Genomic DNA, 141143 nt, shown 5'->3' with positions numbered 1-141143 from the left:
CACCTAGAGCCCGTGCTCCGCAACGGGAGAAGCCACTGGGCTGCAGAATGGGTTCATTGTGGTCTGCAGGGTCAGGGCAGTCTAGCCACTGCTGTTTGGCTGCATCAGTCCTGAAACTGGCCAGAGCCTGGGGTTATAGGTAGGGAGGAGTGGTGTGAAGACAAGCATGAACTGGTATTGAGACGAGGAGCACAACCAGAGAGAATAACCTTGGCTGAGGAGCTGGTTGGTGTATCACCTCCTCCAGGAAGCCCCCTCTGATACCACCAGACTGGCTTCACCTCTGTGCTCTCACAATGCCCTGTGCTCCCTTGGTCCTCAAATGGACACTGTGGCCCTGAGATGGTCTAAGGGGTTGTCTTTATACTCATCAAGCCATGAGCTCCTTGATGGCAAGAACCATGTGCTGTTGACGGCTGTCTCTGGGACCTGGCACAGCATGTGGACCATGCAAAGTGCTGGGTAAATCAGTCTTCACTAATTAACCTAGGGAACAAAGGCCTTGGAGGACTTTGTATCACATCATCCCCAGAGGTAACTTCAGTATAGCCCAGCAGAAAGCCCTGGCTTTTCAAAACCCCATTCCAATGGGACAACTGAAGAGATGACCCAAGGAAATCTGGGTTCTGGTACCTGCTCAGCCACTTATTAGCAGAATGACCTGCTTAGCACATGACAATCCCTTCCCCATGCCTCAGTCTCCTCATCTATGAAATGGGGGCGATGACCCCACTGATTCACAGAGTTGCTTTGCAAATCAAATGAGATAATGGGTGTGGAGGTGGTGAAAACATCTAGATAAAAGTCTTTAAGACTTATACAGAGGTAAGAAGTTATTAATAGTCTCATTAATATTCTTACCCAGAATGCCCATGGAGAAGCAGTCTGTGGCAGCTCCAGCCCCCGCACCCCACCCTTCCATACTATTTCTGTCCCTGGAAAGCAGGTTCTTGGAATGGGAGTCCCCATTCTGCCACTGTGCGGGAAGGGGGTGAATGTCAGGCAGTGACGCCCGCCCCCCCAGCTCTCCAGCCTGCCCCTCCTTGGGGGTTCTCACCAAACCCTTTGATTTAGAAAGAATGGCTGACACCAGCACACCAGCCATCTGGAGGATGGCAGGTGGCATCTTGTCTCTGTCACTTCGTTTGATGCTGAGGTGCTGAGGTCAGGCCCAGTCAGGCCCAGGTACAAGGGGAAGCAGCTTCCACCCGTCTCCTGCGTTTTTGGGGAGGCGTGAGCTGCTCCAGGTGGCTGGTCCTTTCTCTCTTCCTGCTCTTCTTCCCAGGACTGTTCAGCTGCCTGCGGCCCACCTTGCCTGCAGAGTGGAGTGGCCGGGAGTGGGAACAAACCCAGGGTTTTCTCCTCCCCCACATTATTCACTTTCCTGCTGAGCAAGTGTGATGCTTGCCAGCATCAGCTGGCCCATTCCTAGGGAGCAGCAAAGAGAAGTAGGTGGCCCCAAGATGGGGAGAGGAAATCCAGATGGGTGGGGTCTGATGGTGACCTCATCCTCCAGAAAGTTCTGGAGATGACATCCAGGTCCTGCCAGCCAGCAGAATCCCCCAGGAGGTAAGCCCTGAGGGCTCCAGGCAGAACACCTGGCCTCCCCTGGGCCTCATCTCCCAGTTTCCCCTGGCCATACTGTAACCTGTGAACATCAGCACGAGGGCAGCGCAGACCTGTAGAAGTGGGGTGTTCACTGGCTTTGCAAATAATCAAAGCCTAGGGTCAGCAAAACTGTGGATACGAAAGAAAGAAAGCCAGGAGAATACATCTGAGGTCCAGGGAAGGCTGGCATCTGGAGTGAGGTGTCAGACGGGGGCTCTGCCAGCCCCGCCCAGGGCTGTGTCCACAGGAGGAGGAAGACCAGCAGTGGTTGTTACCTGTCTTGCGGGAATGGGCCACTACCAGAAATGCAGCCGCCTGCTCAGAGGAGGTCTCCTAGCTCAGCCTAGCTCCCCTTCCACACTGCGCCAGCCAGGTCTGCCGCTGCTGACTTAAAACGCTGCCCTCAATTTTATCTTTAGCTCTGGCTGCTGGGAGCCTGAGTGACAGGCAGGCTGGGGGCTTGTGCCGGGGTGGGAAAAATGTGCAGCTACCTGGTTTGCTGAGGTGGCACGATTGCAAGGAGCAGGGCCTGTGTGGTGTTCATTGCTGCATCTGTGGCTGGCGCGGTGGTAGGCACGGAGCCCCCCCAATACTGGTTGAATGGATGGGTGGATGCAGCCAAGCATGGATGGAGCAGAGGACCCCAGAGGAGAGGATGAGAGCAGGGCCATCTGGTCCACAGACCAAGTCACGGTCCCGGAAGGAACTCCGTGTGGTCTTGGGCGAGTGACTTCCCCTCCTGGCCTCAGTTTCTTCATTTGTAAAAGGGGACTAGATAAGCAGTTTTCAGACCACCTCTGTGGACCACCTCCGCCTCTAATCCCCCACCCCACCTCCATAAACAAGGTGCTGCTGCTGGGCGCTTGAGTTGGAAGGAAGGGAAATGACGGACTACAACGCTCTCCTACCTCTTCCGTCGGGATTGAGTCACTTTTATCAATTCTGAATATTGAGCTTCCTGGAAAGAATTCTTTTATTTTTATTTATTTATTTTTTAAAATAATTACTTACACTATCCAGAGTAGTGGATGTTTTGGTTTGGGAAGCAGAGACTGGTATTTTTTTTTTTAAACATAAATTTATTTATTTTTGGCTGCGTTGGGTCTTCGTTGCTGTGCGCAGGCTTTCTCTTGTTGCAGTGAGTGGGGGCTCTCTTGGTTGTGGTGCGCAGGCTTCTCATTGCAGTGGCTTCTCTTATTGCGGAGCATGGGCTCTAGGCACACGGGCTTCAGTAGTTGTGGCTCGCGGGCTCTATAGCGCAGGCTCAGTAGTTGTGGCGCACAGGCTTAGTTGCTCCTCAGCATGTGGGATCTTCCCGAACCAGGGCTCGAACCCGTGTCCCCTGCGTTGGCAGGTGGATTCTTAACCACTGCACCACCAGGGAAGTCCAAGAATTCTCTTAGACAAAGAGCAGCTCTGTTCCCCAAACACATCCAGACTTGAGGAGCCGGAATGAAATTGCCTCTTGGAGCAGGTAGCAAGAATAGCCCCTCCACTGTCTCTCTTCAGGACTGATATGAAAACCCCTTATCTGAGCAATGAAAAATGTGAAGTGCCCAAGAAAGGATGAGGAGGGGCCAAGGAGAGACCCTTGCAGGGCAGTAGGAGGTGTATTGGAAGGGGCAGACCAGGGGTTGATCCAAACCCACAGCTAGACCTCGAGAAGAAGCAAGCGTCCGTGGAGACGGCAAGGAGACTTGAGGCAGCAAGAGTTCCGAGGAGAGAGCCAGAAGAGGGACTTGAAGCCAGCATCCAGCCACCCCCGACTGTCCTGAGGTGGGAAGGCTCGGCAGACCCTTGAGGTCCCAAGAGGGGGATCCAGCAGCCTGGTGTGCTGTGACCTGGATGCCAGCTTGGGTGCTGACTCCGTGGAGCCCAGGGAACATGGTTACCAGCAAGGCAGGAAGGCCTGCAGGGAAAGGGAAGCCTGGCCCAGGGAACTCCTTGCCTTTCCTCTTGGTCTGCCTTACGAAAGGAATGAGGTGTGACCGGGACCTCGGGCAAGTTATTTTAATCATTTGTGCCTCCCTTTCTTCCCTTGTTATAGGGAGATGACCTCTGACCCTGCCTATATCACAGAGGTATTCTGATCAAAACAGATTATAGATGTGAAAGTCTTTCTTACTACATATTGAAACTGCTTTACAGGTATTACTCAATGGCCAGAGGGCTGGAGTCTAGCTGGCAGGACTCTGTTTCTTCCAGGCTCTTCTTCCTCCTGTTCTTATAAACTTGCTCCAGTGAGAGAGCAAGTAGGCCCAGGGCCTACTTCTCTTTCTCCTTTGAACTTCCTTCTGCCTTCCTCCTCAAAGACATTCTCCTGCCATCCCCTTTCTTTCCCCAGCCCTTGCCCTGGTCCAGCCTCTGATGCTGAGCTCCCAATAAGGCAAAGTTCCTGTTTGGACCCCTTGCTCCAGCCTCCCAATTCCAGCTCATCCCACACACTCGGCTGGCCTCATTATCCCCTCCCCCTGCTTGGAAACCTGCTGCGTGTTCAGTGTGCAACCCACACCGAGCCCCAGTTACTCATCAAGCGAGTCGCCTGGGCCACTCACTTCTTACTGACCCGAGCCCACCCCCGCCAAACACCACCTGGCATGGCCCCCTGCAGACACTCAGCTTCCTACTTCCTCCTGCTCCAAACCATATCCTCAACCACCATCTGGAAGGCCCTCCCCTTTCTTTCTGCTAAATCAAGAAAATACCCCTTGAATAAGTGGTCGAACATCTCCTCCCCTTCAGGAAACCTTTCCCGAATAACCTCACTGAAATCTTGCCTTTCCGTCATTTGAATACTTTCTAGAATAGAACAGGATTGGCATCTCTGTAGTGTGTGTACCTGTGAGGTATGTGTCTGTGGGTTCTGCTAAGTCCTGTGGCAGTCATCTTTCCCAAGTCACCACACTCACTTGTTCCCCATGGTGGGATTGGTACAGACGGCCGACCAACTGGTAAGACTCATTATGTAGGAAGATGACCAGGCCAGGTCTGACGTTGGGGAAGATGGCAGGACAGCATCACGTGCAGAGGCCACAGTGACCTTTATGACAATGAGACTTCCCAGAGCCTTTTCCTTTTTTCTTTAATATATATATATATTTTTGATGTGGACCATTTTTAAAGTCTTTATTGAGACTTCCCTGATGGCGCAGTGGTTAAGAATCTGTCTGGCAATGCAGGGGACATGGGTTTGATCCCTGGTCTGGGAAGATCCCATATGTCGCGGAGCAACCAAGCCCATGTACCACAGCTACTGAGCCTGTGCTCTAGAGCCCGTGAGCCACAACTACTGAGCCTGCGCGCCACAACTACTGAAGCCTGCGCACCTAGAGCCCGTGCTCCGCAACAAGAGAAGCCACCGCAATGAGAAGCCCGTGCACTGCAAGGAAGAGTAGCCCCAACTCGCCGCAACTAGAGAAAGCCCACGCACAGCAACAAAGACCCAACGCAGCCAAAAATAAATTAAATAAATAAAGTCTTTATTGAATTTGTTACAATATTACTTCTGTTTTCTGTTTTGGTTTTCTGGCCCTGAGGCATGTGGGATCTTAGCTCCCTGACCAGGGATCGAATCTGCACTCCCTTCGTTGGAAGGTGAGGTCTTAACCACTGGACCACCAGGGAAGTCCCAGCTTTTTCCCTAAGACATGGCCACAGGTGTCCTCCTCTAATGCCACCTGAAGCACTCGTCACCTGTGGCAGGAATTGTAGATGAGGCACAGACATCGTCACCCAGCCCCAGGATGGCAGGCTGGTTTGTTTTGGTTGCCTGCACATTGCGAAAGGGTAAAGGCTCAGGGGCTGCTTATGTGCACACGTTGGGCTCAGCACACAGGCCTGGCCTATTTTGTGGTTTTATATCCAGGGATGCCAAGGACAGTCCGTGTCTGCTGCTCAGGCTGGTGATTTAACCCAGAATACCCTTTAGGTGCTTTCCAACCCTGCAGTGTTCTTTTGTATCGTTTGGGTTGGAAAATGAAAAGCTCTCTCTGCCAGCAATTAATTTACCAAAATAAACAAAAATTCTGCTTTTCGTGACAAAGACAGTCCCTGAATGCCAGTCTTAGGGCTGCCAGACTGCAATTTCAAGTGGCTGCAGCTCGCGCGGTTACAATTTACAGGTGATTTATCGGGGAGGTTATGAGAAAAGGAGAAAACGCAGTCAGGAAGGAGAGGAGAAAAGTGTGGCGCATCTCTTGCCCTCATCCCCAACTTCTCTGGCAACAAGTCTCGTGTCCTTGACTCTACCTTCCCGTTTTTAGTTTTATTTTTTTTAAGAACTGCAGATGATTTTTCTTTTTCCATTCTGTTCTATTTGGCTTATTTCCAACCCTCTCCTGACAAGGGTGCAGCCTGGCGCCCTGCTTTCAAACCCCATCACTGGCTGCGGGCACCTCCCGCGCATTCACCATCCAAGACCTTCAGCCTGCTACATTTTACAGGAGGGTCTGGTCCCTTCATGAGAAAGCTGCTTCTGGGGGTAGTTGATTTGATACACGCTGGAAACAGTATCCAGACTGCGGAGTTGCAAACTCCCTCGCCTTCCCTAAACGCTGAATGAATAGGGACAGGGATGCGTTGCATTGGAAAGGGAGGTGGCAGCCATGGATTTGAGATACAGAGTTGCTGAGAAGCTGGGAAGAATTTGCTCAGGTAGGCAGAGTGGGGTGTCTGGGGGTGGATGCTCTGAGTGGCACCAGCCAGGGACCATTAGAGATTATGCTGGGGGAGTTAAAAGCAATGATTTAAGTCTGAGAACATTGTCTCCTTCATCTCAGAGCCTGCTGAGAATCAATCCCAGTAAGCACTACCCGCATCCCCACTGCTGCTCGCCAAGGCTCAGCTCACTCGTAAGGACCCACCAGCCTTGCTCACACACCTACTCTATCAACTTCCTGCTTCCTACCACCTACCTCTGAGAACTCTGCTCTTCGTGGCTTTGCAATCTGGATGGTTATCTTTGCCAAGATTCTATCGACGCTGATCCTGGGGATTCCCTGGGCCAGACTGTGGACAAGTATTTATGGTGCATGGTTTTCAGGTGCTTTGTGTGAAAAACAGACACAGCCCTGACTTCAAAAAGCTCACAGTTCCTCCTGGAGTCAAGGTAAACACAGAAAACCGAGGAAACATGCAGAGAAACTAGAGAATAATTTCCTTATAGGCAATGGCAGGAAGTTGAATCCTCTTCAAACTTTTCTGCTTTGCATCTCACTCTTGCTTCCTCTCCATTGTCTCCCACACAATTCCGTCCTGGAATAGTTTGGACACAACACCCCACGGAGCCTCTTTATTTAGCTCCTCTCCAGAGAGACACAGAAGTGACCCCAACTCTCTCTGGAGGAGTGGGTAGGCAGAGCAACCTTGATAATAAAATCCAGTGAACAATTTACTGACCAGACTAACAGTGAGTGGTTTGTTGTGGATTCCGTTCAACACTGCATGCACAACTACTGTTGTGTTAGGTCTTCGAGGGAGGGGTGAGCGGTACAAAAATGAACAAGAAAAATCTTGCCTCAAAAGAGCATATTCTTGGGCTTCCCTGGTGGCGCAGTGGTTGAGAGTCCGCCTGCCGTTGCAGGGGACACGGGTTCGTGCCCCGGTTCGGGAAGATCCCACATGCTGCGGAGCAGCTGGGCCCGTGAGCCATGGCCGCTGAGCCTGCGCGTCCGGAGCCTGTGCTCCGCAACGGGAGAGGCCACAGCAGTGAGAGGCCCACGTACAGCAAAAAAAAAAAAAAAAAAAAGAGCGTATTCTTCATGTATATCTAATATTTGCTTCATAAAACTTCAATCATATGGAATCCTTTGGAATATAGTACTTTGAGGTATTAATGCTTTTCAGACTCTTTCACTGATCTACCACTGAAGTCATAGCATCAATGTCTTTGAAATCTTGTGTTTTTATCATCATATGAAATTTATACTCCACTTTATATCAGTACTGGTTTTAATATAAAATGATCTTCCTCTCCCTCAATCCCACACTCCTCAAAGTCTAGTTATAACCAAAGCAGTAGGAGAATGGGACACTTATCCTGTCTTTTGGACCCCCGTACATTATCTTACACCCAAGGAACACAAGTATCCTGTGAGAAAATCAGGGTAATAGCTCAACACCTACCTATTGATTTTCCCTCCTTCCCAACCCACCTCCTAGGTCTGACCTTGCCAGGGGGCTCCAGACTTCCTATTTTTCCTACCTTGGCCCTCCACTCCTACAAGCCAGTAGCCCCCTATTTCTGGGACATCTCGCCCCTGGTTACCTTCTTTTTGTGCCTCTCTTAGAGGATGTTCCCTGTTCAGTTCTGGTCCTTGATTTTATGTTTGGGATTGTTTTTGGTTTTGGACACACAGCCATTTAGGCCCAAGGCAAATAGTGGCAAAAAAGTCATTAATCACTCCATTAATTAATTCCTCCAAAAATATTTATTGGCCACTTGCTCCTCAGGTTGAGCTGTGCTACACACTGTGCATATAGTGATGAGCAAAATAGAAATGTTTTCTCTCCTGATGATGGTTACAAGTTATTGAGAGAAATGACATTAATCAAATAATCCTACCAGCATGTAACTTTGAACCGTGCCTGGAAGGGAGGAACTAGGGTGCCATGAGAATGTAGAGCAAAGTACGGACTTGCTCTGATCTGGGGGAGGTGGTCAGGGAAGGCTTCCGGGAGGAAGAGGTATTTCAGCAGAAATGTGGAGGATGACTAAGAATTAACTAAATGAATGTTAACTGAGTGAGGGGGAGCATTCCAGGCAGAGGGAACAGCATGTGTAAGTGTCCCGTGCCTGGGGGAGGAGAGCACAGCCAACTTGAGGAACTGAAAGACCAGTGTGGCTGGAACATAGACAGAGAAAGGAGAAGTGGGTCAGATGGGGGCCAGAAGTCTAAAATCCAAATTGGTAACTTTAGCTGGAGATACACATACGTGTACTAGGTACATAGGACATAACCAAATATGTTTACTTAGTTTCAGAGTAAACGGAGCAGGAAGAACTTTAAGTGAAAACAAATTAACCAAGACGAGGAGTTCAGGAGAAGGTAAATTCACTACAATAAATATTCCCCAAAACCTCAGAAGACAAAGAGCAGGGACATGTTTGTTGAATGACGGAAGGAAGGATAAATGATGGATGAATAAAGATCTAGTACCATATTAGACATCTCCATTTGCAGCCATGCTCCCAGCAGAAGACTGACCTGGCTCTGCCGCTTCCAGGCCAAATTGCCTTCAGTGCTCTGCCCTCTGGATGGCATGGCCTCCTGTACATGTGACTGTCACAGCATTGTCCCATTGTATCGCCGTGATGGGTTGCCACTTGCCTCTACCACTAGACTCTGAGCTCCTTGAAGGCAGGGACCTTGCCCTACTCATTTTTTTCATCCCTCGGGCCGAGCAGAGTGCCTGGCACACAACAGGTGCTCAGTAAGCGTTGGTTGAAGTAATGCACAGTGTCCTGCCCACATAAATTCTGCAAGGGAATGAGGATGACGGAAATGAGCAGTTGCCTTAGCTGCATATACCCTCAGGACTAACAGCAAACATTTCAGAAGAGTCAGCTGCCTTAGACATCCATTTTGTGGTGAAATCTTCAACTTGCTCTTAGAGTGATCAAATCCAGGACGCTGTTTTTCTTGTGGGTTTTTCTGTGGGTATGTCCAGCTCATCAAGTCATCAGTAACTAAGCCGGAAAATCTACAGGGTGAATTGCCCGTCCTCTCCACTAGCCTATGATATCAATATTCTGAGTATGAGTAGCCTTTGTATTTCCAAGCTATATGTGCACATCCGTCATTTCCTTTTGTCCATACAACACCTCTGTGATGTATTTAACTAAAAGAGGTTAAATGATTCGTCCAAAGATCCTACGGCAAATCGGTCCAGCCTAGAGTCTTTTCTCTTACATCCACTCTGCTGCCTTACTCCCTACCCCAGCGCTTTCCTTTACCCACCTTGAAAGGAGATGGTTCTCAGCAGCCACACTCTTGGAGATGCTCTGGATAGCTCTACGGGCCTTGCTCCTGCTGAGCCAAGCACTGGCAGGCGCTGGAGGGAAGCCGAAAGGCTGCAGAGATTCAGCGTACCAGAGAGGGGATAGAGTTGGATAAGCCAGATCCACTTTCTCTCGAACTCTCAGAGGCAACCTGATACAACATGCAGCTACAGAACTGGCATCGTGACCCAGACAGGGGCAGCCAAGAGCAGCCAGGAGGCTGGGAGAACAGAACTGAAGACAGACAGCTGCCAGGAAGGGAGGGGGAGACATTTCCTCCTGAGCCCAAGGCCAGGGAGCCTGCAGGCTGGAGACAAGCTAGTGTTGTCAATGAGCCCCGGACACAGATGACGACTGACTTCTACAGGATGGGAGCCCGAGTCCTGCTCTAGAGCTACCCACCCAGGATAGGGCACTACCATGCCCTTCTTTCTGTGGATGAAACCAAATCGACTGTTACTCTTCCCAGTCCTTTGGAGACCAAGGCTACTGTAGGGTTAAATGGTCAGATTCAACACTTAAAGAATCATGACATTTTTTCCCACATTAAAAAAATTTGCTAAATGGGAATTCCCTGGGGGTCCGTGGTTAGGACTTGGTGCTTTCACAGCGCTGATTCGGGTTCAACCCCAGATCGGGGAACTAAGATCCCGCAAGACCTGTGGAGCGGCAAAAAAATAAAAAAGAGAAAAAAATTGCTAAATAATTGCTGAGTTTTAGGCATTTACTTAGAGAGGAAAGGGCAGTCTCTATTCTCAAGATGTTTACAGTCTAGTAGGAAGGTAAGCTGACACAATAATTACAAATTACACATGAAAAAGAATGTGGTGAAGTGTCATAAAGATAGGATTAGAATCGGCCTTAATGAAGGCAAACCACAGGGTGGCCATCAGGAGGCCACTGGTCTTGAATGGCACCTGAAATGAAGCCTAGAAGACAAATTCATGGCAAGTGCCTGTGATTCTAGGCCACTGAGCAGTTTCCATGGATGCAACCTTCTTTTCTTATCTAGAAGGATAATAATAATCAGGTACTTATTAGAGTCAGGCGTTGAGCTGAATGCTTTGCATACACCACCTCGGGTCATCATTAGAACCACCCCCGGGTGGACACTCTTATCCTCCTGTTTTACAGCTGAGGAAATTGAAGCCTTAAACGTAAGTTAAATAACTCATCCAACGTCAATCAGCCGGGGAAAGAGTTGGAGCTGGGATAGAAACCCAGTATGTATTTAAAAATTTAAACAGTATAGAAATCTAAACAACTGCTGTGTTCCAAAAGTGAAAACCTCCCTATGAGCCTGGGGAAATGCTCAATGGTCCTGTGGAGTGGTTCAGATTGCAGATGGCATCTGTCTCTGGTGCCAGGCTCCTAGACTCTAAAGCTCCCCAGGAGGGGCCAAGACCAGCGCCTGCAGGTAGGAGGCGGCGAGATGAGGAGAGAAGATCAAGACCACCCATCTCAGAATTGTGGGAATCGGGTGAAAGTCCCCAGGGACAAACCTATCTGAGATGGTCTCTGAATCAAATATCTTGGCCTTAGTCTCTGTCCTAAGGCCCTCTGGACACCGGGAAGTGTCCTTGCTCTCACAGGTGTGACTAGTCTGCATCCGCTTGCCCGTGGTGCTTGAGCTTCCCTTCAGTGTCTTGATGAATCATAAGCTGTTAGTTCTGACACAGACATTAGAGATTATCTAGCCCAATCCCTTCCATTTTTATATTACACATTGACAGTAATTCATGGCAGAGCCACTAGGATGTTTCGTCTTTGTTTCAGTAAAAGGTCAGCTTACCACTAAACACTGATGTAAGCTATTTCCCTTGATTGCAAAACCCAGAAAAGAAACTCATAACGGTTGTGCGCGTCCATCGAGAACCTCCGCAAAACCTCATCTTTAATATTTTGCTCCACCTGCAGTACTCCTTTTTTTGTGGTAGAGGCCTGTGGGTGGGTAGGGGAGAGCAGAGTAATGCATTTCTCTAACGCTAAGAACAGAAGCCCTACTGCTTCCTCACCTGGCATCTTCCAACTCCCAGCATCTCTGCCATATTCAAGGCCAGCAGTCATTCATTTTGTCTGCCAGGCTCCTTATCAGCTTAGCCGACCGGCAGGCAGAGCTAAGCTCATCCTTTCACTGCTGGCTGCTTATCTGGGACACACGACGTGTGGAGAACAGCCTGCCAGGCAGATAGGAGCCACGACTTTTCCTCTCAGAGCCCCAGCAGGTGAGGGGAGCAGCGCTGATGGGCTAGGTCTGCCCCAGGATCTCATGCCTTTCCTCTATTTGGGACAGCAAACATCTGCACTCTGGCGTCATGGGGCAAGGAGCCGAGAACAGGCAGGGAATGCCTGCAGCAAGTGGGAGACACCACTGCCCCTCTTCCACCCCAGTCACTAAGGAGCTAGCCATGTGTGCTCACCACTTTGCCACCTTCTCCAAGGACCCTCAAGCCACCTCTGCAGCCCATCTCCTGGGCCCCATCCACCACCCTCCCCTCCACTTCTTTTTAGAAACCAAATCCCTGGTTTGGAGAGCATGGTAGGTTCCCATAGCGATGGGCCTTTTAGCTGTTTCCATGGCAACCAACACCCAGACCATTTAGTTGCTAGTCAACTGACAGCTGTAACTGAATAGGATTCAGTTTAGAATCTGAGGGATAGGCCAGGGGATTCTCTTCATAGAAGGAAACACAACAACCCAAAATGACTCAACTCTTCTAAAGACTTTTTTAGGCAACATCTGTGGAGATCCTGTGCCACTTTCTACCGCAGGTCACACAAGACTGCAGCTCCCATTCCCAACACACACACACACACACCCTCACCCTCCTCAGCTGAGTATGTCAGGCCTTTAAATCCCCCAGCTTCTATTTCCTGCTCTCTCTCCCAAGGGTTCCTGGGAAAAGACTTGTTCAAGGTAACTATCACCTTGGCGACATTTTTCACACATAACCCTTTCCTCTGTGTCAGTGCTCTCCCTACGTACCATGACCCTGTCCTCACAACAACCCAGTCGTTTAAGCAATATTTGCTTCTTGGATTGTCTGATGTAAATGGCTAATCCCAGATCACCTTCCCTTAGCCTGGACCCCACCTATGTCAAGCCACTTTCCTATGTCCGTGGGTGTTCTCAGAGAACAGACTGTTTTATCAACCTTCGCAAAGCATAATTAAGATCAATCTGTTGCTTTTAAAAAGTCAACTAAAATTTCAAACCAAACATAGGGGATTAGAAATTACTCCATGCTCATTGCTTTTCATTAGCCTGAAGATTTGAGGAAATGCCAGCCCTCCCATCTAACGCTCTCCCAAACTGGGCATACTGGGTATTGGATTCCCTTTATGCTGTAAACAGGGGTCTGCATCATGTTTTTTTAACCACTGGAGTCTGGGGTTTCTCTACTCTGGAACTCACGCAAGAGAGGAGCTGTCTAAGCCTCCATGGCTTGCTCAGTGGACTAGAAAAGCGTGAGAGCGTCACAGGAAAGAGCATGACCTTTTTGAGGGGGCTGCCCACAAACCCTCTGTACAGAAGACGACCTTTCAAACTAATCCCTCCGTGGGAGCCCTACCCAGCTCACTGCTGCAGGCTCCACGTAGCCTCACAATGGCTGGTAAACAGTTCTAAGCTGTCGCATGACCCTTCTGCTCTAACAGAAGGGTATACACTAGTGGGACTGCTTTTTTTCTGTCTTCCTTCAACATATGAGGGCAGAAGTACAAAATGCAGGGCAGGCAGTTGTTAGCCTCAAAGGAGCTCAATGACATGAGAGTCTTCTGGGATTAGGGCGAGAGCAGACGCATATGAGAACTGAGGTTTTCCAGGCACATGAGAAAGTTCCTGTGCATAGAGCATTGCCTCACTTTTGAGGTGACGTATCATCACACATCAGATTGAACCTTCTGATTTTCCCGCTATACCTAGATGAGGGACAATGTCTGTCTCTTGGAATGCAGCTAACATTTACTGATTATGTACTATGTGCCAGGGGTCATTCTAAATGCTTTACATGCATCGCTTCATTTAATCCTCACAGCTCTACTGTTATTAACCCTAGTTAACAGATAAGGAAACTGACACGCAGAAAAGTTAAGGGATTTAAAGATCATACTGGTTATCCTACTGATTGGTGAAGCCAGGATCCAAATACCGGCAGTCTGAAGCCAGAAACTACAGCAGTTAACCACCTCTGGAATCCATTTAAGTTTGATATACCCAGGGTTCAGCATGTGGAGAGAGTGGGCTGTCCCTCTAGACACAGTGTGACAGGATACACAAAACATCTTAGCTAGAGTACAGTGGTTGAATGGCTCCAGGAATTAACTAGGAAATCTTGGCCGTTGATAACATTATTCCCAATCTATTGCTGTCCCCTGGTGGTTTTCCTGGGAAACTCACAAGCCAAAGAAATCCAAGAAATCTAGTGAAATCAGTAGGATGAAAAGAACTGGACCAAATGACTTATTTGCTGCATAAGCACCCCAGACTAAAAGAGATGACCTTCCACATTACCCAACTCCTTTGTGAATAGGGCTGTAATCTCTGTGACAGCTAAAACCTGACTGATAGTACATTGATTCAAAACAGCAAAATATATGCCCCATGATTATACTTGTACTTCAAGAGCAGGACACTCCAAGATTTAAATAATCTAGCCATTACTTCCTGCAACTTCACATTTCATCTTTAAGCTTCTAGGCTTTCTTCAAGGCAGGAGGTTCCCAAAGATTGCTGTACTTATGCCAACTTGTAACTTCCTACTCCCCGCCTCAACCCCAAATTCAGTTCCCCGACCCTGCAGATGTTGTTATTCAACTAGGTGATGTTTGCTTTCACTGTTTCTTTCAAGCACACTTGGTGGTATAAGACTGTGCAAAGTGAAGCAAACAAGGTCGTTTTGTGTAAGATAGAGAGGTGAGGCCTAACTGTGTGAAAGGGAGAAGTGGCAGTTTCTGAAAGTCATGTCTTTACAGTACTGCACTCTGGGACCACGGGACCAGGTGTCCACCTACCATGGATCTGGGGGAACATACTCTGTGAAAGAAGCAGGTGTCCACAGCCCAAATGCAGAAGAAAAGATTGACGAGTTTTTATTTATTCAAAGGGACATTTCCAGGTGCATAAAGAAGCCACAAGTTAGTGTTGTTAAAAAAAAAAAAAATCAAACATCTGCTAATCAAGTGATGCATTTAATGAAAACCACCTAAGATAGTAAAGGAGACATGAGCTAACTGCAGAGAATTTCTGTTGTAGAAGACCTCCCCTCCACTACCACGCTGGACACCACTGCACAGCAAGTCATGGCCAGTGAAGCAGCGGAGCTGGAGGTGAGGAAGCTCATTGGCCAGATGCACTGAACTCAACGAGGCACGTGGAGATGAGGAACTTGCAGATGTAATATCCCACTTAGATGGATGTGGTTTGGAACCCGTGCTTGGCTGCAAGGGCTAGTTACCCTAGGGCAAGTTATCCAATATCCCCCAAGCAGCCTCATTTGGATCATGTCTGGTTAGACCCTCCTTATCCCAAAAGCAAAAACCAAACCAAAACAAACAAACAAAAAACTCTCCCTGAAGACAATTAAATCAATCCCTACAGTCTCACTTTCTCTTCCTTCCTTCAACCCTTTTACAAAGGATAATACAGGGGCGACAGTTCTGAGCTCTCAGGAAATAGGGTCTTAGATGCTTTTGGAGGTTGAGAGGCTAGAACGGCAGTCTAGAAATTCCTTTCATCTTATGGCACTGATTTAGTTTAGACTTGATCTCTCCTCCTCTCCCTCCACCCGTGCTCTCTCACCCCCAGACGGACATATTGGCATCAAATAGCTCTAGCTTTCAATCTGTACTGGGATTTGCCAGCAGAAGAGACGTTGGTCGTTGTCATCCGTAAGTTCCCACTCCACCACCAGTTTTATCTGGAGAAAGAGAAAAAGAATTGGGAAAAATGAAACTAGAACCTCACGTCAATCCAGAATGGGTTTAACTATGAATCCTAAATGTAAATTGTAACAAACTGCCTAATTCCTCATCCTTTTCTTCTTAAGTCATGCCACCATGAAGCCTGCTTGGGATGTGGGCACAGCCCGTGTCCTTTAGCTTAGAAGGGCAAACCAAGTTACACCTAGGATTTGGTGTTAGCAGTTAGCTTCTCAAATACAATTTCTAAAGCATTTTTTCCCTCTGAGATCAATGGTACATAAATGAAGCCAGGACTTCCCTGGTGGCGCAGTGGTTAAGAATCTGTTTGCCAATGCAGGGGACACAGGTTTGAGCTCTGGATGGGGAAGATCCCACATGCCGCGGAGCAACTAAGCCCGTGTGTCACAACTACTGAGCCTGTGCTCTAGAGCCCGTGAGCCACAACTACTGAACCCCGTGTGCCTAGAGCCCATGCTTCACAACAAGAGAAGCTACTGCAATGAGAAGCCCGCACACCACAACGAAGAGTAGCCCCTGCTCGCTCAACTAGAGAAAGTCCACGCGCAGCGAAGAAGACCCAACGCAGCCAAAATAAATAAATGAATGAATTAATTAATTAAAAAAAAATAAAGCCATCCATGAAAAATAATTTTACATTTAAACAATTTCACATGCATTTTGACAACCTGATCCAGCTTTTTCCAACTTTAACTATGAAGTATGAAGAGTAAAAAGTTAGATTCCTAGGTCTCAGGAAACTTACTTGTTAGTTGGAAAATGAAATGTCAAAGCACAAAGGATGTTCAAAGAAGTTTAGGGTTGTATGAATACTTTCAGGGACAATGACCTTTGTGGCAATATAGTTTTGATTAATGCCCTTAAACTGTTTTTGTTTTGTTTTGTTTTTTTGCGGTATGCAGGCCTCTCACTGTTGTGGCCTCTCCCATTGCGGAGCACAGGCTCCGGATGCGCAGGCCCAGTGGCCATGGCTCACAGGCCCAGCCGCTCCGCGGCATGTGGGATCTTCCCAGACCGGGGCACGAACCCGTGACCCCTGCATCGGCAGGCGGACTCTCAACCACTGAGCCACCAGGGAAGCCCAAACTGTTTTTTCTTTCTTCAATAATATACCCCCTTAGAGATCTCTGCCTTGACTTGTTAACATTCATACTATGAGCTCTCTCTTCTAATTCTTAATAAGGCACTGGCACTCTGCCAGTCCTTTCTTAAGCTTACTTGCTTTTAGTTACAACCTCTCTTTTGTACTCAAAATGTTTCTTCAGAATGCAACATTTGAGTGACAGCGATACCCAGCTTCTTGAAACTTGTTTGATAAATTTTTCAAGACTAGTACACATCAACTACTGTTTCACTTAGTGCACACATTAACATAGTTTAAGCTGGTTTTCAAATGAAATGTCACTTAAGCTGCGTGGCATGGCAAAACCAACAAAAACAACAACCAACAAACAAAAAACAAATGAAATGTCACTTAACAATAGCTACCATATATTAAGTGCCTACTCGGTATCAGGCCCTAACTAGACACTCTAAGTTATTGAGGCTCAGATATGCCCATGATTACCTGGCTGCTCTGCAAATTAATCTACAAATCTCTTCCTGACCTTTAGGGTCTCTGATACCGCTTAAGCACAGACTCCCTATATTTGAGTCTTTTTAGAATGTCCTTTAATTACTTGCTGTTTCTAGGAAATAAATGGCCAGATTGCTCCTGGTTCTACTTGATCGCCTTTTAAGAAACACAGCTCTAAGGACTTCCCTGGTGGCGAGTGGTTGAGAATCCGCCTGCCGATGCAGGGGACGCGGGTTCGAGCCCTGGTCCGGGAAGATCCCACATGCCGTGGAGCGGCTGGGCCCGGGCGCTACAACTACTGAGTCCACGTGCCACAGCTGCTGAGGCCTGTGCGCCTAGAGCCCATGCTCCGCAACGGGAGAGGCCATTGCAGGGAGAAGCTGCGCACCTTAGCGAAGAGCAGCCCCTGCTTGCCACAACTGGAGAAGGCCCGTGCACAGCAACAAAAAAAACCCAACGCAGCCAAAAATTAAATAAATTTTTAAAAAAAACAACAAAGAAATACAGCTCTTTTTCTTCATGGAAAAAAAGTAATCCCTTTACTTTCTCCATTCTTATCAAGATTCATATTGTTAACACAGGCTCATTCCAGCAGGCTCTATCTCACAAGCGTTTGGTAGAAAAAGAAGTAGGTACAGCAGGGCGAGTCAGAGGTGAAGGTTGGGGGTGGTGGTGGTGGCGGAGGAGAGAAAGCAGAGGAAAAAGCCACCGCTCTGCTACGGACCTAGTAAATTACTGCTTTCTTGTTAAGAGATTAATGGAGAAACCAAGTTTTTCTGATGACAATGCTCTGACTACTTGAAATCTTGAACTATTTGGTACCTAGCTAAAATCTTATAACATTGCACAGGTTTTGGAATCACGAGACCTGGGTCTCAATCTAGGCTGTAATTCTTGGCAGAATGGACTCTGTTCATATTGCATAGCATTGGAGGCTAACATCTCTTCATCTGTAAAATGGGGATAGTATGACCTCTACACAGGTGGTCACAAGAATCCAGTGAAATACTGTATATAAAAAAGGCATCGTTAGGCCCAGGCTGACCATTAAGCAAGAGACAAAGAAAAAAGGGACACAGTGAAAACTCTCCACCCCAGCTCAAGATTCCTACACTCCTTTCTCCCAGGTGTCCAACTCTTCCTCATAGAGATGAAGGATTCTTATTCTAATCTTTTCTTCCTGCCCCCTCTCCTCATATTTCCAATCTAGTCACAGGACCTTTGGTGTCCTCAACTACAATGTCACTTACAGAGGGGTATTCACTCTTCACCGGTAGTTTATTCAAGTAGCTATAGGTCTTGTCTTTTTCAATGGGGCAGCTGATTCCACTCTTACAACCGTCAGGCTCAGGAATAGGAAAGGGAATTGCGACGCCCATCACAATGCCATGCACCACGGCTTTGCTACTTTGAGACTGAGTGCCTAAGAGAAAAAAAAAGAGAATAAGATGGTGATGGAAACAGCCTATTTCCAAACTGTAAATAAAAAATTCAGACATATTCTCAAGCAACGGCACTGCTGGGATAGCAAACCAAATTCTGTACCTCTTAATTCCTAGGGTCTATTTCTCTTTGGAGTTATACTTAGTACCTCCGTGAATGCTATACAGTAAGCATTCACTCTGAAACTTGAAAAATTACTGAATTATACAAAAAAAAAAAAAGCAGTCAGTGGGGGCTGTTTTTTTTGCTGTTGACCCCACCTTGCTCTTCACTGCCTTCATAGTTTCTCAGGAGAATCAGAGCCACCTGGATGGATAAATAACTTTATCGAACAAGCTAACTGATTTTTGGTGGTAAACTTTCTGTTTACTATTTACATCAGGTTCTGTCAAAGTGTATTGCGTATCTTAAAGGGTTTGGGGAGACTGGTCTCTGAATTCTCAAATACCCTGTCCAAAGGATTCCGATAGAAATTAAGAATAAAATGGAAGACAATATGGAAAGAGGGAACAGGAGTCTCCTTAGAAATGCCACGGGCTGTAACAGCAGTGAAAGCGGTAACCCTTTAGAAACTGGGTAAAAGAAAGAGGAACATTTCTTGCTAACCTCTACCCTCCATATTGCAAGTTGGGCAGAGGAATAAATATACTAAAATTAGGGCAACTGGAGTTATGCACTATTAGGTTCTTCTGGAGATCCAGAGCATTGGCTCTGCTTCTTTCTTTCTGTCTGGGTTGGGAATTACTTTTGTTTAGAAGGTACTTTTTTGGTTTGGAACACTAGAGGGGACAGCGTATTGTCCAGGAGAGAGAACAACTCTAGGACTTAAGAGCTGTCTTTAGGCTTACAAACAAGAGATGACAGAAATCTCAAAGTTCCTAATTAGTCTGTCTAGTCTAGTTCCATAGGATAGAAAATGAGGGAAAGATTCAAGGTAGATGCTCTTTCTAGAAACAGAGATTTTCACATTGTCTAGATTCCTGGGAATCTGAAGGAAATGAATGTGGTACCAGAAAGAAACAAGTTCCAACAACATGCCTTCAAGTTGAAGAAGAAAGCTTCTTGATTGTTTCTTGGGTCACCAGTGAGTTCCCCAAACCTTACAGAGGCTAAATATTAATTGTTCCTATATTTTCAGGCAGAAAATAGACTTAACAGCCAGAAGATATATTGCTTGAAATAACACTTTGGAGGCGTTCCAGAGTCTACAGGGTTGGGGTCTGTACTAACACTCTGCAGTCAGTAGCTAAACAGAGTTGACACTCCCATGAAATGTGAACCAAAAATAGGGCACGGAGAAGCCAAGCTGTCTTCTTTGACCTGTGAAAACATGGAAATCCCCCTGTTTGCTCGAAGGGAGTCTGGCAACTATGGATTCTGAGAAACAGGCATATGGGAACCCAGTATGAGAAGGAAGCATAGTGAGTCCAAGCTTTGCCCATTGAGAGGGAGGTCACAGAATTCCTGACTGCAATTCCCCTCCCTCATATTCCCACAATTATTCCAATACTTGAGATTGATGTTACGCTTTAAGATGAATTTGAAGGTAAGAGCCACTTTTACTCACTACTGGTGAATGTGACATTGACACTGTAAGACTGTCCTTTGTGCAGTTGGCAGGGTTCGGTGGAGCACGGGTTCACATTCACTTCCTTTATAACTCCGACCCCAGAACCTGCAAAAGAAGAAAAATTTATTGAAATGGGTGGGAAAACAAACCTCCTAGGCTGTCTCTTACCTAACGGGAAGGTGCTCTGCCTTCCCAATGGGGGCGAGTTCTTTCTCCGACCATCCGTGGTCCCCGGGAAACTGTTCACATTTGACAGGCGAAAGGGAATTATTGAGTATACCTAGTCAGCTCCCCTGCTCTATATCCTGCGAGGGCTATTCCAGGGGAAGTCATGCCCACCCTTCCTTCCATCCTGACACAGGATGTTAAAGCAGCACACTCGGCATAAGCGACGGCTCAGGCTGCACCGCTACTGTTTCCATTTGGAATCTTGAGACTGGCTGCTCCCTAACTGCCTTTCCCTACCATCTTTCAATCCCGTCCTGGTAGCTCTCCAAATCAGTGGTCTCTGAGCTTTGTACACTCCTACCGATGAGAACAATCTTAAGCATGCATCTGTAGTACACTCTACTCTGGAACCTGTGTTCTTCAAAATAAGTGTCTTTGAGGCAGGGTGTGTGTCCTTTTTTTTCAGTCTAAACAAGGACAAAAATACCTTGACCAAAAAAGGTTAAGTACAAATCTTTAAGAATCTCCTTACTTCATCCAGGCCCCTGAAACCAGACAGCTGAATGGGAGAGAACGCAAGTAAACGACAGGGTAAGCCTAAGCTCCGCCACTCATATACCACTGCTGACAGCTAGACTCTGGGATCCGACACCTGGCTTTGAAATCTCACTGGCTCCATTACTTACTATGGAACCTTAAGGCAAGATACTTAGCCTCTCTGGGGGCTAATAATGGTACCTACCTCATAGGGTAGGTGAGCTAATACACATATAGCTCTGAAATAAGTGCTTGGAACATAGTAATGCTATATAGGTATTCACTATTACTATCATATTGGGATTTAGTCCATGAATTCAATCTAGAGTAGCTGCTCCTGGGTGGGTTAGCAAGTTTCCCTTTCATACAAAGGGTGAGCCTCTCACCTCAAATTTACTTTGTGGGTAGAAATTATGGATCTAGACAATAGAATGGACTCTGTCTCAAAAGTAGAATGCATGAAGACAGAAAGGAAAAGGCAGGTTGAGAGCACATTATCTGCCTGCTCTTGGGTGGAAGAGTTGCATCGTATTGACTAACACTGCTTCAGCTAGGTCTGTAAATCATACTTAGCAGTTCCCTATCACCAACTTGCTTCTCCATCATGGCAAAGTTCTCAAACAATAAATACAAGATTCTCTTCTTTAGGCACTCTCTTCCACTCTGTCCTATCGTCTATGGCCAGGAAAGAAAATATCTGGAATTTTAGTCAACAACTTATTGAAAATCAGTGTTTATGCTGAACTTCTAGTTTCAACTTCTAGTTTCTTTCAAGGCTGGGTCACATGATCTAGTAGGAACTGAGTAGAGGGCAGTACTTGTAGCTCCTTCATCCAGTTTTATTATTGCTGACAAGACGTTCCTGGATTTCCAGTGTCAATAGAGCAAACTTCTCAGTCCTAACCTGCAAAAATTGCAAAACTAGTTCGCTTGGCCCCATTTCTCACTTGAGGAAATACCACTTCAGGGAAAGGGAGCATAGAGTGGGACTCAAAAAACCTTTTGATGTGGGCACTGAAGTTTTTACACTGTATTTCCCAATTCAAAAGTAAATTGAAAGTCTGTAACTGAAACTCTCCTTCCCTTAAGAGGTTTTTGCCATAGGTCTAACACCTGCTTTATTCACATGAGCAGAACAATGTCAGGATTTAGTTTCCTTAGTTGTTTTTCTTTTTTTAATTTTTAATTTTTTTGGCCGTGCCGCGGCTTGCAGGATCTTAGTTTCCTGACCAGGGATGAAACCCCTGCCCCCTGCAGTATAAGCGGGGAGCCCTAACCACTGGACGGAACAGGCGAGTCCCCCCCACCTTTTTTTTAATGTTAATGTTACTGTTGAAACCCAAAGTGACTCACAAACACCCACTAGTTTCCTACTGCTTACTAGGAACCTGGTTCCTTACTGCTGTAAGAACTTGGGCAAGTACCTTAATGTGCCTGTTTCCTCATCTGTAAAATAGATTGTGAGAGTTGAGTGACAATAAAGTTAACAGTGTCTTCATCCAAATGTTGGCCACTAAGTTTAGTGGAGAGAAAGGCAGTAATTTGAGGGGATAATAGGATCTTTCAAATGCCAGTCTCCTAGTTCAGTGGAACAGCATTTGTTAAGTATAAACAGGCCAGCAATTTTTATTCCTTAATCACTCCTGTCTCCTAGCCCCCAACTTTGCTTTTGCCTCAACATGAATTTTGGAGATATAGTGGAAAGAGTATTTCTTCCCTCATTTACTTTTCCAACAAATATTTATTAGGCAGTTACTATTACCTGGGCACTGGATATGATGGAGCAAATTTATTCTGGTTGCCATTCTGCTGTGTGACTGGGTAAGTAACCTAACATCTCTGGAATTCAATGATTGACTATAGGATCTCCAAGTTTCCTTCCAGCTCATAAATTTTATAAAATCAGTTTCATGCCTCTTTCATTTATTATTACACCTCTCCACTTCAGAAAAGTTCTGCTCAAACAATTTAATAGACTTGACTGAAGGAGCTCACAATTTCTACCCCCTGTTGTGCTTCTCAACAAAGATTCCAACCGTAGCTGCATGACAGGGTTATGCATCACAAGTTGTGACCAGCAACATGAGTTTTATAAATAGGAGAGGAAAACTGGTAAGAATCACAAAATTCCATAGCCCAAAGGACGCCCTAACGGAATAACTCATGAAAAGGAGAACTTACTTTCGACTTATCAGCAAAACGGAAATTTAAAAAAGCAAAAGGAGTGGAGAGGCAGAGGACATCCAAGGCACAAGGCATAAATAAAAAGCAGTTTTGCGCCGCACCCCTTACGCCCAACGCTGCACATGGACCTTCGGTTGTTTGCCCTACAATCTTTAGGAAACTTCAGCAAAAGGCCCACCTCCAGGAATGTGCTGGGATCCCAAACACGCGTTCCAAGGAAGGAGAAAAGTTGTGAGTGGTCGGGTTTCATCCAGGCCAGCACCGTGTCCCCTACCCCAACCCACTCCAGCCCACTCCACGAGGGGTCCGAGGCTGAGCCTGGAGGCCCGGGGGACCCACCCAACCTAGCTCGGAGATCTTAGCACCGGGTTCTGTCGGGGTCTCCCGCAGAGGGTGCGGGAACCTCAGGCTGGCCCCGGGGCTCACCGCAGTCCTTGAAATGCACCGGCTCGGCCAGGGCGGAGGCGCTGAGTGCCAGGAACAGGAACGCGGCGCCCAAGAAACGCATCGCAGCTGAGACTACAAGCTCAAGGAACGAAGAACCAGATTCCGCGGTCACAAGATAAACCTTCAGGGGCGGGCCGGGGGAGGAGCCCAGTCAGGCGACCGGTCACCAGCAACCGGGTCCGAGGCCTACCCGCGCCCCGCCCCCGGCTCCAGGGAGCCAGACACAGGGTCCCAGACATTCGCAAACCCCGCCCATCCGGTCCGCTTTGCTGCCGGGCCAGCTGGCTTCCACCTCCCTCCGGCCCAGCTCCTCTCTCCAATGCTCCGTCCGGGCTTTGTGGGTGAGTCCCACAAATGCTTCCGCAACGGGAGCATTTCTAGCCAATCAAATCCCCCCTCCTCCTGCACCACCCAATAGGTGTGCTCAGAGGCGGGGTCTCTGTGGATCCCGCTTCCCGAGGCCCAGACGCAGAAGGGGATTGGGACAATGCGAGGGGCGGTGCTTGTGGAAGAAAATGGCGGCCGTCAGAGGGTTGAGTCTAACCGCTGTGGCCCTGAGAGCAGTCACTCTCTGGCCAGGGGGCAGGTACCAAGCCTAGAAAAGCACCTGGGAAGGGTGTTTGGTTCTGCGCGTCCAGGACTAAAGGGAAACTAAGGCTCGCGGGGGAGGTGAAGGTTTGGCGTGAGGCTGTCCAGGTGGAGGGACTTCAGGTTTGGCTTGAGGCTGTCCAGGTGGAGGGCGCCAGGTGCCTCTCTGCTCCCAGGCTCACCCTCCCCCCTTGCACAGCAGGCTCCTCGCGGCCTCCCGCGGACCTCGGGCGCTTCGGGAACTGTCGTCCTCCAGCCCCGAAGCTGGCGAAGGGCAGATCCACCTCACCGACAGCTGCGTCCAGGTAAGAGGACGGACGCGGGGCAGCGGTGGCGGGCGAGGGCTGGGAGTGGGGGGGTCTCCCCTTGGCCCACCTTTCTCTCTCCCCTTGCCTGGCATTCTTGACCCCCCTTCCTGCATTTCAGAGGCTTCTGGAAATCACCGAAGGGTCAGAATTCCTCAGGCTGGAGGTGGAGGGAGGTGGATGCTCCGGATTCCAGTACAAATTTTCACTGGATACAGTTATCAACCCCGACGACAGGCAAGGAGAAAGGGGTGGGTTCCCGGAGAATGTGCAGGAGGGATAAAAGTGTCTCCAGTTTAAGGTGCACTTTTATTCCACATTTAAAACGTTTGCTAAGGATAATTTAACATCACCCTTCTCACACAGTGGGGATACAGTGAAGATTTGTTGTCTTGATTCAAAATAACTAAGTCATAGGAGGAAAACTGGCCCGTCTAGGTGCATAGGGTAGTTGGTAGAGGGTCAGGCTGGACTAGAAAGATTCCAGGCTTAAACCTCTAAACATTTCCTAGTATTCATTCTATTGAATCTTTTTGCCTCAGAGAAGATCAGCACCTGTTAGAGGTAATAAGGGAAGCTTCCTCTGTATTTCAGAAAACAGAGGATGTGCATCTCTGGGCTCAGAGGGTGTTATGTTTTTGGTGTGTATGATATACATTAATGCCTTCCTCCCATCTTTTCAGGGTATTTGAACAGGGTGGGGCAAGAGTGGTGGTTGACTCTGATAGCTTGGCCTTCGTGAAAGGGGCCCATGTGGACTTCAGCCAAGAACTGATCCGAAGCTCATTTCAAGTGTTGAACAATCCTCAAGCACAGCAAGGCTGCTCCTGTGGGTCATCCTTCTCTGTCAAACTTTGATGTGATGACAGGTGACCCAGAGATGATCATCATCTGTACGGATTTGAGGAACCTGGGATTAGAAGAATTCTAGAGGTTTCTTTCCAATCCTGTCCCTCTCACAGTTTCATTTCCCTCGATCCAGGAATGCTGTGTTGCACCACTATTTATTTTCAGAATGTGAAGCTTTTTCTCTTGAGTTAATTTCTCCCTCACAGTTGTAAGGCCAAGCCTGTAGATGCTATTACGTAAGATTTAGTAACTTGTTGAAACCAGTATCCTCTGTAGAGCCTCCAAGGTTCCAGAATTTGGAATTCTCTGGCCTTCAGAGCTACTTGTACATATGTGTATAGCTGTGTGTAAAAGCTTCATTTTAAAGAAAGTCCTTGATTACCTGTGTTGTGGATCAGGGTCATAGATTGGGTAGGTTGAACACTGGTTACTAGGCCAGAGAGGATGAAAAAGGCAAATGAAATGTTATCTTTTTCATTTCTTCCTTCCTGAATGTGCTAGTTGACTTACCCTTATTTTCTATGCAGCCCATTCTCTGCTTCCCATTTGTTACAGCAGGTACATTTTCCTCTCATACTCATGAATCTGCTAGATTCACAAAACCAATTGCCCATCACCCAGAAAACTTGGACCTAAACCTCACTGATACTTGAATTGTTTGAAAAATAGCCTCATACTCCATATTCACACAGACGTTTTAAGCTTCTTTGATCCTTTAGTGACTGAATCTTTTTAGAATATGTTGCTTCACTTACCTTATGGTGTAAAATGTTTCTGGTCTCATTGCATAGCAGGAAGTGGTCCCTTTGTTGGCATAGATAATAGATACTTGGGGATTTTTTTTTTTTTTTTTTTTTAGTTTGGACTACCAGATAAAATGCAGGATGCCCATTTAAATATGAATTTCAGATAAATAGCAAATAATTTTTAGTATAAGTGTGTCTCAGTGAATACTAGAAATTATTTGTTGTTTATCTGAGATTCAAATTTCACCGGGTATCCTGTATATTTACTTGTTAAACTTGGTAACCTTACTTTAGAGTCACTGAAAGAAGAGCTTTTTAGCCACAAATTCCAGTGAATTTTAAAGTACTTGTTTGGTAAAGCACTTAAATAAGCTAAAGAGCTAGAAATGATCGTGGTATGTGTGTGACGGAGCTGGGGCAGCCAGAACTGCATGGACAGACAACTAAAAAAAGATAAAAACACCACCACCATGACAAATGATTAATGAATGCTAATGCTGGGGAAACCACAACCAAGTTGATTCTGTAAGGATTATTGGTTAAACCCATCTTTTCCTCGCGAGCCTAAAAGTTCATGTTGGCAAATCTTGCATTTCTGGACTGGATTGAAATTTTTCTAGACTGGATTGGAATTGAGGTCATTCAATAAAGAATTTACCATTAGAAAAATAGAAATACAGAATTTAGAGACAAAATAGCTGAGACAGAAACTTCATACTTACATTTTCAATATGGGAAAACCTAGGACTTAGAGAAAACAAACCTATCGTGTGTGCAGTCTGTACAAAGATGAAAGAAAGGGACACTCAGAAGCCTGAGCAGTTTTTTTTTTAGCAGATATCCATGGAAGGGGGCACAAAGCAGCATACTGTGGAAGTGTCTGTGTGTAACTTTACTAAGCCATTGAAAGTTGCTGCCAATACCTGGGCCTAATAAGATTTGCAGCTCAGACTAAGGCCTTTCATCCTCGTTAGAGATTTTGTTACATTTTAGGTGTTAAACCTCTTCTTCCATGATATTTTTGTGGGTTATTTATTTATATGGTGATCTTAGCACCGGCATAATAGCTTTAGTTCAAAAAACAATTAAATTCCAGTGGTCAGTTAGGTAGGAACAGTGTCTCTTTGATTGACCATGTGTAAATACCTCATATTAATGGAAGAATTGGAATTTTGTGTTTACAAAGGGTAGGTTAGGGAGGAATCACCTTATCGCACTGGAAAAGCTTCATAGGGAAACCTGAGGTCCCCATTGGAGGAGGGCAATGTAGAAATTTTAAGAACACAGGGCAGGGGGAGTTGATAGCATCAAGGGGATAGGGCAGTTGGCTTGGAATAATAGTAAGTGGAGGTAAAATAGGTTTAGGATCTTCTGTAGGCTCTTCTGACCAGATGCCCTCTTCCTGGCAGGCTGTACAAGCCAGCGCACGTTTTCACAAATTTTGCTCACTGTGCAGTTCATTTAGGAAAACGTTATACTCTTCCAGTATCAGCTGGAAGATTTTTTTGCCTCCCTATTACTTTGAGGGGAGGTTATCAAGAGGCTATTTATTGCAGAATTGGTTTTGTTTAACTTCATAAGCTAGTGACTGCCTGGGGCAACATGCCCCACCATTGCCGTAGCCAAACATAATTGTGTAAGGACTGAAGGCACAGGAGCCCTCCCTCTGCTTTATGTGTGAATCTTTATGTTGTTGGCTCAAAAGAGGGGGCTTCTTGGTCAACATCCAGATCTTTCCTTGTTGCGGAATCATACTCTTCAGTTACATGATTGATAGTGACCAGTGGTATATAAACTATAGGTGTCCCACCCACCCTTAGTTTCTTTGGGAATGTTGACCAGTTACAAGGGATTCAGAAGTAAGAGATTAGGAAGGACTACTAAGGTAGGTGTCCAAGAAGATACTCTTCTTTCTCTAACTTTTCTTCTGAGAATTGCGCCCCATTCTTTTGGTCTTTTGTCATAAAGCGTGAGCGGAGGGTCGATATTTGGCAGGAGCATCCTGTACAGAGAAGTGGGCAGCACTGACTGTCATGGGGTAGCCCTCCCGTGAACTCTGGCCCTGAACTGACACCCTGCAGTGGGCAGAGCCTGACACTGTCCCTTGCAACATTATCCTGGCCTTGCGTGTTTGTCTCAAAAGCAGGAAACTCCTCTACTTTTCTAGATATCTTGCATTGATGTTTATGATTGCTCTTTTAAAATCCTTGTTTGCCATTTCTCCACAGAAATGCCGCAGGGCTGTTTAAAGGACGTTTGCTTTAAGAAGTTTTGAAATAATTATCATCTGGCTTTAATTGTAAAATATAGTCAGATAAGTATATAAAGAGAGGGAACATTTAAGCAGTCTATGTCCAGCAGCTGTATTTAAAAATATTTTATTTTTGAATAGGTAAGACATATGGTACAAAATTCAAAAAGACACAAAAGGGAATACAGTGAAAAGTCTCCCAGTCCTGTGCCCATCCACTCTGTTGCCCTCCCCATCAACTACCCTTGTTTCTAAGAATTTAGCCCGCAGGTACAATTCCGTAGATGTAATGTGAAATAACATATGCACAAGAATGTTCATTACAGCATTATTTTTAATAGCAAAAGATAGGAAACAATGGAAATATCCATTAATAGGGGACTGATTAAATAAATTATGATTTATCCGTTCAGTGGAGACGTATACAGTTATAGAATGAGACAGCCCTTTATGTGCAAGTATGTATTAAGTAAAAAAGGTGCAGAACGGCATGCCATTTGTGTTTCTAATACAAGGAAGTATGTGTATATGCATGAACTATCGCGGGAAGGGCGAGCAGGAAGGCGAGGGCTGGGAGGAGGAGCGGTGGGAACGGCATTTAAGGAAGTGCACTTCCCGAAGGGTATATTGAGGAATGGTGAGTTCTCTGAAATACAGCGTGTGAGGTGGAGCGGCGAGGATGAGGTTATATCCAATTCTTTTCCCCCTCTGTTTTAGAGAAATAGCAATAGCAGTGTAGGCTTCACTTTGTTGTATAACCTTCCTTTTTCCCTTAATCTATTTTGGAAATCTTACCCAGGCATTTAGAGCCACTTTTTTTTTTCTTATTAGGGCTCCATAGCAATTAATTGCTTCTAACCTTTCGCTATTACAGATAATGCTATAATAAGTAACCTCTTGCATACGTCATTTTTCATTTGGTAAGAATATATCTGAAGGTTAAATTCCGAGAAGTGGAATTACTGATTTAAAGAGTAAGTGCTTTTATAATTTTGAAAGACACTGCCATATTACCCTCTTCAGAAGCTGTGTCAATATATACTCCTGTCAGCTATGTACGTGAGTACCTCTTTCCCCAGGTGCTTGCCAACTAGGAGTTTTAACAAACTTAAATCTTTGCCAATCTGACAGTTTAAAAAAGTGTCTCAGTGTAGTTTTAACTTGTATTTCTTTTTATTATGAATGAAGGTCAGAATATTTTCATATGTTTAAGAACTATATATTTTTGTCTGCTGAGAACATCTCAACTAGTATAGTGACCCAGATAGAACAAATTATTTAAGCTTTGTAAGTCCAAGTTCCTCATCTGTAAATTGGGAATAAAAGTAGTAAGTAGGATTGTTGGATGATTAAATGAAATTTGTGTACAGCATTCAACACAGGCCTGGCACATAGCAAGCATTCAATAAGTTATTTTGTGATGGCTGACAGAGCAGCAGGTAGGACAGGACAGATTAAATTAAGAAAAGAGCATTCATCTCCATGTCTTCAGGCACACAGAGCCTTGTTCATTTACATTGCCATTCATCAGAAATGCAAAGTCAGAGCTTTCTTTGTCTTAGAAGAGGAAAGAACCTTTTCCTATTGGCTACTGGAACCCAATCATAGGCTATCGGCAGAGCTGGCGAGGGGGTAGCACAGCCTCATCTCTAACATTTAGACTCAGCCAAGAAATTTGGTTTATAAATTTGGTTTAATATGAAATAAAAACAAAAACAGAAGAGCCCAGATGTACATTTCTTTATTCCACCGTGGTTTTAAACTCCCAGCTAGCCAAGGTTGGAGTGAGTCTCTACTTGTAAACTCAGTGGGATGCCAGCCAGCCGTTTTATGAAGGGGAAGAGGACAGAGGCCTCTTGAGTTGAGAGAAGAAACAACGTAGGAAATCTCGCTTCCCCTAAACAAGATTACACTGTATTTCATAAGCTAGAAAATAGACCTCTTTATTTTTAGCACATCAAACTGGTGTCCACAAAAGGAGAGCCCAGGAGAGATTTGTTTCCTGTAAGAAGCAGTATGTATTTAACAGAGGTCTTCTGAGGTGGGCACCCTGCTTTGTGGTAGCCCTTGCTGTGGTGTACAGGAGCTATTGCTGGGTAGATTCTGAATGTTTATTTACCTGAAGCTACTGAATATTTTCTTTAGACTTGTATAAAGCCCTGGCTCCCCCTTTTTTTTATCAACTCCCCATATTTTTTTACATTGCCTTTTTGCTGCTTTCTCAGGCTCCTTGCTCCCCTTCATCTGTGTCTCTTACTAGCAATATAGTATCAGTCTTGCTTCTCTGAGATGAGGGGATCTTCTGCCCCTCCCCGGGGCCACAGAACTGGCAACAAGGTGGAGATGTGGCACAACTGGCCCAGACCAGATTTGCTGAGTGGTGGTGATGGTTCTTGGGAGGAGGCATTGGAGTCACCCCCCAAACTCCCCCCAATCCTTTTTTGCTTGATAGATTCTGAAGGACCATCCCAGGGCAGATATAGCCTCTGATCCAGGTGTGGAATCATCAGGATGATACGTGGATCATGGCTGGAAAAGGGTGTGTGCAGTGTGAGGCCGAAGGACCTTGCGTGTTTGCACAGCTTGAGGGGCTGGTTCAGGGCCATCCTTTGGTAAGCATCCCATAGCAAGGCCAGGACAGATGGCAGACTGGGCCTCACGGCCAGTGGTTGAAGCATTAAAGCACTTGGTGGTGGTTGAGCCAAGCAAGGGCATGGCGGTGTGGAGGTGGTGACAGAAGCTCACAGGCAGAGCCGAAGCTGGGGGAGATGAAAAGCAGGTGAGGCTGGCTGGGAGCTGGCTGCAGGGCCTCCTGCCCGGTGTCTTCATGTCGTCCCCCCAACCAGGAGAGCTTCCTCAAGGCCCCGCCTGTGGCCAGGGCCCACTTCCAGGTAACCGCCTGCACTGATTCCTCGCCGCTACTCCTTGGCGGTGCAACGTGGGGGGCCTGCCTCGGCAACATAACCTGGGGGGCAGTGGCAGCGGTAGGAGCCCTCCGTGTTCTCGCAGTGACCTTGGACACACAGTGCTGCAGGCCCGTTCAAGTCATCACATTCGTTCACATCTAAGAGGAGGAGAGGGAAGAGAGAGCTGTAGGGAGCCCACGTGCCTCCGGCCTGCTGCCTCTGCCCCTCTGGCCACTAAGCCCTGACCCCTGCCCTGCAGTGCAATCCTAGATGTGGTGGCCGGAGGATAAAGCCACTGCCCGAAAGGAAGCAACTCACGGATACAAAGCCGGTGATAGTGAGCCCATACTGTGACCATGCTGTCTTGTCCCTGCCTTTCTTCTATCTGGGAACCTCCATGGAAAGGGCTTTCTAAACACAGCGTAGACCTTTGGAGCTCTCGCCCCTCGGCCTGGAGCCCGGCAGGCCTGCTAGGGGGCAGCAGTGAATCTCCCAGCTAGGCTCAGTCCTGTACCCTCAGTGAGCAGTGGGCCAGTCTGACTTTTCCACGTGGAGCCAGCAGGGCCATCCTGCTCCCTGGGCATTGCCACTCTGATTCCAAACCTACCCACACAGGCCATGTTGGCCATGTCCAGCTGGAAGCCCTCGAAGCAGTCACAGGTGTAGCCCTCCTGCACGCGCACGCAGCGGCCATTCTCACAGCCGTTCAGGATGCCGCACTCCTCGGCCTGAAGCCCTTCAAAGCCGGCCTGGTGCTCTGGTAGGAGGAAGTCAGAGAGAAGGGGTCTAAGGCCTTGTACTCCACCCTGGGGCCCTCGCCCTCCGCTCAGAGGGTTTCCCCTAATGAACTCCTGGGGTCGGGGTGGGAAGGATCATAACACTCTCACAGAAAGATGCTGAGACAAAAAGCAATACTCTTAAAAATAAGTACGTGTCATTTTAGATGGAGAGGCACGCTTACTTTAAATGAGGGCTCTGGGGAGGTTGGGACTCATTGCTTTCACAACGCCAGGGCTCCTGAGCGCTTGGGTGTCCCTGTACAGTTTTGATTTTTTTGTGGTTGGTGGCAGGGTATTTTGTTAAAATCTTTACATAGTTTTTTGGGGGCGGACACGATTGGTAGCAAAAGGGAATTACCCTCACTCACCACAAAGCAAAACTCCTCCAAGATCTGCCTAACCCTCTTCTTTCTCTAAGCAACCCCCCTCCCCTGGGAACGACCCTGTCCCTAATCTCAGTGCAGTTTTGATCAGTCTGATGCAGTGGCTGTCCCCATGGCAGGTACTGCGTCCCCTGCACAGATGCCACGTCCGACTTCCTCATTAGAATCCAAGTCCCGAGTGCTGGGGTCATTGCCACTTACAAACTGGGTGACCACAGTGGAACTTTAAAGTGATTAGAAATCCTTGATTCCCATTTCAGGTCACAAGTGTGAACCTGTAGAGCAGGGTATCCTGCATACTGTAAGTGGCGTGGTGGGAGTGTGCTTTTGTCCCCCTCTTCAACTCCCACAGGCAGCTTTTGGGGTTGGGATGATGCCCTGTACCTCTCTGTGTCCCCTGTGCTAGTCCATCAGAGGGAGGTGTTAACGTGTGACCCGGGCGTTTGGAGTTCTCCCTTGAGTGACCCGTGAGGGGGCTTGGGGGTCTTTTCCCTTCCCTGTCCTCACCCTGCTGACAGTGATGAGCAGATGGAGGAGATGGAAGTGAAACAGCTTCAGAGCCCACCTCTTCCCCATTTTTGCAGCAACACAGACCTGGATGGCTGGCCACGTAGTGGGGCTGGAGTTCTGAGGGCTGCAGGGGAGGCTCAAGGACCGGTGTGCGGTCCTCTGGGCGGCTGGCCGTGTTGGGGAAGGGCGGCTCAGGGATGGTGTCCTCGGGGCCCAGGTAGTTGTAGAAGGGGACCCCGTCTGGGCCATAGAGGCTGTAGTGCAGGTCCTCGGGCCCAGGGCCATACTCATAGCCGGGCCGGAAGTGGACCCCGGCCTCCCGCTCCGCTTCAATGCGGGCCACGTTGCACAGCTGAGCGTAGACCTCTGTCAGGGAGGAGGGAGAGAGGAAGCTGGGCCTGGCTCCTGGTAGCTGAAGCCTGGAGTGCTCTTTCCCCAGCTCATGCTCACCGCCCCACGGAGAGAGGGAGCGTGCTGGGACTGCCGTCCTCTGTCCCCCGCTCTGTCCCCAAACAACAGGGACAGAAGACAGGGCCTTGACTTGCCCTACTCCATTCTAAACCCACAGACCTGGCTGACTGTGGATTCCAAGGTGAGGACAGCCCCTACCCTGGGGCCCAGCCCAGCTCCGCAGGTGTCCCCCCTTCCCTCCTTCAGGCACAGGCCGCCCTTCTCACCAGAGCTCCTGGGGGGGCACAGAGCACACTGCTGGCTCCAGGCCTCGCCGTCCTGGCAGCAGCACTCAGTGTAGGTGGTGTGGCGCCCGTGCAGGGGGTGGCTGCACACGTAATTGGTGACTTTTTTCCAGCAGATGTCCGTGTGGATGTCATGGTCAGGCAGGTCCTCTGGCGGCACAGGGCGTGGAGGCATGTGAGCCCCCCAGCCCAGGTCCGCTCCCCCGCTGCCCCACCGCCCCATGGCCCCCCCACTGACCCGCACTGCTGGTGCTGTTCACGCAGCGCTGCTGGCTGAGGTCCAGGGTGAGGGGCGGGCTGCAGAAGCAGTGGAAAGAGCCTTCCGTGTTCATACACCCGCCGTTCTCACAGGCCATGTCCTGGCACTCATCGTGATCTGGGAGGCAGGGAGATGGGAGGAAGGTCGAGGGCAGTGCCAACGCGGCCTGCCCACAGGCCACCTTCAGGGAAGGGGGTTTTCTTGTAACTGTGTCCCCTCCTCACCCCCTTCCCAGGGATGCCTTTCCGGTAGGTTCCCTCATCTCAGACCTGCCCGCTGTAGTGGGTGTCTTCCCTGGGAAGGGGAACTCCCAGCAAGAATTGGGCTGGCTGGCAGGGATGGGTGAGCACTCAGCTCTGGGCCCCAGGGTGGGGAGGGGTGCCAGGTGTCTCACCCTCACACTTCCTGCGGGCAGCGTCGTAGTGGTAGCCAGGATCGCACAGGCAGATGTAGCCAGGCACCGTGTTGAGGCACCGGCCGTTCTGGCAGAGACCAGGCCCAAACATCACACACTCGTCGGCATCTGTGGGAGGGCAGAGCTGAGGCGAGGGGAAGGCGAGAAGCAGGATGGGGCAGTTCTTAGGACTAGGGGTTCCAAAGCCAGACTGGCTGGGGTCGAATCCCGGCCTTGCCACTTGCTAGGTGGGTGACTTCGGGCAAATTGCTTAAGTTCTCCTTGCCTCAGTTTCCTACCTAGAAAATACGGATACCACTACGTAACCTCTTAGAGTTATGATGAAGATTAAAAGGTTAGTACATGTAAGGGGCTTAACACGGTGCTTGGCACGTAGCAAGCATTCAAGGGGAACTACTTCCATTTCTGTTATTTCCTTTTCCGGTTTCAGGTGTGAGCCCATTCCTGAACCACCCTTCCTGAGTGTGAGTTCCCCAAAGTTTTGGGCTTCGTAAGTGGGGCCAGGGAGACCAGCAGCTGCCTCTGGCCTGTGTCCCTATGCCCTGTGACTGGGTTAGTCAAGGCATCATAGTTTGTTCCTTGGAGGGTTCAGCCTCGAGTGAGCAGAGAAACCAAAATGGGGTTGTATAGACACTTCAGGAGGAGCTCAGGTCAGAACTTCCAGCTAAAAATCTGCAGCCCTGGGACAGGAACGTTGGTTGGAAGCACCCTGAGAGGCAGGGACTGCATGCAGAGTTTCCCTGGGGGCCTCCTGGAGGACCAGGCCGGGCCTAGTCAGGTGAGTGGCGTTCGGGAAGGAGGGTCTGTAGGGAGGTTACCTGTGTATGTGGTCTGTCCAAACATCCAGGCTCCTTCCACAGGGATGTAGCCTTTCCCACTAGGGCAGATCTCGCTGAATTCGACTGTGCAGGGAGGCATCCAAGCTCAGAGGGAGAAGGGTTCTGCCACCCCACCTTCCTCTCCCCCCTTCTTTCAGTGTCACCCTGCAGAGCTGACCCTGAGAGGATTTGGGACCCTTGGGGGCCTTACCTGAGTCCTCGGCTGGGCACAGCTCACAGGCATCTCCCCAGCCGGTGCCCTGGGTGCAGCAGCACTCGGCCTGCGTGGTGTTCCGGCCCAGAAGACTGGAGCAGGGCGGCTGGCCCTTTTGCCCAGAGTAGCATCCCATGCGGATGGGGCCTGGGGGGTGTTCCCCTGCCGGGGCCTCAGGGATCCTGTGACCTATTTGCGATAGAAGCCCCTTATTATTGTCTGTTCATGGCCCCCTGGGGCACCCTAGCCTTTGAATTTATTTTAAAATTTAACCATTTATATAGCGCTTTACAGTGTGCGAAATGCTTCCATCGTCTCGCCTGATGCTCTTCACACCTGTACGGAGAGCTCACCGGAGGCCATCTGTCCTAGAAGAGGCAGCCGAGGCTTCGAGAAGCTAGGTGACTTGCCAAAGCCACCTAGTGGCTTAGCAGAGAGTTGACCCCCGTTCCTCTGGTGCCAAACCCCCGCTCCTTCCAGCGTACCATCCTGCCTCCCTCCACTGCAGTGGGGCGCACCCAGTCCCTGGCATACCGTATGGGCAGCCCTCTCTGCCCATTCCTCTGCTTCACACTGTACCCCTGCCCCTCCCACCCTTCCTTGTTCTAAGTCCTGCTTGCGTTTCCCCAAGTCAGAGAAGTCCAGCTGAGTCCCATCCTGCCAGGGCTGAGAGGCTGAGCCCAGCAGCGTCCCTCGGTGGAGTGGGACGGGGAGCGTCGAACTTAGCTTCAGAGTCTCCCTCAGCCAACAGCTCCCCGGGGTTGGATCGAGGGTCCCTCCAAGGCTCAATCTGAGATCCCTGAGGCCCCCCTAAATTGGCATTATAGCTTCTTGAGCCTCCTGTAGGGTCGTCACAACCCTGCAGCCTCCTGGAAGTTCCCTGGCCTGGAGCAGACTCGGCACCGCACTCTCAGACCCCTCACTGCTCGGCGCTCCATCCCTGAGCTGCAGCCCGGCCCGGCCCACATCCCTAAGAGCTGGAGCAGTGGAAGTGCTTTGTAAGCCATGGAGTGGTGGTGCACAACGACGGGGTGGGGTCCAGGGCTCACCTCCAGCCACCCGCGGTCGGCAGCGCCCCTCCTGAGCGTCATACTCCTCCAGGTCGCTGGCGCAGAGGCACAGGAAGGAGCCCTCCACATTCTCGCAGAGTGCCGCCCCGCATACCGCCAGCATGAGCTCGCACTCATTCACGTCTGCCAGGCAGGAGGACAGACTCGTGGGCAGAGGAGAGGCAGCCCAGGCACCCCTGCCCCTGCCTCAAGCCCAGCAGGCAGATCCTTGTCTCATCCCCCCCCCAAAGAAACAGGCTAGGCCTTGGGGCAAGAGTGGAAGTGGGTATGAGTTAGCAGGAAGGAGGAACAGATGAGCAGAGGGCATGGGAAGGAAGAGGAAGAAGGAGAAGGGTGGCAGAAAAGAGTCCGTAAGTGGACAAAGAGGAAGGGTTCCTCCCTCCGCACGGTCCCCACATGTGCCCCTTGAGACCTTAGGGTCTCTGGGGAAGGGTGGTGACTTCACTGGCGTGCTTGCTTCCCCTGCTGGTTGAAGGTGGCCTCGCTTCCTTGACCAACCTGGCCAAGGTGCCCCTGTAGGGTGGGGCTGAAATCTCCCTCCCTTGCCACTCTATGAGGACCCCTTATGGAGCCTTGTTAGACCCTGAACATTTCAGGAGGAGGGCCCTAGGGCCCCTCTATGCAGGGCAGCCAAGATCTGCGGAGATGGGATCAAGGGCCCAAGGGCCTTCCCTTCCCTGGCTCAGGCTTCTCACCAATGCAGTCCCAGCCGGAGGGCGAGGTCTCGAAGCCCTGGTCACAGAGGCAGCGGAAGGAGCCTTCGGTGTTGTCGCAGAAACCGTGGCTCCCACACATGGTGTCGTTGGCACACTCGTCTATGTCTGTGGGACAGGGGAGGCTACAGTGTAGGGTGTGCTCTCTATTCTCTGGGAATTCTTATTTATTTGGTCTACTAACACCAAGATTTCTGAAAGCTAACTTCTGAATACAGGAAAGGAAAACTCTGACATTCCTCTTCAATTTTTGTGTAAGCACTGCTGTATGGAAAATACACAAACTTCAAACAGCAGCAAAAAATAGTTTCTAGCTGGATACATGAAAAATAGGTGTCCTCAGGCTTCTCACCCTGGACACCCGCTCCCGACTCACCAGCACAGTCTCCAGTCGGGGCCACATGGAAGCCGGGCTGGCAGCCCGAGACACAGCGGTAGGAGCCGGGGCTGTTCTCACACCTCCAGGCCCCACACGCCGAGCCTCCGAAGTCCTCACACTCATCAGTGTCTGTCCCCAGAGCCATGAGAGGGGACAGAAGCGGCCGGGTCACTACTCTGGCCCCACCTCTCTGGCATTAAAAGGTCATGCCCCACAACCTCTGGGGTCTTTGATCTGTTCCAAACTGCTGCGCTCGTGTCAACCCCCAAGCATCAAGTTCAGGATCATTTCCCCTGACCCGCAGGGCTGAGCGTCTAGGAGGTGAGCGCTCTGCTATTTAGGAGAGCACCGAGCTCTCAGCCTCTGTGACACTCCTGTCCCCCACACCCTGCTGTCTACAGCAGAGCACTTTCTACTTCTCTTTATAGAAAACCTTCCCCAAAGTGTATTATGGAGAGTCGTCTTCATATCTGTCTCCCTTGGTCAATTTCAAGATTGTCCATAACTGTCTATTTGTTCCAGCAAAAGACATTAAACCCAGGTGGTGTTTAATAAATATCTATTGCATCAGTTTGGCTTTAAAAACTAGATTATGTGCTCTGCTAGCACAAGGAGTCCCTGAGTCAGCAGAGGCTCAATAAATGCATTGGATGATTAATCTGTGGAAAGTTCTCTGCTTCCTGGAAGCTGGGGGTCCAGGTCCCAGGGAGCTGAGGAGGAGGCAGAGTGGAGGAGACAGATGTGGGGAGGGGCCCCGTTCGCTCCCCCCAGAGCCCTTACCCACACACTCCCCACTCTCTGCGGAGGTCTGGAAGCCAGTCTTGCACAGACAGTTGAAGGAGCCCTCAGTGTTGACACATTGCCCCCCGAGACACCGGTCAGTGACTGCACACTCGTCCACATCTAGAATAGAGACATCTGTCAGCAGGACCAGCCATGGGTCCCCAGGGCCCTGTGCAGCTTCCTCTGGGCCCTGAGGAGCCCATAGGAGGGCCAGGGAGTGGCTCGAAGTAGGAAAGTGCTGGAAGGTCCCAGGGAGAGTCCAGAGCTGGAAGCCAGAGGCCCGACTGGGGGGTGGAGCCCTGGAACTGGGGCTGTGTCAAGGGGAGAGAGGGTGAGGGCACCTGCCATAGACACCATGGAGAGGCCCTGGAGGAAGACTGAGACCCTCCTGACACCTGCCTCCCGTCTCATCACTCAGCCTCCTATCTTCCCATCCTGGGTGGGACCGTGAGCATTTTATTTCAGTACTCTAGATAGCCTCTAGCGCCCCCTGCTGCTGGCTCCTCACCCTGGCAGCTGGCGCCCCCCTCCGCACTGGCAAAGCCGGGGGCGCAGAGACAGAAAAAGGACCCGTGGCTGTTGAGGCACTCGCCGCGCGGTGCGCAGTACTCCTCTCCCACGCACTCGTCCACGTCTGTAGGGAGAAGATGGGCTGTGCTGTCTCCCGGGGACGCTCCCGCCTCCCCGCGCACTCTGCCCCCGTCCCCGGTGGGGAGACCTGAGCCACTCACCCTCACACACAGTGCCATTGGCCAGCTGGAAGCCCGGGGGGCAGAGGCACTGGTAGGAGCCAGCCGTGTTCTTGCACTGGCCTCCCAGGCAGCTGCTCTGGGGGTCTTCACACTCATCCACATCTGCAGGGTCACACAGGGAGGAGGGCAGCCGATGGCAGCACCTCCCAAGGGCAGGAGCCAACGGGGAGGTCTCCAGAGGACCTGGCACCTGCCTGAGGAGACTGGACCCATAGGGGCATCGTTCCCTTGTAAAGCAGCACAGCTGGGAGAAGCTGGCGAGGGAGCCTTTGGGGAGCAGGATAACTGCAGCTCCCTCCTTCTGTCCCAGCTCCCCCACCTTGGGGACAGTTGGCCTATCCCGGCAACCCTGGCCTAGGGTGGCCGAACCCCACTGCCCTCATCATGGCTGAGATGGCTGAGATCTCGCTGAGAAACAATTGGGAAGGCAAATGAGAAATAAGCCGAGGAAGCAGATACAGAGAACCTGAGAAGGTAACAGAAACTAGATTATTATTACTATTTTTTGGGCGGGGGGGAAACGCGGGCCTCTCACTGTTGTGGCCTCTCCCGTTGTGGAGCACAGGCTCTGGATGCGCAGGCTCAGCGGCCATGGCTCACGGGCCCAGCCGCTCCGCGGCATGCGGGATCTTCCCGGACCGGGGCACGAACCCGTGTCCCCTGCATCGGCAGGCGGCCTCTCAACCACTGCGCCACCAGGGAAGTCCGAAACTAGATTATTTAAATTGGCTACAGATTGCCTGGTACAGGCCAAGGTTTTTCAGAATATGGTCCCAGCACCCACCCTTACAAGGAACCCTTGAGGACCTTCTTAGATGACAGATCTCAAGGGCCCCCGACAGAGGTGGATTTAGTAGGTCTGGGACAAGGCCCCAGGAAGCTGCCTGTTGAACAAACTCTCCCAGCGATTCTGACACGCGCTGAAGCTTGTGATCCAGTGGCTCAGTGGTCCCCTAGACCCAGTTCTGCAGTCGCCTTTCCAACTGCTGTTGGGGGAGGGGCAAGAATAGGTGTCCCCAGCTGGCCCACCATCTGAGGTGAGCGCCCTTCTCTAAGGGTGATGGGTTAGTCTGCACTCTTCTCCCCCACGGCGGGGGGGCCTCTCACGTCACAGGTGTGGCCCAGGGTGCTGGGCCGGTAGCCCCGCTCGCAGTCGCTGCAGGAGAAGGAGCCGGCAGTGTTGGTGCAGACTCCCGTGGGGCAGACTCCCAGAAGGGCACACTCGTCTAGTTCTGGGGCAGACAGCCAGCCAGTCCCCGGGGGCCTAGGAGGCCTCCCTCCACCTGGTGAGGCAGGAAGCACCCCACGCCTCTGGCTCCCTCTCTGAGCTCATAGGACTTTCTGGGGGTCCCTGGGGAAGGGGAGGCCCTGGCTGTGAGCCTTCTGTAGGGCAACCCCAGTACCCTCTCCCCAGGATGCTCCTGGGGCAGCTCTACCGTCAGCTTCCCTCTTGCCTCCGTGACTCCCTTTTCCTCCTGTCCTCATGGAGGAGGAAATAGAAGCTGTCCCTGGGGCCAAGTCCATTCACAGGGTCCTCTAGCCTAGCCTGGAGACCCTCGGCATCAGCCCCAAGCTGGGGGACAAGTGGAGTGCTCTTTGAGAGGTAAGAGGGCCTGTGTTCTCGGTCCCTCTCTGCCATCCCCCCTCCCCCGGGTTACCTTCGCAGGCGGTGCCGTCCTTGTTCACCCAGTACCCACTCTCGCAGGCCGAGCAGGTGAAGGAGCCCTCCGTGTTGAGGCAGAGGCCTGCAGGGCACGAGGCCCGGCTGGCACACTCGTCAACATCTGAAACAGGCCATTGAGCTCTGTGTGGGGCTCTGCAGGACAGACACGCCAGGCTAGCCAGAGACCAGGGGGGCGGGAATGGGGCAGGGTGGGGGAAAGGACGGGTCTCGCAGCCACACGTTGGGTCAGCGTGCTCAGGGATGGGGGCCAGAGGGAGGGAGCTGCAGGCTGACTCGCTGCGGACAAAGCGTGCTTCAGATCTTCTTCGTACCTTGGCAGCCCTTCTCGTCTGAGGTGACCTCATAGCCCGGCTCGCAAGAGCATCTAAAGGAGCCCTCCAGGTTGATGCACGTTCCACGGGTGCAGACCCCGGGGGTCAGACACTCATTCACATCTGCGGGAGAGAAGTCCAGGATGGCAGGCTGGCCTCATCTCCCTCACGTGGCCTCCATCATCAGGCTGAGAGCATCTCAATTATGAGGCCAGGGAATCAGCATTCAGAGGGGCCATAGGCACCCTGGGAAGGGCATGAGGTCCTTCCTGTTCCTGGGCCCACCTACTTAGACAGGGTACCCTTCTCCCTTGAGCTCACTTCCCCCCACCGAACTCACTTCAGCTCTATCTAGTGACACAGAGCATCCTGCAAATTCCTAGAAAAGGGGGCCGGGTCCCGCAGCCCTGGGACTGGTTTGGCCCATCTGAGGACACCTGCAGGCAAGTGTCTAAGACCCTTGACTCACCTTATAGTGAGTCTGAACCTCTCTGGTCTCCTACCCGCCAAGCAGACTGGCATTATCTCATGTTCCCAGCCCACCCACCAGGTTCAATAGGCGAGTGGGCAGCATAGAGAGAGGGCAAGTTATGCCTGGGTGGCTGAGTGGCGGTCTCAAGGGCCTGGGAAACGTCTGCCCTCTCCAGAGCCTCAAAGCGTCTATTCACAACTCAGTCCCTCCTGGCATTCTGAACCCTGGGTCCTTCTTCCTGTAGGGGCTGAGGGGAAAGAGCATTCCTCCTACAGATGACATGCAGCACCCCTCCCCCTGGAGGGAGAAGAGCACCCGCTGTTCAGTTAGGCGTTGCTGTTAGACACTGAGACATTGAGATGCAGAAGAGCAGAAGACCACTCCTCCCTGGGAAACACACCACTGGTGTCAGCCTCTTCCAAAGACGCTTGGTACCTCACTCTGCCTAGCAGGATCCAGCCACAGAAGCCGCTGGGACCTTGGGCTGTAGCCCAAGGATGGATGTGGCCAAGGAGCTGACAGGCACCCCCCACCCCCGGCTGATTCAGAGGGCAGAGCACCCGTAACTGAAGCACACCCATCTCAGCCCCAGCGTCATCTGGGAACCCAGCCAGGTCATGGAGGACAATAGCCTCCAAGCCACTTCCCTCTGCCCACCCCTTCCCCTTCCTGTTGTGGGCTCATCCAGGGGTCCCAAGGCCAAACAGCCCCCTCAGTGCCTTGGCAAGCAGCCCTCACCTACACAGCTCCCACTCTGGCCCCTGTAGCCCTCCTCGCAGGGCAGGCAAGTGTAGGAGCCAGGGGAGTTGACGCATCTCCCGTCAGGGCAGGTGCCGGGGTGATGGCATTCGTCGATATCTGCAAAATAACAACCCCGCCCGCCTTGGTCATGTCTGCGAACCACGGCACATGGGTGGGCTGTGAAGAAGCAAATCCTTGACCCTGCCCTTGGCTGGGGAGAAAGAGGGATGTCAGTTTCTGTACTGATGGAAACTAGGAAAAAGTGAGTGCTGTCCTGTGTTCCCAACCCCACCTCCCATCCACTGTCCTGGACAAAAGAGAGATGGAAGACCTTTAGGAAGGGAGACTCCCTGGTGAAGGAGGCTGCCCTTCCACTAGCTAGGGGAGGGTGAGAGAGCTTGAATTCATGAGCTGGACTCTTGGGAAGGGCCTTCGTATCTCCCTTGTTCCTTTACAAGGGGTGACAATGACGTGTTTGGACGTGCTTGGCAGATCCCAGAGGCCCCAGAATAGGTCCCAGCTGGGCAATGAGGGCCAAATGGGCTTCCCTGCACCAGGAAATGAGGACTGAGGGTGATCCCCCAATCTTAGATGTGGCCAAGACCAGCCCTGAGGCTGATGCAGAGTGAAGGGTGGAGGCTGGCAAGGCTTCTCAGCTGGAGAGGAGACTTTTCTTCTAGCTGAGAACCACATAGAGCTCCAGCACCCACTCTGGTGAGATCCAGGAAAGTCAGCCAGAAAGGATGAGTCTGAGCACCAACCGGACAAGTAGGGGAAGGGGTGATCCATGGAGAGAGAGCAGCCGGTCCTGGGAGAGTGACAGGGAGCGGGAGGGTGAGCTCTTTCCCAGGAACTGCATGCAGGGCTCTTCCCAGCATGAAGCTTGCATACTGGGGAGTCCACCATCCAAGGCACCCAGGCGACCTGGGCTGAGTTAGGGAGGTTGTGACACAGGGATTGAACTCTGGGTCAGGACTGCAGGAGGACATTCTGCTCCTCTGGCCCAGTGTCGAGGCTCCCAGTCTCTATTCATGACAGACAGAACTATTCATGACAGACAGATTGACCGAGCGCCAGATTTACCCTCCCTATGTGGATAACTGTCATTCTCCTGCAGGGAGGCCACCAGTTCATGTAGATTCAGAGACCCTATTGCCCAGGAGGAAGACCCACTCAGCACCCATGGAGGAAAGAAAGGCGGGAAGCAGGGCCAAGGGTCAGAACACAGGCTTTCTGCAAAGGGACCCAAGCCAGCAGCTGTCATAATAGAACAGGACATGGGCCCGGAAGTGGAGGGTGAATATGAATCTCCTCTGAGGTTGTTTGGTCTACAGAAGACCGGGTACATCAAAGCCCTCTGTCCCAGGGAACCAGTACCTCTCAAGGTCAAAACTTCGCCCTGAGGGTCCACATGAGGAAGACATACACAGGGCGGGTGGTTTTTCAGGTGGTGTGTGTAAGGAGATACCCAGAACTCCCGGGCAATCTTGGGGACACTGAGATAAGGCTCACCTCTGGAAAGAGGGCAGCCAAGAGCCCCTAGCTGGGCTGTGGTGACACCAGGCTAAACTATTCTAAGGGCTTCTGTAAAGACAGAGATGGAGAGAATGAGGCAGAGGTGGAGGAAATGAAGGTCCTAGGGCCACCAACTTTGGCCAGCACCATGGCCCGCTGGCCTTGGCTGGGTACCAAAGGAAAATGGGCAAAGCCATTGGGAATTATCCACAATTCCTGCTTCAGGGATGTGAGACTCCGGGATGAAGAGAAAGAATGAGGCAAGGATCCTCCTCTAAGACCACACTGAGGAAAAACGGAGTCTTTGGACCTCTGCTGCAGGGATCAGGCAGGACAGGAAGGAGATTAGATTTACCAGGAGCAAAGGGCCCTGAGGTCTGCCCTGCCCCGAATGTTCTGGGCACATCTGTGGAGGTGGTGCCCGAACTGTTTCACACTGGGCGTTAGGAGACTTGCAGGACGAATGCTGTGCACTGAGAATTCCAGCTCTCCACTTCTGGGCCACGGTGGGCTGTGCCCCCTCATCCCTTGTGGTTGGATGGGGCCAGGGGACTAGTGCTGGCCAGTAGCTATGACGTGTGTAATTCATGGGCCCAAACATTTATTTGTGTGCAACCCCGCAGGGTGCTCTTTCTTTCTTCCATGAACACTGGCCACATTCAAGATGCCGGCCATTCCTTTAGCCAGGTTCTAGGGTGAGGAAACGTGGGGCAGGATGTTTCCTCATGATGGACACGTGGCCTTGGTCAGATATCAAGTTTGCGGTGTCCTAAATCACTGAGGTTGAGGTTGGCTGTTCATGTAGTGTAACCTGGCCTGTCCTGGCACACCCACCACTGGCACACCTGGTACACCTTCCTCAGACCAGAGCCCCAGCCAGCGATGATCATGTACGAGAGGTCTGTCAGCAGGTGAGAGAGGGAGGGCAGAGGTCCACCTGAGCCAGGGCAGGCCTCTTCTAAGTGGGGGTGGATATAACAGAGCCACTAGCCTAGCCGATTACAGGAGCCAGATAACGATTCTGGATGAAGTGGGTTCCATGTGAAAGGCACAGGCTCTGACGTCACCAGATATCTTGAGGCCGTTCCGCCAGCCTCTTGGTGCCTGGAGCCAGATTTTCCTGCTAGTCTAGGGTTTGAATTTTAATCTAAGTTTATGATATGCTTTGGTAGCTTTTACCCTGGTCCTCGGGGGGCAGGAGCTGTCTGTCTTTTTATTGCTATATTCCTAGCCCATGGCTGGGACCCAGCTGGCGCTCAACAAGTGTTTGCTGACCGAAGAACGAGACCATGTGACTAACTAAACCTTCACATCCTCTTGGTATGAGGCTGCTGAAGAGATCCCAGAAGACCCAAGGAAACAGTCACCCCAGGGACCAGCTTGCCAGCCTGCTGTCTGTACACTGGGAGGATCCTGGAGCTTCTCTGACCAGCACTGCAGCCTCTGCGTGAGGAAATGTGAGGGTGCTGCCTCTGTTCCTCGTGAGAGCACAGGGTGGGGAGGGTGCTCACTCAGGCGCCAGACGCTCAGGTGACCTTGGACGTGGGTGGGGACAGCAGAGCCCTGGCAGTCTGCAGGGGAATCTGACCCCTTTCCATGGGAACCCAGAGTCCTGGTACGATGGAAATGCCATCGAGACTTTGGATGGGCTGCTGTCCAGACCACTCGGGCCTTTCACCAGATACTTGAAGTTTAAGTGGAGAGAGTGATTTCTTAGTTGGAAGAAGAAGAAAGAAGGAGAGGAAATTCACTGGGCTCTCGGGGTGATGGGCCGGGTCTGTGGTTATGGATGGAAACCTGGGGAAGTGTGCAGGCTACATCCGTTTTTCTCTCAGCAGACTCAGAGTGTCTGCCCTGGGCCAGGAACTCAGCCTGACCTCCCAGCCGAGGTGTGTGTCTGGAACCTGGCGTTGAGGGGAGATTAGACGTGCGAGAGAACGGGTCCTCAGACAGTAGTGCCGCCCCCTACTCGCTGTAGGGCTGCACGTGCGCTTTGTATGTGGCAGGTTATTCAGTCCTCACAAGAGCCCCTAAGATGGGCATTATGGTTTCTATTTTCAGACATTGAGACAAGAGCCAAACCCAGGCCTGTCTCCGCCAGAGCCTGTGCTCTTGCACGGACTGGTTAGTATAAATTTGATATTTTTAATGTCCTGGTATTTTTCTTAGTTCATTTCCTTTAGTTTTGCTTTACTTTTTAACAAAGTCTAATGCCAAATTAATAATGTTCAATGCTTAAATGAGGCAGTCTATCAGCTCCCTAGCACAGCACCTGGCACGCAGCAGGCACACATCGAATGCTAACTCCCTTCACTCTCCCTTCTCCCGGAACATGCCAGGATGTCTGTCCCCAGTAAGTTAGTGAGGATAAGGGAAGTGGGTTCAGGTTTGGATCATAAGTGGGCCTGAGTTTAAACGGGGAGGCATTGAGAGGGGAAAGTAACGCGCCGGGGATGCAGACAGAGTATTGTCTGTCCTACATCCCTAGTGACCTCTCCCCTTTGCCAAGAGCTGCCAGGGCTCTGGACTCTGCTTCTGTGGTAGTGGCATTGGGAAGGGGGTGGGCTCCCTTCACCAGACACAGAAGCTCATCTCTCGCCTCTAGGACCCTCTGAATCCTGGCCCGGGGAAACCTGGAGGCAGGGAGGCGTCTGGGCCTAACCTTGGATCCAGGGCAGGACTTCCTTCCAGAGAGAGCCTGGATTCCCCCTCACCCCTTCCTGTCTCAGCCAGTCTTGGGAGCACATGACCCAGGCCCCTTGCAAGCATCTGAGAGCCCCAGCCTGGCAGGGGGTTGGAAGTGGCAGGGCTGCCAGGAGCTGACATGATGGTGGCAGGTTCAAGCCAGTCTGTGAGGACATCAGTTGGCAATGACACAGCCACCTTATGGCAGGGCCTGGGAAAGGGGGCCAGGATGAGGGCTCATTTGTTCATTTATTCCACTAGCATTTGTTGGGGTGTCCAACACATGGACATTTGTCAGGTGTCCATGCATGGTCATCTAAGGATATGGTCCAGCTCTGAGGAGCTCACAGCCTTAAAGCTTTAGCAGGTAGGCCAAGCCCAAGGCCCCAGGCACCTCCCAGATAGATCAACCTTCCCTCTGCCGCATGACTCAAGGTGAGGGGCAGAGGTGCGTGGAGGGGTGCTCCCGGGATCTCATGTACATAAAGTTACTGTGCTCCGTGCTGCCGGGACAGACAGGATGTCAAAATCCCACCGAGGGGACAGAAGGGCCCCAGAATCCACAGATCGGTCTCTCTGTGTGAAGGAGGGGCCCGGCATCAAGGGGCCCAGTCGGGGATAAGCTGGAAGGGGAGCTGGTGGTGGGCAGTGCCCGGGGAGGGGCCAGGAGAGGGAAGAGCGGCACCCCATTCCTTACCTTGGCAATGGCCCTTCCTGACCATCGCGTAGCCCTGGTCACACTCGCAGTGGTAGGAACCCTCCGTGTTGGTGCACCGCCCCCCGCTGCACACCTCGGGCTGCCCACACTCGTCTATGTCTGTGAACACACAGAAAAGTCCTGAGTTGGGGCCAGCCCTGCAGGGGGTCCTGGGACATCTGTTCAGAGGCCAAGGCCAAGGACAGCCATGCTGAGGCCCAGGCAGGGAAGGCATCCTTGCTGCAGCGATGAATGGCAGGGTGTGAGACTGACCTAGCTCAGGCCCCTGCAAACTCCTGAGTTCATTTCTCCTGGAGGAGACGGCTACTTTGGGGGCCCATGGGGACTCTCACAGCTGTCTCCTTACCCCAGTGCAAGGGCTGGTCTTTAGGTCAGGTGGCTGGGCCTATGGCAGTATCTGAGGAAGCCAACGAAGTCCCCCTCTTGACCCAAATAAACCCCCCAGAAGTCTGCTCCTAGAGTTCCTAGGGGCCTTCCTAAAGGTTAGGGATTGGAATTCCCTGGCGGTCCAGTGGTTAGGACCAGGATGGTGCTTTCACTGCCAGGGGCCCTGGTTCGATCCCTGGTCAGGGGAACTAAGATCCCACAAGCCACGTGGTATGCCCCCCTACCCCCCAAAAAATAAGTTTAGGGATTAAGCAGCCAGTGAGAGACAGCATCTTAGGCAGCTGTGGATCTGTCCCTTTGGTTTCTGCCATTGTCCCAAAGCATAATGGTGCCCTGTGATGGCTTGAAAGCCCAAGCCTGGTCATGCCCCTCCCGTGCTGGGTTCCCTGCTGCTCAGCCTGCCTCACAAGGCCTCACCCCAGCCTTGCTGTTTGTGCTGATCCCCACTGGTCCAGCCTCCAAGCCTTTGTTCACACAAATGCCTCTGCTTGGTTTGATGGCCTGCAGAGCCCTACTCCCATTCCAAGGATGGGTTCAGGGCTTCCCTGGTGGTGCAGTGGTTAAGAATCCGTCTGCCAATGCAGTGGACACGTGTTCAATCCCTGTTCCGAGAAGATCCCACATGCTGTGGAGCAACTAAGCCTGTGTGCCACAACTACTGAGCTGGCATGCCACAACTACTGAAACCTGCGTGCCTAGAGCCCGTGCTCAGCAACAAGAGAACCCACTGCAATGAGAAGCTCGTGCACCGAAACGAAGACCCAAAACAGCCAAAAATAAATAGAATAAACATAAATTAAAAAAAAAAAAGGGTGGGTTCAATTTGTCAACTCCAGGTCACTCTGGCCACTCCCCATTCCCTGCCCCCCACAGTCAAATTAATGGAGGACTCACCCTTGCCCCAACCCGTAGCAATGGTTCAAACACTTCACAGAGGCTTTGTGCAGATGAAATGAGATAATCCAGGTAAAGGGCTTAGCACAGTGCCTGCCTGACACAAGGTGAGCACTGAAGAAATGTTAGCTGTTATTATTTTTATTCTAGCATTAAACCTACCCTATAAAATCCAAGCTCCTCAGTCTGGCATGTGAGACCTTTTGTGACCTAGCCCCGCCTGGTTCTCTCACCTGGGTTGCTGCTTCCCACATGCCTCCTTCTTTTTCTTTTATGGTCAAAATTTTAATGTCAAAAACTTATAAATATTTGGTATTAGTCCACATACAATTCAGTTTTTGGTGTAGAGTTCTTTGGCCTCACGAAAAAACACTTGGTTTACTTCACTAATAGGAATATCTCTTAATGCTGAGATGGCCTCTTCTTGGTAATTCTTCTGCTGTCGATTTCTGGCCTAGTTATCTGTGATTGCGTGAATGGAGTTGAGTGGAGAGGTACTCATCATGTTCATCCCAAATAAGAGCACATATAGTAGTCACATGATTACTATAGTAATGAGGAGGTACACAGGCAATACAACTGCTCGATATTTTTGAGGCCAACAGGATAAGCCTGAGGAGTTTAGCCTAAGGAGCTTCTGCACGTGCTGTTCCCTCGCCTGGAGTGGCTTCCCACCCACCAGCTTGGCTGTTTCCTTCTCATCTCTCAGTGAGGCTGCCCTCGCCCCTCCAACCCATATGGCCCTTCCCAGGGTTCCCTTAGGAATCAACCCTTATATTGAATAGTAACTGCTTTTTTTTCTCCCTGACTGCTGAGAATGTGCCTTATTATCCTAGTGTCCTTAGTACCTAGCCCAGACCCCCCAAAGCACTTATTGCATGAATGGAATAGTAAGCATTTGTTTACAGACATGAGCAATACTTCATGACACTTTAGTGCACAGTGGAGTCACTGGCAGATGGTATAAAATGTACACTCCCAGGCCCATGTCCAGAGATTCTGATGCAGCAGTACTGGACGGGCCCAGGAACCTGCATTTTAACAACTCTCCAGGCAATTCTGAAATAACTGGTCCTCCCTTTGGGAAGCTAAAGAGAACCTGATAAAGGACCCACAAACTGGTAGGGCCAGGATGACTGCCTGATAGATAAGCCTGGGAAAGCTGACTTGTTCTATGGAGAAAAATGGAAATGGAAAAGACCCGATCTTAACACCCATGCAAGGATGGACTCCAGATGGACTAAAACATGTCGTGAAAGGCAAAACTGTAACTTTAATGAAAGAAGGTGTAGGAGAATATCTTTGTGAATTAAGAGTGGGGAAGGACTTGTTAACTAAAGCTCCCAAAGCATAAAAAATAAGGCAAAAAGGTGAATTTCAATATATCAGAATTAATGATTTCTGTTAAAGAAAGGACATGTGGATAAGGTCAATGGACAGAGGACAAGGTGGAAGAGTTGTCATATCTAAACCCAGGCAAGTATCTGGAATCTACAAGGAACTCCTAAGGAGCCGCAAGGAAAAGCAACAAAGGCCACTGGAAAAGAGAGCAAAAGATAAGAACAAGGGCTTCCCTGGTGGCGCAGTGGATGAGAGTCTGCCTGGCGATGCAGGGGACACGGGTTCATGCCCCGGTCCGGGAAGATCCCACATGCCGCGGAGCGGCTGGGCCCGTTGAGCCATGGCCGCTGAGCCTGCGCGTCCGGAGCCTGTGCTCCGCAACGGGAGAGGCCACAACAGCGAGAGGCCCGCGTACCACAAAAAAAAAAAAAAAAAAAAAAAAAAAAAAAGATAAGAACAAGCAGTTTCTAGATAAGGAAACCCAAAGGCTCATATACGAAAAGATGCTCATAGATACTAGTAAAGTAAACGTTATTTTAAATATTTAATAATCAAATAATTTATCTTAATCAATTATTTATATTTATATTAATTTCAATTCTAGAAATTGTAATGCCTTCTATTAATTATATAAATTAATGAAATAATTTATAAATAAGAATAAAGTAAATATTTAAAATAAGGAGGTATTGTTTTACCAGAGCAGCAAAATTTAGAAAGTGGATGTTACCCTGGATGAGGCCTCATCACACCACTGCCAGACCCCACTGGGAGAAGCTCTGACAGCTGACCTTGACCTTCCTGCCTCCTCCCCCAGCTGTCGGGTTGGCAGAGACATCTGGACGCCCAGGCTGGCACGAGGCAGGACCCTTTGTCTGGGCCAGTCCTGGCGACACCCTTCCCTGCAGCAGCCACTGCTTGTCCCAGGCCAGCATCGCGGGCCGGGCCTGCAGGGAGCAGTGCCTCTGGCCCACAACACGTGCCAAGGCTGTGAAACCCAGAGAAGCCCCTTGCTCCCGGCCTCTGCCGTTGATAACTCCAGACTGTTCTGAGCACTGCTGCCTGAGTCATCTCCCTGAAAGCTGGCTGACCGCATCGCCGCCCTCTGCTTACAAACCTCTATTGGCTGCCACTGTCTGCGGGACAGCGACCAAGCACTTCAGCCTGGCACTCAAGACACTTCGCAAACTGGCGCCGGCTCCTGACACTTCCTCTGCATACCCCGCGCTCCCATCACACTGGATTTATCATTATTCCCAGAGCACGCCAGGCTTGTTCATTGCTCTGCCCTCTGCAGAAATGGTTCCGTTTCCCCGAAATACCCTCTGCTCCCTCCTTCCCTTCACCGTGTGTGTAAGGGAAGGTGTTGGAAGCAAACCATGTTTTGGGGCCAGGGTGAATTTGATTCTGTTTCCAGCTCTGCCACAGCTCTAGGTGTGAGGTCTCTGGGTGGTTCAATTCACCTCTCTGAGCCTCAGTTTGCTGAACTGTAAAATGGGGATAAGGATTTGTGCTGCATGGGGTTGGGATGATGAGCTTCATAAATAAAGGGCTTAGGACGCTGCTGCCATATGAGAAGTGCTCACTAAATGGTAGTTGTTATTATTCTGTCCCCACTCAAACGCCCCTTTGGGAAACCTTCCCACATTCCTCCATACAGAACCAGTGCTTCCTCATCCCACAGTGCCAACGTTCACACCTCACTCATTGCAGTAACCCTAGAGCTCACACAGCGCCCAGGCCAGAACCAGCAACGTGAGCCCCAAGAACAGCAGTGTCATTCTCTAGGTGAAGGATCCCAGCTCGGTTACGGATCTCACAGCACTGCTTCGAAAGCGCTGCACCCTATTCTCTGTAGTTCGTAAAAAAGTATGTGGAGTGTTTCGTACGTGGTGTAAATGCCGCATATTAAAGGGCCTTTCTTGGAAGCATCTTTGTCCAGCGGCCCCATGCAGAGCTTCCCAGGGAAGCTTAAAGCCTTGCAGGCATTTCCCAGCAAGGGCAAGCCTGCTCCCAAGGCTGCCTGGAATCCCAGTTGGTGTCCTCACGGGTCACCCTCTTTATCCAATAGGAAAGAAGCTCCTTGTCACTCAGGATTTGGGGACCTGGTTTTTCGTCTTCATCTCCAGCCATGTCCCCAGACCCCTCACACTCTTGGCTCCAGTCACAGTTCCTTGGAGCGTTGGTGAATGTTGCTGCCTTTCAGATTCCTATTCCTCCATCTGGTCTCAGCGACCTCAGCCTCAGCGCAGGGTCTGCTTCCTCCCAGGTCCAGGTTAGAGCCCTGGTCTTGGTTCCTGCGGCCCCCGTATTCCCCACACTCTGCAGCTGTGTCACTGGGTGCTGTGAATGCCTGGATCCTCTTCCACCCCAACACTACCTGTGCGGTCCTGTGCCCCTCCCAGGGGCAAAGGTGGCTCACCTTACCTTGGCATTCCTGTGTGGCCCCCGAGGTGGCCAGCGTGTAGCCAGGGTAGCAGAAGCAGGAGTAGGAGCCCACGTGGTTGACACAGCGCCCCCTTCCCTTGCAGGGGTCCTTCAGACACTCATCGTCATCTGAATGGAGGGAGGTGAGAAGGACAGTCAGGGAGGCCTTCCTTTGGGCACCTGCCAGCCACCTGCCATGCTAAGGACTGGACAGGGAATGGTGCTGTGGGGCTGGGAGGGGATGAGGGAGCAGAGGACGCTGGGAGTTGAAAAATCTCTAAGGCTGAGGGCCATGAAGTCGGTTCATTGGACCCATTCAAGAACCAAGGGCCTGGGGCAGTGGCCCCGCACCTCCCCCCTGCCCCGCGTCCCCCTCCCCCAGTGGCCCGGTGATAACTTCCTTTCTCCTTCAAGGCACAGTGGATGTGTCTCCCTTGTATAAGAATACTGGGGGAGTGGATGAGGCCCACACTGGATGATTTATGTGTTATGCCTCCGAACCTCTCCCCCAGGGATGGCCGTGGCTTCAGTCTGCTATGCAGACTGAGGGGTGGGCTGATCTCAGAGCTGAAGGCTCCAAGTACCAGTCAGGGGACCCTGGGGTGGCTTCCCATCCTCCTGAAGTCCTGGGGACTCATCAGATGGTGCTCCCAGAGACCGCTGTCCCCGAGGTTAAGGTTAGCTTTGTCCATAGGGATTGCTCTCCTCAGTCCATCCACCACAGAGCACTGCTCGGGCTTTCGGCTGCCTGGACTCTGAACTGTCCTCCAGCCCTGCCTCCACCCACCCCAGCCACTGAGTGAGCCCAGGCTGCCCACGTGGATACCTGCGCAGTAGGCCTGGCTGGGGTGCAGCCGGTAGCCGGGGCTGCAGATGCATCTGTATCCATCAGGGAGGTTCACACAGGTTCCCGGGCCGCAGATGTTGGTGGCTCCAGCAGCGCATCTGTCAATGCCTGTGGGTGATGGAGCAAAGCAGAGGTTATGGTGGGGTGCGGATGGGTGAAAGCAGTGGAGTGGGGTGGGGGCAGGGCACACAGGCCTCAGAGGACCACAGAAGCCTCACCCCAGCCTTAGCTGGGCCCTCCCACATCCACGTATAGCGTGGCCTGTGTAAGAACCCACGGCCCCTCCTCCCAGGGCCCCGAGCCCTACCAGGATAGAGCTTGCAGCACTGCATCCCTCTGACCGAGACCCAGGGGGTTCCAGTAACCTGTGTCCCGCGTCCCAGCAAAGGGGCTCCCCTGCTGAGGCCTCCAGCCTGACCTTACCCTGAACACGGGGACAGCTCTCAGCCACAGCGAGTGCTTCCCTTCCCTGGCAACTCCTGACCAGTTTTTCTTAGGCAGACAGACAGATCTGGTGAGGGGGGTCTTGGGACAACTGCCAGGGGAAGAGGGGAGAGGTGGGTGCAGGCTAACTGAGTAGGGTCTTGAGTGCCATGTTGAGACAGGCCTGTAAGCAAGGGGGTCATGGGAGGTGGGGTGTGATCAGAACTGTCTCGGAAAGACCACGCATCTTGCATGTCATCTTGTTCAGAAAGGCAGCAAGACGGCAGATGGACTGGGGTGGGAGGGGAGGTACAGAGGGCCCCTAGAAACCTGTTGAAATGAATTAAACAAGGACTGCCTTGGGTGGTGGTAATGGGTAAAAATGGGAGATGGAAACTGAATTCAGAAACAGTTTGGAGACTCGCCAGGACTCAGGGCTGAGGCTGCATAGAGAGCAAGAGATTATAGGTCTTTTGAACTGTGTCCATAATACCAGAAAAGTACCTGGCACTTAAAACATGCCGAATGGACAAATGACTGAATGAATGAGTGATGCTCTCACTCCAGGTCTCAGCCAGAAGCCCACACACCCACGCTCCCAGCCCTGCCCCACAGCACTGAGGGAACCCCAGAGACCCAAGGAAATGGGTCAGGATGTGGCCTGTGGTGGTGCACAGCGGGGCTTCACAGCGTTTGCTAAATTGGACTGAACTGAACGTGCACACCGGCCTGTTTGTCGGGCTACCCTGCCCCTGGCCTGGCTCCAAGTTTGTGTCAGCCTGGGGGCTCAGGAGGACCTCCAGCCAGGTTCTAAATGTCCTCCCAGAAGGGTGGGGTTGGGGGATGGCAAGGGGGAAGGGGGATCAGGCGAAAGTCTATAGATCGTGGGAGGGATTCTGTCCCCACATAGCTGAATCCCCAGCTGAGCCCCTTAACCCAGCTCATCTTGCCTGCCGAGCGGAGGGGGGCCGAGGACACTCGTTGGAGCAGCGCACTGAGCCCAGAGAAGAGGGGTCCTGGGGGAGGGCAGCAGGGACGCCCTGGTTCAGGCCTAGGAAGGCCAAGCTCCCAGCTCCACCCACACTCTCTGGACTGTTCCACCAACCTGCAGGGTCTCTCCCTCTGCTGGAGGAGATCTGGAAATACCCCTCACCCCAAAGTGACCTCAGTCTATGAGGGTACAAGCAGCAAGGCCCTGATGAGGACGCTCGTGGGAACACACGCACGAGCACACACACGTGAGCACGCACGTGTGCAGGGAACAGCTGCAACAACACCGGCTTCTCTTGAACCAAGTCCCCAGACAACGAGCCTTTGAGGAAGGTGCATTCCAGAGCAAGGTGGATGTGCCGGGGATCTCCCCACACCACCCCGCAACCACTGCAGCGGCCAGAGCCTGGGGAACGCAGGCTCCAGGGCAGCTAAACAACTGTGAGAAATAGAACCATTTTCCTTCCCTAAAGTCGGTCCTCCCTGTGGGCAGGAGACTGCCCACCGCCAGGGTACTCAGCTGACCCAGGGTCAACAGCCTGGAAGAGCCAGGCTCCCGGAGGCCCCATGTGCTCGCCTTCCTTGAGAAGGCCCCGTGGATTCTCCTGGAAGGCACCCCTTCTCTTTCTCCTGCCTGGCTTGACCGGTGCTCCAGACGGGACTCCCCCGATCACTAGGGGCACCCTGTGCTCTCTGCGGAATGCGGCCGGGGCCGCTGACCCCGGCGGGAGTTCACTGGACACTGTGCATCCGGTGGGAGAGCCCTGGAGTTGGCTCTGGCCACCCACACCTCATGGGGCTGTTGCAGGTACCTGACGGGGCCGGGGTCACCAGCACATCGGTGGGGGCGGTCACTTGCTCTTCTGCCCGGGCCTCCGGGATCCCCTGTCCAGGCAGTGGCGGCGTTGGTCTTCCTGTGGCGTCTCCTGCGGAGGGGAGAGGGGCGGGGGGAGCGAGTGGGCCTCAGCCCCTTGACTGCCCGCTTTCCCACCCCCTGGACAACATCCCCTGCAGAGGTGCAGTGCCCTGTCCTCCTCCCTGCCCTCCAGTCCATCGGGCTCTGAGAACAAGGGGTGGAACCTAGGGCGGGTCATCCCCCCTGCCTCTTAGTCTCCTGAAACTTAACCTGGCCCCAAACAGAGTCAGAGAATCTGAGAGCCCTGACGGGGCTTAGAGCACATCTGGTCTCCCGGCTCCACTCCGCAGGGAAGGAGGTGGAGGCTCGTGGGAATGGCCACTTGTCCGAGGCCGATAGCTTGTTGGGGATGGGGCCGTAGCCCGGGTCTCCTGACTCCTACTTCAGCACTCTCCTTCTGTCTGCAGAGTTCTTTACAGTTTACAGAGCTCTGCCTGGACCACCAGTGTCTCATCTGCCTTAAGAGACAGGCATTCGTGTCCACATCATAGTAGAGGAAGCTGAAGCCGACTTCTGAACAGTGCCCTGCCTGCAGCCCCAGGGACTGGCAAGCTGGGCTCTGCGGAGCTCTAACCATTTCCTGAGAGAAGACAGGCTGGGGGCAGGGCTCTGGGTACCTGACCCGCCCCTGCTTCAGCCAGCCCTTCCTCTTTGGTCTTGTTTATTTGCTGACCAGCACCATGAAGGGCAGAAAGAGTGTCGTGGCTGCGGAGGTATTTGTAAGGCATCGCGGTGCCTTTCACTGACCTATAACACCTTCCGCAGACAGAGCTCCCAGGAAAACTGATCACACGTCTCATCATCTATAACCTCAGCTGATTTGAGCCTGTGCACCAGCTCCCGGGTACTATCTCCACTCCTAGATTAAGGTCTCTCCTTCCCTCCCTTTGTTTGCTGGGCACCACTAGGAGGAGGCACTCACCTGGGACCCAGGCAGATAGCTGGGTAACACTGGTTGTGACCTGCACAGAAACGGGAGGAGGTCACTGTTGGCTTCCCTGTCACCCCCATGATGTGCTTCCTTCCTCCACACTCACCCCTGCCTCCAGGCTCCCCGTCCAACTAACTCCCTCTTTCAGTCTTTCATTCATTCCAGGTGTTGATGAGTTCTTACTACACCCTGGCATTCTGCCAGGCACTTTATGTCTACTGTCTTAATGAATCTTCTCAACTATCCTCTGGTAGAAGGCTGTGATGATCAAAGGAGCCGATGTACGGAATGGGCCAGCGCAGCGTTACAGCAACAAGTATCGTATCAGTGTTATGATCTCCACATCTCAGACAGCAACAGAAGCTTTAGACGTTAACCAGTCTACCGAGGGCCACAGGGCCAGTGTGGTGAAGCTGGGACCCCAGGCCACACCTGATGTCTCTCACCATAGCCCAGGGACAGAGGTAGAGGAGCTGTGGGGAGCAGGGGAAAGAAAAATGGGCAGGGGATGGCAGAGGGCCAGGAGCATGGCTGGGGCTGGGAGGACACGGAAGAAGTTTGGTCTGGGAGACAATGCATGCTTCTCCAGGGAGAGAAGAAGCTCCCTGGGGAAACAATATTTGCGGAGAGTCAGGGATGCAGGTTGGAGGGGCCAAGGGATAGGGTAGGGATTGGCAGACTGATGAGGGAAGAAGCAGCTTCACTCTTCTGGAATGTTTTTCTAGGAGGACACTCAGTTCGTTACAGGGAAATCCTGGGCTCAGGAGAGGGGGTGGGATCCCCCTTTCTCAATGAAGTGGTTTGAGGCTATTCACAGCTCTGCTTCTACTTCCTCACGAGCCACTCACAGAGGAGACCTGAGACCTTAAGCAAGTCAGGCTCAGAAAGTGCTGAATCCGGAATTAATCTGGAACCAGTTCTAGACCTCATCTGCTGTGATGAAAGCCTGAGTGACAGCCAGGACTAACAGGACACGTTCCTGCTTCCTTTCTGAAGGGGGCCCCAGAGCTTCCCGAATGAGAGTACTTGCACAGCAGCTGCTGGAAAAACAGGAGCTGTTGTTATTACTTCCTTTAGGGTAAAACTGGGTCTTTGGATCAACTCTCCCACCACGGCTTCTCTGCAAGTAAAATCCTACGTACACTCCATCTTTCTCCCCTCCCTCCCTCACGGGACGCTGCCCTGCGGCCTCAGTGCTACCACGTCCTGCTCTCTGCCACCCTTGCCCGACTTGCTGGTGGGAGGACTCGCTTACCTGGCCAGCCTGAGAGTCACCTGGGAAGGAAAGGTGAGAGCGTGAGCTCAGGGAGGAGGGTCTGGCTGCCTTCTCCCTCCCACCCACAGCCAGGGCTGGTTCAGTCCGTGACCTCCTGACCTCGTCCCCCGCAGGCTCAGTGGTAGAGAGAGCCCAGACTCTTCTTACCTGCCTCTGCCCCTGCCACCCTTCTGGCACTGGCCAGCCCAGATCCCAGAATCCCAGGTCTGGAAGGCCTACAAAGCGGTCAGTTGGTGAGAGGAAACCTCCGGGGCTCCTTTGATGCCCCCGGTGACAGGAGTCCCACCCTCTCCGGGCCAGTCCACCCCATGGGTGGACTGCCACCCCATCCTCGCTGCAACCCTCCTTGCACTGCCACCTCCTCCCTCCCGACCACATCGGGTCACTCCGCCCCTGCCCCAGGCTACAGGCCAGGGCAACAGTTCTAGGAAGGGGAGGAGTTGCTCCTGGCCTGGCCAGTGTCTGGTTTCCATGATGACTGGGGCTCTGCCTGACTTCCGTGTCTGTCTGTTCCCAATTCCTGGAGCACTTTGGCCATCATTTAGTTCTCCTGGTCTTCATATGTCCTTGGCCTCCTGCACCCTGTGCTACCAGTAACCCGGGCTTGCCTTCTGCGTGGTTTCCCAGGGCACCTGCCGGGGTGCCTAGAGTCCAGTCTCTTTCCAGCCCCACGCCTCCTGGGCCCAAGGCGATTGAGCTGGAGCCAGTGCTCTGACTCTAAGGCCATGGGAGGGGATATAAAGCCCCCAGATTCCCCAGGATCCACCTGCCGACGCTTCAGGCTTGGCAGCGAGCACCAGCCCCAGAAGCTGCGTGGCCGGGGGCCAGGGATGGAAAGGCCTGGTCAGCTGGAGTGGAGGATGCGGCGGGCCTCTCCCACCCCCAGCAGCAGCTCCCTGGGACATGGGTACCTCTTGACCCTATATAGGAGAAAGAGGAGGTGAGGCCATGTCATCAGGCCAGGCCATGAGAGCACGTTCCCAGGGCTGTGCTGCTGCTCTGAACTCCTTTTTCTAATGCCCCAGAGATGGAATGCCATGGGTCCAGTGGCTCTTTGAGGTGCTGTAACCCGAGGGGAGGGGGAACCTCTCAGGCATCTTCCCCAACCCAGATACCTTTGTCAGGGATGGTCCCGGCCTCCAGCCAGGTGCTGGTGGCCTCCCGGAGTGGTTGCCTCTCTGCTGGTCTGGGCAGGGTCCCATTGCTCTTCTGCCCCTGTCGCCTCGAGGGCCTGGTCAGTTCCTCCTCCTCAGCTTTCCTCATGGACAGACGGATGTCTGAGCTTGAGTAGGTGTAGCCGTGGCCGGCAGGGCAGATCTCCTTGAAGGCCTCTGCAAGTTCAACAGTCAGAGGACAAGCTGAGGGGTGCTGCTCCCGCAGGAACCCAGGGCCCTCCTTTCCCTGCCTTTTGAGGGACAGGGCAATTGTGGCAGCAAGGAGGGAGGGGCCCCAGGTTGGGTTAAGGAGTTGAACAGGAAGGAAAATTAAGAGTCTTCTGGCCTGACGTTAGGTCAGGTAGGGGAAACTGGCCACTGGCTTGGAGGAAGCCCTTCGGCGGCCGGGGCTGAGATGAGGACAGAGGGTTACCTGTGCCAGGCAGGGGGCACTCCTCACACTTGCTGCCCCAGGCTTTGCCCACTCGGCTGCAGCAGCATATCTGCTTGGTGATCTGCTGGGCCAAAGGCAGGGTGCAGGTGCCGGGCCCCAGCAACCGGTAGCACAGCCCCTGCTGCATGGAGATGGCCTTGTCCGCTGCAACAGACACGGCAGGTGGGGATGGGCAGGTGGCCAGCGGGAGGGGAAAGGCAGTGGGTGGAGGAGTGACCGGCCACGTGCGTTCAGATTGGCTTGGCCTGCATCTCAGTGTAGAAGTTGGGGCCCTGAAAATGCTCACAGAACATTTGGAAGAGGAGCTGCAGGAATGCCTTTAGCACCTCCTCGTGTTATCTGTTTGAGGCGACCCTTGACTCTCACCCTCATGTGGGGAAGCTAAGAGCAGGAAATGTGGATGTCTCTGCTTGTCTCCAGATTCTGAGTCTATACGTGTTTACAAAAGCCCATGCTGGGGAGCACGAGGGAGGAGCAGTGTGCTCTGAGGGCCACAGTCTCCCTGGGGAGATGAGACGAGGCGAGAACCACAGGCCTGATGGGGAGCTTGGAGGACCAGGCCCTGTCTTGGTCGTCTTTGCAGCCCAGACACCCTGGGCAATGTCGGGTGCATGTAGATACTCAGTAAATGCTCTCTAGATTGACGGCTGCCTGGCTGGAGCCATGAATCAAAATCCCATGGACTGCAGTGAGTGTAAGCCATGCTGGGTTTAGAAAATAACAACACCAAGGGCCAATTCTGCCTCCCTGCATGAAGGGTCTCTATCCAGAACTAATAAATAAGTCATCATGACCTCTTCCTGAGAGTGGCCAGATGGGTTCTCCCCATTCTGGGTCCCCTCGTTCTCTGCTGTCCCTTTAAGGCTCTTACTACCTCCTTGCCCTGGGGATGCTGGGTCCAGTCTTTCCCTCACATGGGTGCTCCCTCTGAGTGGTGCTGGAGTCTGTTCATCTTGTGGCCTCCCCAATCCCAGTACCTGGCGGTTCACAAACTGAGGGCTTGGCCGGCCACAGGGAACTCTCCTGAGCCCTGGGTGGCCCACCTGACCTGGGTGGCTACTTTGCAGAGGCCAGTCGGGACTGGTTTTATTCAGTACTGGTCAGGCCTCCCTGGTCTGGCTGTGCCGTCAGCTCTGCCATGGGGAGTGGTGGGTGGAGGGGGGCACTGCCAGCCTGGGCCTCTCCCAGCTGGAAACCACAGAGGTCACTGGAAACAGCTGCCTGGGTGTTCACACATGCACACACACGGACACGATGCTGATACGACTAGTGACATGTACGCGCTCACGGACACACGGGGATCGCAGGATTACGGAAAGGCCCCGGGGCCGGCAGCAGTGCTGCTCCTGCTATGGGCAGGCTCCTTAAGAAAGGTCTGCAGTGAAAGGACCAGGCTTCTAAGCTCAGGCACTGGAAGAGGCAGCCACAGCTCAGCCAGACATCACAGCAGGGACAACACACATCCTCCCAAAGCAGATGAGGCAACAGATGGGACAGTAATGATGAGAGAAAAAACAGAGGAGGTAGAAAATCCCAAACTGCAAAGCCCTCAAAGAAATACATAAAGAAAACAGAGAAGCAGTGACTGTCTCCGTCCCAGCAGGATGAGGGATCAGGTTTGGTACTTGGGGCCCAGTTCCAGGTGGAGGAGCAGCCCCTGGACCCTGCGATAGGGTCTAGGGGCACTTCTGCTCTCAGTCTGGCCCGTGGACCTTGAGGGTCCCATCTCGCGTCTCAGCGTCCCCACCCTGGGTCCCACCTGCACTCACACACACAGCGACTCCTGGATGGATCCAGCAGGAGGCCGGGTCTGCAGGTGCACAGGTAGCTGCCCCTGGTGTTCACGCAATCCGAGTCCTCGCACAGGCCCAGGGTCAGGCACTCGTTGATATCTGCAGGGTTGGCGGAGATGACCAAGCGCCCCCCAACCCAGGCCTGATGGAGGGGAGGGGTCGGGGCAGAGTTCTCCTATGATTCTCCAAATAGAAGGACAGCAATAAGAGAGCTGCCGTTTACTAAGTGTGATCCCTCTCTCTGGGCCTCAGTTTCTCATTTGTAAAGTGGGGATAATAATAGTAACGATGACGTAGTCCTGTTAGGGGGATAAAATGAGATAAAAATTGCGAATCGCTGGGTCTAGGAACCAGTAATAATGGTCATAATATTAAGAGCTAATGTTTGTTGAGTGCCTCGTGCCAGGTAGTATGCCAGGTGGATTGCATATGATACCTTATTTAATTCTCACAGTTTTATCAAGTAGGTCCACACGGCCTCATTTTATAAGTGAGGAAACTGAGGCTCCAGGAGTAACTTGCCCAAAGTCACTCAACTAGTAAGCGGCATCCTGGGACGTAACAGGGGGAGTAGATGAGGGCAGAGTTTGAGTTGGAGGGTGGAGAACAGGCTGCCCAGTCCCTCCTATTCAGTCTTCCTTGAGAGACCCTGAAGCATCTCTGTGGGACCCAAGATCCAGGGACCATGTCCACAGTGAGAAGCTGCAAGATGGAGGGGCCCCGGCAAGGACGAGGAGGCGGGAGGATGGAGGCAGGTGCTGGGAGGTGGAGCAGAGGTTTAAGAGGACAGGGGAAATCACAGTGCTCACACTCTGAGCTCCAAGAAGTCAGGGGCCCTCTTAGCGATGGCACCTTTGCTGCTGATGGTGAGCATGGGAGATCTGTGATGGCCGCCCTCCTCCAGTGCCAGGAGATAACACATGGCAGCCCAGTGTCACCAGGGCCGCCTGCTCGTTCACAGGCGTTGGAAATTGGCCCTGAGTACAGGAGTAAAGGGGCTGCAGGATGACTCAGCTTGGGCACCAAGGGGAACCACTGCTTAGCAGGATGTTCTATTGGGAGGGAGAGCTGGGACGGGGAACTGATCCGTTTGCCTCCAGTCTATGGCCAGAGTGATGTCTAAACTCAAATCTGACTTGCCTCCTGTCTGCTTGAGAAGCTTCTGGGCTCCCCCTCACCTCCTAGAGGGAGCTTCTAAACCCTCACCTGGTATCCAATGTCCTCCACCATTTTCCAAAAACCTGTGTGTGGGCCGGTGGCTCTGATGAGACCCTGGGATGCACTTGTTATCTCCTGTGGGTGCACTGGCTGTACTCCAGCCGGCCCAAACTGCTCCTTCGCTCATACTCGTCCCTCGGCCTGGAATGCCCGCATCCCCTTCTAGCTGGCCAACTCCATTCATTTTTTTAAGTCTAGGTCAGGTATCACCTGAAACCTTCCCTGATCCTCCAGTCTGGGAAGGGGCCCCACCATAGGATCCCATAGCACCCAGTGCCTCTTTCTCTCGAGAGCACTTCTCTCATAGTGTGTAATTGTTAAGGCATCTGTCTTCACCTGGGGCAGCAGCTGTGTCTCATCCATCACTGTGAACTAACACCTGGCACAGTATATGCAGATCATAGCAATACCCCAAAATTAGCCTGTGGAAGTAGGAGAGAAGGATGGAGAGAGGAGGGATGGTGCCTGCAGGTGCAGAGATGAGCGGGTCCCATCCCAGACAGGGAGACCACAGCCACAGACATGGGAAGGGGGAGGTTTCAGGGGCAGGGCCTCCTGGGGAGGGCACCTTGGCATCCTGAATCCTGTGGGCTTGGTGGAGGAAGGACAGAGAGAACATTCGAGATCCTGGGAATAACTTTAACACTGCAGACTAGGAAACATGCCAGGCGGAGAGGCCACTGAGGACGGTTTAGATACGAGCAGCCCCATCGCACTCTCTAAGGGCAAAAATACCAACTTCTCCCCACACCCACTGTCCGTGAGGTCCTTGCCTCATCGCCCTGGAGGGAGGCTAAGCCTGGGCTCGGCTGGGTCAGAGGTCTTCCCTTTTGCCGGGTCCAAGCACCTGTTCTTATCCATGGGCCAGAAATCCCCACAGGCAGATAGCTCAGCCGCCCCAGACTCCTCTCTCCTGAAGCCTCCACGGGGAGGGGACCTAGGAGACCATCTGGGTCAATCCCGTCTCTAACTTAGCTTCAAGCAAAGTGAACTGCACAGACAGCGATTTGTCCAGTTCCCAAAGCTCTCCAAAGGGGCAGCTGCCTCAACCCCAGGAGCCTCCCACTGGCTGGAAGGCCCAGCTCATATCTCACCTATTGCCAGGTCCACAGCCAACAAGGGCTCCCTGCTCAGAGCCATGGCTGAGCTCCCCCCTGCCCACTCTTCTGTCCTGAGGTGTCCCTGGGCCTTGCCCCTCTGGGGGCCTCTAATGCAGAGCACCTGGGCCTCAGCTGGCCTTACAGAGCCTACCAGCCAGGCCAGCAAGGCCAAGGACTGTGCTTTATGGTCCCCCTCCCCCATTCCGCCTCCATTCCCTCCACCTGTGCCCTCCCGGCTCCCGGCTTCGGGAAGGAGGCCTGAGCAGCTGAGGTGCTTTGCTAGTAAGAGTCCATAGTGGTCCCCACCAACTCAGGCTGACTTGATCTCCCACCCTGGAGTTAAAAGTCTTCCCATTCCAGGGAGAGCAGCCCAGGAGGTGAGTGGATGTGCGGGGACCGTGGAGCACCTTGAGATAGAGCACAACACAGCCCTACAGAGTCACACACCCAGATCTGGGTGGGGGTGGGTAGAGATGGGGAGGAGGGGAGGGCTTGGCTCCCAGGCGCTTTCTCAGCTGCACCATCACTATCCTCTGACTTCCTTGGGCCCCCAGGAAGCAGCAGCCCCCATAGCTCCCCCAAGCTGGGGCTTAGAGGTACCCAGTGGAGACCACTCAGACAGTGGCAGCTGCTCCTTCTATCTGGGGATGTGGGTGTCTCCCCGCATCATCAAGCCTCTGTTATTTCTGCTCCCCAAGCCCAGCCCTGTCCCTGGTTATTCTTACCTTGGCAGTGAGTGAGGTTCAGCCTCTTGTACCCCTGGGGACACTCCAACTGGCCATTTTCAATCACTGGGAAGGCTAAGGATTGAAGATACAGACAGGTTTCACTGGAGGGCCCTTGGGCTCCTCTGTCACCCATGCTGGGAAGTGGGGTGCAGTCTGGATGTCCAGCCCACTCTGCAGCTGTGAGGCCCCATCCCCCCAAGCCATTGCCCTGGGTGGCTGCACCTCCTTAGCTGAACTCCCTTCCCCGGCTCTCACCAGGCTACTCTCAGCCCACTTGCTATTACTAAAAATGATACCTAGTGACTAGATATCTTGTATATATAGTTATAATAATATAGTCATATAGTTATTAGATACAGTATATATTATATGATATCAATGTTATACAATATAACATGTGATTGAACAAATTTGTGTGTTTTGTTTTTTTTACTTTTTGTTTTTGAAGTAATTATGGATTTGCAGGAAGTTGCAAAAAATAGTACAGTGAGGTCCTGTGCTTCCATCACCCACTTTCTCCCAATGTGCATCTTACACAACTCTAGTTGTTTTGTTAGTTTTTAAACATCTGAATATGACAATTCACAGTCTGGTTCTAAGTTCAGTTTATTCTGATACTTGGTTTGAGTGCCACCCTAGCTGACAAAGCCCCCCGATCCTGGAAGAAGCTCACCGTCGATTGCACTTATAAATCCATGATATCTATTCACTCACATTCACCAACCATGGGATGTTGTTGTTGAAATTTGGTTAGTAATTTTCACGTTCCTTGAGGTCAGCTAGTTGTTTTTACAAAGTCAAAAAGAGTTAGAATATCCCAGTTCTTGAGTTTTTCAAGTATGCAAGGGGAGAGGATTTATAGCAGCAAATTACAGGATGATGGAATTTTTTCCAAACATTCATTTTCAAAAGGCTCTGTCCCACCACAACTTCCTTGAAAAGCAGCCCCGCTTAAAGCTTATAACAAAACTGGGCAGTGGTCTGAGTCCAGACGGGCCAATAAGGCAATAACTGTCAGTATTTTGGTGCTGATACATGTCTTATCTTGATTTCACACCATTCCTCTTACTTTAAAGAGAGAGAGAGAGAGAGAGAGAGAGAGAAAGTATGCTTAAAAACAAAAACAAACAAAGAAACAAAAACAACTGACATTCAGTAAAAACAGGGAAAACATCTCCACTACCTTGGAGGGTCAGACTCGCATGTCAACCTCCAAAGAAGTGCTTTGAAGGTGTTTTTTTTTTGAAGATGTTTTTTCTTGAAAAGGGCTAGCAGGTAGTATACTATTGACAGCTGCCTGTGATCACAGAAAAAGGCAGGAAATGTGGAACACCCATCTTTTTGTTTAAAAAAAATGAAGAAGGACTGCTTTTTCAGTTTGATGATTCCTTTGCCAAGACATAGCCAGTAATTCTCAAGGGGCACAGGCATTTCCACAGACACTATTCCAATATGAAGCTCCGTAAAGATACCTTTATACTTTAAAGATCTTGTTTTATGAAGTTAACCGCATGATGACTTCCTGTGACAGCTTGTCTTCTCCCAGCTTTGACTTCTTTGTGGCAATACCCTGCCTATGAAGGGTACAGGGAGGGGACTTTCCAGTTAGCATTCCCCAGCTCCATTGCCTTGCTGGTCCTAACATCAGCCGCTGTACTTATAGAGTTATTGGGTAAACCTTATTTTTATTCAAGAAGTCATTTACTGTGGAGAATATAGGTCTTCTATCTTCTAAACAGGTTCAACCTTTAGTGGCTTACACAATAGATAGTTCTTCATATATTTTATTGCTGAAATAGATTCTTGCAAATACCAAGAGACATGTTAATAATACCTATACCTTCATCCAGTTATACAGCAAAATGTGAGTGTCTCAGTGTTTTAAAATGTTTTCTTTTTTTTTTTTTGAACATTTATCTGTTTATTTATTTGGCTGCATCGGGTCTTAGTTGGGGCACATGGGATCTTTGTTGCCACGTGCGAGATATTCGTTGTGGCATGCAGGATCTTTAGTTGTGGCATTCATGCGGGATCCAGTTCCCTGACCAGGGATTGAACCTGGGCCCCTTGCATTGGAAGCGGAGTCTTAGCCACCGGACTGCCAGGGAAGTTTCTAAAATGTTTTTCTAATCAAGATAGCTTTTACTCTGTCATTAGCTGTTATCTCTGGGCACATTATACACTGAAGGCAAAGTCTGGTATTAACGATAGTAGATATAAGCTGTATTTTTTTTTAAGCTGTATTTTATATAGACTTCTTGATCATTTGACTCCTGGGGTCCATTTTGGGTCCCATCTGAGAGGTCATCATTATTTTTACCTTGGAATATGGCCGATTACGTGTCAGAGGAGAAGTGTCAGCATTGCATTTTTAAAGGATCGCTTAGGATTATTCATATTATTTTATTTTATTTACTTATTTTTTAAAAGAGGATTTTTAAATAATTAATTAAGTTTTGGCTGCATTGGGTCTTCGTTGCTGCGTGCGGGCCTTCTTTAGTTGTGGCGAGCGGGGGTGACTCTTTGTTGCAGTGTGCGGGCTTCTCACTGCGGCGGCTTCTCTTGTTGTGGAGCACAGGTTCCAGGTGCGCAGCCTCAGTAGTTGTGGCTTGCTGGCTCTAGAGCACAGGCTCAGGAGTTGTGGCGCACGGGCTTAGTTGCTCCGCGGCATGTGGGATCTTCCTGGACCAGGGCTCGAACTTATGTCCCCTGCATTGGCAGGCGGATTCTTAACCACTGAGCCACCAGGGAAGCCCCTCATATTATTTTAAATCCTGTTTCTCTGCAAGAATTTTTTAGAGTCCTTTCTCCACTTGGTGAGGGCTGCTTTATTTAAAACTAGACAACCTAACTGAAGAACCCCACAAACAGCATTGTCGTGCATCACATGTTGTGATACCAAAGACAAACATGAGGAGGTGCCGTGTTTCCCTGGAAGCCCCACACTTCCCTGAGGACACTTGCAACAGTCCGACATAGAGATCAAGTGAGGACATAAATGAGTAAAGCTTAATTTTTTTTTTAAGATTAAAGAACTGTAAATTGAAGTTGTAATTTTTTCTTTTTTGCCACAGATGGTATTCCCCAGGGTTTGCATGTTCTTCCACATGGGAACTAGGCTTCAGCCTAAAAGGCCGCTGTGTGGCGATAAGTGAGTATTCTGAAAATGCTGACATTGAGAAAAAGGATGGGGTGAGGCCGGGAAATGTGAGCGCCTGGCCCGGGGCCTGGTGGCATGAACTGAAGACCGGGAGGAAGAAAGAAAGAGGGGAAGTTGTTTGGAGAAACTCAGAAAGCAAGCTGATTAGATGCAGGTGTGGAAGGTGGGAAGGAATATCTTGAGGCTGATGCCAGGGGCCGGGAGAACTGAGACAAGGGGACATCTGGACAGGGCTTCGGAGGCCTGAGGCCTTTGGTGCGTATTGTCCTGTCTGTTTCTCCTGTCTGTTTCCTGTCTGTTTCACAGGTTAGGAAGGAAGGTGAAGCTCAGAGGGGGCCTAGTCGGGGTTGCAACCAAGCTTCTGGCTGCCAAGGGCACATCCCTCCTACAGCCAGAGAGGAAGGGAGGGGGGAGCCAGGAGGCCAGGGCAGCAAGGTGGTGTAGGCAGAAGGACCTTGCTTCTTTACGGAGCAGGAGAGGGGTGGCAGAGAGCTGGGATCACAGTAAGGCTGGGCACCAGCTGTGGCACCTGCAGGGTACCCTGAGAAGCTGAGCAATGCGTGAACTAAGAGGAGTGGGGCTCATCCGTTAGTCTGGAAACATGCGCTTTTTCTAGAAAGTGATTTCCTCCTGAGAGGACTCTGCCTTCTCACTGGCCTGAAGAGAAACTGTCGGCTGGACAGCCCTTGGTGAGGGCAGACTTCTAGAGAGAAAGAAGTGTCAAAACCAGCGTTCCTCGTGAGACACCCATTTTTGCCAGCACCCTGCACCCCACCCACCCCGAACCAGGGCCCTCAGCCCCCTTCCTCAAACCCACAGAGGCCTCCTATAGGGGGCTGGATCCCAGCTTCTGTAAGACCAAGTGCAGCAGCCAATCCACAAAAATCTGCTTATATCTCTTTGGGGGAAAGAAAGTCGAAGTTGAGATGAGCACATGGAAGGGAGAAACCTTGGCTTGGGGTGAGAATTCAGCACTCACCCACGGCTCTGAGCGAGATTTCGGCAGTGATGGAGGAGGGCGGGTATCACCAGGCGCACCTCCCAAGTGCTCCCAGCACACGTAGGCCTTCCCTTGCTGTAATGCTTAATGGACTGTGCTGTGGCTGCCTGTTTGCTTGTCCATCTCCCCTGCTAGTGCATAAGCTCTGTGAGGACAGGGACCTTGCCTTCTTTGTCATTGCTATGTCTCTGGAGTCAAGCACAGCACACGGAATAGTATAGGCAATCAAAATGGAATGAGTAATAATAGCAGACACTAAAATAGCTCATACTATGGGCTAGGTCCTATTATAAAGGCTTTACAGGTAATAACTTATCTAATCCTCATAACAGGCCTTGGAGATACTAATATTATCCCCATTTTACAGATGAGCAAACTGAGGTACAGAGAGGTTAGGAAACATGCCCAAGGTCACCCAGCTGATGGATTGAGCTGGGATTATGCATCTGCTTCCAGAGGATAAATTCTGAACTATTCCCCTCTACTGCCTACAAATAAATAAATGAACGAACGAATTCATGACGAGCCTTAGGAGTTGTCTAGGCCAAGAATCTTAGGGTCCAGAGGCCACAGGGAGATGCCTGCCCAGCAGGAAGCATATGACCCTTCCTGGGAACTCCTCCTCTCCCTTTTACAAAACAAGGGATCAGGAGAGTGAGTGGGGAAAAAAAGGCAGGGACACCCAGAAGGAGGTCAGAAGAAGTAATCAGATGCTGGGCAGGTGCTCCGTAATGTGTACAACCAAAGCGTCATGTAGGATCGGTAAAGGAAATAGTGAAGAACATGTACTCCTCCCGTGGCCCCTCAGCCAGATCAAGGATAAGTCAAGGGTCAGAGAGCAGAGGACTTGTGGATCTGGAAGAAGAGAGTGGCTGATCTGGGATTCCTGTGGGTGCTTCAGAGAGGCTCTTTCGGGAAGTGGTCTTGCAGCTTTTGGACTTTGACCCGAGAAGCCAAAACAGCTGCTGAGGGGTCAGCTGGACTCAACCTCAACTCCAAGGAGTCTGAACATCACCAAGTGCCTGTGAAGCACATAGGGCAGACATGCATGACTTTCCTGGTCAGGAAACCTGGGCCATGCGGGCCTGGAACTCAGGTCTTCTGGCCCCGGCCCCCAGCCCTGTCCACTCACTGCTGCACCTTGGTTGCTCACAGATGGGGAAGGAAGCAGAGGGTTCCCTGGCTGCAGCCTGCCCCCACCCTGCGGATTCTCACCCTTGGCTGCTGGAATTCCCAAGGAGGCCTCAATGAGAGCAAACTGATTGCTGGAGACAGTTTTGGCCCTGACTCCGAGACAGAGCTCGGGGAGGAGACGGTGGAGACATATGTCTGGCCACCGGGCTGTTTACAAGCCATGATGATCTCAATCTGTGATGACAGATGGCTGCAGCAGGGAGATGTGGAGGGTCCCTTGCCACACACCCTTCTGCCCAGAGAACAGATACACACACACACACACACACACACACACACACTGGACGAGGCTAAGTTTGATGCACAGGGGCACGTGAGCAGGCTGGAGCTGAACCCCTGATCTGTAAGCTTCAGGTGGGTAAGCTGGATAGAAACTTTGACTCCCCGGGAGCAGTGGAAAGAGTGAGGGTGCTGGGGCAGCCAGACTAGCGCCTAATTCCTGGCTCCACTCTGACTAGCCGTGTGACCTGGGCACATTTCTTAACCTCCCTCGGTCTTAAATTTTTCACCTGTAGAAGTGGGGACAGAAACTCAGTTCGTGGGTTGTTGTGAGGATTAACTGGCTGTTTACTGAAACAACCAATGTCAGACTGAAACTAGCATAATGATAATGCCTGGCACAGTACCTGTAAGTATTCCTCAAGCCTCCCTCCCTCCCTTCCTTCCTTCCTGTCTCCCTCCCTCCCTCCCTTCCTTCCTTTCTCCCTCCCTCCCTCCCTCCCTTCCTTCCTTTCTCCCTCCCTCCCTCCTTCTCTCCCTCCCTCCCTCCCTTCCTTCCTTCCTTTCTCCCTCCCTCCCTCCCTACCCCCTTCCTTCCTTCCTTCCTCCCTCCCTCCCTTCCTTCCTTCCTTTCTCCCTCCCTCCCTTCCTCCCTCCCCCCCTTCCTTCCTTCCTTCCTTCCTCCCTTCCTTCCTTCCTTCCTTCCTTCCTTCCTTCCTTCCAGAAACACAGTTTCGAGGAAAGCAAGGTGGCCTGCTGCCCCTCACTGGCTGGAGACACTTGGGCAAGTTACTCTCTGAGCCTTGGCTTTCTTATCAGCAAATGGGGATGACTTTTCCTTTCTCAGAGGGTTACTGTGAACACTAAACAGGCGTGCAAAACCCGGAGCATGATGCTTGTCACATACTGGTAATTATAATAATGTCCATTACTCCAGATCTTCCTCCTTGGTGAAGTCCTAATGGATCCTGCAATGATTGTGGAAATGCCACCCAAAGACAGGCTCTGACTGCTTCCTCGGGAGGCTCCGGAGCCAGAGTGGGTGTCTTGGTCACCATGACCAGTGAGGTGGAGAGGGGTCTGGTCAGAGCCCTGGCTCAGACAGGCGCCGCTTCCGCCACCCTAACCCTATCCCTCCCAGGGCTCTCCAGGCCAGAGATGCCACGTGTCAGTGACACCCCTGCTAGGGTAGGGAGGGTGCTAACTGGAGCTGAGTCACAATTCCCAGGAGGCTTCGAGACAAAGAATCACGGCTTTTATCAGCCCAACAACTGGAATTCTGAAAATCTCATTTCTTTAGGGCAGGAGACTGGGTGTCTGACCCAGAGTTACAGAGAACAGGAGCCCCACCCCGGCACAGCTGTCCCCCCAGCCGGGGTCCTCTAGCTCACTGAATGCGTAAGCCAAGAAGCAGAGGAAGGGGATTACAGAGCGATTAGAAGCAGGGCTCTGGGGTCACATAGACCTGGAGTTTCAGGCCCAATTTCTTCATCTGCAAAATGGAGATAGTAACACCCACCTAGAGATGTTGTTAAGAGGCAAGGAAATGAGAACGAACTTAGTGTGGGGCTTGGCGCGTATTACATCCTCTGAGTAAAGGGCTGCTAATGAGGACGTGATGAGAGTGATGCTGCCATGACTCGCCCTAGGCTTCTCTGCTCCAGCCTCCTCAGACATCACCTTCACATGCCCACTCTCCTCGGGGGCTGGCATCACAGACCTACACCTGGAACACTCCTTGTGGGCAAGGGCCATGGCAAAACCCAGCCAAACCAAGGCTTTCCTTCTATTGAGAGTTTCAAATAAATGTTCAGATGTATATATAAACCTATATTCCCTCAAAAATCAATTTCCTTTCCACACACCTGTTCTTGGTAGGCATACTCCTCGTGGCAGGGAGTTCAGTACTTCTGGAAACATCCCGTTATATTGCTGGGCAGCTGCAGTTTTTAATAAGTTGTCCCTACTGCTCAGTTTCCAGTTGAGTTCTGCCTACTAGAAACATCCACACATCGGCTTTTGCCCACGCCCTGAAACCACACGGAACAAGCCTGCCCACTCCCCCAACCCCCGGATGTTTCTTTCAACGCATCTCTGTTAATTCAGGCCTGCACTGCAGGTTGCTTCCCTGCCTGTCTGTTCAATCCAATCTTCTGGCAGGATGTTGTCCTTCATGTATACGTGGAATACAGTCCTGGGATGCACCCTCTTGACTGTAAAATCCTGGTCTAGCATCCTGATTTGTATTGTCTTCAGGTTGCCCCAACGCCCCCCTGCCCAGAATGATTAGGGAGATCCTTGTCCCCTAAGAATCAGACACACTGTGATTTGAATCCCAGCTCCCCTATCCTAGCTGTGTGACCTTGGACGAGTTCCTCAGCCCTCTCTGAGCTACATTTTTCTCCTCCGTCAAATGGGGATAAAGATCTTTAGCTTGCCACTGGTTGTGACAATGAAATGAGATCACGTAGGTGCAAAGCACGGCATAGCGTAAAACTTCAGTACCTGGCAGCTCTTATTGTTTTTAAGAGAGAAAGACGCAGAATTCCTTGAAGAGGACGAGCAAGAGAATCAGCTCTCCCTGGAGACACAGGGAGGGGCCTGGATTCTGTGGTGAACTCATCCTACGCCAGGCAGACGGAGAGATGGTCTCGTGGCAAACAGCCGGGGCCCACCACTGCGGGCCGCGCGCCGTGTGCCAGCCCAGCCTGCCCCAGCAAAGGGGCCTTGGGGTTGACACAGCCGGTGCCAAGCCAGATGGGGCAGCGGCCAACTTTCCAGTCAACCCAGATGTCTGTCTTTCTCAGATGAAAACTCAAAAATGTGGTCTCAGTCAAAGTGGCTTTTGAGAGCCGTGTGCTCTCCAGACCCTGCAGAAGCTCTGAGCTGCGACTTTTGATAACTCCCCAGGGGTCAGGAGGATGTGGCTCAGGCCAGGTTCTGGCAGGTCAGCTGCGTCTGTCACTCAGAGTGAAGGGAGAAAGGTGGGGGGACCAGAGGCTGACCTAGATTGACTCTCTGAGCCGTTTCCCTAAGAAGGCACTGAGGAATTTTTCTGGAAGAAACGGGATTTGTCTGTGCCATGTAACTGAGACTTCAAGGCAGTCCTTTCCCATGTCAGAAATAGCAACACTGCAGGGACCTTCTTCAACCGTCCTGTACAGCCTCAGAAGCCAAAGCTGATTTAGCGGAAGCCATGAAGTCACGTGGTTCCCCCCGCTGTTGGCTCCATCACTCCCCTCACCCCCTGATTCTACTAGACCACCTTGTTGGGGGTGACAAAGCCCTTCCCTGAGGGGCACAGCCTTATTTTATCAGAAGAGAAATAGAGGTTCAGAGGGGCAGAGCCACCAGGGCTGAGAATGTTCCAGAACTCAGGAGTATGCCTGTCTTGCCAACCATTCCCAAACCTACCCCAGCAGCTCGCCTTTTTTTCTAGAGTCTTGCACAGTAACTTGCCTGTCTTGCCTACGTAAAGAAACATTCCCCACCCTGGCCCCAGGCCTGGGACTGGAGCTAGGTGTCTGGCACCCTGTCAACACAAACAAGGTTCCCCAGCATCTTGCCCCTTCTCTCTACAATGCCCAGCTGCACTTTAATGCATTTTAAATGTTTACATTGCCCTTTGCAATTCCTTGCTCAGTGTGGGGAATGCCTAACATTCCAGGGTCTGCACCCTTGTGCCCAGCTTGCTGAGGTGTGCTGAACACAGTGAGGGGTGGTGCGAGCAGGGGACAGGGAGGGGGTGGGTGCTCAGCCTTGGGTGTGCTATGCTCCAGGAAATGTTCTCACTCTCTTGATCTCACCTGCCTGTGCAATTTCCTTGGGTTGTTAAGCTCTTTCCCATCTCTTTGGCCCCCTCTAATAACTCTATTTTTAAAAAATAAATAATTTATTTATTTAATTTTTGGCTGCATTGGGTCTTTGTAGCCGCGCGGGCTTTCTTTAGTTGTAGTGAGCAGGGCCTTCTCATTGCAGTGGCTTCCGTTGTTGTGGAGCACGGGCTCTAGGCGCGCAGGCTCAGTAGTTGTGCCTCGTGGCTCTAGAGTGCAGGCTCAGTAGTTGTGGCGCATGGGCTTAGTTGCTCCGCGGCATGTGGGATCTTCCCGGACCGGGGCTTGAACCCATGTCCCCTGCATTGGCAGGTGGATTCTTAACCACTGCGCCACCAGGGAAGCCCTACTCTAATAATTCTTCAGACCTCATCCTGGATGTCACCTCTACAAGAAGCTTTCCCTGATCCACCAGTTTGGGAATGGATCTCCTACCCCACGGTGTACAGATGTGCAGGTTGTGCACTGCACAAAAGCTCCACATCTAACAGAATCATTGGCATCCTGGATTTGTCCAATTATAAAGACTATTTTGAACACATGGAAGCGGCACCTTTCTCTAATTTGCACAAAGGTGGTCCCGGTTCTGCTGTCTGCGCCCCCCTCCCCCACCAGCCTGTAAGCTTGCAGGGGGAGGCACTGTTTCTACCTCATTCTCCACTGTTAAGGCCTACACACTATGGGTACTTCAAATGGGTACTTCATCAATGAAAATATTTGCTGGCTGAGTGGAGTGTGGGATATGGAAGTCTCAAGGGTGGGTCTGACCAGGAGGAATAAAAGTGGTAAAACATCTTTGGCCTGCAGGGGGTGATGCTGAGCAGCTCCACACACTCCTCCCCATGGGGCAGTGGGTCCAGTCCCTCTTCCTTTCTTGGAGGGATACTTCTAACAGTAATTATAACAGCTACCACTTACTGACCTAATGCTAAGTACAGGTGCCATCTCATTTACTCTCCACAGCGGCCTTATGAGGCTGGCCCTATTACTGTCTCCATTTCACAGATGGGAGATGGGGCAGAGAGAGGTCAGCAGGCAGAGCTGGGACTGGTACCTGCCATGTATTGGATGCTCAAGCCTGAAAGCGTAATACTACCCTTCGGTGCTTCACCAAAAATTCTATCACACTGTGAAACTGTCCACATTTATTTTTAGTTTGGAGAATATGGTCATTGCTCCACAGCCGAGTCTGAAGTTAGGAACAGCCCTGCCATTCCCCCCTTCGGGCTGTGGGCCAGGCCCCCCACAAAGCTGACTCACTGAGTTGACTTTTTTTTTTTTTTTTTTTTTTTGCGGTACGCGGGCCGCTCACTGTTGTGGCCTCTCCCGTTGCGGAGCACAGGCTCTGGACGCGCAGGCTCAGCGGCCATGGCTCACGGGCCCAGCCGCTCCGTGGCATGTGGGATCTTCCCGGACCGGGGCACGAACCCGTGTCCCCTGCATTGGCAGGCAGACTCTCAACCACTGCACCACCAGGAAAGCCCCCGAGTTGACTTTTGACAGGCAAAAGAAATACATGCCAGGCCTGGACCCAAGCCCAGGAGTGAGGCCTGCAAGAGGAAGACAGGCTAAGCGGGCAGGAGCCACACTCAGGCATAGGTACCTCATCACCTGTCTCCCAACTTTAAGATCAGTGCCTATGAGAGTGGCATTTTGTTCACTCCTGAATTCTCAGTGCTCAGTATAGGCAAGGCACCTGGTGAGTATTTGCTGAATGAATAAATGAATATGTTAGGTTTTCCCACCACAAAAAAGAGGGCTGGGAGCTGAGTTTCCCATACCCCAAGGCCGAGGACATTCGGGGACAGATGCCCAACACTGATTCAAAGGCTGAGAGACAGGAAACAGCTGAGGAGGGGGCCTAGGGGTCCCTCCAGGGAGAGAGTGAGAGAAACACTGAGTCACTAAATCAAGACCTCTGGGCCCCTGGTATCTGGGCAGGGGGTATGTGGAAGGGGGTTGAGGGGTAAAAGAGGGCCCAGCATGGGATGTAATTCCTAAAATCTGAGGAAGAACAACTGGCAAAAGAGAGTAACCCATTCCAGGCCATCAGACCGAGCAGGCAGGCCACGCTGCACCTGGCAATGGGTCTGTGCCGTCAGGAGCCTCTGCCACCAGCCAAAAGCACACTCAAGGTCGATTTGGAAAGCTTTCCTAGTTTACCAGCCTGTTCTACCTGCCTGGCCTCTGAGGCCCCGGTGGGAAATGCGGGGGCTGGTGCCTGCAGCAGAGGCCAGGCCCTGGGAGAGCTTTGCTGACAACCCTGGACCCTGGCACCCAGCACTCACCTGGTCTGGGTGGACACGGGGCACAGGAGGTCACTCCCCAGAAGGCTCCCACACTGCCACAGCAGTCCTCTTGGGCAGTCAGCTCCAGCAGGGGGTTGGCACACTGGAAAAAAGCCCATGGACACTCATCACCTGCTTCCCTCCCCTGCTGTGCACAGAGATGTCGCAGGAAAGCCTGAGACATGAGCTCACCACTCACATCCTGCAGAGAATGCCCCCACCCAAAGGGAGGGGAGGAGAGGGGAGGAGTTGTCCCGGAAGGAAGCAGTGAAACCCAGAGTCCACTCTGCCAGACCCTAAACTTGGGAGGGGAGTGGCAGGAACACATCCAGATAAGATCTTGTCTGTGAAGTCTGCAGAGCTGCCCCCATCCATGTTCCCAGCCCACAGAGGTTGGGCTTTGCTCCATCAAACTCCAGGGTATGCCAGGGCCACCTCCGTGAGCAGGGTCCATGCTCAGCGACACCACAGCTGACAGGTGGGGAGGAGCTGCGGACTCGGAGCCCCTATCCCTTGGCTACTCACTACCTCCCCCAGTTCCGAGGAGGGGTTTCTGGGAACGCCAAACTGCAATCCTAGGGAAAGCCATCCTGGGTCTGGCTTAGCCTCTATCCTTAGGTGCCTGGACTCAGAAAAGCTTACATGATTTCCCATCACCGACTGAGGATGCCACCGGGGGTAGGGGGGGTGGAGTGTCTTATCTTTGCACCGCCAAGGCTTTGGGGTTTAACCTGCATTTGCTAATTTCACATCTCTGTGACTCCACCCTTAACTAAAGACCAAACTCCTTCTCGCCAGATCTAATAGCCCCACCACCCACGCACCGGGAGTCCTACACTCAGCTCCAGGAGAGCCCAGGATTGCTAGGACACAAGGACGCTTGTTCCCCTCCAGAGGGGGCCTCTCTTGGGTCCTCTTCTGTGTGCCCGGCACTGACAGGTACCCAGCGGCGACCAAGTAGGAGGCTTAACCTCTCTACACTCGGGCAATTTTATGCCCTGAGTTTTCCCATGTGGGGAATGGGAGACCCTGTAGGTTCACATTCCTCAAGAACATGGAGGAGAGAGAGAAGGAGGAGGGGCACTGCAGGAAGCAGTCGTGTTCCCAGAAGACCCCGGGGCTGGGGCAGGAGCTGCCTTCTCACCTGTCCATTCACAGCACTCAGGTAGCACCGGCCCAGCAGTGCCGGAGACCTGGGCACCACCGGGGGTGGCGGCCGAGGAACCACTCCAGACCGAGCCGGGATGCTGTTGCTGTCCCAGTGACCATGGCCGGGGCTGGCGGGGAGCCAGGGCGAGGGTCTGGTCTCCACGCTGTTCTCCTCTGGGGCCTCCTCGACCTCGCCCCGTACCCGAGCCACCTGGTGGACTTGCACGGAGGCCTCAGGCGGGTGGTGGATGTGCACCTTCACCAAGGAGGGGTTCACAGAGGCTGGGCACAGGGGCTGGGGTCAGAGGTGGGGAAACAGGGCCCCACCCTCTGAGGAGTGCAGCAGCCCTGGGCCAGGCAAGCCACTGGCTGTGTCTCCCCAAAACTCGCCTCCATTTCTTCACTCTCTACTCAAAACCCAGAACAATACCCCAGGGAGGACAGGACCAAGCACAGGCTCCTTCCCTCCACACCTTAGCACAGGCTCCGGACACGCAGGCTCAGCGGCCATGGCTCACGGGCCCAGCCGCTCCGTGGCATGTGGGATCTTCCCGGACCGGGGCCCGAACCCGTGTCCCCTGCATCGGCAGGCAGACTCTCAACCACTGTGCCACCAGGGAAGCCCCATACCTTTTCTTGAAAAACCTTCATTACCAACTTCCAAACTACCTTCCTGATTCCACCTCCCCCCATGATCCTGCACAACCTTCGAGCTCCAGCCCAACAGACCCTGCATCGTCCCCACTATATGCCTTTGTTCACACCAGTCCCTCTGCCCAGGAAGCCCTCCACTCCCCTCTGCTTAACCAAAGCCTATGCATTGTTTAAGGCCTAACTGAAGTCCACCTCCCCCATGCAGCCTTCCCTGAACTCCCCAGGCTTGGGGCTCTCCATCCCCTGATCTCCTACAAAATTCTGTATTTTTTGTACCCTTTATTTGGCACCTAATAACGGAAGGCAGAGGAAAGGAACTGTTTTATGATGCTATTCTTTCTCATGCATCCTCCCTCTCTTGTTCAGAGCCATGGGTTCCTTGAAATCAGGACCCTACCCTTATACTCTTTTGTTTCCCCCATCGCACCCAGTAGGGGATAAGAGCAAAAAAAAAAAAAAAAAAATTGATGAACTCAGTTGGAAGGGCAGAGAAAAACTTAGGGAATGAAACTGAGCGCTAAGGGTAGAGGAGAAGGAAGGGCTGGACACAGCTTCCCGTCCCCTCCATGAAGATGCCAGCACCCACCCTACGCGTTACCCAGGTCGCCTCCCAGCCCCACACTCACCCATCTGGTTGGAGAGAGGCAGCGTGAAGGTGGACTGCTTCAGGGGGCCCTGTGGCGAGGCCCTGTGGTGGACCCCCCTCTCTGGAGGCTCCCTGTCCAGATTGGGAGCGGGCAGGTGGCAGAACTTCCCAGTGGAGTTGGTGGGGCACCAGCATTCGTCCCTACCAATGCAGCGGCCTCCATTCAGGCAGGGGATCTGGCAGAAATCTACAACATCGACCTCAAGGTGACGTGGTGGAAGAACACAGCAGCACCTACTATGTGGCCGCTGGGTGACAACAGGGAAGCAGGGGGAGCAAGACCCCCAAATCTGGATGGCTTTGGGAACCGGGCACCCCCTGAAATGCAGGGACTTTCCAGGAGGCCTGGGAGGGTGAAGGAGGATGGATAATAACAGGCCTTGCCTTTCCTCCACCCTGCAGTAACCTGGGGGATGGGACGGGAGTGGGGGGCTTGGGGGGAGTGGCACTGTTAACGCCTTCACTTTTCTGTGGAGGAAACTCGGGTTCAGCGAGGTTGTGAGACTTGCTCAGAGTCACATGTGACAGAGCTGGGTGAGGACTCAGCACTGTGTGGTTGGAGACCATTCACAGGAGCCACGGTACGAGGGCACCCGGCCTCCTTCCTGCAGAAGAGCTGGGATCCAGCCCAAGGCAGGCCTGTCCTTCTGGCTACCCCTGCACCCAGCCCCAGGGCCAGCCAGGAACCATGTGAACGGGGAATGGACTCACAGATTCGGAAACCAGACTTGGGGTCATGCCCGTGGCCGCTCTGGCTGTACAGGGTGGTGGTGTCGCCACGCTCGCAGCTGCTGGCACAGCGCCCATGGGCACAGGTCTGCTTGCAGACGGTGGGAGTGAAGACGATCTTGATCTTCTTGATTTTCTCCGTGAGATTCAGCCCTGCAGAGAGAGGGCTTGGGTCCAGGGGGCAAGGCTGAGAGGCACAGCTGTGACCTCCAGAGGCTGGTTAGAAAGGCCCACGGGACTGGGTTGAATCCATCCCAAGGGCATTTGCTAAGTACCTCCTGGATGCGAGGTTCCATAGCGGGGGCCGAGTAACAGCTCACAGGCCAACATCTACTGAGGGATGCCGACAGGCCAGCAACTGAGTTCACGCCTTATGCACAATAACTCTCAACGCTGTTGAGTGTTATTTTAGGTTGAACCACTAGAAATTGCCATTTTTGTAGGTTAAAATGGTTGAATATTGGCAACGTTCTTATATCTAACCTAATATTTCCATCTGACAGTTAAGGAAACTGAGGTTCAGAGAAGGATGGGTTGCATCCCAAGTCACATAGCTAGCAAGGGCTGCATCTGGGCTTTGCACCAAAGGGCAGAGAACAGAATGTAGCTCAGACTTGCCAGAGAAGAGAGTTTTCCAAGAGAACACCTGAAAGAATGATTTAGAGTCGGGTGTTGGAGGCCCTAATGGCCAGAACAAGGATAGGGAACTTTATTCAGTTGGTGGTGGGAAATCATTGAAAATTTTCAGTGAGAGATCAAAGACGAAGTGGGGGGAGGGTAATGCCATCTGAGCTGGGGTCTGCAGATGGATGGAGAGACAGGGTGACTGGTTGGGAGGTCTTTGTAGCAGTGTGAGCTGAGGTCGCTTCATTTAACACAAGTGGAAATACAAAGGAGGGGTATTCATTCTGTATAGGGGGCCCAGCGGGGAAGCCAGGAGGCGGAGGGGTAGAGAAGCGAAGTATAAAAGGTCTATGGAGACTTGACTGTGAAGGGAGGAGAGATAGAAAGGAAGGCAGAGGGAAGTGGAGAAATAGCCATGCGTGTGTGTGTGTGTGTGTGTGTGTGTGTGTGTGTGTGTGTGAATGGGAGAGCTGTAAGTAACTGTATATGCTCTAGGGAAAGGGCTGAGTGGGGGACAGGTTGAAGGGGGAGGAGAACCGGGGTGGGGGGAGGGCAAGTGACAGCCTAGGGTTCCAGAAGAGTCAAGAAACAGTGGGATGTGCCTTAGACAAGAAGAGGGGCACTTCCTTCTCAAGATGGCAAGAAAGGTCATCAGCTATAAAAAGGACACTGATGCATGCTGTCCACAGCATGGATAAACCTCAAAAACATTACACTAAGTGAAAGAGCCAGACACAGAAGGCCACGTATTGCATGATTCCGTTTATATGAAATGTCCAGGATACGCAAATCTATAAGGACAGGGAGTAGATTAGTGGGACCAGGGGCCGAGGCGAGGGTGGGAGTGGGGCAGGGAGTGACTGCTTAACGGGCACGGGGCTTCTTCTGGCAGTGATTGTAATTAGATGGTGGATGCACAAAATTGTGGATATGCTAAACATCACTGATGTGTACACTTTAAAATGGGCAGGAAGGTGAGGACTCTGGGGAGTGGAAAGCATGGCCATGGGATGGGGCTGGGGAAGGTGGGGGCAGCTTGGAGTAGCTGCTCTGAGGAATGAGAGAAAGTGTCCAGGCACACCGGGAAGGATGGCTGGGCAACGAGCAAGAATGTGTGGAGGCTTGAATCCTCAGGGATGCTCAGCTCTCTCCTCTGGGAAGCAGAGGCCCCGCTGTAGGTAACAAGGGGTTTACAGCAAGGATGAGGTGGAAGGACCGGCGCCAGGGAGGTGAGGTTCACAACTGGATATGAGGGAAGCAAAGGCAGAACAGGTGACAGATGGGGCAGAAATGGAGCAAGCAAGGTCTAGGTGTCTCAAAGGGGCAAAGCCTCCAACAGCTGGTTTAGGACCCCCGGAGCCCGACACAAAGCAGATGCTTGACAACTGTTTTGTTCATTGGCTGAAAAGATAAGAGACAGGGTGACAACACAGCCCTTCTGAGAGGGTGAAGGGGGAAGCAAAGGTGGGGAGAAGGAGGTCCAAGATTTAGATGCCCTGCTCTTTGAGGACCTAGAGCCAGGCTGTCCTTACCCCAGGAGGATGACGGGTGGCCCAGATATGCTGCCTGCTGGGCACCATCCTTCCGTTCAGGGCCTGGCCCCATGGGCAGGGCATTGGAGGTCAGCTGGCCATTGGCCGCAGTGGCCAGATAAAGTCGGACAGTCTGGGACAGCCCCACGTGCTGCTGGGTGGCGTGTGTCTGGCTGAGCCCACTCAGGGTCCTGTGGAGACAACCGGGGCATGGGGTTTGCATCCCAGGAACAGTGTCTCTGTGCCCTTCCTGTTCAGGACGTCCACCCCCGCCTCTGCACTAGAAGAGTGTTCTCTGGCTGCCTTCTTGCCAACTCCAGGAAAACGGAGGTGCCCTGAGACAGGGGAACAGGGCTAAGGCCAGCTGGCTAGTTCGGTGGGAGTGCCTACCCCTATGTAGAACTGCCAGGCTTTGGCTGGGTATTCTGGGCAAGTCACTGAGCCTCCCTGGGCCTCAGGGCCCTCGACTGCAAAATAAAGGTGTTAGATTGGTCCCATGTAGCTCTGACATTTGAAGAGTTTGAGACTCTGATGGACCAGCCCTTGCCCTAAAACTGAGTCCTGTGCCTGCTTCTTGCCACTTCTTAATACAACCTTTCATACAAATTGCTTGTGGAACATGTGCCCAGCAAATACACGTTAACAGATTGATTCGGGGGCAGAGCCCTGAATACCCCTCTGATTAATGTTATTGTAAAAATAATATAACACCAATGTTCAAGGAGAAAAAAAGTGAATTCATCATCCTCCTACCCCAACACGGCAAATACTTTGGCATATTTCCTTTCAACCTTTGCTCAAGTATATGTTCTTACACTATTGTCATCACTTGCAGATACCATTTAAACTCTGATTTTTCACTTAACATTAGATCGTACTTTATACAATTCCACAATTTTCATATTGATCATCTTAACTGCTACAAGGTAGTCTATCTGAAGATGAATCACAATTTATTCAGACATTCTCCTGTTATATACTTAGATTGTTTTTTTTAATTTTTAACTGTGGGCATCCTGACTCATATGGATTTTTTTCTTCGGTTAAAATATTCCTTTAGTATAGGGGGATCCATTAAACTGTTTTTATTCTGTGTATTTGAAAAATATTTATAAGAAACATTTTGAAAAGGCTTATTATTTTAGGATTAATTCTGTGGACTAGAATGGCTAGTTCGGTGGGAGTGCCTACCCCTATGTAGAACTGCCAGGCTTTGGCTGGGTATTCTGGGCAAGTCAGAGGTTACATTTATGGCTCTAGGTATACACTGGAGGACTGCTCTCCAAAAGGTTGTATAAATGTCCCATTCAGCGTGCAGCCTCGCCAGCATTATTATATTATACACAGCCTCGCCAGTGTATTATTAATTTTTCATCATCATCATCATCATAAATGATACTTCAATGTTGCTTTAGCTACCTTTTTTTATCATTTCTGAGGTTGAATTTTTTTCATACATCTATTTACCACTTGTGAAAATTTTCTGCTCGTGTCCTTTGATATCTTAACTATTTGAGTTGTTTGCTCATAAACTTGAACGGTTCTTTATGTGTTTATTATAAGGCAGGTCATTCTACAAGGCAGCCTTGTTGTAAATACTCTGTCACTGTCAAAATGTATATGAACCACTGTATACATGACAGGGTCTGGACTGTGGTGGGTGTGAGCACAGTGTAGACACTGAAACTGAGAGAGTAATTACTTGCCCAAGGTTATACAACAGGTAAATCAGGCCCCAGGACTCCAATCCAGCAGAGCTCGACTCCTGTGCCACCCAACAGAGCAGCCCAGACCATGACAGAAACTCAGCCTAGAAGCCTCTGCTCAGGCCTGGGGTGGTGCTCTTTCCTCCCGTAGGTCCCACCCCTAGCCTCTCCACTGGATTCTTTGCCCAAGTGGGTCCTGGGACCCTCTCCCTCCATCGTCCCTACTCCTGTTCTGTTGGCCCCGGGTGTCCAGGCCACGAGCAATCTCCCTCTCATCCCTTCCTGGCAGAAGCCAGAGCAGCACAGGTGTCAGAGTTGGGCACCTTCCAGCCCTTCCCCAGCCCTGTTGGCCTGGGACTTGGCTCCCGTGAGCTTCACCACTGCGCTTCTTCCAGTGCGACCAGCAGCAAATACTCACCCTGACAGCCCCAAACATGCCCCAGCCTGCTCCCCGAGTTTGAGGGCTGGAGTGAGAGAGAGGGCCCGTTAGCCACCCCAGAAGCTTTGGGAGCTGTAATGGACCAGATTTGGGGGCTCCACCCTCAGGCACCTGCTCCTAACTCCGAGGAGGAGGTCAGCACAGCCAGCTGCAGCGGAAAACACAATCCTTCCAATGGCTTCCAAGAGTTCACCAAAGAGTGAGAGGTAAGTGAGCTGGTGGGTCGGTGGAAGTCTCCTCCTGGCGGTACCAAGCCAGTGCCATGGCTCAGCTTAGTGTCAGCATCACAGAGCACCCAGGGAGCTAAAGGGAGTAGTTCAGGTTCTGCCCGGACCACCTGGGACATTTCTGAACTTGATGCTGACAAAGAGCTCTCCAGTCTGGTCAAGGTGGAAACTCAAAGGGTTCTTTCTTGGTCATTTGCTGTCACTGTTGTTACTGTTGCCATCACTTGTTTCTCTAGTTGGAACTCAATGCTAATGGCCCCAAGATTCCTGAGTTCAAATCCCTTAAGGGCCAAAGGTTTAACTTTGCAGAGAAGAAAAAAATGTCTTCCCTAGTTGTAGAAAGGACCTGTCTGTACAGAGAAGAGAGGACAGGAGTTGGGCCAGGCAGATGTCAGTTCTGCCTTCTACTTGACCAGTCACTGAGATTCCCTGAAACTCAGATTCCTAATCAGTAAAACAGGAATAGTGACACCCACCTCACTGGGCTATGGTGAGGACCAAGGGGAACAGTGACACCATGTGATTATTTTGAAAATATAAATAAGTGGTCACAAGTTGAAAACTATACCAGATCTTTAAAATCACATGAACAAAGAAAAGAAAGTGCTAGCTATAGTTCAGACAAAATACCTCTCCCCAAGCCACTAAAAATTCTTCTTCATCTAAGAGGAATAAAAGACACCTCAAATATCTTGTTATACTGCCCAAGCATCCTTACATATAAAAGGCCAAGGGACTAATCTGGTGTCAATACATTTTTAACAACCACAGCCTTCTGAGCTCAATCCATTGTCATCTACTGCTGTGATGGGGATTTCGGGTTAAACAATACAAATCAAAAAGTCCTACCTTCTGAGAGGCTCACAGCCAAGTAAAGAAGGAAGTCTTGGTTCTTTGGTAGGTCCTATGTCTTACACTGAAAACACCCCTCTAAAGAGTCAGCTATCTCCCTTCATAAACCCCAGACCAGTCCTTGGAGGTGGACAGGGAGGGAGGGCCCCCCACCCCATGTGTGAAGGGCTTCAGGTCCTCAGCTCAGCTCTGGCTCCTAGAGAGTGGTAGCAACAGAGGCAAGTGAGAGCTGCACTGGGAAGGTGACTTTCTTTGACTAAAGTCCCCGGAGCGGGGCTCTGTCCACTCTCAGCTTTGGAAGAACCGCTTTGATTTCGTTAAAGGATAGCGTAAATGTTCTCAGACTCGCCTGGCCCAAGATTCTCTCTCTGGGATTGTTCCAAGGAGGTCCTGGCAGAGCTGCCACAATTGACTGGAACCTCCATCTCTCTAGACTTCAGGATTTCATGGATCAGTAAAATTTTGAAACAGATGTAGGGGACCAACATAAAGTTGCCCACTTTTTATTTAGGTAAGACATTAAAACACACACACACACACACACACACACACACACACGCAACTCCCAATTATTACCACCATAATTTTATGAAAGAAAAGACATTTCAATGCCAATAAGAAATATTTGAATAAGCTTAACTTCGTGGAAATCTCACCTCATTGAGATTTTCATTTCTTCATGGACCAACGAAAACTCATCACAGACCGTCATGGAGCCAAGGAGGAGCCACTGGGTATGATCCACCAAGATGTGCTCTGGCCTGAGGACTCTCCGGCTCTTTCAACTAACTTGGGAAACAACCTTCCATCCCAGCTGGCTGGGATCTTCAGACCTGAGTGGAAACTCCCTGGACAGTGCATACCCATGATAATGCCACTCAGCTGAACATGTTGCCCCCATATTCTGCCCAACTCACTAAGGTTCTCAAACAGTGATGGGGAGACGAGTGGGTGAGGGGCTCCGTGCCCTCCTTCCCACCCACTTTCACCTTAGCCTGGTGGCTCCACTCTATCTAATTGATAACTGGGTTTCCACATACTATTTTGTTTGCTAAGTGTTCTGCTGCCAAAAGAAAGTTTAAAAACCTCACTGCAAGGTACATAGAATAATTACAGCTCCCACGGACAGAGCACTGAAGGATGTACTTTAAATGCATCATCTTGTTTTTTTAAATGCCTCATCTTATTCATGTTATTTTATTGAATGAAAAAAGTAAGTTGCAGAATAATATGGACAGTAATACTTCCAGGTTTTTGTTTGAAGAAAAACCTTTCTCTCTTCCCTACAGATATTTATATAGGCGTAGGAAAGGTCTGGGAGGATCTGTAAACAGTGGTTGCCCCTTGGGGATGAGAATGCCTATGTATGTGTAACTACTGTTTTAAACTTTATGTTTTCATATTTTTAGATTTTTTTCAGTAAAAATTTTTTTTTTTACAGTTTTACAGTAAACACGCATTATGTTGTAATAAAAATAAATCTCTATTTTCCCCAGCAACTCCAATTTATAGGTAAGGAAATTGAGGCTCAGGAAAAGCATGATAAATGTGTGTATATTACTAGGATCCAAGGTGGACTCTGATGGCTAACAGAGGTACAGGAGTTCAGATGTAAGCAGGACCATGACATTTGAGCTGGGGCTTAAGAGAAGGGTAGGAATTTCACAGTCCAAAATGAGGGGGAAGACATTCCAGATAAGAAAAGTAACATAAGAAAACACGTGAAGGTGGGAAACATGGGCCATATTTAAGGAAGGATAATGAGCACAGTTGGATAAAGCATAGCATGGAAGGGAAGGGAGGGAAGGAAAATAACATCCATTCAGTGCCTACCAAGTAGTGGACATCATTCTAGGTGTTTTACATAACATATCATTTACTTGTCCAAACAACCAACCCTATGATCAAAAACCTCTGCTTGGCCAAAATGACTTTAAACAAAGTAAAAAGACAAAAGACAAAATGGGAAAAATATGTGCAATTCATATCACGATAAAGAACCAATCTCCATAATATTTAAAGAGCTCCTAGAAACAGAAAAGACAGACCAAACCAATAGCCCTAGAAGAAAAGTCAGCAAAGGAATAAGAACTGTTCACAGAAAAAAAACCCCAAACGTTTCTTTTTTTTGCAAGATCAAGATTTTTAAAAATTAATGTTTCATTGCTTCATCAAGTACCTTCTCAAGTATAATTTTTTTTGTTTACTATAAATATATGGTGACAAAGAGCACAGTTTGAAGGAACTGCACTGACTTTTCCTAAGGCACCAGCCGTTTTCCCCACCACGGCTTATGAACCATAGTGCAATTGTCAACACAATGAAAAAGGAACTTAGTATTATTATTAAAATAGTTCTAACCCTTAAAGGGTCTTGGGCTAACAGATAGCACTTTGAGAACTACTGTTTTACTAGAACAAAAATATATTTCTCATTTTTGTTATGTTGACTTTGGGTTGGTTACAGGTATCTTCATTCTGGAATCCTGGCAAAACAAAAAGCCTTTATCTGGCACCTGTTTTTCCTGTGGCAGAGGAAAATGAGCAAAATAAATTCATGCATTGGCTTCCAAAGCTTCTTCTTAGACATGACCTATATCACTTCTCATCTTCCATTGACTTTGGTCAAGTCCCATGGCCAAGCTTGGTGTCAATGGAAAGAAGGAAGTACTCCTCCCATAGGTAGGGACCCTGGAAACCGTGGCCTCCGACGCCGCTCCCCCGTCCCGGGAAAGGAGACACAATTCGCCTCCTCGCCTCCGCCGCCACCTGCAACCACCCCCAAAATAACCCCTACGGGTGGGGAGAGGCAATTATAACCCGGGCGAGCGGAGGGCGGGGGAATGGGCGTCGGGTGGGCGGGGTCGGGGAGCGCGGCGCGGGTCCCCAGGTGGCGAGCGGATGTGCTCCCACCGCCCCAAATGTTTCTTAAACACATGAAAGTAGGCTCAACTTTTCTCATTCTAAGGGATGTGCAAATGAAAACTACTTTGAGATAGCATTTTTCAGTCCATCAGATTAGCAAAAAATCCAAAAGTTTAATAATAGACTAATTTGGTGAGATTGTGCAGAAACAGACACTCAGATGTTGCTGGTAGGAATGTAAGTCGACACAGCCCATTTGGAGAGCAATTTGGCAATGTCTATCCACACCGCAATGCATCAATGCTTTGCCCCTGCAGGTCCACCTCCGAGGCTGTGCTGCAGATACACCTGCTGTGGTAGGCACTGCTGCCGCCCTGCCCAGTCCCCTTTGCGGCCGGTGCACCCCACACTGGCTCTCCCTGAGCTGTGCTCCGGACGGAAGACAACCACCTGACAAGCTCCTCCCACCATCATGGCCACGAAGCCAATGACTGACTGAACCGGAAGTTTAAAAGCCCCGCCTCCTTGCTTCAAGGTGGGACAGCTGTCCAAGCTCCGCCCTCTGTTAGGCTTTGGCTTGATTTTCCCGGGACCAATCCTTGCTTGGCTCTTTCCGCCTTTCCATTCTGCTTCCCTCCCGCCCTTAGCCCTTCCCGAGTAAATCACACACACACCTGAATTCACGTCCCAGCTCCGCCTCTAGGGGGAACTGACCTAAGACACTTGTAAACGTCCACAATGATGGATGAACAAGATTATTCATAGTAGCACTGTTTTGTAATAGCAAAATATTTTGTAAAGAATAGAAACAATTTAAGTGTCCCTTAGTAGGGGATTGGTTAAACAAACTAAGAGACATCCACGGGATGGAGTGCTATGCCCTCAAAACAGAAAGATGCAGCCCTTTTACATCCACAGAAAAGCTCTCCAAGATATATAGAAAAGTGAAAAAACAGCCCAAATCTGGCCCACCGACTGTTTTTGTACAGACTGTGACCTAACAATGGTTTTTTATACTTTTTAATGGTTGGAAAAAATCAAACGAAGAATAATATTTCATGACATGAGAAAGCGATATGAAATTCAAATTTGTTTCCATAAATACAGTTTAACTGGAACACAGTCACACTCATTGTCTAAAACTGCTTTTGCTCTACAGTGGCAGAGCTGAGTAGTTGCAGACACCATATGTTGTACAAAGCCTAAAATATTTACTATCTGGCTTTTTGTGGAAGAAGTTTGCTGACTCCTGGTGTGGGGCATGTAAACTTTTGTGTAAAAATAGAGAAAATAAGCATGAATTTATTTGCATATTCATAAAGCAACCTTGGAAGGATACCCTGAGAATTAATAAGTGGTTTCCTGTGTGTGTGTGTGTGTGTGTGTGTGTGTGTGTGTGTGTGTGTGTTGGGGGGGAGTGGGAAGTGGATGCATGGGGAAGAAACTGGTGCTACAATTTGATGAATGCTTGTGCTGTGCCGGGCTGCATGCCAACATTGCATGTCACATGCATTATCTCATGAAATCCTCTCCGTAACCCTAAGAGTTAGATACTCATTATCCCCCATTTTACAGTCAAGAAAACAGAGGGTAGGGAGGTTCTATACCTTGCTGAAGGTCGCAGAACTCCTAAGTGCAGAAGCCAGGTTACCAAACCAGGTAAGTCCATCCTCAAGCCACCCCACCATTTGTCATTTCTCTATCGCCATTTCACTGAGGCTGTGAGGGATTAAAGAAGAATAGGTTCGGGTCCATATCGTGGAGGGCTTGAAATATCAGGGAGGTGTCTGGGCTGTACTGAATGGGTAAGGGGGAGTCCCTAGAGATTTTGGAGAAGCCCACCCTCTTTCATGCATTCAAGAAGCACTTACTGAATGCCTGCCACGTGCCAGGTATCCAGGTCCAAGGGTGGCAAAGACTCTCTTGCCCTCTCTGCTCCAGTGGAGACTGAGCAAAGGAACCAGCATCCCAGCACATGTGTGGAGGTACAGCGGGAGCCATACATTAGCCTTGAGGTGCAGGTGGTCTTCAAGCAGGTCTAGGACATGGTGGGATGGGCCTTTTCAAATGTTTATTACTTTGATGAAAGATTACCTGGTGGTGGATAGACCAGAGAGGGGAGGGCTGGAGTCCAGCTGGAAGGCTTTGGCTGGGCTCTAGGCTAGCAGGGACCAAGGATGGGACCAAGAAGAGGATCGGGATTCAGGGGATATTTAATACATAGAGAGTTCCCAGCTGTGGCTTAGACAAATGGGTGGAGGACATTCCAAGATCTCAAGGAGTGATCCAAGAAGTGACTCAGTTTGGGACATGGTGAGTGCTGGTGCCTCAGGATGGATGTCAGAAGCAGATGGAAATACCCAGGAGGCAGCACTCAGGAGAGAGGCTGCAGACACAGACTGCAGACACAGTCAAGGGAGTCCTGGTGGAGAGGTGGGGCTGCAGGGACCATATTACTCGGGGAGAGTATTCATAACAAACCACGACTCAGAGTTCCACTGCTGGACTCTGCTTACACTTGCCTGTTTCAAAAAGGGAAATGTGTTAATGAAGAGACTGGTCCCCGTGTTGGGCTTTGCTCCCATAAATTTGTCTCCAACCTTTGGTGCCTGCTACCGCTTGCCTGCTAGCGTGCGATAAAGCAACTGACAAGCCAAAAAGGAACACTGACGGGAAAATGTGGCAACAGCCCATCACACTTCACTCGACAGCTTGCTGTCTACATGGCTACGTGCGTGTGCCTATAGCGGGTTTTTATTTTGCACACACAGATGATCATCATAGTTTCTGCTAGTAAAACTGTTCCCAGTTCTAATTATGGAATTAATTACATTGATAGCTCATGGTATCCCTTATGACTGCCAGATGCTCTGACACGGAAACACTTTGAGAAATACAGGAGCAAAGAGAGAATAAATAAGGGCAGAGGAGGGGGTCTGGGGAGCAGCAAGGCTTGAGGGGCAGACCAAGAAAGAGGCTGTGGAGATGTCAGAGAGGTAGGAGGGGACAGGGAGAGAGCACCAAGACAGGAGGGCGCTCCTTGAACTCTATCCCTGCTCCGGGCCTTCCTGTAACTGCAGGCCCAGCTCGTTACAATCGAACACACCTTGGCGCCTCCCAAGTGGCTCAGTCTCCCCTGAGAATCTGGGTCCTGGAGAGGCAGGGGGAAGCCCTCGCAGAGCTCTGCTCCTTCTCTCCTCCTCGCTGTCCAGGCCTCAAGCCCAGGCCACAGTCAGGTGGCCCTTGTGCCTAATCCCCAGGGACCCAAGGTAGTGTTTCCAGACATCACGCTCTAGCCCCCGCTGCAAACCTGCCCTGCCCCGGCAGGGAACAAGGGGGCACCCAGCCTTGGTGGGCGAAGAGGAGGGGACACCACAGCCTTGGCACAAAGCGAGGAGCCTGCTGATTCTAGGTGATGCATAGTTTGGGGGCCTGAGCAGGTGTGGCCCAGGCTGGGCTAAGACAGCAGCCATCACTCCCCAGCCTCTGGGTATCAGAGGTGCCAGGTTGGTGGGTTCCCAGGTGTCACTGTAAGGAGGGGAAGACTTGAACTCTGCCCCTCTTGTCCTAGACAGTAATAATGAACATTTATTGAGCACTAACTCTGTGCTGTGTATTAATTGTTCTATTTGCATATGTTATCTAATCTTCACAACCACCTTAAGGGGCTAGGTACTGTTATTAACCCCAGTTTTTCAGAAAATGAAACTGAGGCACAGAGAGGTTAAGGACTTGTCCAAGGTCATTCATCTAGAATTGCACTGTCCAGTAGAACTTCCTGTGGTGATGGAAATACTCTATAGTCTGTGCCATCCAATATACTAGCTACTAGCCACTGTGGCTTTGAAGCACTTGGAAATGCAGCTGGTGTGCCTGAGTTTTACATTAAATTAAATTTAAATAGTCCCTTTGTGGCTGATGGCTCCTGCATTGGACAGCACAGCATAGAAAATGGAGGAGTCTGGATTTGAACCGGGAAAGTCTATCTTGGCTATGTGGTTAAAAGTTTCCCTGGCTACCCTCACTGCATTCTTTGTCCCCAGGCACTTGGGTTCCCTGACTGTCCTGGCCTAGGGGAATCAGCACCCTTTTAAACCTTGCTGTCCTGAGGATGTGGCAGGAAAGAGACTGGATTTCCGGAAGACATGGACCCAGGACCAGGTCACAGGGGAGCAGGGTTCAGCATGGCCTGAGGAAGGATGTCTAAAAAGCCAGGGTTGCCTGGCGACATGGTGGTCCCTGGAGAGGCCTGAGCACCTTGTCCTTGGGATCGAGGACCTGGGTCCTCGCCTCTAACCCCCCACCCCCCCACCCCGTGCCAGAAAGGAAGCAGCAGCCATTCCTGCTCAGGGCGGGGCTCTGGGCCCGTGACATCTGAGAGACAAGTAGGGTGGCATGCTCAGTGGGGCAGTCCTGGGGGACCCAGCCCCTTCCCACTGCCTGGCACACAGTTCCGGCATCCCCAACACTGGGACCCTCATACCCTGCTGCCCTCCCGGAAGGGCCGAGAGCTGGCCTCCCCTGCAGGTCTCAAGACCTCTCCTGCTGCCGGTCCTGCTGTGCCCACTTGCCCGACCCCTTCGGCCTCACCGCTCTGCCTGAGGCCCCCCCGGCCACCTGTGAGTCATATCCCCCTGCTCTGAGGTCTGCACCTTTAGTTTTTTCCGTGGCCACAGCCAGGTCTGAGAGGTCCGGAGCTCGGGCTCACAGACCCCAGGGGATGCCCCTGCCAGGCTGAGGGTGGGGAGGGGGCAGAACCCAGGGAGCCTCGCCTGCTCAGAACTGCACCCTGCTCCGCTCGCCCAGTAGCTGGGGAGAGAACACAGCACCCTGCTTCCTTGCAGGCGGATAAGAGGCGAAGGCTGGTGGAGCTGTGCACGTCTGGGGCATCGTCTGTGGGACACCGAGCCCGGGCCTGAGGCCTGGCTCCCACCTCTAGAGCAGCATTACGTAGGTGCTGCCTCAGTGTCCCAGATGTCCAGAGACCCCTCTGAGCCTCCTCACGCCCCTCCACCCTCCAGACCCCTCATGCCTCGGTCAGCTGCGAACGCTTCGCCACTGAGCGGCCTGCCTCACGGGCCGCCAAGCCCTTGCTCCCTGAGACTCTGCATTGCCTTTCTTCTCTCCTGGATGGGCCAGGGTGCTGGGCAGGAAGCTGGAGTGGGCTGCCCAGGCCCGGGGATCACATCTAGGGCACCTCAGGGGGCAGAGAGGGGAGGAGGAGGTGCCCTGAAGGGCTGCCCAGGGCCCCAGGAAATGCCCCTCATTTTCTACGTAAGTTTCATTTTGTCCAAGTGTCAAACTGCTGAGCGATCGCCCTCTCCCTCCAGCCAGGAAGGAGATAAAGGAAGGGCCTCTCCAGGAGCTCCTCTGCCTCCTTCTGGGCCCAGCTAGACCACCCAAAGGGCTGCAGCATGGCCAGGGATACAGACCCCGAGAGGGGAAAGGAGGGGACTGGATCTTACCCTCTTTTTTTTTTTTTTTTTTTTGCGATACGCGGGCCTCTCACTGCTGTGGCCTCTCGCGTTACGGAGCACAGGCTCCGGACGCGCAGGCTCAGCGGCCATGGCTCACGGGCCCAGACACTCCGCGGCATGTGGGATCTTCCCGGACCGGGGCACGAACCCGTGTCCCCTGCATTGGCAGGCGGACTCTCAACCACTGCACCACCAAGGAAGCCCCTTACCCTCTTTATATCCTTCATGGAGTCATCACAGCGCTGGGCAGACAGCTGCCGCCCCCCAGATAGTCATCACACTGAACATTGAACTCTGTGGCTCCCAGCACTCCGGCCTCACTGGAGCCATCTCCCCAGCCCAGGCCAGGTCCCACCTCACAGCCATCCAGGGCCAATGAACAGTCTGAAGCCTTTGGCTCCAAGTTCCCCCAGGAAGACGTGTCAGCTTGTGGGGAACCTGGATGTCATGAATTCATCATCTAACCACTTCCAAGGTCCACTTGTGAGCACCTCAGATGGTGCGTGGTCCCACATGGGCACTGAGGGAAAAGCATCTGGCCCACCGAGGGCTTACAATGCAGGCAGGGAAGCAGGAGGCAGGGGAGGGCTGGCACACCTGGTTCCTTTGTGTGGATTACAAAAGGGGCCCTGGGCAGCCAGTTTACAGAGGCTGCCCTGCTTCCTTCAGGCTGACGTAGCATGGTGCCAGGGCTGGGCAAGCGGAACGTAGGCTAGAGTTTAGCCCCATTCATCTCCTGACCTTTGTGTAGAGTGCAACGCGCCCCCTGCCCCACACCATGCACAGTGGTCCTGGGAGAAGACCCTGCACATGAGTGTTTCCTACAATCCAAGAGTGGAAAAGCAGCAGGTAGTCAGGTGAGCTGCCTGGCCAAGATGCTCCAGGCCTCCCTACGCAGGTGTAGCCCTGGGTCTGGATGCCTGGGGAAGACTTTCTAGAAGTTGTGTGGTGTTAGCTGGAGGAAGGCATGGGGAGGACAGAGTCCACCCAAGGGTGAGAGAACCACGAGTGCAAAGGGACAAATGCAAGAATGTGCTGGTGATGGTGCTCAGGGGGTAAGGAGGTGTGTCTGGTTAAAGGGAAAAAAGGAAGGGCCAAGGATGACAACAAATAACAGCAAATAGCTACATTTATTTGCCAGGTACTGTTCTAAGCACTTTATGTATATCAACTAATTTAATCATCATTATATGAGGAAGTAGGTATTATGATTATTCCCATTTTACAGGTGAGGCACAGAGTTGCTAGGTAACTTGCCTAAGGTCACAGAGCCAATGACTAACAGAGCTGGGGATCCGACACAGGAGGCCTGCATCTGCATCTCGTTCCCGAGCCTGTACTCTAAACCTCTACACTATATCGTGGCTTGAGAGCTATGCTTTGGGTCTGAGCTTTAGAGCCTTATCCTTTGGGTCTCATGTATAAAAGGGAAGCCTTGAAGGAAGGTGTTTTTACCAGGAAGGAATAAGGTTAAAAATGGTCTCTTAGGAAGGCGATCATGGACAACTCCTCCCTGGAGCTCCCACCCACACTGACCACCCAGGTGCCTGGCCAAGAGTGCTCTCCTCCCCCACCCCTGCCCCCCAGACATTTTCTCAGGGCATCTGTGGTCCCCAGGGTGAGGCAGAGGTGAGGCAGGGAAGTCTGTGGAGCCACAGTACTCCACACACACCCACTGGTTCAAGTAACTGCTCTGTTTACGGAAACTCAGGCACAGAACAAACATCACTTTAGAAAGGTCCCCAGTGCCCTGCAAGGCGGCTCTCACGATCCCCACAGCACCTGTGAAGCACTTGCGTTGCAGAGACAGTCAGTCTCTGGCCCTAGCTCACGTGTCTCATGAATGGCAAAACCCAGGATTCAAACCAGGTCTATCACACTCCTCCCAGCACTGCACCCTCACTCTCACCACAAGCTGCTGCTGCATGAGTGACAGAGAAGCAAGTGAAAAAAGGAAGTGGTTGGAGGGGTGAAGAGGTGAAGGGAAAGAAAACACGAGTCAGGGCGTATGGGCACCTGGAAAGTGCTACAGATCAGAGGAGAGAACTTGAGGCTGAGGGGATTGAGTTTGGACCACTTCCCAAAGCCATGAAGAACTTGGTACGTCTCGCCACCACCAAATGGGCCATGAGACGCCCACCTCTTGAACCCCGAGTTCCCAGCCTGTGGTCTTTGGGACCCATCTTCCTTCCATGTATGTTCCCCCAACCCCTGGCGGGCACGTGTGCCCAGGCGCACGCGCACACACACACACACACACACACACACACACACACACACACAGAGCTTAGCTGGCCTGCCTTATAGGACAGCAAACACAGGCCTGTGACTTCAGATGAGTTTACCCCACCCGGACAGGCCCATTGTAGACAAAGGCAGCTGGTGCCTGGGTCAAGGATATGCTTCTCAGGGGCTGGTCAAAGTCTTGGCAGCCTTCAGCCAACCTGCTCTTCCAGGGCCTGGAACTCTTCCCCAGGACCATAAACAAAAGGAGATTTCTAAAAGACCTGGGCGCCCAATCTGAGAAGCCTTCGCTCATCCCAAACCTACCAACCAATTATGTACCATATACCTGCTACAGACACTTCATTTTAAAATTTTTACTAGGCTCTTTACGCTTGAGAGTGTGATTTTTCTACGCTTTACTTGATTAGTGCAAACCTATGCTATAAAAACTATCATTCCCCATTTTACAGAAGAGAAAACTGAGGCACAGAGAAGCTGTTTACTTGCCCACTATCACCACCGGGCAGGGAGGTGCTGGGATGGGCTCTCAAGGCTTGAGCTCTGTACCTCTGGTGGATAACAGTCCCCAGCATGCTGCTCACCCTTGGCTAAGATAGGAAACCTCACCAGAGCCAGAAACACCTTCAAGTGGTCTGGGGAAACTCTCAGAGTTTCCAGTTACCGCTGTCGCTATAAACAAAGGGCTCAGGTAATCCCAGAGTCTAGGGACAAATAAGAGTTGGTGCCATTCATAGGACACCTAAAAGGTGCGTATATGCATTTACATATGTTAGTAAATCTTCCCGACAATTCTATTAGTGGCAGGCATCCCCATCTTACAGATGAGAAAACTGAGGCTCGTGAGGTTAAATCACTTGCTCTGGGCAGCATAACTGTTAAGTGGCAGAGCTGAGATTCAAACCCAGACGTATCTAACAATAAGACATCAATTATGCCACAGTTGCTCCCTCACACACTATTGCCTGCTGTAGGGGCTCTGACCTTGACCCAAGAACCTCCAAAAAAAGAAAGAAATGTGGAATCAGTTTGTTCCTCAAGGGTGTGGCTTGGCTGGCGTCTCAAGAGGATACCCCCGCCCCTTGGAGTACCAGATTCCCTCCAGAGGCCTCTGATGCAACCCCTACCCACCCCCACCCCCCCCCCACCTCCCCACCCCCGCTGGCTGGGTGCACCCTTGGGTGGACACATTAGGTAGCAGTGAGGAGCCCAGGCTCTGGGAGGAAACCGAGCGTGGGCGACTGGCTGGAAGCAGAAATATGGTATCTCCAGAGGTTTTGATTTGCGATCTTCATTTTGCAAGGAATGGGGATTTTTTTTCTTTTCAAAAAGCAGTAGATTTCCTTGAATTTTAGACCTTTCACAAATATTTTTTTAGGAGAAAAAAGAAGGAAAAAATCCCCCACAAAATGCCTGTCACAGCTACTCACTTCCACATTGAATCACGGACACAAAACCACAGCTATGTGGCTAACAAAGGAACTATGTGTTTTCATATCTTGTTATTGGAAATCATTTAGCAATCTTCACTATGTCATCTGCAGACAGACAGACAAATAGACGCGCAGACACACGCCTCTGGGTCCTAAGCCGCCAATCTTACAACCTCGGTCATCAGATAACTTTGCATTTCACCCATTTTCCCTTTCTAATCCTTTTCTGGGAAATTACACAGCAAGGCTTAAATCTTCCTCCTTAGCCCCTCTCCAGAGGTGGGGTGTGTGTGCACATGTGTGCCTGCCAGTGATTGGAGGAGGAATGCTGAGACATTGATTCAGTTAATTCCACAAGTGGAAACAAGTATACATTTCACAGTCCCTTTTTTATTAATATTATCATAATAGCACTTTACTTTGGTAAAGTGATTTTCACCTGGGAAGCTTACAGTGCCTTTTCTGACAGTGGCAAATTAATTAACTGATGGCAGATTTACAGATTGTATAACTGGAAAAACTACTGGACCCAGAAATCAGAAACTTCCTCTGCATCTCAGACGAGGGGTGAAACCTGATATATATTTGAAAACCTTGAGCTCAAAAGGAGAATTCACAGGGCCTGAAAAATCTCCATTCTGATTATGATTTTTGAGGCATGTTCTCTCTGCACAGCTTTCCACCCTCTCTCTCTCTCTCTCTCTCTCTCTCTCTCTCTCTCTCCACACACACACACACCCCACCCCAGAGGGCTACATTCACTGAGAAGCCACAGTTCCCTACAAAGCAACCGGATGGGATGGGCATCCCCCTGGGGCATCTGAAAAAGAGCATTGACTGTCTTTCTGTTACCTTGTGGCTTCATCTCTCCCTAACCTTTCCTTTCAAACGAAAATCCTAGAGGACTTAGGTCAGTACAGCCACAAGCTCAAAATGTTCATCGTTACTACTTTTTTTTGTCGGATGCTGGAAACTGTATACATTAACGTTTTAATGCCCCAACAACTCCTCCAGGCTCTCGCCAGCTTTCTGGAGTTTCCTGAAAAGACACAAGATGCGTTGCCTGACCCAGTCCTCGGCAGCTCCCACGCCAAGCTTGCTGCTCTGCACTGGCCTGAGTTCACCTGCTCTCGGGGCTACTTAGCCAAATGGCTACGAGCACGGGTTCCAGAGTCCTGAGTGGAGCTGGGCTAGAATGGCCCCTCCTGTCAGTTTCCTCCTGGTGGAGTATCCTCCTCATAGGATCCTTGTGAGGAATGGTTAAGGTGCTGGAGATCTTCCACTTGTCTCTGTGGACCTTTCTCTGTCCCATTCTGGGCCCTAGGAGGCTCCTTCACCCTCTGTCTTCCAGTCCTGTTCAGCCCACATGGGACCCCAGCAAGAGGGCAGAGGGCAGCAGACGGAGTGGAGGTATTGATCCCCCAGTTCCCTCCTGACGGGCCACTGTGGGTAGTGGTGGCTCTATTCCTCTGCCAGAGGTCACAGCCCTGTTGTGGTCCTCTCCTGTGGCTGGAGCTACTCTGGGTTCCAGTAACCGCTGACCCCTTGTCTCTTAGACCTGCAGGGCTAAGGGCTTCCCTATACTCCGCTTCCCTTGTTGTTTCCTTTGACCCTGTCCACACCTTTGCAAATAGACCCTTTATCAAATTGTCCTCACTGAGTGTACCATCTGTTTCCTGCTGGAACCCTGACTGATACAGAAAAGAAAGGGTCTCAGCTATCAAGTGTTGAGCCCTTAGCTATGTGACTCGGCACTTTATCCACTTTGACTCATGGAAGTGAAGAGATTCACACAACGTCAAGCAGCTGGGGAGCAACAGAATCAGATGAAGCCGAGGTCTGACTCATGACCGCTATGCTGTATGGTCCCCGGTATCAAGTGAGGTGGTGCCTGTAAAGTGCTTTGCACAGTAGCGCCGGCTGACTCAATAAAGCCCCACCAATGGTAGCTTAAAATAACAGCTATACCGCACTCAGAAAACCCACAGTCCTAAAGTCTACTCCAGCGCAACGCGAGCCCCGCCCTAGCCACAGTCCTAAGGTGGAACCCTCGTTCTAATACCACACTAAAGTTGCGCTCCAGGCTAACCGAACCACCACCCTATTGTGAAATAGAAAGTCACCTCGACCACAATCTTCATCCCACCCTTCGTAACCCAAACATTCCTCACCATAACCACCAGGGGAGGCTAAGATCAGGGCTGCGGAGAGAATGGGGAGCCTCTCTGCCCTCCGCACCGGGGCGCTTGCCCCCTCCCGGCGGCAGGAACATCCCACATCCCACTCCATCTGTCCGCCCCTCGTTGGACTCGACACAACTGGCCAGAGGCATTTGTGCAACATCCACTTGCCTCATGTAACTGACTGGTGACTTTGGTGTGGGGAGAACCAGGAGGGCAGAGCACCTACGCGAGGCCTGGGACAGAGCAGAGGCACCAATAAATCCTGTTGGTGGTGATGATGAGAAAGGAGAATTAGAAGACGAAGTGCTCCTGGCTCCTGCATCACTTGGCTGCCGGCTCTGGGCAAACAGGAGGTGAACAGCTCTCATCTCAGAGATCTGTAGAGGGCCGGGGCCAGGCCTGGGCTGGGAGGGAGGCCCTCTCTGGAAGCCACCCTAGGGAGGGTCTTGATAACCCTCAGCTCTGGGATTATCCTAGAAAAGGGAGTCAGACAGTCTCCATCAGAGACTTCGGGGCCACCTCGGGCCAGATGTCCACTTTCAAGCTTCAATACGAGAGGCAGGAAGAGAAGAGAAGTATGCAGGAAGCAGACACCATTTCCCTGGAATCTGCCCACTTCACTGCATGGGGAGCGGAGAGGTGTTAGAAGGCCCTGGGCCCCTTTCTCCCTTGAGCATGAAGAGGCCTGAGCTTGGCCTCTTCATCGACCCAGAAGTGTCTGCCCTGGGGCCAAGCATGGTGGAAGGAAGAGGATTTGCAGGCTCCGCTGCTTGGAGAGAAGGCACACCGGCCCCTCCCTCCTCACGGCCTCTGTCGGGCTCTCTCGGCCTAGAGCGAAAGCGAAAGCATTGCAAGACTGCGTCCATCCAGAGCCTGTGTCCTTTTGTTTCTACACTCAAGTACCCTAAGGCCAGCTGTGGCCCTGAGCTCCGTGGGCCTCGGGTATTTGTGTGGGTTAGAGAGGTGCATGTTAATACTCTACAAAGTCCAGGGGTCCACCTCCCTTTCGGAGAAACCTAGGAGGGGCCTCAGCAGCCAAACCCAGCTGGAGAGGACTGCCTTGAAGCAACATGCTTTGTGGGGGAAACGGGAGACATTTCCCTCTTGGGAAGAAGCCAGGTCCAGGGTCACCACATACAGCTGCACAGGCTGTGCACTGCACAATTCTTGGAGTACCTGTCATAGAGACTATGAATGTGACAGACATCTCCTGGTGTGTGTCCAGGGACTGAAAGGTCCAGCACACACAGCCTGCCTCCTTCTCCTCCTGGGTGGAAATGGAATGCTTCAGACCCACCCCGCTACTCCAAGCAGTCTCTGCTGGGCAGGGATGGGTGGGGCTGGCAGGGATTAAGTGCCAAGGAACCTTACACAAACCTTAAAGTGGCAGTGTTTCCAGAACCCTCTGCAAACAGCAGGGAGGGGGACAGGGTGGTGAAGGAAGCACTCAGCTGAGACACAGTTCTCTTCTACTGTCTTCAGAAAGCAGCAGCAGGGCTTCTGTGATTTCAGATTTGGGAAAACAAAAGCCTTTCCATTTGTTTTGGCTGGAGGCCCACGAGTGAGCATCTCCCTCTGACTACTCCCCTTTGAGCCCTCCCTCTTCCAAACCCGCAGCCCCAGGGAAGAGCAGGCATGGGACTCTTCTAAGGCCCAAGAGATAGAAGAAACTGGGAGGAGACCCCTTTACAGCTGTTGCAGCCCCTGACAGACTCCTGGAACTCCTAAGGGTTTGCTAAGCCCTGCTCTGGCTGTGCTCCAGTCACCCTTAGGAGAGAAGCATTGCTCTCTGTCTGCCTGGCTTCAGACCCCCAAGACCAAGGGGCACAGGGCAAGCAGGTACCCACCTGTTGGGAGGATTGGGAGAGCCACCTTCCTGATCAACAACATGCCAGGGGATGGGCTGAGTGTCAGCTCAGAAGGGAAGGGACCTGAGACCAACTTTCTTTGCTCCAGGCAGCAACAGAGGATACATGGTGACAGGGATGCTCATTCAGTAGATAGTTGTTTATTTATTTATTGAGTGCTTACCATTATTTATTGAGTACTATTCTAGGAGCTGGGGATATGTCAGTGAACAAAACAGCTCACACTGTACTTGGGGAAAAACAGACAGTACACAATAAACATAATAATTAAATTACATGTTATGTTAGGAAGCGGAAAATAGAAAGCACTGTGGAAATTAAAAGGTGAACCAGATGAGGGCATCCTCAAGTTGGGGGTTTATAATATTAAACGATAGGAAAATAGGAGACATCTCTCTCCTGGGAAAGAGTCACCAGTTTCAGGGTCACCACATACAGTGGCACAGGTTGTGCACTGCACAACTGCGCCGTACCCATCCCAGAGACTATGATGTGAAGCACATCCCCTAGTGTTGTGTCCAGTGGCTTAGGCTAATTCTAAGGTTAAAACCTTGCAAAGGTGGTCAGGGAGGGCCTCAGTGAGGAGCTGCTCCTGAAACTGAGCCAGGCATGTACAGAAGGCATAAGTAAGTATCCCAGCCCACTGTCAGGAGGTCCTGAAAGCTTGACTTAGTCAGGATTGTAGGGTTGAGTCAACCCAGCACAGAGGCACCACTTGGTGGCCCTGAGGAAGCGGGTGACGCAGGATGAAAGATGTAGGCTGATTAACCCCACTGCAGCCTTGCCGAGGAGGACTTGAGGCTTACCGTCAGGGAGAGCTAAGGTCTGCCCTGGTGAAAGGCATCACGTGTCCTTGTAACGACCTTGGAAGCGGGTAAAGGGGGAGTAAGCACATTTCACCATCGGGGATGGAAAATGGCCAGGCTGGAGGCCAGAGACTGAGACCATTAACTCTCGACCTCAGAGAAGATCCACTTGTTGCTTCTGATTTACAAATATAGAAACTGAGGCCCAGGGAGGACAAGGGACTTTTCCACGATTTCCTAGCATGAGTTGGTCTCTCATCAGGTCCCAGGTATATCGGAGAATAGCCTTGGGTCCGAGGGACTGGAATAAGGAGGAGGGAGGACCTACAGGGGATTATGTGGCCCAGAGGCGTGAGCAAAGTCGTGTGGCAGCATGCTGGAGCCCAGAGCGGAGGAAGGGAGTGGGAGGCAGGCGGCTGCAGCTGGAGCAAGGCTCGGAGGACCCCGGCAAGCCTTCAGACTGGCCCAGAGTCAGGATCTCCTGGGTTCCCAGGGCAGGCCCACCATCTAGCTGCCAACCTTCGTCCTGCCTCAGTTTCCCCATCTATAAGCCCAGATTGTGGGTTGGAGAAGAAAACCCCTTCTGGCGAGCGAGGCATCTCACTGATTTGCCATGGGCATGGGGGAGCACGCAGGCATGGTAAGACGTTTCACGTTTTTCAGACACCCTACGGACCTCTCTATGTGCGTCATTTCAGTGAATTCTCGAAACCACCCTCTGAGATGAGCATCTGTTTTCCCACTTCAGAGAACCTGAGTTTCAGTGAGGCGAAGCGACTTGCACGACTAGTTTGTGAGGACACTAGGGTTTAAATACTGCCTGACTGCAAAGCCCAGCTCTTCCCCGGCACACACGCCGGGGTCGCTTCCTTGCACCTGCTGCCCTCTCCTCAGGTACCTCATTTGATTCTGGGTCATCCATCTCCTAGGCAAATGCCTTGCCCTTCTGTCAGGAAGGATGCCTGGGTCCCCCCTGTGGCGGGTCTCGGTGCAGACTGGCAGAGACCACCCCTTGGGGCAGAGTCCCCGCACCCCCTGCAGGAGGCCTGGCAAGGCCTGGGGGTGAGGGGAGGCTGCGCTCCCGCAGGAAACCTGCGGCCTCACCCTCCACCACAGCAGGTTAAAGGTCACACATTGGGAAGCCCACGAGGGCCCGAGTGGCGACGACGTGGGGCTGAACAATGCCGGGTCCTGTTGGGGAGGCGAGTCCTATGCCACCCACCCGTACCCAGTGGCCCGGTGCCACCCCCGAGGCCAGGCCTGCGGCAGGAGCTGCACTAGCGCCCCTGCCCTTCTTCCCTCTCCCCCCTGACAAAGGCCCCCCCGAGAGGCCGGCCACCCCCACCTCGGAGCCTTGTCAGCAGAACGGGGACATTGGGAACCCACTGCAGGGCTTGTGAGAGTGAAGGAGAGACCCCGGGGAGACAGCCAAGCTGCCTCAGCCGGGTTGACTCCACTCTACTCTGGACCCGTCGTGTTCGAGGTGCTGGAGATACACTGGCAAAGAAAACATAACAGCCCTGTCCTCCTGGGCCTGACGTTTTACTGAGGTAAGAAATAAATACATAAGTAAAATACACAAGACGTTAGTGCTTGGATAGGAGTCGGGAGTGTTTGCGGGTGTGCAGTGTAAAATCAGGTGAGCATAGGTGGGGTTCCCACTGAGAAGAGCAGACCTGGAAGGGGGAAGGAACCAAGCCATGGGTGTATCTGGGAAGAGGGTTTAATGTCGGTTGAATTGGGTCCCCGACCCCCCAAAAGATTTCTTGAAGTCCTAACTGCCAACCTATGAATATGAACTTATTTGGACGTAGGGTCTTTGCAGATGTAACTAGTTAGGGTTAGAGGAGATTATACTGGATTACAGTGGACCCTAAATCCAATGACTGGTGTCCTTATAAAAAGAATACCCCGCCAACACACACACACACACACACACACACACACAATATGTGACGACAGAGGCAGAGATTAGGGTGAGGCAGCCACAAGCCAGGGGACACCAAGGACTGCAGGAAGTCATCAAATGCCAGGGCAGAGGCATAGGACAGATTCTCCCTTGGAGTTTCCCAAAGGAACAATCCTACCAACACTTCAATTTTGGGCTCTGCCCTCCTGAACTGTGAGAGAATACATTTCTGTTGTTTTAAGCTGTCCTGTTTGTGGTCATTCACTATGGCAGCCCTAGGAAAGGAACACAGGGCTCCAGGGAGGGGGGACAGCAAGTACAAAGGCCCTGAGGTGGGAGCATCTCTAGCATATCTGAGGAAAAACCAGTTGGCCAGTGTGGCAGAAGCAGAGTGAATGAGGGGAGCGAGTGGTGAGAGCTGATGCTGGAGATGTCAGAAAGGTTTTGCGGGCCAGATGATTCATGTAGGGCTGTCCTTGTGGCAAGCCCTAGATAAGAGGAGCTATTACACTGCAGATGGACGGTCCCAACTGGCGTGGGCTGCAGTGTGTGGGTGACCCCCGTGATCTTTGTTCCCTGGTATTATGCGTTTGAATACGTATATAAATGGCAAAAGGAAATCAAGGCTGCAGGTGGAATTATAGCTGCTAATTAGCTGACCTTAAAATAGGGGAGAGTGTCCTGGGTTATCAGGGGGCCCTTAAAAGTGGAAGGAGGCAGAAGAGTCAGTGAGAGATTCCGCTGAAGAGGGAGACACAGGGCAGAGTTAAAACATGAAGAGTTCACCCTCTGTTGCTGGCTTTGAAGAGAGGAAGGTGGCCACAAGCCAAGGAATGTGGGTGGCTTCTAGATGTGATGGCCCTCAAGTGACAGCCAGCAAGGAAGTGAGGCCCTCAGTCCTACAACTGCAAGGAAGTGAATTCTGCCAACAAACAACCTGAATGATCAAGAAAACAGATTCTCCCAAGAGCCTCGGGGAACTCAGCCCTGCTGATAACTTGACTTTAGCCTGGTGAGCCCCGTGTCAGATGTTTGACCTACAGAACTGTGGGATAATGCATGTGCATTGTTTTAAGCAGCTAAATTTGTGGGGTGTGCAGGGAGCAGGAGATCGAGAAGAAGAGGGAGAGACCGACGGGGACAATAAAAGGAAGGCTGACCCCAGCTGCCTTCTCAGGGGACAGCCCGCTAAGAGCCACGATCACGGGGCCCACAGCTTCCCAGCATCTCCCTGCCAGCCCCGCCTGTCTACCTTAACACTGTCCTCCAGGCCCCTTGTTGTCCAAGTGCTGATCAAGCCCGCCGAGGATGTCCCCAGGGCTCCACCTCTAGGTCCTCCGGTCAGACTAAGGAGTAAACCCAGTGGAGGTCCCGCCCATTCGGAGAATTGTTGTGACACCTCCCTCCCCCCCGCCCCCATAGGGCTGGTGAGACGGCCTTGGTGGAATACCCAAGCCAGCCAAAAGCCACTATTGGTGCTACTGCTGGATCACACCACCCCCGAGACTGGGCCTGGGCTCTAACTTCTCCCCAGAGCAGGTCTGCACACACACACACACACACACACACGCACGCACCCCAGTTTTCTGTCTGCTTTGTGCCACACAAGTCCTCATGGCAGAGAGAACCAGCCTGCTGATGGCTAACATGTACTGACCACTAACCCGTATCGGGCACCCTACTAGGTGTTCTACTCAAAGGGTCTCATTTCACCCGCTCTGCAACCCTACCAGGTGGAGACTATCGACTCAGAGCTGTTAGGCTATTTTGCCTGATGTCACACAGCCGGTAAGTCCAGAATTGGACTCCAGGATTCCCTGAATCCGAAGCCCAGGCTCAGAACCTCACTCCTCCAGGGGTGGTCCGTGGGCCAGCAGCATCAGCGTCCCCGGAGACCACGTTAGAGATGCTCACCCCAGACCGGCCGCGTCAGAAGCTGCATGTTAACACGTTCCCAGGTGATTCACGTGCCTGTTTCAGTCTGAGAAGCACGGTGTGGAGCGCTGTTTTCCAAGGCCTGCTGGTCCTCGACTGTTGTAACCACCTCCTCCCCCAGTCTCTCAAGGCCCTTCCCAGCTGCCTAGGTCTTGCTCCACAGGTGGGGTAGGCTCTCTGCCCAGCCTGGGGAAGAAGCCTGAGCCCCGGGCTCGGAGGGAGTCTGCAGGCCCCCCGCGGCCAGTCCAGGCTGCAGCTGGACAACATCAATCCGCGTCTGGCTCTCTGCAGGGCGTGCTGCCTGCTGCCCGAGACTCTCCTGACCCCTCCCTCTCGTCTTCTTTCTGAGACACAAGTCTCTTGGCCTCTGTCTAGTGCTCTCCTGAACGTGGCCTCTGGCCATCACCAGTCCCTGCAGTGTCTCTCCTCCCTGGACATTTTGCACCGTCCCCCACCCCCCACCAAGAATGCCCTCTGCGTTTATGTCACTCCCTTATCTGGACACCAAGGGCCTGTCCAAGTTGCCATCAGGAGAGAGTCCAGCGGCTGCTTGGGAAAGCTGGCCAAGTTCACAGGAAATGTCTGACACCACCAGGCAAGTGGGATTTGGCCTCCCAAAGCAAAACACAGCTGGGCCAACAGTGGGCCGCTCGGACTTTCCCAGATTTCATGGCATCGACACGCCAAGGCAGAGAGAGAGAGAGAGAGAGAGAGAGAGAGAGAGAGACATGGAGAGAGAGAGAGAGAGAGACTGGGCTGGCCTGGAGGCTGCAGCTCATTAAAAACATCACAGTAGCCCCTGGCCAGGGAGCCTGTGAAGCTCAAAAGGGACAGCCTTGCTGTGGGCCGGAGACCTCAGGCCAGACCCTCACCCTCCCCTGCCTCTCGCACACCTGCGCGGGGGGACCGAAGCCTCACTGAGCTGGTCCTCCTTCCCTCCCAGCCTCCTCCCCGCCCAGCATCGAGCCTCATCCATTTCTTCATTCAACTTGTGTTGACTGAGCACCTACAGGGTACCAGGTGTGGTATTAGGTGCCAGGGACATGTTCATGAAAGAGGAGGACACAGTAGTCTCTGCTCTCACGGAGCTCCGGGTCCAGTGAGCGAATGCACAGACTGTCCCGAGGCAGAGTGAAAAGCGTGACCCTGGGGAAGCATGGAGCCGCCCGTCCTCTCGCACTCTGAACGCCACTGCGGGTGGTGCCCTTGGTTCCAGGGCAGGGTGAGGGTTCGGGGCCAAATGGGCCCTTGGTTAGGTAAGTCTTCGGTTGGGAGCGAGGGACAGAAAGCAATGCAGATTGAGCACTTCCTGCAAGCTGGGACTGCAGGAGGCACTGTGGGGAAATCCACCGTGAGACGCAGGCGCTGCCTTCCAGGGCGCAGGCCACACCGTCTGATTGCAGGCTCAGGGTGCAGACTCACAGCGATGTGTGTGCCACGTGTGCGCTGCAGGGGGTCAGAGCCTGGTGGATATGAGGGAGTAGGTGCTTTTTGGAGGAAGTGGGACTGGGCCTTGAGAAATAGAAGCTGATAGGCTGGGAAGATGGGGCAGGGGATGTCAAAAGCCTTCTGACTCAAGGGTACAAGGAACAGAATGACCTGCCAAGCAACCACCCCCAGCACTCACTTGTGCACGCACACAGGGGATAAATGCATTATAAAATGAATGAATCCCACAAGCCAAAAAAGAGCTTGCAGGGGGAAAGCCAGGCTGGAAGGACTCTGCTCCCACCCTGCCCCGGGGCTGGCCCTGGAGCTGCCACCCCTGGGGCTCCTCCAAGTGCCTTCACACCAGGACCACCCACCTTGGACCCAGAGCCGGGACCAATGAGAACAAGGCTCAGGCCCTGCCCAACTGGTCACAGCCAATCCCAGGCAGTTCGCCCTGCCCCCTGCATTGTCCACCTGGCCCTTAGCTCTGCCCCCCATCTCTGCCCCAGCATCCTAAGGCCTTGGTGAAAGAGTTTGGCTCTTCTGGTTTTAACTTTGGGGCTCCCTAGGCCTTGACCCAAGTTCATCCTTCTGTTGTTTCTGCTCCTGGATGCTCTCGGAAACCACCTGCTTGTTTGGGTGGCCAGGGCCCTGGAAACCCCCTTACTGAGACCCTGGTCTGGCCCGGCCCCCATTGCCCCTCCCCCTTCAGAGTTGCTGGACAACCTTGAGCTCCTTTCCTTTCTCTCCTGAGCTTTCCCCGCTGGGGACCTGGCCTCGAGGTCAGCCTCTTCTCCCTGATTCTCCCAGCTTCCTCTGGGAGGGCAAATCCTTTTTTCGCTGAGTTCAGCAAGACAAGGTTCAAACATTTCAGAAAGAAGTTCCTAAGTAGGAAGCGAATGGAAAAAGTAACCTGAAAAACCACAAGGAAAACACAGCCCCCAGAAATGGACCAGTTTACAAAGTTCAGATTTCCTGAGCTGAGCTAGGAAATGTCTAGCCAGGTTGGCTGGCACGCAGGCCAGGGAATCCTGCCCGTGAACACACCCCTTCCCACTTTTTCATCTTCTCGCTTCCCCTACGTGCTCCAGCTGCCCCTCCGAGGAGACAGGTTAGCACTGGTGGTGACTGAACTGAAGGGGCTTTTTCTGGCAGAGGAGTCCTTCCTGCATCACAGGGACCACAGGCAGAGAAAGGGGAGGCGGAGACAAACATTTATAGAGTTTACTGTGTGCCAGGCACTGTTCTAAGCATTTTCCTCATAGTCACTCACTTAACCCTTACAATACCATGACTATGATTGTCATCATTTTCCCCAACTTACTGATGAGGAATCAGAGAGATAAGTAACTTGCCCAAGGTCACCCACCTAGGAAGTGGCAACACCAGGATTCGAAACAAGAGAGCCTGGTCCCAGGGATGTGCCCTCCTCAGCTCTCTCCCCGGGGCCTGGAGAGTAAAGACTTCCCCTCCCACCTCCCCTGGGCACCCTGCCAGAGCCTATGCCACCCCCCGTACCTGCTGCCCTGCTCGCCGCCCCTCTGGTGGAGCAGAAGGGAAAGGAGGACTCTCCGGCCTTCTCCACCAGGGTCTTCACCAAACGGGCCGAAGGAAGAAGCCCTTCCAGAGAGGCTGCGCCCCCAGACCGGAGGCCCCGCTGAGGAGGGGACTCACCTGGCCAGCGGCGGCTGTGGTGCTGGCGGCCGCGCTCTGGCCGTGGTGCTTTCTCTGGCCGTGGTGGTTTCTCTGGCCGCACTGCTCCTGCGCAGGTTGGGAGACCCCTGGGCTGAGCGTCGGGGTGCCAGCCTGGAGTTCTGGGGGTCGAATTCCTCCTCAGGAATGACCTCTTCACAGCGGGCTCCGCGGAAGCCGGAGCGGCACACGCAGAGCTGGGGCCGGCTGCAGGAGCCCCTGTTCTGGCAGGGCGGCTGGCACACGGCTGGAGAGACAGGGAGAGGGTTAGGGTCGCCTGTCAGCGTCGGACAACCCATCAAAGACTGGGTGACCCGTCACACCAGCACCCCCGGCAGAACACCCAACATTGGGTTGTACATATACTTAAGTGCTCCCTTTTTGTTGTCTGTCCATCTGGGGACCTGGCCTGCTGGTGTGGCTTCCTCTTCTCTCTGCCTTTGTGTGTGCTGCTTCCCCTCCCTGGAGCTGTTTCCCTTTCCTCTCCACTTACCTAAGTGCTACTGTTCCCTCCAGGCCCCCTCCCCATCCCTGACGACCTGCCTCCAGCAACTGCTCCCTCCTCCGAACAGCTAGGACGAGTGTTCTCCTTGCACAGCACTCAGGCCCTATAGGCCACCATCAGTGTGATGGGTTTGTTATGTAAGTGTCTCAACTCCCTAACTAACATGGTCAGCGCCCTCAAGCGCAGCGACTGTTCCTTACACCTCTTTGCCTCCTTAACTCCTAGCATATGCCTAACAATGACACAATCAATATTATTTTTATTACGGCAGCTACTATCTGTTCAGTGCTACAACATGCGAGGAACTGTGCTCTGCACACAGTGTCTCATTTAAGCTTAAAACAATCCTATGCAGCAAGTGGGATTATGATCCTCATTTTACAAATGATGACTCTGAAGCTTGGAGAGGTTAAAAGATGTGCCTGAGGTCACCCAGCCAGGCAATGGTGGATCGAGGATCCAGTCCAGGTCTGTTTGATGGCAAAGCCCAAGCTCTTTCCACCCCACTGCCTCCCAGCAGGGCTGAACCATCTCTAAGCCTTGGCCTGGAGGTGATGATGAAACAAAAGGGATCTGTTGGCTTCAAGTCAGCCACCGAATGCACCCTTGGCCTGGGAAGCTGCACGTCCCAGGTTGGCTCTGGTGGTGGAGACAACAGACCCTCAAACCCATCTCTCTCCAAAGCCCATACAGTCAATCTTAGATTGAGGGAGGATGTTTACCAGCTCCCGCATTCATTCAGTGAACATTAACCGAGCACTCACTAGGTGTGAGACTTGTAGTAAAGGGGATCCCTCTCTCAAAGAGTGTCCTGTTTCACATGGAAGCCAGGACACAGGTCATGTGATAAGTGTCGGCCAGAGCCTCTAACCCAGGCTGAGGCAAGAAAGGGAAAATCAGGGAAGGCTTCCTGGAGGTGGTGATGCTGACCAGAGACAGCAAGGATGAGTAGATTGGGCATCGTGTCAAACAAGGGCAGCCTGTCTACTCAGGGGAGAGTGGAGAAATCATAGGTCTCGCTGCAGGATTCCAACCATGAGCTAGATCCTGAGGCTAGAGCATTTTCCTCAGTGCTTGGGCATCCCTTCCTGGCAGCCCCAGGCCTCCAGGTAAGCAGACTGTGTGAGAGAATTGTAAACCTGAGCATTTCCCCAAACACAAACTGCCACCTTGGCAGGATTTTGGCCTATCACCTGGCTGCCACTCCACCTGCCCAAGCAGAGTCAGCCCCCACCTGACCACACGCCAGGCCACTGTCACCACCACCACCAGAGACACGGTCTGCTGGGGCCAGCCCTGTAGCCAAACCAGGGCCAGCGAACACTGGGGAAGCAGGTTTGCCCAGGACAGGTGTCAGCCCTGGTTTATTTTAGGGAGGGAGTAGAAAGGGAGGGCCTGAGTGGTTTCCCATGTGGACCACAGATGCTACATCACTCCTAGCCCCTCAGATCCACACGCCTCTGCCAGCAAAGCCTGGCGTGGGTGAAGGGAAGGTCGCACAGCCCCTCCCAGTCTCCGTGTCTCTTCTACCTCTGCGTGGGTGGTCCCTGCCCTTAAGACAGCCTTCAAAACTAATTTAGCTTCTGTCCTTCCCCTCCTGGGCCCCAAGGATGGCCCATCCTTGACTTCAACAGTAAGATCTTTCTCTGTCTAGAAACCCAAGGCCCCAAATCTTGCAAGCCGAGCCCATGTCTTCCTGAGACTCGCTTACTTCTGGTTCTGCCTTATTCGCCAATACATCCGCAAACATTTAGTGAGCATCGTCTCTCGGTCAGACTGGGTGTCGGGGGGTACAAAGACAACAAGGCTGGTCCCTGGGTGGAGGAAGCTCTGCCAGGTGGGAGGGTTCTCAGAATCATGGAAGCCCCTTGCCCCCAGGCACTTAGGTCCTCAATGAGGACAAGGGTTGGCAGACTTTGGTTGGTATGATGAACAGCCCACAGAAAGTGGGTGTTTGGGGGGAAACTATAAAATTGGCATTTACATATGCATGTAATATTGTGGTTGATAAAAGTTCTAAAAGGCTTCCAAACCAGCCAGACTTGTTGGCAGAAATAAACCCGTTTGGGAAGATAACCTTTCTGGACCAATCGTTTATGAAACTGCACAGAGGCCAGATCTGCTAAGAAAGGTCCTCCAAGTGCTGGGTTTTCAGAGCCAGCTCTCACCAACTTCATTTGTATCTTCCTCTGAGTTGTCTCCATAAGTCTCAGCAGGAAGTGATTTCCTCACTACAGTGTTCAAGCGTTTTGTTCTGAGCCAAGCATCTGCATTATGGGATTGGAGCATAAACTCCTCTCCTCTCTCTCCACTCCCCCAAAAGCCACCCCGCCAATGGCCCCAAATGGTGGCTCCAAGTGCCTGTCTATGAAAGGCAGCATTCTTAGGACTGTGTTCACTGGTCCGCCGTGAAACAAGAAAAATAAAAACAGTTTTCTGTGTTTCTTGTGATGCTATTTTTTCCCACTTAAAATGTGTTTTTTATTTTGAGATTATTATTGCATTACTTTTTTGGTGTTACAATGTTCTTTTAAAATTAAAGGTGATGGCAAATGGTAGTTTGTTTTTCTAATATCCTCACTTAGCAAAAGGAAAAGCTGGCTATTGTACTCTGGTACCTAAGATGTTTGGGGATATTTACTGGTGCGTGAAATCCAAAAGTTTGGAACCCTTGGGGAAGGAGGGGGGCGATAGCGGTCATGTGCCTTTCATTTAAAGGAAACTGAAGCAAAATATTCCTAAGTCAAATGAGCACAGATTTCAAAACTGAAGTGTCAGAAAGGGGATCAGCCATCGCAGAATCGCCCCACGGCAGGGGCTATTGCATGAAGCAAGGACGGAAATGCTGAGGCACCCCGGAGACGCAATTTCGTGCAGTGCTGTGGGAATTTTAAGAGAGAAAATTCCCAACCATGGCAGGCTGGGCAGTCTTCATGTTTTGCCCTTGGAGCCTCATTCCTCCCATTTTCCCACAAGGGCAGAGGTCATGCCTTATGCTTGAGAAATCAACACAGGATGCGGTATATGGCTTTAGTGAGTCTTCGGTGATTGATGATTGGTGAGAGGTTATCAAGCACGAGACCACGAGGTCCATGTTTAGCCATCGAGGACACACCCAGCCCCTCCCTGTCAGGGGCTGGCATCCTCAGAGCCCGAAGGTGATGCTGCTTCCAGCCTCCCTGTGCCCGCTCACCAATGCCAGCCTTTAGCCATTCATAATTTGGGCTCCACCTGAACTCTGGCTTCTCCACACTCCCCTGGCACTCTCTTTCTCACTGAGGATTGGATATGTGGAAAGTTTCAGCTTTGGGAGTTCAGCTCTGTGGAGGTAGCCGTATGCCAAAAGACAGGGGAATAAAAAAGAAAACTCCCGAAATTACTTTGAAACAAGAAATAGAAGGCTTCGTTCTCCCCAACACCCCCCTCCTGGCTGTGCCCCTTCTACCTTCACGCTGCTCCAGAACAGTCAAGCAGAGGTTCGCTCACATTTTCCAAACAAAACCCCTGCCTTTGGGAGGAGACCAAATGAAGAATGGGCAGGCCTGGGGGAGAGTCTGGAAACAGCTCCCACCGTGTAGGCTGCTCCCACCATCCACTCAGAGCCCTTGCGACCAGAGACTTGGTAGCAAAAAGAACATGGGGTCGGGAGTCAGAAAGATTTGGTTTGACCCCCGCCCCGCTCAGCCACATCCCAGCTGCGTGACCTTGGGCGCGTCTCATCTCACTGAGACGCCTCAACCAGTGCCTCAGCTGTCTCATCATAAAATGGGTCTGACAATTCCTGCCTCCAAGAGTTGTGTGAGTCTCAACAGAGATCACGGAAGTACTTTGTACTCTCTAAAGCTGTGCTGTCCAATGCTGTAGCCGTGAGCTCTATATGGCTGTTGAAATGGAAATTGATTAAATAAAATGTAAAATTCAGTTCCTCAGTTGCACTAGACACATTTCAAGGGCTCAGTAGCCACATGTGGCTCACGGCTACCATGTTGGATGGCAAGATATAGAACATTTCCACAGAAAGTTTCCACAGGAAGTTGTATTGGGCATCAATGCTAAGTTAAAAAACAAAAAATGCACACACCTAGTGGCAGAAGCAAGAGGGCTTCTGAACTTCTCTGCCATGACCTTTTCCCCAGGAAAAGGCAATGACAAGGCAGGCCCTGGTTAGAGAGATGCCCCAAACACTGTGGTGCAGAGGCAGGGCTGCTCTTCAGGTGTTAAATACAGCCCGTCCCCTCTCTACCTCCTTCCACCCCAGCCAGGTAGGGCTTCTGTCATCAGCTCTCTCTCCTGGGATCTAGAGATGCCTTCTCCCTCCGTCAATTCCATTAGGTGAGGCACCGACTTTAGGGTGGGCCCCTTGAGCCTGTGCCCTCCTCCGAGGCCTCCAGTACCAGGCCCTCCTGTCTGGGAGATGAACCTACCTTCCAGATTAGACTCTGGGCCCAGCACCCCCATACCTGAGGCTCAGCTGCTCCTCAGATTAAAGCTCCATCTTTCCTAAACTCTGTGTCAGTGGGACACTAAGGACCTCCCCACTGAGTACCTGATCCCTCCCTCAGGATGAGGCCCTGTCCCTTCCACACCCAGAGGCGTTTCTAGGCAGGACGGTCACCCACCACCTTCAGTGCTGCCCTTCCCTGGGCCTGCCCCTCACCTTAGACCCCTACCTGGAGGCCTCAGTTTGCCCTTGGAATTCACGTAACTGGGGGTCTACCTGTGACCCTGAGCTGTTTCTTCTCCACAGCCTTGACCTTTGGTTTCCACAGAAAGGGGACCCTGATGTCAGAGCTCCCCGAGGCCAGGAAATCCCTCACTGGCCTTCACACACCCTCAGAATCCACCGAGGACTCATCCTCTCCACACCCAAGCTCTGCCCACGGGCTGTGTCCCCCAAGCCCCGACCTCAGCCCCAAGCCCCCAGGCTGTGGGAGAAGTCAGGTCCTCAAGGATTCGGCCCATTCCCACCACAGCTGTGCTGGGATCACAGCTCAGGATGGCTGGAAACAGCACTGGGGCTCAGGGGCCAGCCAAGCGCCCTGCTCCAAAATTGCAGTTGTGCTCACATAAAAGCCTTTAATGAGAGAAAGATGCCGTTCTTGGCCCCTTGCGCACGCTCTGCAGACGCTGTCTGGCAGGCCGAGAGGGCCTCTACCGTTTGGCGGCCGGAGGGGAGGAAGGAGGGTTGTGAGTCAGACCTTGGCCCCGGCCCATCAGCATGGACCGCCCTGCTAATTGCATTAACAAACACCGAGATACTGGGCCAGTTGGGGGCCAGGGGCTGGGGCAGAGAGCAGCCCCAATTCCCACTGGCTCCAGCAGGCATGAGGAGGGGACCACTGGGCAGGGCTTGTGGCCCAGGGCAGAGGCGTGGGTTTGCCTCTAGCTCCTGCCCTAGAGCAGATGAGTCACCTGTCCAACCCCATCACAGCCCTGAGGGCTTTGTCTGGGAGGAGGCAGGGATTTAAAGGCCTCAGTGCCAGAGAGGCCAGGGAGATGAGAGAAGATGGGGTCCTGGAGCAGCCCCCATCAGGGACAAGCCCGGGGACCCAGCCTTTTCCAGGGAAGCAGCCCCAGGGTGTGCAAGACAGTTCTGTGGCTAACACGGAGCCATCCAAGCCCTTCTGCAGCCACACCAGCTCCGTGCCCAGGACCCATGAAGGTTGAGAGGGAAGGAATACACCATTGCCATTTACAACTCAATGAAGGTGGGGGCAGAAGTGTGGAGGAGAGAGCAGCCTTATAGTCAAGGAGACCTGCGTTTGAATTCCAACCCCACGACCTCAGGCAAGTTCCTTCATCTATGCAAGTCTCAGCGTCTAGAAAGTGGTCGTGCGTCCAACATTTACTGTTTGCTTAGGATAGTAAGCAAGACAGACAGTGTCTTTTTCTTCACGGAGCCTCCAACTTAGAGAAATTCATAAAACAAGCAAAAAAACAAGCAGAGGAAGAGAAATTGGGATATGAATGGTGGAAGAAACAATACAGGGGCTGGGATCCAGAGTAACAAGGCTGCTGGGGGCAGCTCTAGACAGAGCGGTTAGGGGGAGCTGGAAACGAAGACAGGGAGCAGCCACATAAAGAGACAGGAAAAGCAAACAGAGAGAGCGGCATGTGCAACAGCCCGGGGGCAGCACATTCCAGGAACCCAGGCTGGATCTGGTGAGTGAGGGGCTGACAGACAAGGCTGGACACACCGCCACAGGAAGGTTTCAATAGGGATGTGTTATGATCTAATTTACAGAGAAAGAACTGGAGAGTAAGGGGGACAGTGGGAGCAGTCAGCCAGCTGCAGCAGTCACCCAGGAGAGCGTGCTGGTGCCCGGGACTAGAGAAGCAGCCGGGGGTGGGGGTGTGGGGGGCGGGAAGCAAACAGACTCTCAAGAGATTTAGGAAGTGAAGCAAACAGGGCTCAGGGATGAACTGGATAGAAGCCTGAGCAAGAGGAGGTGTCCTGAATGGTCTGGCTTAAGCATTCACATAGATGGAGATGCCTCTGACAGGATGGGTAAGACCTGGGCAGGGATATGGGCTCAGAGGGAGGGAAACGATGCGCTCGCTTGAGACAAGTTGGGGTGGGGGTGGCTGGGAGGCATCAAGAGCAGATGTTGAGGAGGCGGCGGGACGAAAGGAGCCTGGAGGTTGGAGCAGAGGACTGGCTGAAGATGTATATAAATCTGAGTGTCATCAGCCCCGAGACGATGTTTACATCCATGGGAATGCATTAGATCATTCCAGGAGCGGTGCAGCGAGAAAGAAAAGGAGAGGACCCAGAACTCGGCCCTGGGACACCCAGTGTTTAGTAGCAGGTAGAGGAGAAGCAGTAGCCAGGGACACAGGAGGGGCCAGGACAGAGCGTGATGTGATGGCCACTCACAGGGGGAAGGGAGGTGAAGGGTTTAGCGTGGTCCCTGGCACAGAGTGAGCACGGCCGCTCTTACTGTTGCGTGTTAATTGTCTGGCACAGCGTCTACTGGTACTCAGTAATGCTCTGCTTGCTTCAGATGGCCCCCTCTTTGTGGGGGGGATTTAGAAGATCTGGGGAAAGTCCTGAGGCAGCCCAACATCAAGATGTTAGGTAGAGGGCTTCCCTGGTGGCGCAGTGGTTGAGAATCTGCCTGCCAATGCAGGGGACACGGGTTTGAGCCCTGGTCTGGGAAGATCCCACATGCCGCGGAGCAACTAAGCCCGTGAGCCACAACTACTGAGCCTGTGTGTCTGGAGCCTGTGCTCCACAGCAAGAGAGGCCGTGACAGTGAGAGGCCCGCGTGCCGCGATGAAGAGTGGCCCCCGCTCGCCACAACTAGAGAAAGCCCTCGCACAGAAATGAAGACCCAACACAGCCAAAATAAATAAATAAATAAAATTTAAATAAAATTAAAAAAAAAAAAGAACTTGGCTTTAAAAAAAAAAAGATGTTAGGTAGAAAAGGAGAAGCCAACCAAGGAGGTGAGAAGAGGCAGCTGAGGATGGCAGAAGAAAACCTCCAGGTCACCTGTGAAATCATTCACCCACTCAGTCCTTTAACAAACACGTATCAAATAGGCACTCTGCTGGTATCAACAGGATACAGCCCCTGGGATAAAAGCATCTCCTAAATACTCCTTTAAGCAAAAAGCCTTGGGGGCATACACCTGCTTACCAAAAAGGTCTAAGGTACCTCTACATGGTCAGGGGAGAGAGGGGCAGTGTCTCTTGCTAGGTCTGTACCCTTCGTGTTAGTTGGGTCTCCACTGAAGTCATGTGATTATTCCCCTTAACCCCTTCCACTTTCCTCTCCACCACTCCCACCAGCTACTGAGTTTCATCGGATGGTTCATCCAGAGACGAGCCATATGTAGACTCAAGCCTCTGGCTCCTGGCAGCTCCTAACCAGTCAGTAAAGAACCTGCAAATCCCACCCCTGCCCTGACCCTTTTCCCCAACATTTGTTCAGCACTTACCATTATGAGGTCGACTTCTTTGCATACATCTCCTCTGTAGATTCTTATAACTACTACAGGTGCTATTCTGATCCTCATTTGACATACGGAGAAACTGAGGCTTAGAGCAGTCCAGCAATGTGCCTGAGATCACCATGCTAGTAAATGATGGAGCAAGGGTTTGAACTCGGGGATTCTGGCTCCAAAGTTGGGTGGCTATAGTCTTGCCCTTTGGGTGGGGTCATTTACAGGGCTGGGATGGGTGGGCCAGGGGAACTCCCTCAGGGAAGCCCAGGAGAAGCCCAGATCAGGAGGGATGAGGGTCTTCACAGCACTGAGTTGTGGCCTAGAAGGCATGTGGTTCTAATGGCCCCATGCGCACACAGGCTTGGGACTAAAAGGCAAGCACAAATGCCTAGGCCATTCCAGGGTCTCCTGAGCACCGTGGGGAGTTTTCCAAAAGGGCCGATGAATCTGGGGCAGCAGAAGGGGACTTCTCTGCACAGGCCTGGGAAAGGCCCTGTGTCATTCAGTACATTCTTGTTGAGCCTTTACCTTGTATCCGGTGAACACTTGCCACTGTGCTGCATGGTGTGGGCTGGTAGACACAGTCCCTGCTCGCAACATCAAGGCCAGACATGTACAGAACACACAGAACGTGCCAGGCCTTGAACTAAACACTTGCCCTAAGTTATCTCATTTGTTCCTCAGAATTCTCTGAGGCAGGGACTAATATTAGTCCTGTTTCACAGGAAAAGAAACTGAGGCACAGAGAGCTTGAGCAACTTGCCCAGGGTCCTGTAGCTAAGTGACGGAGTCGGCCTTGAAACCCAGGCAGGCAGCACAGCCTCCTGGATCTAGGTTAAAATAACAACTAAACTTACCATGTTGCAGGCTCTCTACACACACGTGCTCGTTTCCCAGGAGCACGGTGTTAAGCCCTCTCCTCTGGAGCAGGCTACCTGGATTCACACCCAGGCTCTACTGATTGCCAGCTGCGTGACTTGGACAAATAGTTAACCTCATCTGTAAGTGGGGATAAAGATCAACTCTAGTTTACAGGGCTGTTGTGAGGATGAAAAATTAATAATAAAGTTCTGATGCACAGAACACACTGTAAGAGCTACAGTGTGTTATTATTATTCATTCTCAAAAACAGCTCTATAAAGATTGTTATACCCACTTAACAGGTGAGGCACTGTGGCTGGAAGAGGGCCAGGCACTTGCCTGAGGACACAGAGTTGGGATTCAAACCCATGACGCCTTGAATCGGGCACCAGAATCTAAAGCACATGCTCTTAACTTGGGGCCTTCCTGCTGGGGGGAGGGGAAGATGGTAATCCACCTAGCCCCCTCCTCAGTAGACTTCTCCCCAGAACAGCCCCAGCCCCCGTGCATCTAAGCCGAGATAAAACAAGAAGCCAAAGGATTCTTCCAATCCTCTTCCCCAGTGTAAGCCTTCAGAAGCCTCCCAAAGGCTGTGTGTGCACTGGGGCGAGCCAGTCTGGGAAGATGGGACAGTCTTCCAGAGGCCCTAACTGTAAACAGGACCCTGGTACCCCACACCCTACATTGCTTCCCCTCAGCTGAGCGGGCTGGCAGGCCCCACTCAGCTGCCTCCACAAATACGTAAACGCACAAATTGTGTGGCGAGCTGGCAAAGCCGCAGAAGGAAAGGCAGATACCAAGACCAGAGGAGGAGATGGGAGCACAGCTCCAGACCCCTCCAGGGCGCAGAGAGCAGCTGGGCTTCTAGCAGTGGACACCTGCAGACACAGTGGGTCCCCAAGGTCCAGTGACTGCGCAGGGATGAAGAAAGGGGCCTGCCAAGGAGACGGCTGGCATGTTACAGCAACCTAGGAGTCTGTGAGAGGGGGCAAGTGGGAGTCGGGGGTGGGCCAGGGGACAAAGGCCATCACTCGCTATGCAGGGGCAGTGGGCTGGACCTACAGATATCTGGGAGAGACCAGGGGATGGATTGAGTCCCCACACTGTTCTGGGACTAGACTTTAATCTTGGCAGTTGGGGGGATGTCACACACCCCTCCCTGTCACCACCCCTGCCGCGGCCAGGCCAGGAGAGGCACCCCACATGTGGGAAACCACTAGGCCAGAGTCATGAGCATTCCCCGGCGTTGGCAGCCTCTGCTCCAGCCAGAAGGGCAGCTGTGGGGAGGGGATAGGGAGACGCAAACCACGGGGGAAGCAGGAGAGCCAGCTGACAGGGCGTGGGACCAAGAGCCCCATATTTGACAGAGCTCCGGACCTAGCCATCCAGGGCCAACACCCCACTGCCCACGTGGTTCTCATCAAGCTCATTAGCAGCAAAACAGCAACAAGCAAACAGCGCTGGGCCCAGCTAATTAGCACACAGGCCTTCAGTGGGGAGCCAGCTTCGTGTGGGAAAGGCTAACGCCCAGTGGCAATTCCTCCAGGAGCGCTGCCAGCCCGTGTGCCAGGGCCACAGGTATGACCAGGGGAGCAGCGGAGGGCCGGGGAGAGAAACAATGGGGCTGAGGCCCCCCGGGGTGGAGTGGATACTGACGGCAGGCTGGAGCGGCACCCCTGGATCAGGGCACGAGGGTGCACACACACGTCAGTTCTGACAGTCTGCGGACTCACCCAACCTCGAGTTTCCAGTGTTGAAACTCCAGATTGGCAGAGAAGGACGCTGGAAAGTCATGAGAAAGTTAGGAAACTGAGAACCTTCAGGGCTGAAGGGCCAGAGCGAGGCCCATGCCCACCCGCCCTGAAGCCACCCTCCCCAACCTCAACTCAAACCTCAGCAACACTCTCTGCTAAGCTCAATAGAACTTAGGGGCTCTCCTCTTCATCTCCAGCCCCACATCCCACCCCAGGCCTCAGCTCCAGGACTCGGAGTACTGCTGTCTCCTCGGGCACATTTCCTAACCAAAATGAGCCTCAGTTTCCTTGACTATAAGTAGGATAGATGATCAGTAAATACTCATGTTATAGGATTGGGAGACAACTAAGATGACGTATGTGAAGAGCTTAGCGCAGTGTTGGGCATATAGTAAATCCTCGGCTGTTAGCTAGCAGTAGTAGTCATTGTTATAGTAGTAATGGTGGTAGTAGTGGTAGCAGCAGCAGCTGTAGCAGTAGTGATGGTAGTAGAGGTAACAGTAGTAGTAGTAATGGTAGAGGTGATGGTGGTAGTAGTAATAGGAGGTAGAGGAGGAGTCAAAAAGGAAACGGTAGTACACGGCCATCCCCAGTTCACAGATGCAGAAAGTGAGGTCCAGGAAGATGAGGTAAGATATCTGGCAGCAGAGTGTGGAGATTAAGAAGAGGGACCCTTGGGCTTCCCTGGTGGCGCAGTGGTTGAGAGTCCACCTGCCAATGCAGGGGACGCGGGTTCGTGCCCCGGTCCGGGAAGATCCCACATTCCGCGGAGTGGCTGGGCCCGTGGGCCATGGCCGCTGAGCCTGCGCGTCCGGAGCCTGTGCTCCGCAACGGGAGAGGCCACAACAGTGAGAGGCCCATGTACCGCAAAAAAAAAAAAAAAAAGAAGAGGGACCCTAGAGTCAGGTTACCTGAGTTCATATCCTGCCATTTCTAGACCATGTGACCTTGAGCACGTGACTTGTCTGTGCCCCAGTTTCCTCACCTGCCAAAAGGTGAGCGGCTCTCCCCGCCCCACAGGACGTGTGAAGTGAGTCTTGCACAGAGCGAGTGCTGCATAGCTCCTGGCTCTCGTGTTGCTGTCACCTCCTCCGAGGGTACCATCAGTGGAGGCTAGGGCACAGAGCCCGGCTATTCCTACCTCACTCCTTGGTCTCCACATAACTAAGATGACTACCCTCTTTTTTCTCATCTGGGCCAGCCTGCCAGGCTTTGGAGTGGTTGAAAGGAAGACTGCTCCAGACACAGGATCAAAGCCTCATCCGACCGTCCTGGTAGGATGCCCGCCAGGGGCCAGGGGCCAGAGCAGAGGTGGACTCCCCTAGCACGGCGCTGGGAGTGGTCCCCCCAGGAATGTGCGATGCAGAGGCTCTGGGGCCAGGTGTGTTCCGCAGACCACAGGGGTATGTGAGCACCACAGGGCAAGTTGGGGAGGAGCCCCAACACAGTGGAGCAGCAGGTGGGGAATACAGGAAACTTTACAAACAAGAGAGGGGATTTTGTTTGAAAAGCCATCTTCAGTTGGAGCCTTCTTTTTTTTTCGCCATGCCATGAAGCTTGTGGGATCTTAGTTCCCCAACCAGGGATGGAACCCAGGCCCTTGGCAATGAAAGCGCCAGTCCTAACCACCAGACCACCAGGGAATGCCCTGGAGGCATTTTTCAATCTCCTCTCTTCCACTGCCTCCCCCCTGGAAAGGGGCTACCTGCTCAGGAGACAGACTGGGGAAGACGCTTGTGCTCCCCGCACAGATTCTGGAGTCCCCATGCCCCGCCCAGCTCAAGGCAGAGATAGGGAGGGGGTGGGTGCGGTGGAGGCACTCACGTTTGATACAGTGGTTGGTACTGTTTGCTGTTGTCCATCCTGGGCAGCACTGTCCCCCGCAGACATTCCTCCTGCGGGGTCACCAAAACAGGGTCAGCATAGGGTGCTCAGAGCGGGACTATTCACAGAGCCCTACTGACGGTCCTGCCCTCTACAGGCAGGGCCTGGGGGAACTCTGCCAGGCCGGGCACTGTCCGCCTTCTCTAGGGAGGCCTCATGGCCCATGGGCGGGCGCTTTGGGCTCCTTCACAGCTAAGATTGAATCCTGACTCTGCCATTCTCTGCATGAGCTCGGGAAGCCTCATTCTTTTCATCTGTACAATGGAGATAATAATACCTGCTTAACGTTGTTGTGAGGATTAAATGAGATAGGATATATAGCCCCCAACACACTGGCACAGGGATCACGAAGATGATCAAAAAGCCAGTTCAGAGTGTCTCAGTCACTTTCCAAGACTAAACAATAAGTAAATGTCAGAGCCAGATTCAAACCTCAGTTGACCCAACTCTAAGTCACGCTCCAGCTCCGCATGGCCTCTCACCAAAAAATTATCACCATGGCCCTTGCCAACAAATGCTGATAATCCAAGGGAAGCTGGAAAACGTACCCAAAACAGCCTTAAGGACATACATGTGCAGCACCTGCCAACACATGCACACTGGGAGGAGCCTCAGCCCTCTGGCAGGCTGGTGCACGGTCAGACGGAGCACTGGCTGGGACAGAAGGAGCCGGAGCTCCAGAATTTCTCTTTAAGAGGAGCTGAGGGAGTGGCCAGCTGGTAGGAAGATGGGGCTGGGGACTCGGGATAAGCTGCACTGCACGGTGAGCACGCTTTTTACTTGGGCAGGCTGATGGAACTTACTCTGTGGGAGATAGCCCTTCCCCCAGCTACTCCTTAGGGCTGGCACCGAGACACCTGCAGGAGACACTGACCAGCAGTTGCCACCAGGGCCACTCACCTAACTCACCCGAACTCTGCCCTCAGGTGTGGAGTGAGGCCCCTGCAGCACCAGTATCCTTCACCCACCCTGACTGTCGATCTAAAACCCAGCTGCCCGGACAGAGGTGACTTCCCGAGAAGGGCTCTATCTGGAGAAGACCTCTGGGGCCCTGACTTCTCAGCTCAGGCTGGGTCTGGCTCTGCTTCACAGACCCCATCATTACCATCAGAAATTCTCTACTCAGCGCTCGCTGAAGCTCAGGGTGAGCGGGGCAGCAGAGGTACGGAGCCCAAGAGTGGGGTGAAGGACAGACCGGGGGGCCCTTCCTGTGACCTTCGTGGCCGGCGTGGTGAGCATCTGGTCCCACTTAGGAGTTGGTTTGACATTTGTGTGGCCCCCAAAGCTCGTGTGGTTTTTGAAACCTTATGAAACATTCAAAATAAATTCCTTCAGCTTGAAAAAGCTGAGGCCCATTCCTGGCTCTTTGGCCCAAAGCTGTGGGGAGCTGCCTCCCAGGGAGGCCCCAGAATGCCCTCCCACCCAAGGGCTGTGCCATTTCAGCCGCCTCGAAGCCCCTCTGCACCGCTGCCTATTCCCCATCAGGGCCCAAGTCACTAGGTTCTGGGGAAGGGGCTGGTCGTCACAGCCAGGGCTTCTGAGTGTGTGCCCTGGTGGGAGGGGGGACTACCCACCCATTGGTGAGTCATTACCCCCTCTGGTGGTGGCAAGGCCTCTTAGAGGCCTGAGAGGTCTTTGAGAAGGAAGCAGACAGCAGGAGTTTTCTAAAAACTAGGGTCTGTGGGAGTCCAGAGAGCACGGACTGAGGGGCCCACCTGGCTGAGAGGTCATGGCGTGGAGCCCAGCTCAAGGAGGCCCCCCTGAGCCTGCTGGTACCCTAGATGCCTTCAGAATGGCTACGGAGCTGACTGTAGGAAGGCAGCAGCTCGGCATGCCCGGCCTGACCACGGTAGAGCCCTCAAGGCCGTTAGGGCCACAGTGAGAACTGGTCAGAATCAAAGATGCCAAGCAGGGGGGCAGGGCTTGGCAAAGCGGGCACTCAAGAGGGATACAGGAGCCCAGCCAGAGTCTTGGGTACAGGCTCAGGGAGGTGCCCGGTGGGAGATGACCGTTCCGTGAGCTCTGGCTATCTGGAGAGAGCAAATGAGCCTGACTAGCTGGGGCCAAAGACTCAGTGGCTCTGAGTCTCTGGAAGATACGACTCAGAGATTATGTAAGCCCAGGCTTCCAGGCCACACCACTCAGCAAACATTAGCCCAGTATCCAACATCATTGCCCAACCCATCTGGCTAACAGCCTAGGACAGCTGCTGTTCCACCTGGAACAAATCTGGTCATACTGGTCCTTTGTTATAGACGCCTCAAGGCTCTCCACTGGCCTCTACAAAGCCAACCGGACCCCTCCTGCCTGTGGAGTCTAATTGCCCCCCTTCCCCCCTTATCTCCATGGCCACCTACAACCAAAACTATGATCCTCCAGATATACGAAGTTTGTTGTCCCCCAGCTGCACTGTGTGTGGGCACGTTTTGATGCCCTTGCTTAAGCTGCTCTCTCTGCCTAGACTGCCTTCCCTCTCCTTTGCCGACTGAGATCCGTGGCTCGCTCCAAGACTTCCAGATCAAACGTCACCTCCTTTGTATGAAACCTCCCCTGCCATCTACCCAGCCTTCCCCATTCTCCAGCCGCCACACCATTTAGCACTGATTACCTCAGGCTGTTGGTGTATGTCTCTGTCTTGAGTACCTTGAGGGCTCTTTCTTATTCCTCTTTGTGCCCCTAGAGTCTAACATAGTGGCTGACATGTGGTGTACTTTTAATACCTCTTTGTTTCACTTAATCCAATGTTTCCCAACACCCTTCTGGTAGGAAAGGAAGTATGACATTTCCATAATCACAACATGCAGCAATGCTGAATCACACAGCGAGAAAGTGATTCCCTTTTTAGTGATCGTTCTAGTGTGATTAGACCAGTGGGAAAAAATCTCTGTCGGAGGTTGGGTCTTCACGCCAGGTTCTCTCTCCAGCCCTTGCCAATTGCCATTTCCAGTAGGGAGAACTACGGGGCTGAACTTCCTATGATAATTGTCTTTGACTAGACTTTGAGAACATTTTGTTTTCATTTCAGTTTTCCTACAGTTTCCTCTTTATGACAAGTGGTACTATTTTCAGCTTATGATAGTGATACAAAGTGTCCTTGAAAATGGATTTATTTATGTAGAAAAATGCCAAGCACTGTTTGTAATACCAAAATATGTAACTCATCTAAGTGTCCCAAAACAGAAGGACGGATAAATAAACTGTGGTATATTCAGACAATGACATAATGACCGACAATTAAAATGAATAAACTTGAGCTGATTATATTAATGTAGTTAAATTTCAAACATCTAATGAGGATTGGAAAAGCAAATTTTAGAGGGATAAGGCAGCATAGCACCACTTATCTAAGTTTAAAATATGCAAAACAATATTGTATATGTTATGGATGCATGCATCTATAAAAACCTAGATTGGAATCATGGGTAAATTCAAGGTGGTGGTTAACTCTGGGGAGAGAGGGAGACAAATTTATAGACGATATTTCGACTAAAAAAATCAGAAGCAAAATAGGCCCAAATATTAAGGTTTGAAAAAGCTGGATTGTTAGTTGTATTATTTCCAATACTTTTTGTAGGTTTGTATAAAACTTCATAATATAAAATACTTAAAAATAAATAAAACACAAAATCCTGTTATTTTAACAGTTTCTAAATTTAAGAAAATAATAGAACAAGGAGGAAAAGATAGAGGAAAATATTATTAAGGTGGTATGCTGTGAGGCTAAGCTTAAGAAACACTGAATGCTGGGGAACAATGGCTTAAAAAGTCCCCTGTGGACTGTGAATTTCAATAGTGCAAGAATTTTCTGCTCTGGTTACACTGTGTCCCAGACACCTAGCACTGTGCCTGGCGCACACTTAAAATCTTCATTATGTGCAATAAAACCCCACTACATTGCAAGTTCCACGGAGACAGAGGCTGTCTTGGCCACTGCTGTATCCCCATGGTCCAGCAAAGTGCCGGGCATATAGGAGACCTTCCAAACGTTTGTTGAATGAAGAATCCCCAGTAGTGGTGATGCAATTCCAAGCTTTACCAGCAGGTGGCACCTAGTCCTTGGCCCTGAGCAATTCACAAGGCAACGGCCAGAGAGACCAGCCTGGCCAGAAGCCAGGAGCTAGAATGGACTTGGGGAGAGGAAGCCGATGGACAAGATTGCCACTCAGCCCCTCCCCAGATGACTTGGAGTGGCTAGCTGCAGTGCCAGAGGAACCCACCCTGTATCAAAGCTGCAGAAAATAATCTGGGGGAGGAGCCACCCCAGCATGTGATGTGACGTGTGCACCTGTATATGGCAAGTGATTGTGGGTGGCACCCAGCCCAGGTCCTTACACACCTGTGTACATCTACCAGCCTTATCATGGTGACAATCTGCTTTGCTCATCCCCACCTCATTTCACAACTGCGAAGAGTGCACCCTCCCACCCCCACTCCACTATCCCATCCCCCCCAACTCCCACCCGAACGCCGACAGTATAAGCTCCTCCGTGATCCGGCTCAACCTACGCCTCCAGCCTCAGCCCTGTGGCTCCCCTACACCAGGGTGCAGTCCTGCCCCGAGGCCAGTGCCAACAGTGGAAAGCCCTTGTCTTTGGGCAGTGCTACAACTCGGGACCTCACTCCTGCCACTTCCCCTCTGCTTCCCCACATGCTGCCCATCGAACCCCAGGGCCTCCTTCTCCTCCAGGCTCGTCAGCCACAGCCGTCCATTCCTTTATTCTTAACATGAAGCTTCTGCTACTAGAAAGCATGTTCACCAGTGCCTATCTGTCCATGTCTCCAATTCGATTTGAAGTAATTGAGTTGCCCTCCTGGCAGGCACAATGCCTTTGTCTCGGGGCCCCATCCCCTATCCCAGGCCCTGCACACTTGCTCTTAAGAAGTATGTATTCACTTGCACAGGCCATTACCACCCTCTGACTGATCCTCTGTGTAAGCGACTTGGCAGTGCTCGGGTCTACTCTGTCTGCCTTAAGCTGGGCCTTCCAAGGGCAGCGGGGAATTCATTCACTCACTCAACAGATACTTAACAAGCAGCAACTATATACGAGCACTGTTCTAGGCACCGGTGACACAGCAATGCACAAAACAAAACCTCTCTTTTTATAGAGCTTACATTAGCGTGGGCTGGGAGACCAGACCATAAACGCAGAAACAGAAACATAATATGTCCAATGGGAATAAGTGCTATGAAGAAACGTAGAGCAGGGTGAAGGAAGAGAGAGGGTGGGGCAGGAGTAGTCAGGAAGGTCTCTCTAAGCAGAGAAATACAGGAGAAGAGTGCTGCAGCCTAGGAAAATAGTGAGTGGAGAGGCAGTAAGAACATCCTCGGGAGTAGAACAGGGGTTGCAGTGTCCTTCACGCTATGAGCCAGGGGACTGAACCCAACTGGCAAATAGGGCCCAAGCCGAGAAGGGCTGCCAGCTTCCTTCCCAGCCTCCCCGATGGTGTCCCCACGCATCCCCACACTGCCCGGGCCTCCAGTGCCCTCCATTCTGGAGATACCTGTCATACTCAGGCAAGACTGAGCCTCCCGCAGCCATGAGGATCTTCAGCGGGGCCGGGGGTTACTGGGGAACCTCTCCCATGCTGCGAGGGAGCCCCCGGCAAGCAGCTGGTCGTCTCAGGGTAGGGGGGAGACTTAGCCCCGCAAAGTGCGCGAGTCGCGCTGACACCTAGCTGCATAGGGGCACACACAGACCCACTCCCCCACGGACCCACAGTGCCACAGCCACATCGCGAGCAGGCTTCCTGCCCAAAGTGCCCCCGATCCCATGCCCACTTCCACGTCCAGCCATCCGCGGGCCCAGGCCGACCTCTGCCGCAACCCACAGACTCGTTCCCCCGCGCAGGCTTTGCTGCCAACCTCCTTCCTGGAGATGCATCTGCCCTCGCGCTCTGGAGCCCCCGACGTCCTCCACCTACCCGCGCTCTACGCCCGCTCAGCTTCCCCTGGGCCTCAAGCGCGTGGAATGCCCACCCCGCTGCCCTCTCCCCGATCCCTTTCAGATCCCCGCACCGCTACGGGCGTCAGCAGGCACCGGTTGGAGGCGGGAGGGAGGAGAGCGGGCGAATGCCCTGGCGCCTTGGGAAAGGATTAACGTCGGGTCTGGGCGAGCTGGTACGAAAGGGTGTGGATGATGTTTCTCTTTCCTCTCAACTCTTTGAGAGTGGGTCAGATGGAGCCCCAGCTCCGGAACCTCGGTCTGTTCCTCCGCAGTACTGAGGACAGAGGGACGAAAGACAGAGCCCGGCGCCCTGTCCTCTAGCCAGCACATCCCTCCACGAACGAGCGTACGGGAGACCGGCCCTCGCTCCCCCAGCCCCCATGCTTCCCTCTCCAGTGCTCACCCCGTTAGCCGCCCTCGCGCAGCCCGCGGCCGCTGCGCGGTCCCGAGGCGCGGGAGAGCCGGGGGGGCCTGGGCCCGGGGTGCGGACTGCTGCTGGCTCAGGGGCCGGCTTCTCCAGGTCTGCGCAGGTGGCTGGACTCGCCGCGGCTGCTGCGCGCGGGGCGACCTCCTGGCCTCCGCCTCGGCGGGCCTGCTGGGGCTCCCCCAGCCAGGTTGGGTCCGCTCCGCGGGCGGCAAACCCGGAACGGGCACGTTCTGCTCCCGGAACAGACTGTACACCTTGGCTGTATCCGCTGCGGGGTGGCTGCCCCCGGGGCGCCGCAGCCGACTCGCGTCCCTTCCAGCCGGCTCGTATCTGCCCAACGTGTCCCTCTGAGCATGACCCATGCCCACGAAGAGAGCCAGGGTGAGAGGCAAGAAGCTCCTCCAGGGGTTCCGAAGGACGCGCCCGGGGCAGCGGGTGGTGGTTGGGAGCCTCATGGCGCCGGGGCGCCCGGAAAGCGGCGCGCGCGGGTAACTGCCCCGGGGCTCGCAGTCTGTGCGCCCGGCCGCCCTCTGGCTGCGCTCCGGTCCCCTCTCGGTGGCCCGCCTCTCCCCGTCTAGGGGGCCCCGAATCAGACTGCGGGCCAGGCTCTCCGTGGAGCGAGGGCCAGGCTGCGGGAGCGGCCCGGGGCTGCGTGCAGTGAGCCCGGCGGCCGCGCTCCGTCTCTAGCTGGGTGGGCACCGCTGTCGCACCGCCGCGCCTTCTCCCCGTCACTGTAGCCTTCTGAATGGGAACCGGAGGGTTTTATTTTTGGAAACCTCCCCCCGATTTTTCGTCTCTTTTATCCACACCGTGCCCCCTCCTCGGAGGGACAGCTCAGCCCCCTCATTACGGGAGAGGGAGAGAGGAATTCCAGCAACACCCACTTTGGCACTGGGAAGCGAGCGGGCGGCGAGGGGTGTTAACCCGTGAGGAGCTGGGGGCGACGCAGGGCCGGCCCGAGGGCCAGTAGGCGAGATGACGCCTGCCGGGACAGGGGTACCCAAGCCACCTTTCTCTTGTCCTGGGCAAACTGAACTGCTGACCTGTCCAGAGTTTATCTCCCGCCCCTAACCTCAGGGACAAACTCCCTGTTCGATGACCAAGGCTGCAGCCTCGAAGGTCTGAAGGAGGTCAGGAGAGGTACGAAGAACGGCATGACAGAGACAGGACCCAAAGGCCGGGCCCCGGACCCTTCGCTTCCCGCCCGAGCCACTGGGGGCGTCGGCCGGGGTTGCGGCTAGAGCTGGGACAGCACGGGGCAGCTCGCCTGCCTCCGCCGCCGTGGGACGCGGGAGCGCTGGAAGGTCCCCTGGGGGCGCGCGCCCTCTAGTGGACTAGGCCGCGTCCTTGGCTACCCTGCGGGCGGCAGAGACCTGTCGCTGCTAGCCGCCTTAGCTCCTTGATCTTAATCCCCTTCCTGCTGCGTCAGGATCGAGCCTAGGCCTGAGGCGTTGATGGCGGCGGATCCTACAAGAGGTGTCTGCTCTTCCACAGGGGAATAAACATGGAGGATCTGGAATAAGGTCACTCAAGGAGACAGCGTGTGTCCAAGAAGTGAATGAAATCCAGTCCTCCAGCCTGCGGCTCAGATCCATTTCCTAGATTCCCATCCAGTCCCTCACTCCCTCGGGATTCGATGAGCTTCTGATTGATGCACTGAGTGTGCTCACATCTTCTCGTGTTGGCAGGGAGAGGGCAGGGGTGCTAGAATGCCAACGGCCACCCATCTTAGTACCCCCAACAATCAGCTCATCACTCACACCATGGTCCCCTGCCCTAAAGTCTAAAGGCCTGGCAACCATGGCTGCCTCCCCCAAGCACCCCACCCCGCCCCTGCATTCCTGCAGCCTACTGCTTCCTGGAGAGGCAGAGGGACCGAGCAGGCAGGAAGGCACCAGTTTATAAGGACCCACACCACACAAAGGACAGACCCAGTCTAATGTTGAAAACAGCCTCAAATCCTGACCTTGGCCTCCAGAGCCCTGCAGGACTGGCACCCTGTCTGATCTATCTCACCTCTTGCTGGGGCACTCACCACACCGCAGCTGCACTGGCCTCCTCTCTACTCCTTGAACAGGCTAAGTTCATGCCCACTTCCCTCTCCCCGAAACACTCATCTCCAGGACGTTTTACAGGACACTCTCATCGCTTCACCTCTCAGCTCAAACATCACCCCCTGGAGAGGCCATCCCTGACCCCCCAACCTAGAGCAGTCTTCCCACTCCCAAGTCATCACTTTCTAATACAACACCCTGTTTCACCTTCATTGCTCTAGAGTAGTTGAAATTGTTTGTTTACCTGTATAACTGATTTATTGAATGGGCTGAACCTGAAGACGAACAATCAGGAAACAGCTCTATTTTTCTCCTCTCACTGCCTTCAACCATATTATTATGGTGAATTTCTCTTCTCCACCCTTAATGGCATCTCAAGCAGAGTCCTTGGCTTGCCCATCGCCGTTAGTCACAAGAACAGTTTCGTTTCTATAATTAAGACCAATTTCCAGGCACTAAAAAGTCTGGTTCTGTCCAAATCAAAACCTCATCCAATTTAATCAATCTCGTATCCAATTTAATACCCCTCCTCTCCCTCCACAGGCCTGTCCCCTGGCGCAAGATCATGTACTAGGGAGAGTGGGGTGTGGTCTGATTTTCTGACCTTCCTTTTCTGCTGTGGCTCCTCCACATCAGGGTTGGGGGAGAGGTGTTAGGGGGACAATGGTGAAGTCCTGTGTGACAGGTGCCCTTGGCTGACAGGTGCCAAGCTCTGGCTCTTTCATGGGCACATCTGTGGGTTCTTGGGGAGCTCTCTGCATGATCTCCACCCTGCACTACCATAGCAAGGCACTCTCTGGGCAATTTCCCTGTGTCCCCTACTCCCCATGGGACTTTCCTGTCCATGCCAGCAAACCAGTGGTGAGCTGGCTGCATCGCTTCCTGTTATAAGGGCCACTCCAGCCAGTCTCCATGGTCAGATTTCTCCAGACAGAAAATGCACACAAGCCTCTTCATTTATGGACGTCCCCAATTCCTAAAGACATAGGTTGGGTTCTCCCAGGAACTTTCTTGCTGTGCTTTGGGGCATTGGGGTGCTTGCAGCTTCTAGCACCTCAGCTAGCATTAGTGGAGACAGAGTTATGGGGAGTCATGCTACTTTCCTCTTCTTTGGAGGCCCCCAGTCTCTATGACTGGTTTTCTTAGGGCCCTGTTCACTTGGTTTGCTTGGGGAGTACCCTCAGGGGAAATCTCAGCCCTGCTTACTGATGCAACTGTTCTCTGACTCAATGACTTTCTTCAATCCCTTTGTATTCGTAGGCTGGAATCCAGGGATGTATCTTGGTAGTTGTTGAACTGGTTCTGCCTTTAGTAAGATGCCTAGTACTTCTCTTTGGCATGTGAGAATAGATAGTCCTTATTGTTCTAGCCTTTGCATCTTCAGCAGAAATTCAAAGCCCACAGGAAAAATCCTGTTCAACAACCTGTAAAGTTATTGTCTGACTTCCCAAGCCACAATGATAGCTCTAAATGAGCAGGTATCTTGCCTGCCTGGATAACCCCGGTTTCCCCAAAACCTAGAACAGTGCTTTCCTCTAATAGACAGCCAAGAAATATGTGTTCAGGGACTTCCCTGGTGGGCCGGTGGCTAAGACTCCACGCTCCACATGCAGGGGGCCCGGGTTCCATTCCTGGTCAGGAAACTAGATCCCACATGCCGCAACTAAGAGTTTGCATGCTGCAACTAAGAGTTCTCATGCCACAACTAAAGATTCCACATGCTGCAACTAAAAAAAAAAAAAAAAAGATCCCGCATGCTGCAACGAAGATCCCTCGCGCAGCAAAAAAGATCCCGAGTGCCACAACTAAGACCTGGCACAGCCAATAAATAAATAAATATTAAAAAAGAAAGAAAAGAAATACGTGTTCAATGGATGGCTAACTGAATGAAAGACAGGGTAATCCCAACAAGTAGGGAGGGCTGGTATCATTAGACCCATTTTCAAAGAGAAAAACTGAGTTCCTGGTCCAAGTTCATGTGCTTGCTGCCTTTAAGGCTGGTCCTAAGGATCTCCTTGAATTCTGCACCTTGCATTTTGGGATGAATGCCATGTCAGTTCCCAGGATGCTCAGCTCTCTCCCTGAGACACTGCTCCTTCACAGCTGGGGAAAGCCTCAGCTCCACACTTCCCTCCCCTTGCCTCATTATCTACCCAGTTCTGTAGTTCCGGGCTCCCTTCCTCACCCCACTACCTCCCCAGTTCCTTTAGGATCTCTCCTCGTCATCCCTCAACGCTCACCTCAGATCCCCATGAGCCTCCCAAGGCCAGAAACCTTGGCATCATCTTCGTCCCTGACCTATTTTTTCCTCCCGCGTGTCCAAGTCATTATTACTGCTCTGTCTCCTCCGTCTGCACTTCTGGAAGTCTGCTGCCCATTCAGCCTCTCACTGCTCCAGCCCAGCCAAAACCCTCATGCAGACACACTTCCCTCACCTCTAGACGCCCCTCCCACTCTCTGGTGAGTACAAGCGGTCCCTGGAAATCCCCACCTTGTTCTCCTGGGGGCCCACAGCCAGGCTAATCTACTTTGAAGACTGGCATCTCCTCCTCCCCCATCCCAGCACCATCCTCCTGTCCTGCCTCCCACTTACCGCCCATCACTCCCTTACCCTGTCATCGCTGGGATCTGCTGATGCAGCTCTTCAGAATCTCCAATCCCATAAACAGTGGCCTTTTTTGTTTGTTTTTCCTTTTTGAAGCTGCGAACACTTATGGAGTCTACTATGATCCAAGCGCTGTGCTAAGCATGCTACGTGAATTGGCTCCTTGAACCAAAGAAAGGAGGTGTTGTGATTTCCACGTACACAAAGGAGGAAACTGAGGCTGGGAATAGTTACTGGCTTGCCCACGATCACACGGCTGATAAGCAGCTGAGGAAGTGTTCCAACCTTGGTCGTCGGCCACCTGAGCCCAAGCTTCTAAGACTGCACCACGTTGCCTTCACTCTGGGCTTGAGCCACGGCCGCCCTCCTGACAATTGAGTGGTACCTTTTCCAGCCATCTCTGCAGCTGTCCCCACCTAAGACTCTCCACCGCATGTTCCCCAGCCTCTTCCCTGACGGCTAGCCCACCACTCAATTCCCAGGGGATGGGTATCAGAACTTTCTGTTCCCCTCTCCCTTCCCTGCTCAGGAAAAGAAGGGGAGCTAACTGTTTCCAGCAAGGCCCCTGACTCACCACGTGTCACTTCCCTACCCCTGATTCCCGCTTCCCCCCTAAAGAGGCACAAAATGTTGCTAGGCCAACTAACCCACCCCTTGGGTCTGGGGAGGGAAATCGTCTCTGGAAACCCTGCAGAGAGAGTCCCAAGGGGCTACTAAAAAGATTCCAGTGGGGAAAGTTTTGCCGGGACACGTGCACCATGAGAGGGGATGGCAGTCTGCTAGACACTCGAGGCGACCTCATTGCTTACCCATGTCTTGGAATAACGCCGGCAGCCAGAGAGCTACCAGAACCTGAACTAACTTGGTCAATAAGGACCAAAAACAAGGACCGCATTTCTGCTCCCTTTGCTGAGACCCAGACTCTGGACAGAATTCCAGGGATTTTTCTTCCTTGGAAGTGACTGGACCTCCAGTCCTGAATTCCTCTCCCCAGGAGAGCTTGTTACCCTGCTTAGAACAAATAACACATTTCCTGGTTAATCAGTGGGCGGAAGAGCTGAAGGAAGGTTGATTGGGCCCCCAGCCTTCCAGATGGGAGCAGCTCACGGGCTCAGACGTCCTTGTCCAGAGACCGGGCAGCTGGGATCCTGCACCGTGCAGCCTCAGCCTCCAGTCTGGAAGGTAGAGGCTGTATGAAAAGGCGCCAGTTCCCTCCTGCTCAAGGCCTCCAAGGCCCACAGGGGCTGCCAAGACCACGCCACCTCAGACGCCGTGGCCTGGCAACCCCCCAGTACTCACAGCCACCCTGCTCTGGTCTGCCAGTACTGTCCCCTCCGGGTGCAGTGAATGTTTCTGTCTTCGGTGAGCTCAGCTCTCAGCTATGCTTGGCTTCTATTTTCCCATCTGAAAATAGAGATAATGATGCTTTTCTTGCCACCCCACCTTCAGGGCAAATAGATAACCAGCCCTATCTACCCTGTGATGGGAGGGGCTCAATGACTGCTACTTTCATTTGCCAGTTGATATTTCTGGAGCTTTTGAAAGGTACCAGGCACTGTGCTAAGTGTTTTACAGTCATTCTCCTTTAATCCTCATAATAACCTTCTGAAGAAAGTACTATTATTTCATCATGTAGCAGAAGAGGGAATGAAAGCTCAGAGAGGTAAAATGACTTACCCACAATCACAAAGCTAGTACTTGGTTACACTAGGATTCACTCCTGGTTTTTCTGGTTCCAGACACTATACACAGGCCAGCTTCCAGAGGAGCATTTCTCAGGAATCGCACCTCTGGCTGCTGATGTCTGGGAACCAGAAGCATTCACAGCCTTTTGTGGTGTGGTGTGGGGTGTTTGGTGCTGATGGACACATGAAATGGCTGTCACGAGCTGGCCCCCATCAAGCACATCCCACTCTTCTCAGGCCTATTTACAGCTAGGGGTCTATTTTAGGTCAAGGGCAGGCAAAAGTCATCATGGGGAGTTTCACTGAATCTGATTCCCTCTCACCAAGGGGAAGGAAGGAAATAAGCTTACCCTACATCAAGTCGTTCTCCATTTCTGAGTAAGCCTCATCTCAACCCTCAGCTTTTCTCTTTAGAGCACAGACAGAGCATCTACGTGGCCCTGTGAGGTAGGCATCGTAATTTCCACTTCACAGACTCAGAGGGGTGAAGTCTCTTGCTCAAGGTCATACAGCCAGGAGTCGAGCCAGGATTCAACTAAAAGGTCTGACTGGCTCCAAAGTCCGTGCTGTTTCCACTACAGCACACTGCACTCACTCCAGGATGTCCTGCAATGATGTGGAATGGCAGCTCTTCAAAATAACTGATTTCACTCCGTTTCCCTTCATTTCCAACCCTTGATACGAAGGTGGGCTGACCTGAAAGCCCTGTGCATTTAGCTGAAGCTCAGACCACATTTCCTATTTACCTGCATAAATCCCTTCAGCTTCTGGCTGGAGTGGAATGCTCTAGAACTCCTGGGGACTGAAGCATAACTTCTCCCCGAGCTGAGTCTCTGAAGACCTGAGCAGGAAAACGATGTGAGCAGCCCGGAAGGTCTCCTTCTTTTAATTCCCCCCGTAAGACCACAAGGGTTTCAGGTGCTCTCCTGGCGACGAGGGAGTTATTCAGATAGGGACAGATTACACACTGTATTATCCTTTCCAAATGCCCAGGGAGAAAGCCCTGTGGGCTGAAGGACGATGAAGCCCTATCCTGGATTCTGGAACGGCTGGGCAGGGATTTGAGGACAAGTTGAGCAGGAAACAATTTTCCTCAGCTGTTGCTGAGGTCTCCCAGCCTGTCCCCATCTGGCTTCCTGCTGGGACACGGCAGCATCCCTCACAGCCCAAGGGATAGGGGTTTGGGGGGACAGAGCACAGGGGCTGCTGTAGGGTCTTTCCCAGAATAAGCCCATAAGCAGCTCACTCTTGATCAAGACAAAGAAAGAGGGGTGACACCTTCTGCCACCACCTTCTGATGTCCATTTTCCCCTAATTATACGCTGAGAATCGGGATACTCAGTGAGGTTTTCCCTGGTGCCCTGCATCCCCTCTCTCTAGGACCCCAAGCCCTTAGGGACAGGCCCAAACCCCCAGACTCCCCAGGACAGGGTACAGACACCAGGCTTCGGTGGGGTGGGGGGCGGGTAGGAGGAGGTGCAGATCCCAGTGGGCCCCAGCCAGTCTACATGACTCATTCCTTGTTTCCGTCCACTCTGGTCTGAGTGCTTTGGCCCAGGGGCCTCGGGGAGGTTGTAACACAGGCTGGCCCCTCGCCCATCGGGACTCAGCAGACAAAAATTAAAGATCTCACTCCTCAGGAACTCACACAGACAGCAGAGGCATGCTCTGTGCTCTGCCTCACCAGACCAGACCTCAGGCCGGAGGGGGCTGATGGCCAAGGGAGGGAGGAAAGGCATCTCTGGCCCCTCCCCTCCTCCTCACCCTCCACCTCCAGTCCTGAAGCCCTGGCCACCACGCACTTTCTTCTCACTCCTGCTGAGGCCCTGGCGTGAAGATGCTGGTGCCACCAGCACCTCCTAGGCAGCACTCCAACCCCCCCCCCCACCTCTGCCCGAAGACAGCAGTGAGGGAGAAACAGACTTGTAAACAAGGAATCATACATTTTTCTGGTTGCACAGGTTTGATGAGACCAAAGCCTGCTCAACAGTCTTCAATGGCTCCCCACTACCTCACAAATCAAGCCCAGACTTCTTACTGGCCCCGCACCCAAGCGGGTCTCATACCCTTCCCCTCCTGTTTGCAGATACTCAACACAGTCCCACTCACCCAGAATTCCCCCCAGTTTCCCCACCCACGTCCCCTTACCCAGATTCCTCGGCTCACACCATTTTCGTCACCTGGGATGTTCTTCCCACCCCTGCCTGCCTGTCCTTTATTTCCCATCTGAAAACTCCCACTTCTTCCAAGAAGACTTCCTAGAACCCCACCGCCAAGTCCAGAAAGCTCGCTCCCTCCACTGAACTCCTGTACCGCCCTCTGCCCCGCATGACTAGTCCACCACTGCAGGTCCCGGAGAAGTGGGAAATCCACGGGGCTTTGGAGTGCCACTCGGCACCATCATTCACCAGCTGTGTGTCTTTGGCTAAAGTGACTTAACCTCTTTGAGCCAGTTTCCTCACCAGCAAGAGCCTGTCATAGTAGTCCTTTAAAGCACAGTGCCTAGATACAACTGTATTTACCAGAACAACACTCCGGACCACAGCCGACTGGACCAGGGATGAACACATGACCCGGGGCAGCCTTTACGTTGGCTGGTCAGTGAGCTAAGACTTCTGTACCTAAGACTTCTGTGGCCTGATTTGCATGCATATGTCATTGGTTACTGGCCACATAAGATCCTCTCTTGAAAATTTGAACTAAGCCACTTGATTTTGAAAGCCAAGCCCTGGGATTAAAACAACAGGTAAGTCCTCATTCCCGAGAGCTCACAGTCGAAGGGGGTCCATATAACCAGAGAACAACAAAGCCGAAGAGGTATAATGACTTGCCTGGGGTCACTACGCAGCTGGACAGTGACACAGAGGGGGCTGAAGCTCAGGTCTCTGGACTTGAATTTGGTCCAGGGTAGTGGGCTTCTCTGACGGGCTCAAAAGGCAGTGGCCCTGAGCTGATTGCCTGAAGAAGACCAAGGCTCCACCGGGCCCTGCATCAACCTGTTCTGGGCAGCTTGGGAACAAGGCAGTCCTTCAAGGACAAGGTCAGATCACAGCAGCGGGCACAGACCCTGGTTCTGGTCCTGCATATGCCCCCAGTGTCTCCCTGTCGTGCCCCTGGCCCTCCCCGGACTTCAGTTTCCTCATGTATAAAAGAGAGGGTTTTACTGGATGAACTCAAATTCCCTGTCAACACTAAGATTTTGATCCGAGGAGCAGACAGACAAGGGATGGGCGTGGATCCCACAGAATGTGAACCCTGGAGAGGACCCCCCTGAGAGAGCAGCCAGCCCATTCCTTCAATTCACGGTTGAGGAAACTGAGGCCCGAAGCTGGAGAGATGCTTGTCCAAGGTCACATGACTGGCTACTGGCAGCCCCAGCACTTGAACCAGGGTCTCCTGACTCCCAGGCCTCTCAACTCTTTCTCTTTCAACTCCCTCAAGAAGCTGGGAGCTATTTGGCTGTCTGGGCCAGGGAAGCCAAGAGTGGCTGTGCATGTCAGCAGTGGGGCCTCAGAGCCTGAGAACATCTCTGACAGCGTAGGTGCAAGTGGCAAAGCCGCTGGTGGGGAGGGAGCGGGCTGGGAGCCAGGGAGGGTGTACTGGAGATAAGCTGTCAGCATCTCCCTTCTTCCAGATGGCAAGAAGAAACATAGAAGGGTCCATGATGATTGAGGGGAAACAGTCCCCTTTTCTGATTGAGCCATTGCTCCACAGAGGACTGGCCTCCCTCTCTGCCCCCTCTCCTCTTTCTCTCTCTCTTTCTCTCTTACACACACACACACACACACACACACACACACACACACTCTATTTATCTGCTGTGTTCTGCCACCTGCAGTTTCAGTCTCAAGATGTGTACTGACATTCTCAGGTGTACTATTTGGTGGGACTTGGAGTTCCTTTCGCTGCCTGAGCTGCCTCTGAGCTCCTGCCTACCTTCTAATGCTTAGCCTGCTTGGCTGGCATCAGGAGACCTTCCCATTCCACAAACATTTTTTGAGCACCTGGTTTGTGCCAAACACTGTGTTAGGCACTGGGGGTGGGTAGGACATCGTCACTGCCTGTGGGATGGGAATTAACCATCTGGTGGGCTCACTGAAGAAAAACCACTAACCATGCAAGTGGGGTTGGCTAGGGAGCATTTCTCAGAGAGCCCTGACTTTGACTTGAATCTTGAAGGCTAAGGGAGAGTTCACTATGTAGGAGGGGGGACATGCCAAGGAGAAGCAGTGCATAGGGAAAGGCAGGGATGTAAGATGAAGCCTGGGCTGTTAGGGGGAATGACAAGTAACTTATGTGGTTGGAGTTTGGATAGGAATGGGGTTATGGAAGGAGATGAGGCTGGAGGGGTAGGCTGGGGTCAATTAATGGCGTGCTTAGCTCTAGTCAGCTCCTTTTCTCAGAAAGAAGGACCCATTCCCCACATCTAAGCCACCAGCTGGCCCTGGAGGGGACAGACTATTTATCTGGAATTCTGAGACTGATGTCCTCTGGTCAATTGCAAGGAGTCATTTGTGTGAGGAGGAAGTGGCATGCTCTTAATCTCCATCAACCCACCCAAAGTCATTCCAAATGAACACCAATCGACAGACACGAAGCCAGTGAATTTGCCATGCTTAGAAACAATCCCCTCCAACCAGTCTGTCCCCCAACATGGCTCCTCTATTATAGAAATTGTGGAACTGCTAATAGAGCAAGTCTTGCCCGGCCCCTGTCCTGATGCCATGACCCACCAACCCAACTATGTCCCTTCTTCGCCAATCCTTTCCCCAGGTACCTCTATTGTCTGAATTCCCCCCTCTCTCTGGACCCCTGGAGACTCAGCCCCCCAGTCAGGCTCTTGTCCCCCAGTCTCACTCCTTCTGGGCCTCAGGTCCCTCTGTAATCCCACAAGCTCATGTTGCTGAAGTTACATCATGCCTGAGTATCATAATATACATATCCAAGCCCACGCACTCTGCAGCCTCCCTCAGAGCTCTGCCCCATAGAGAGGTAAGCCATATGGGCTTGATGTCAAACAGATATTCTGGGGAGTGCCCTGTGCATTTCAGCCATCAGTCACTGACATCTTTTTGTCAGGCATCAGCATTGCCAGGAAGAATAAGGCTTATTCCCTGCCCTCAAGGAGTGTCCAGTGTAGTAGGAAAGGCAGCAACACCTATCATGGTAAGTGCTGTGACTGAGATAATCTCAGGGAGCAATGTGAATACAAGGGCAGAGCACTCCAGGCTGGGAATATGGGACAGTTGGTCAGGGAAGATCCTAGAGAGGATTCTATCTGAGTGGGGTCTGGAAGGCAGGGCAAGTCTCAGCTCAGAGAAGGTGGAAAAGATGGTGAGGAAGAGGCACAGTGATGACTACTAGAGCCAAGTTTGCAAAAATTAAATCACACCAGGGTCTACCCCATTTCCTTTTTTGGATGGGGTCCCTGATCAGAGAAATTTTGTCAGATTTTTGAATGATAATTGAATGAAATTCAAGTGATATTTAATGTGGATAGGCTGGGAAAAATACAGAGCCTACAGTAAGGCAATTATGTGGGGCAACAATTATTCCCCACATTGAAGGATGGATGGAGGTCACTGAGATCTATAGTAGCACATGAGACAGGGCTGGGGCCTGTGCAAGACTTCTCACAATTTGGATGAAGTCAGAAAAAGCATTTTTATCAAATTATCACATGACATAGAACTGGAGGGATAAATGAGAAACTGGAGGATAGAAGCAAGATTTATACTGATACAGATAAACTGAGATTTAATAGAGATAAGGGAAAAAGTCTTGCATCTTAGTCCAAAAAAGGCAATAATTAAAGAATGAGAGACACTTGCTTCGATAGCAGTTCAGTGAAATGACTGTATTTTGGGGGTGGGGGTGGGGGTGGGAAGAGACTGTTGAAAAGGAAGATCCTAGTTAACCATTGGTTTGAAATAAACCGACAATGTAAACTTCTAAAAGGTCTAGTGCCATCTTGGGTAGAATCCAGGGCTCAGTACAGGGAGGGTAACAGTGTACTCCAAGCTGTTATAACACAATAACAGTTTTGTGCTTAATTCTGCTGCCATGTCTTAAACGGCTTATCACAACCCTGAAGTATGTCTAGGAGAAGGTCACCTGAATGAAGATAAAAAATAACCCAAGAGGAATAGTTGAGATACTGGAGGAGAGAAATCCTGTTAGAGGAGAGTCTGGCAATCTTCAACCATTGCAAGATTATCAGGTAAGAGAGGGATTGAGTTGTTCTATGTTTGCATTAGTCATAACAGGTTAACTGCAGTAACAAATAATCGCAAAAAAGTAAGTTTATTTTTGTTCACGTCAAGTGGAGCTCTGATCCACACGGTCATGCAGGGCCCTAGGATCCTTCCATCATGGAGTGCCAATATAGACATTCTTCCTCCTTGTCATTCAGCCAATAAATGAAGGGCGAGAAAAAAATGTGGAGAATAACATAGGTTTTCTAAGGGCAACGTCTGGAAGAGACAAACATCACTCTGCCCACATTTCATTGACTAGAACTCAGTCACATGGCCATACCTTACAACAAGGAAGGCTGGAAAATGTATTCTAACTGTGGGCCCAGGAGGAAAAAGGCTGTGGGTGTGGGCTTTAGAATTGTGGATTTGGAAGAGACTGCCTTAGGAGTAAGAAGAGTTAAGGGTTAGAGTATATCTATGTAAAGACTTACACACGAATAATACAGACTTAACAGCATTATTCATAAAAACCAAAGGTTAGCTATTGTCTAAACGCCCATAGACTGGTGAATGGACAGACGAAATCTGGTATATCCACACAAAGAAATACTATTCAGCAATAAAAAGGAGTAAATTACCAGTATATGGATAAACTTCAACTACCACATTGATGAACTTCAACCACATTATGCTCAGTGAAAGAAGCCAGTCATAACACCATATATTGTATGATGGCGTTTATATGAAATATCCAAAAAGGGCAAGGCTATGGAGACAGAAAATAGATCCAAGGGACAGGGGTGGGAGTAGGGGGAGGGGTATTAACAGTAAATGAGCACAAGAGGTCTTATTGGGGTGATAAAAATATTCTAAACCTGATTTCTAGTAATGGTTGCACAACTTGGTAAATTTACTAAAAAAATAATTGAATTGTAAATTTGAACATGGTGCATTACATGATTACAAAATATGCGTCAATGGGCTTCCCTGGTGGCGCAGTGGTTGAGAGTCCGCCTGCAGATGCAGGGGACACGGGTTCATGCCCCGGTCCGGGAAGATCCCACATGCCGTGGAGCGGCTGGGCCCGTGAGCCATGGCCGTTGAGCCTGCGCATCCGGAGCCTGTGCTCCGCAACGGGAGAGACCACAACAGTGAGAGGCCCGCGTACCGCAAAAAAAAAAAAAAAAAAAAAAAATATATATATATATATATATACATATATATATATATATGTGTCAATAATGTTATTTTTCAAGAGTTAAGGGTTTCGTATTTTGAGGTTGGGGGA

At 51.9% G+C, this 141143-nt stretch overlaps 3 protein-coding genes across 7 annotated transcripts; 1 reads left to right on the top strand and 2 right to left on the bottom strand.

The window, feature by feature from the left end:
- Positions 1-14673: 14673 nt before the first annotated feature.
- On the bottom strand, positions 14674-23793 carry NPC2 (NPC intracellular cholesterol transporter 2). Its single transcript, XM_079913150.1, has 4 exons — positions 23452-23793; positions 20134-20241; positions 18374-18546; positions 14674-15525 (listed from the first exon to the last, which is right to left on the bottom strand). The coding sequence occupies exons 1-4, from the start codon at positions 23531-23533 to the stop codon at positions 15439-15441; spliced, it is 450 nt and encodes a 149-aa protein (XP_079769276.1). The 5' UTR covers positions 23534-23793; the 3' UTR covers positions 14674-15438.
- Positions 23794-23960: 167 nt separating this feature from the next.
- Positions 23961-25223, top strand: ISCA2 (iron-sulfur cluster assembly 2; the record flags this gene model as incomplete). Of its 2 annotated transcripts, none has more annotated exons than XM_079912868.1 (4): positions 23961-24058; positions 24260-24365; positions 24487-24602; positions 25049-25223. In XM_079912868.1, the coding sequence occupies 4 exons, from the start codon at positions 23988-23990 to the stop codon at positions 25221-25223; spliced, it is 468 nt and encodes a 155-aa protein (XP_079768994.1). The 2 variants fall into 2 exon arrangements, with proteins under 2 accessions (XP_079768994.1, XP_079768995.1); XM_079912869.1 differs by having other exon boundaries at positions 23988-24058; positions 24263-24365.
- Positions 25224-31127: 5904 nt separating this feature from the next.
- Positions 31128-128111, bottom strand: LTBP2 (latent transforming growth factor beta binding protein 2). 4 transcript variants are annotated; one of them, XM_079912867.1, is made up of 36 exons: positions 127291-127956; positions 120880-120950; positions 107969-108233; positions 80921-81111; positions 78747-78917; positions 78016-78222; positions 76731-77017; positions 75587-75689; positions 63890-63964; positions 60823-60945; positions 59033-59197; positions 58561-58776; positions 57425-57444; positions 56161-56200; positions 55135-55248; positions 52889-53017; positions 52063-52191; positions 46993-47112; positions 42093-42212; positions 40883-41005; positions 40546-40671; positions 39964-40119; positions 38867-38989; positions 38644-38769; positions 38133-38255; positions 37350-37481; positions 36956-37081; positions 36240-36383; positions 35188-35379; positions 34977-35060; positions 34138-34266; positions 33723-33860; positions 33467-33634; positions 32874-33155; positions 31725-31874; positions 31128-31275 (listed from the first exon to the last, which is right to left on the bottom strand). In XM_079912867.1, exons 1-36 carry the CDS (start codon positions 127767-127769, stop codon positions 31130-31132), a joined length of 5493 nt encoding a protein of 1830 aa, XP_079768993.1. In that variant the 5' UTR covers positions 127770-127956; the 3' UTR covers positions 31128-31129. The 4 variants fall into 4 exon arrangements, with proteins under 4 accessions (XP_079768993.1, XP_079768990.1, XP_079768991.1 ...); XM_079912864.1 differs by lacking the exons at positions 37350-37481; positions 39964-40119 and having other exon boundaries at positions 32787-33155; positions 127291-128111; XM_079912865.1 differs by lacking the exons at positions 37350-37481; positions 39964-40119 and having other exon boundaries at positions 127291-128111.
- Between the last annotated feature and the right edge of the window lie 13032 nt (positions 128112-141143).

This window comes from Stenella coeruleoalba, assembly GCF_951394435.1.
Source record: "Stenella coeruleoalba genome assembly, chromosome: 2".
Classification (NCBI taxonomy): Eukaryota; Metazoa; Chordata; class Mammalia; order Artiodactyla; family Delphinidae; genus Stenella; species Stenella coeruleoalba.
The sequence above is the reverse complement of the archived record's forward strand: the minus strand, read 5'-3'. Positions and strand labels throughout refer to the sequence as shown.

What these genes read in the sequence shown, in the direction of transcription:
- NPC2 (XM_079913150.1), bottom strand. Translation starts at nt 23,533, where the DNA reads ATGCGTTTCTTGGGCGCCGCGTTCCTGTTCCTGGCACTCAGCGCCTCC. An exon ending in GGTGCATTTCAAGGACTGCG is followed by an intron (nt 20,242 to 23,451) that starts GTGAGCCCCGGG and finishes CTTCTTTTGCAG; the next exon opens with GTTCTGGGGTCGGAGTTATA. An exon ending in TGAAGAGTGAATACCCCTCT is followed by an intron (nt 15,526 to 18,373) that starts GTAAGTGACATT and finishes CTCTTTCTCCAG; the next exon opens with ATAAAACTGGTGGTGGAGTG.
- LTBP2 (XM_079912867.1), bottom strand. Translation starts at nt 127,769, where the DNA reads ATGAGGCTCCCAACCACCACCCGCTGCCCCGGGCGCGTCCTTCGGAAC. An exon ending in CGGGACCATCCCTGACAAAG is followed by an intron (nt 57,445 to 58,560) that starts GTATCTGGGTTG and finishes TTTCCTTCCCAG; the next exon opens with GTGACTCTCAGGCTGGCCAG. An exon ending in GCTATCTGCCTGGGTCCCAG is followed by an intron (nt 55,249 to 56,160) that starts GTGAGTGCCTCC and finishes TCCCCTCCGCAG; the next exon opens with GAGACGCCACAGGAAGACCA.